This window comes from Prionailurus bengalensis, chromosome C2, assembly GCF_016509475.1.
Source record: "Prionailurus bengalensis isolate Pbe53 chromosome C2, Fcat_Pben_1.1_paternal_pri, whole genome shotgun sequence".
Taxonomy (NCBI): domain Eukaryota; kingdom Metazoa; phylum Chordata; class Mammalia; order Carnivora; family Felidae; genus Prionailurus; species Prionailurus bengalensis.
In genome coordinates, this window is record NC_057350.1 from 3,872,691 (window position 1) to 3,981,226 (window position 108,536).

At 57.4% G+C, this 108,536-nt stretch overlaps 1 protein-coding gene across 1 annotated transcript; it reads right to left on the reverse strand.

Annotated features, from left to right (window-relative positions):
• Positions 1–2,884: 2,884 nt before the first annotated feature.
• UMODL1 (uromodulin like 1) lies at positions 2,885–68,554 on the reverse strand. The gene is made up of 22 exons (XM_043595966.1): positions 67,920–68,554; positions 64,160–64,402; positions 57,075–57,236; positions 56,101–56,222; positions 53,797–54,049; positions 49,853–49,982; positions 41,393–41,721; positions 39,568–39,680; positions 37,865–38,084; positions 33,463–33,600; positions 32,375–32,947; positions 31,612–31,869; positions 29,877–29,989; positions 26,979–27,192; positions 24,071–24,208; positions 22,691–23,028; positions 17,266–17,411; positions 16,272–16,508; positions 15,910–16,069; positions 13,591–13,675; positions 7,476–7,678; positions 2,885–4,077 (listed from the first exon to the last, which is right to left on the reverse strand). The coding sequence occupies exons 1-21, from the start codon at positions 67,993–67,995 to the stop codon at positions 7,497–7,499; spliced, it is 4,230 nt and encodes a 1,409-aa protein (XP_043451901.1). The 5' UTR covers positions 67,996–68,554; the 3' UTR covers positions 2,885–4,077; positions 7,476–7,496.
• Between the last annotated feature and the right edge of the window lie 39,982 nt (positions 68,555–108,536).

The window sequence follows — 108,536 nt, forward strand, 5'->3', positions numbered from 1 at the left end:
GCCCAGGTCCACCTTAAGGAGGAAAGTTCTGGAGCAAGGGCGGGCATGGGGCTAGTGTTTACCCAAGCCCACCTCGGGGGCCAGGCACGGTGCTCCCCCACCCCGTGTCGTGTCTTTAATATTCTCCGCTGCTCCCCTGGGGGGTTCGAGAAGGAGTGTGAAGGTCAAGGGCATGGCGTGGCCAGGCCTGGGATGCCTGCGGGGCCAGCACGTACTCGAGCAAGCTAAGAGGCCCTGTCACAAACCACCGGAGTCGTAGCCAGGCGTTCTCACATGTGCTGGAACACAAGCCCCCCCTCCCAACTTCGGAGCACCCGGTGACACCCGTGGGACTCATGCTCTGCAGTCCACACTCTGGGAAATCTGGCCCAGCTCCTGCACCGACTGCTCGAACGGGGGCAGGTCCCTAATGTCTCGGGGTCTCTGTTCTCTTCCTACGGTTTCAGGGTGCTGACACGGGCCTCCCAAGGTAGCATGTGTCCATGTGTGTGTCACGCCACGTGTGTCCACCCTCAGCCATCGGGGTGACTGATGCCCTGGGGGCCAGGCCCTGGTGGTGAGAATCACGACGTGGGCCCCGTGTCTCTCCCGTGTGCACTGGGAGTCTCTGGCTGGCTGAAACTGACCAGCGGGAGGCCACCCCCTTGATGGAAGTGGCCTGTGCCCGGGTCTCAGCAGGCAGAATGGGACACCCTCCTAGCCAGAGTGACTGGCTCAGGGTGGGGACAGGACCCAGGATGTTTCAACCCGGACGTAATCCCAGCTCCTTTCGTCAATAGGGGAGACACTGTCATCCTTTGGCCATACGTGAATGAAGGAGCACCTGATCCTGATCACCCCTCACAGCTACCCGGGGACTAAGAGGGACCTGTTGGCTGAAGCTGAAACCACGAAAGGAACGCAAAAAAGATGAACCAAACCTGGGTCCTTGAGAGCTGCGGGAGCAAGCCTCACCTGAAGCCCACCCTGCCTTGGACTTGCCATTTGCAAGAGGCCAGGAATTGTCTTTATCGTGGAAGCCTGTTGGAGTTGATGTTTCCCTACTCGGAGCCCAAAACTCCCCGACCAACGCTAGATGGCATGCCCCATGCGGGAGAGCCAGCGCCGGTAACCTCAGCAGCACCCTGACTCCCACGATTACGCGCTACCTTGTGGGGTGCAAACTCTAGGTAGTCCTTGCATTGAAGAGCTCCCCGCTAAGTCCCTAATCTATTTCTTTCCATCAGAATCACTCTGGTGTCCGGGGTCTCACAGAGTAAGAATCTGCAGCCCCTGGAGTTGGGAATGACCCTCCCCCACCCAGCAGACACCCGGCATCCTGAGTTGTGGGGCCAGCCTGGGGCACCCCGGTTCTCCTCCACGCTCCACAGGCCCCCAGCCCTGCCTGACCATAACCTCCCCAGCACTTAGACTTGGAAAGATGTCCAGGCTACGTTCAGGCCGGAAGCACTTCTACTCTGTGGCACAAAGGCTTTCCTCCCCCACTCGGCCATTTCTCCGGCTTTGCTGGAGCCCCGGGAACCTGTGGGAAGTGGCAGGACCACCGCGGTCCCCACCGGTCCCCACCCGGGAGTCTCCAGGGAAGCCTGGTCCACTGGCTCATTCCCTGGGGGCTCCATTGCACAGACTGTTTCCTGGTGTGGCTGTCTTTTCCCTCCCAGACACAGAGAGAGAGAGAGGAGAGGAGGCGTCCCCTCCCTCAGCCGGGCCTGGTGGAAAGCAGGGTCCCCTCGGGCCGGGGCCACACAGGCGCAGGGCCAGCGCATGGAAATAACCGTTCTCCCGGCGGCCGCGTCCATCCTGAAAAACCGGCGCCGTTTCCCGAGCTGTTTCCGGGACCCCCCCCCCCAGCCCCACCCCAGCAGAATCGTGTCCTAGGACCCCGAAGCCCTGCAGAACGATTTCAGATTCCCCTTTGCAGGCAAAAGGCTCAAATCCAGCAAGAACAGAACGAGAACTGGGGCTCTGGTTGCAGGAGACACAAAGGGACCTCCCGCCCTGGTCTGCAGCGCCATCTAGTGGCCGGTATGAGGCAGTGCAGGCCGGGTAGAGGGTGCACAGGAAATACAGGTGGTTCTCACCTCGCCTGACCCTTGAGCGCAGAGAGGGCATCACAGCCTGGATCCCGGGCTGGGAAGGACGCGGGGCTGCAGGTGGTGTCTCGATGTGAGAACTGCTAGGGACCCAGAGCCTGAGCCAATCGAAGCCCCCTCACCTTGCCGAGCTCCTGGGTGCTCTCTCCATGGCTCGGAGGGACTCAGTTCTCAGGTCCTCGAAGGCTCCCATGCCTCACCAGTGAACCAAGTCTTCTCCGGGGCAGCAGAAAGAGCTTGAACTAGGAGGGAGAAGATCTGGGTTTCCACTGTGAGCTGCCTGGAGCGGTGGTTTAAAATTTTAGCCTCAGTTTGCTTGTCCGTAAAACAGGACCGGGAACTCGTAACTCGTAGGCTTGTTGCAACAATCAGATGGACAAGGGGAGAACGTTCGCGGTCACGCTCAGGTCCCACCGCAGCCCGCGGCAGGAGCAGAGCAGGAGCGGCGACCTTTCAACCAGACAGGCTTGGGTCTAACGCCAGGACCCCACTTCCTAGCTGACTGCGGGAGGGTCACGTGATGTCTCCATTTCCTTGGCTGTAAAGTGAACATAGTCATGTGGGAGGCTTGTGAGCCACCCAGTCACGGGTCTTGAAACCTGGGTTGACTGAAACGTTTATTGCCTCTTTTCAAGGCAGGCGAGTGACAGGTACCGAGTCCATATCACAACAAATGGGTGCAGACACGTTCCCGGTGTCCCCAGAGTGCCCAGCACAGCACCGTGGACTCAGTGATTCCGGGTAAGCCCGGGAGGCGACTGAACCGAACAGAGCAAACGGCACGGTCACAGTTCAATGTCACATGCGATTTATTCTACTTGTGCAAAATCAGTTTAGCCACATGTTGTAATGTTAGCCACATATTGTAATGCTTTACTGACCCTTGAGACTATCCACTAAATCAAAACACTCGCATTCTCCAGATACGAATCGCTGTTAGTTACACTCAGCAAAATTAATCTCCAATTAGTTACATTCAACAAAAGTAATCTCATGAATTAAAGACCATGACCACCTTGTAATTCTAAGTTCATTGAGGAAAAACGCGACGCTTTCAGGTATTAGCTACCGAATACAATCCAATTTGTTTCACATAAAGTAAAAAAGCATGATCCGTCAGTATGGTGTAATGGAGAACATTCTAAGGTAAAAATTTAGATTCTACACCCAGTTCCTTATTAATTCATTTTGTGGCCATATGAAAGTGACTCACCCATTTCTTCTCTGCTTTCCCATTGTGCAATGGATAAACAGTACCTCTCCTGGGGTAAAATTATATTTTTAAATGGCTGTGAAAATACTTGGAAAAAATATAAAATAGTGAGTATGTGTATGTATATAATGTTATTTCTACTTATAAAGATTTTCATATTAGTGAAGTGTCTTTTGAGTCTCTGTTGTGTAAATAAAAACAATGTCCTGGAAAGGCAGACGTTAAAGAGCATATATGTCCACTAAAAATAACATTAGTGCATTTATGACTGACCTATTGTTAAAAGAACTCCAAGTGCACCGTCAAATATCTTTGAAAATGTGAAATATATATATGACAGAGCGTTGGATGAATGGATGGCTGAATGGATGGGTAGCTACGTGACTGAGTGGATGGGGGGATGGGTGGCAGGTGACAGATGTCAGTGGTGAGCAAAACCAGAAAGGACCACTTGAGCCAGTTAGGAGGGTAAAGAGTCTGGGGGCTCTGGGGGCTGTGGAGGTGATCTGGGTGATGGCAAGGCTGGATCCAAGCTTGTTTGGAGATCCCCATGCCTGGGGCATACCCCTCACCCCACCTCCTACTCCAAAAGCTCTTATATCCGCCTGGTGGGCATTGCTTATCTGGGACCTACACAGACGATGGGTCTCCTGGGTCAGTCAGAGGCTGTGTTTTCACCACCCCCGGGACTCATCCAAGCTCTGGATGTGGGACAGAGCAGGTTTCCGTCGATGCTTCATGGATTAAGAACCGAGGTTGATTCACAGCCACCTGCATGGAGAAGGAGGTGACCAGGGTCAGTGCGCACGCCGGAAAGGAGAGGTTCGTGCAGGAATACCCCCCGAGCCTGGGTAGTGTAGGGTGACCATCACCCCGAGGACAGGACTTCTACGCTCACTGGATGGTGAGAGATTGTGCCCGAATAAAAGGGCAGCGGCTCCCAGAAGGCACAGAGGAACGGGGACCATGGCGGCTGGACTGGTCTCCGGTGAATGGGGCTCCGGTGAATGTCAGCACATAGGTGCGCCTGGCCCGGACACCTGAGCCGGACGACCACACCCTCGGGGCCTTTGTGCCATTGTCCTGTCTGCGGAGGACACACTGAGACTCGGGGCTCCCGGTGCCGAGGGCCGCGCCGAGTGCCAGCCTGGTGGGGACGGTTTATTTGATGTTTTTCAAAGAGCACATTTTTGCAGGAACTCGAGACCCAGTTAGAGATGTCCTTCACTTGGGAAACAGAAGCCACGGGAGAACAAGAAAGGATGAGAGGCCAATTTTCCCTCCGGTGTTTTTTCATTTTAGGTGGGGAGGACATCCAGAGTCACCCTGCCCCCACATACCAGATGTCCTCAGAAACTGAGCAGGACAAACGTTGGCATCCTTGTTGGGATTCACGTGCTAAGTATTCAGTAAGATTCACTGAAATCCCCTTGGAACTCTATCCGGGGAGGTGACTGGCCTCGTGTGCTGGCCCCGGTCTTACTCTGTCCATCTGAACTGCAGTGGCTCCTAGAACTTAGATAATGTGCACATATGCTATCAGGTCCTGGAGCAAAGGAGCCTCGGCAAAGCAGAGGCGTGATCCCTGCAAAACCAGCTCCTGGAGCTCCCCTAACGAAGACGAAGTCACGCGGAAAGGAACGTCGCCCCGTGGGGGACGTGTGCTAATCTGGCCTCCGCTGTGTGACTCAGAGGGTTCACTTGAGCTCTCTGGGCCCCATTTCCTCATTTCAAGGATGGAGCTCCTATCAACCACACTTTGCTGGGTTGGTTCAAAGTCTTATCTCAAGAGAATAAAGAGCTGAATGTGGGGAAGGCGGCCTTGGCTGGGGAAGAGCCTGAGGAGACAGGGGCATGTCCACACAACAGTGTCCCCTGATGGGGGACAGGACACAATGGGTCAGTAAGCAGAAGGGTCTCCATGACTCAAACTGCGTGGGCCCCAAACCAGAGAGAGACTAGAAGGCACTGTGCTAAGGAGTCTTAGTTATAATCGAGTGTCGTTGAACCTGAACCACTGCCAGTCACCCACATGCTGGGGCCCTCGGGGTGGCAGAGAACCCTGACCAGTGGGGGCAGCACCCGCGTCCCCAGGGGCTTCAGGGCCCCAGGAGGGTTCTTCCTTCGGACCACAACACTGCTCCCTCCACTGCTGGGCACCATGGAGCCCCAGGGAGAGAATTGTGGATTTCTCAGATAATTGCTAAAATACAATGTCTCCGGGTCTCCAACGAAAGGAAAAGCCAAGGGGCTTCATTCTAAACACCTGCCAGTCACGTGCACGCTAGTCTAAGTTACTGGAGCTCCGCGGCTAAAAGAATGGACCCCAGACCCGAATCCCAGCTCTGACCCTTCCTAGTTACGTTCCCAGGACATTCCTTCACCTGCCTGCCCCAGGTCCCCAGCAGTAAAAGTGGTAATAACACAGCCTCACGCGGTTGTCGGGAACCTGAGGGAGTTAACTTGTTTACAGTGTTTAGGAAGGGTTCTCACGCACCCACACGCTCAGCACTCCTGGGTATTTGCCAATATCGGTAAGAAACAGGGTCCTTCCCCAAGAGCCTGCTTGAGAGGGGAGAGAAAGAAACCCCGATGAGCTATGGGGTTGCTAAGGGCGTGGGGAGAACGCAGCTCAAGTCTGGGGAGTGTGTGGACAGAAAACCCCACTGAGTCTGGGGGGAAGCTGTCTGCTGTCGGACGGATCAGGGCCCCGAGCATTGAAAGGGCAGAAAAGCATCCTTCTGGCCAGCCAGCGGGGGGACGATGAGGACGTGGTTGGTGCGGCCGTCCCAAGCCAGGCATCACACACTGTGCCCGGCAGGGAGGCCAGTGCCGAGGCAGGACTGAGGCCGGGGGTCAGGGGGAGCTGAGATTCCCTGTGGGACGTCCCCCAGCACCGGGGACTCAGTGTGGCCCTGGGCAAGTCAGTCCCACCGGGGAATCTGCCATTCTCCCACTGGAAATTCCTACGGAGTGGGCTCTTCTCACGTGATGGGGATTGTGAGGGAGAGAGAGCGAGACAGAAGTGAATGTCCCCTGCTGGGAGAGGTGAAGTGACAACCTGAAATCCTCGTTCGGGGCCACCTCCCGAGTCCTTAACTCCTGTCAGGGGAGGGAGCTCCCTGGCAGGCCAGAGGGGCCAGAGACACGCAGGGGACTGGGCGCAGGGGAGGGGCGTAGGGGAAGGGTGTAGGGGAGGGGAGCAGGGGAGGGGAGCAGGGGAGGAGTACAGGTAGGGGGTGTGGCTAAGGGGTGCCGGTGAAGGGTGGCACCCAGGATGCCTTGGGGCAGCTCCAGGGCCCAGAGCCCATCTCAGGCCACCATCTGTAACCACATGGAGTCCGACAGTGTTTGGAGGCAGCAAACGACAGCTGCCAGACGTGGCCTGTGGTTTTTTCTCTCTAAATCTCAAAGCCTTTACAGAAATCCCAGGCCCGGGCGATGCCCCCTACAGGCGGGCACTAAGAAAACGGTGCTCCTCCGGAACAAGCGTCGCCCGTCTGTGATGAGCTGTATTCGGGCCCAGAGGGAGGTCCGGGCACCCGTGACCGTCATGGCTCAAAAGAGCCACTTCTCGCTCGGGGGCGCAGGTACTTAAAATCACGGAGAGGACACGGCCAGGCAGAGGCGTGTGCCCATCACACCATCCGGGACACGAGGCGCAGTTCGTGGTGAGGGCAAGGCTGTGGGGACACGGGACAGAGAGGAGTCGCGGATTCGCTCAGCACTCAAGGTGCCAGAGGCCGCCAGGGGTCTGCCTGTCCTCGCCTGGTTCCTGCCCTCTGTGCGCATGGTACCGCCGTCACCCGGCCCTGCTACAAAGGAGGAAAAACGAAGAAACCAAGGCACCAGGGGCTCGGGGACTCACCTGGGGCCGCCCGGGAGCGGGGGGCACAGGGCTGGCCTCGGAGGGGCACCGGGGCCGGCTCTCGTCTCGCCGCACCCCCCGGCGGCTCCGCGAGGCCTGCCCTTGTGCAAATGGACAGAACCTGACCTGGACAACCGATGGCCCGCTTCCCCTCCTGCAGCTTCGGGGGCTTTCCGCTAAGGGGCACGGAACGTGCCACCGGCCACCCGCCGTTCTCCAAAGCCCCCAGCACACGCCGTGTCGTCTCCGCCAGTGGCGAGGGTAGGACGCGCGCATCGGAGGCGCGTGGCTCTTCACTCACCTGCGGGCCCGCCGGGACCGCCTACCCAGAGAACACCTGGTAGCCGAAGTCGTCCGGCCCGGCTCTGAAGCTGTATTTGCCGGTCATTCTCTGGTAGTACGCGAGGACAAGGGCAGCCGCCCCGGCCACCACGGCGAAGACGGCCACCACGATGAGGACCAGGTAACCGGCTCCCAGGCCCGGCTCCGCGCCTGGACGCTCACCTGCAGGGAACGAGACGGATACAGCCGTGAGGTCCGCGCAGACCGGGAGGGACGCGTCTCCGTGGGCCGTGCATCACCCGTGGCCCCAGCCCTGCGACCTCACGGTCAGGGTGGACCGGAGGGCTTAGGACGGATTGGCGATGGAGCGAGCTCGCCACGGAGTCCGCCGCTCGGTGACCTTATTATCGGGATCTGACTGACCCGGAGCACCGTGCTGTGAGGCTCCGCACGGGCCCGTGTACGTGTGGGTTTCCGAAGGGGACAAAGCAGGTGTCCCAAGCCTGAGAGAGCGGGCATCAGCCAGGACGGCTCAGCCCGCCCGGCGTTCTGGATAACTCCTAGCCCCCAGGGGAGCGACAGGGCCCACGGTGCGGGGAGGTTGAGAGCTCGGCTGCGCGTGGAGACCCGGCTGGGCGCTGGAGAGGAGCGCGGGCCTTCCCTGGACCCCGAGGGCCAGTAAAAACACAGGAAAGCACGGACCCAAAAAAGTTGGAAATGGGGACTCGAATACTCAGGCACCCATGTTCATAGCAGCATTATTCACAACAGCCCAAGGGCGGAAACAAGCCAAGCGTTCATCAAAGGATGAGTGGATAGGGGCGCCTGGGCGACTCAGTCGGTTAAGCGTGGGACTTCGGCTCAGGTCACGATCTCGCGGTTCGTGGGTTCGACCCCCGCGTAGGGCTCTGGGCTGACAGCTCGGAGCCTGGAGCCTGCTTCGGATTCTGTGTCTCCCTCTCTCTCTGCCCCTCCCACACTCACACTCTGTCTCTCTCTCTCTCTCTCTCTCAAAAATAAATAAACATTAAAAAAAAAGGATGACTGGATAAACAAATGTGGTCCATCCACACAACGGAATATTGTCTGGCCATAGAAAGGAGCAAAGTCCCAATGGGTGCTTCAACATGAAGGAACCTCAAAACATCATGCCTAGTAAAAGGGGAGAGTCACAAGGGACGGCACACAGTATGACCCTGTCTATAGAACTATCCAGGAGGGGCAAAACCAGAGGCAGAAAGCAGACTGGTGCCCGGCTCTGAAGGAAGGGGACAGGGAGGGACTCCTAATCGGTGCAGGGCCACCAGCCGTCCCCACCCCCAGGGGAGAGAACTGCTCACCCCCGTGAGGAAGTCGGGGTGCATGGAGCACAGTGAGAGTGAGTGGGACCCACGACAGGGCACCTGCAGCAGAGCCAAAGCCACCCCTGCACCACGTTCACCTCTGTCCAGTCCCCCTGCATTGGGGGTGTCCACCTGGGTGACAAGGGACACCCGAGAGCCTGTCTCCTGTGTGGTTGCCGAGGTAGATGTCACTCTGGGTCTCCAGGGCATAGCACAGGTATGCAAAGTGGTCCAACAGTGGCATTGGGGACCCCTCCTGGCTGCCTGGGACAGAGGCAGTCATATCCTCCAGAGGGAAGGGTGTGCTGGATGAGGCTCCAGGGATGCATGCTGGAGCCACGTAACCTCCCAAGGCGCCCAGACACCGGACGGCCAGTTCCCCGACAGCTGCAGGGCTGGCCCCTAGACCCGGCCTCTGCGGTGCTATAGTGGGCGCCTGGCCTCCTCCCGTCCTCCGTGCGGGGCCGCGGTGCTAGCCCGAGCAGGGGGACCACACTGAGGATGTTGCAGCGGGAGAGAGGTAGACCCCGCTCACAGTGGAGCCCAGGGCGGAGCCCGGATGCAGCCTCCGGAGACAAATGAACCTGTTTGCTCACTGCCTATTTCCCCGGGTTTCTGTTACCTGTAGCTGAACGCTCCCACCTGACCCACCGGCCCAGAGCTGCTCTAGGTGGGGTCCACAGGCCAGCACAGTCCACTGGTTGCTGTGGCCCCACAGTGGTTACCAGTCTACACAAAATGGAGAGCAAGACATGACCCTCCCCATGGGAAGGGGTGTCTACCTGCCCAGGAGAGGCCGGTCACGTGGCGGGAGTTGCATGCGGGGCCCACAGTCGGACCACCTGCCAATCTCTTAATAAAGCACTGGCCCTTCACCAGGATGGCTTGAGAAGCCTGCACCGCGGGCAGGACGGTTGCCACGGTCACTTGGGGTAACTCACACAAACAGTCGTTTTGCAAAGACACTGAGTGATCAATGCTTCGGTGACGGGGACACAGCCCCTGCTGTGGGAAAGTGATGGAGAGCCTCTAAGCACATGTAGGGAACCCCCAGCTCCTCACTTCCGGGCAGCCCCAATGATGATTCCGGACCCTTCCTTCCGGGACATTTGTGCATCCGAAAGACATCACCTCAACCTTCTCTCCCTCTTTGTACAAAGCAACTCTAGCGAGGGAGGACTAATGAGTGATCTCGCGAAGCAAATGGCCATGGAAGAGTTCCCGGACGGAAATTAGAATATTGCGATGCTAACATAAGATGTCTTGGCAGCACGCATTCCGGAACAATGCCCACGGATTCCTCCTCAATCTCACCAATGCGCAGTGCTACGTGCGTCCTCCAGAAAGATACGTTGAGGTCCTGACCCCCACTACCACAGAACGTGATGGTCCTTGCAAATGTAATCAGTGAGGGACTCCTAATTGGTGCTGAAGCAGGAGAGGCTCTGACCCAATAGGACCCATGTCCTTGTAGGACGGCCATGTGAGGACACAGAGGCACCAGGGGAACCCCACGTGAGGACAGAGGCAGAGCTCCAGTAACGAGATCCTGCCAGCCAAGGAGAGCCACAGCAGCAAATGCCAGAAGCTGGGAGAGCCAGAGATAGATTCTCCCTCACTGCCCTAGTGGGACCCAGACCTGTCGACACCTTGATCTTGAACTTCTGGCCTCCAGAACCATGAGGTGCTCAGTCTGTGGCACTTAGTGTCCTGTGGCCCCAGCCCCAGAAAACACGGGGGGGGCGGGGGGCAGAGCGTGGGTGCACAGTCAGGGGACAGAGTGTGGGCACAGGGTGGGAGGGGGGCAATCCCAAAGAGATTTGTCTGCCAGTCTATCCCACCCCTGCAGTCCCCAACAGTATTTCTGTTCATATACACAATTAAAATGCAAAGTTTCCACCAACCGGGAGATTCCATGTTTCTAAATGACTTTTCTGTACATTTATATGGCACAATTATGGAGCACACAAGAGCTAATAACACAATGAGAAAGAACAATGCACCAAAGGAATGATCCTTGTTTTTGAGCCTGACAATTTATACCCTCATTATATTTGGTGTTCTCTGCAATGGTTGTTAGTTGGTGCTCTACTGGCTACAAATAATAACAACTAGCACTTATCTGGTAATTTCTATGGACAAGGCACTATATGAAGTAGAAATTAGTACTGTTCCCACTTTATAGATGTGGGAAATGAGACACAATGTAGTATGCCCATGCTGCAGAAAAAAAGGAGAGTGCTGGACACATAGTAGGGATATATGCCTGCCACATAGATGGAATAATGAATAAGTGGATGGATGGATGGATGGATGGATGGATGGATGATGGGTGGATGGATGGTGGGTGGATGGTGGGTGGATGGATGGATGGAAGGATGGATGGCTGGATGGCTGGCTGGCTGGCTGGCTGGATGAATGGATGGATGATGGGTGGGTGGATGGATGGATGGATGATGGGTGGATGGATGGATGGATGGATGGAAGGATGGATGGGTGGATGGATGATGGGTGGATGGATGGATGGATGGATGATGGGTGGATGGATGGTGGGTGGATGATGGGTGGATGGATGGATGGATGGATGATGGGTGGGTGGATGGATGGATGGATGGATGATGGGTGGATGGATGGATGGATGGATGATGGATGGGTGGATGGATGGGTGGATGGATGATGGGTGGATGGATGGATGGATGGATGATGGGTGGATGGATGGATGGATGGATGATGGGTGGATGGATGGATGGATGGATGATGGGTGGGTGGATGGATGGATGGATAGATAATGGGTGGATGGATGGATGGAAGGATGGATGGCTGGATGGGTGGATGCATGGATGCATGGATTGATGGCTGGCTGGCTGGCTGGCTGGATGGATGGAAGGATGGATGGGTGGATGGATGGGTGGATGGTGGGTGGGTGGATGGATGGAAGGATGGATGGCTGGCTGGCTGGCTGGCTGGATGGATGGATGGAAGGATGGGTGGATGGATGGGTGGATGGTGGGTGGGTGGGTGGATGGATGGAAGGATGGCTGGCTGGCTGGCTGGATGGATGGATGGAAGGATGGATGGATGGGTGGATGGTGGGTGGGTGGATGGGTGGATGGTGGGTGGGTGGATGGGTGGGCAGGCAGGTGGATGTATGGAGGAATAATGAATGGATGGATAGGATCCAGAAGACTCAGGAATTTTCCCAAGACCACACAACTAGAAGCATGAGAGTCCACATTCAAACTCAGGTCTCCTAACTCCAAGCCCAGTGCTTTTTCCACTCCAGTAGTTTCGACATTATCTATAATATCTGTGAATAAACAGGAATCCCATTTCTATAAACGAGAATGCAATTCACACATAATGTCTTTCGTATTAGGGCTCCTGGTCAACCAGTTCTCCTCAGCAGGTTAAGAAATGAGGAGGGTAGGAGAAGCATGTGGTCCCAGGATGGGCCCTTCAGCTGCCTGATGACCAGTGCAGACACCAGAGCCCGGAGCCCAGCTCCAGAAACTCCGAGTTAGTGGCCCTAGGACGTGCCCCCAAACCTGGGGTCTTTTAAATTTCACAAATACTTGGATGAGAACCAACAGTTGAGAATCACTGGCCCTTCTCTTACTCCCTCATCTTTCTTCCTAAGCCTTGATCAGCATTCGGACCCCGGCTCACATCCCGCATCCAAAGCCCAGAAGTTCTTGTGCAGGAAAATATGGAGAGGCAAGGAGGGCCATCCAAGTAGGGAAGAAAAGCAACAAAAAAGGAAAATCGACTAGGATTACATTTAGCTGCAAACGGGAGAGAAAGCCAAATAGCAGTGACAAAGAACATGGAAGTTTATGTCTTTCTGGCACAAAACTTGGAGGTCGGAGACCTGGCCTGGCCTTGCTGCCTTGCTCTAAGGTGTCCTTGGAAATGGGGCTCCTTCCAGCTCCTGTCTCCATGGCCCTCCCCTGGGGTCTGAGAAGGGGGATGATGAAGAAAGGGGAAAACAATGGCCTGAGCCCCTGGGGAGCTGGCACTTGACCTCCATTTGCATTTCATTGGCCAGAACTTACTCATAGGGCCACACTCAACAGCCAGGTTCACTGGGAATTATGGTTTTCATTCCCGGCAGCCAGCTAAAAATGGGGTGGGTTGGGTTGGGGGTGGGCGTGGGGTTCTATTAGGATGAAGGGGCGAACAGATATTAGGGGACAGCTAGCCATCTCTGTCTTCGTACCCAAAGCACGCCATTTCCCCCAACCAATTTTTTTTTTTTTTGAAAAAACAATGAAATCAATCTCAAAGGAAATAAAATATCTTCCTGGAAAAATGATGGCAGCCTTTGAAATGACATGGAATGTAATTGGCTTGTGGAAGTTTTATACCAAGAGAGAAGGTGATGTCACTTTTTTATTTTTGCATCTTCCGAGTTAGCCAAGCCCAGAATAAACAGCTTAGGCATCACCTGAGTTCCTGCGGCCCAACAACCCATTCGGTGTGTTTATCCAACATAAACATATGGCTCGAAATACTGCTTTATCTAAGGGTGTGCTGACATCCTGAGGCCCCAGCCTTTTCTTCTGCAATGTGGGTATGACAATGGCCCCTTCCTCCCGGCCACACTCTGTAGGTGATGGACTCAATGCAACCCGGGGAAGTCGCTCTCAGCGGCCAGCAGCTGTTATGTCCCCTGATCCCGAGTCTGCTGCGGAACATCCCAGGTGCTCTGGCTCCCGGGGGGGGGGGCGGAGTTGTGGCTCCCACGCTGGTGAGATGGGACTCAGGACTGTCTAAACCAAGTCACCAACTAACCTTCAGACCGGACGAGGGGTCCCCAGGATGTCTGATGTATGGTGGATGCCTCGCTGCTTCTCGGGGACTTGACGTCATTGCAATTCTGTTGTGTTGAAAGAAAAGAAACTTCGAGTTAGTCGAGCAGAACTACTGAGTTCGGAGACAAGTCCTGACCATCGGGGTGGTACCCTGATCCGTACATTCTATCTGGCTGGAGACAGCAAGTCGAGGGTGGGTGAGCTCAGACAGGGGAGGGACCTGGGGGCCTGGACCGCCTGGATCACAGGAGCAATCGAGGTTCAAGAGAGCAGCCCACTGGGCCTCCAAGCCCTGGCCCCTCGGCCCCTCAGGCCCTCTGTCAGTGCTGAGTCATGTTGGCGTTCTCCATGGCCGTGGCCAGCTGCAGCCACCTGCTCCTTTCAATGCCTCTGCCTTGCAGGAAGGTTCAGGGACACGGTGGAACCTTCTTAGAATACACCTGCTATGGGCTGCATTCTATCCCTCTAAAAGATGTTGACCCCCTAGCCCCTGGTACCTGTGCATGTGACCTTATTTGGAAATAGAGTCTTTGCAGATGAGGAGAAGGTGAGGTCATTAGGGTGGGTACCTAGTCCAACATGACTGTGTCCTTGGGAAAAGGGGATGTTGGACACAGACACAGACATACAGAGGGAAGATATGAACACACAGGGAAAAGCCGAGTCTGCACCCCAAGGGGAGAGCCTGGAATGACTCTCCCTCGCGGCCTGAGGGGGAGCCAGCCCTGCCCCAAGGCTGATCTTGGGCTCCCCGCCTCCAGGCTGTGAGAGAATGCACTCCTGATGTCTCAGCTGCAGCTGCAGCCACAGAAAAGCAGTCAATGCCTCTCCTAGGAAAGCTGGGAAAGGAAGGCGTGAAGCCATATTATCAAGAATCTGAGAACCGGCCCCTCCTTACAGAGGTGGTTGTGGCTATTAATACTCTTAGTATGTCTGAGGGGCTCTTGGAGCCTGGTGCAGGGTCATGCACACCCCTAGCTGGCAGTCATCCGGGGGTCTGTGTCCCTTTCAACCCTTTTTTCTGGAAGATCTACTGTGTGTGAAAAAGTGACATCAACAAAATTGATGTTCCTTGGGTTTCTTCTCCTATGCGTGTCCCGTGGATCCTCGGAGGCTGGTGACCTGGGGGCGGGGAGGGGGACTGTAGGGGTTCTGTGAGCAGCACAGAAACAAGCCCATTGCCCAGAGATGAGGCAAACACACAGCCCCTGAACCCAAGGCCAGCAGAGTTCTCTATACTGTCCTGGGAGCAGACCGCATGTGACAGTGAGCTCACATCCTTGTCTGTGGTGTGAACAAGGGCTCTCAAAACTCAGGACTGCAAAACATATTTCACATTCAAAGGTCTACGGAAATGGGAATGTAAAATTATTCATTATCCCAAATTCATGCACATGAAAATTTAAAAAAAAAACCCTCTTATTAAATATCACAGTGGCTAGGATTCAGTAGTGTTCCCTCAATGTTACTAAAAATAATACTGAATTAAAGCAAAGTTTTTACACCTGAATATGGATTAAGGCACCTGGAGGAGAAGCACCACTGCATCATGGCCAGGAATGGATGGGATGGGATGGGATGGAATAGGGATGGGATGGGATGGGATGGGATGGGATGGGATGGGATGGGATGGAATAGGGATGGGATGGGGATGGGATGGGATGGGGATGGGATAGGATGGGATGGGATGGGATGGGATGGAATAGGGATGGGATGGGGGATGGGATGGGATGGGGATGGGATGGGATGGGATGGGATGGGATGGAATAGGGATGGGATGGAGGATGGGATGGGATGGGGATGGGATGGGATGGGATGGGATGGGATGGGATGGGATGGAATAGGGATGGGATGGGGGATGGGATGGGGAGGGGATGGGATGGGATGGATGGAATAGGGATGGGATGGGGGGATGGGATGGGATGGGATGGGATGGGATGGGATAGGATGGGATGGGATGGGATGGAATAGGGATGGGATGGGATGGGGGATGGGATGGGATGGGATGGGATGGGATGGGATGGGATAGGAATGGAAATGGGATAGGAATGGGAATGGGATGGGATGGCCAACATGTGGTATGACATCTGGAAGGATGTAGCTTAGCCAGCTAGCTGCAGAGTCCTCCGTCCGTGGGCTGACTGCCATCCACACCTCATTTCACACCTTATGCAGAGTCTGCTCCCAGAGGTTGGGCCCCAGAGCCGCCCAAAGCCTGGGCTTCGGATAACAGAGTGGCCCTCCTCAGGGTGATCAGGGGCACAAGTCAGACACAAGGTTAGAGAAGTCAAACACCTACTATTTTGCACGTGCTTCCAGGGGAGTCCATGCAAATACGAAGCCTGCAGTGCAGGTAGACGATGGAGTTGTTGATGAAGGAGAAGATTTTCAGCTTAAACTGGGCCTTGCTGGAGTCCCCGTTCTTGATCACGTTCGTGTGTGTGTTGGGGATGGGGCAGCTGGGAAGGAAGGAACGTGGCTCATTAGTGAGGAGCCGGCCTCCCATCCCCGTCCCAGATGGGCTTCCCGGCAGAGCCTCTGACTGCACACACCATGTCTGCCATCACCCATGGGAGGCGAGGACCGCCACCCTCCGGTCCCCCAGGGACGCGGCCCCCATATCCGTGCGTGTCTGGGAGGCGGCCCACACCCGACACCTGCCTGTTGTTGATGAAGCCAAACATGACCGGGTCCCTGGCGTTGCTGGATGGTGTCGCCCAGCACTCGGTCAGGACCACCTTGAGGTTGCTCTTCTGTTTATAGAGCCCCACCTCGATCTTGACATCATCACTGGCAGACACACTATAATTTCGAGGTATAGGGGAGTCCCCAATAAACAACCGCATCTCGGTGACAAAACTGCCAGCACCGTGGAGGTCCTCGATGATGGTATAGACCCTGCAAGAGTGAGTGGTTTCAGGAGGTGCGCTCCTGTGACCCCACCGTTCCCATTGCTCCCCAAAAAGCAACTCCAAAGAAGTATGGAAATAAAGGAAGACCGCCCAGATGAGAACAGGCAAGGCTACCGATTCCGAGCTGGCTGGAGCCGTGTGTCGCCCCCCAACTTGAGTTTGGAGGAGACTCAAGGACAGACAGGGGAGGGGCATCCTCAGAGAGGGAAAGGGAGGCCCCAGGCGCCCCAGGCGTGTCATGGGGAAGCCGTCGGTGGGCTCACCAGGACTGGAGTGTCCTATGGGATTGGCGAGGGTACGTATCTGGCTTTCTTTGGTTGGTCTTAAGTTGGAAGTTAGGACAAGTATTAGGGGCGCTGGGGGTTACGAACCAAGTCCTGGCCACTGTCTGTTTCTATATTCAGTCTCACAAAACGATCCCCAAGTGACTAAAATCCTAAAGGAACCCAAAGCTGGGGCACCTGGATGGCTCAGTCGGTTGGGCGTCCGACTTCGGCTCAGGTCATGACCTCACAGTCCATGAGTCCGAGCCCCGTGTCGGGCTCTGTGCTGACAGCTCAGAGCCTGGAGCCTGCTTTGGATGCTGTGTCTCCCTCTCTCTCTCTGACCCTTCCCTGCTCACACTCTGTCTCTGTCTCTCAAAAAGAAATAAACATTTTTAAAAAATCCTAAAGAAACCCAAAGTAAGGGCGCTAGAGTGGACAGTGAGCTGGAGAGGGGTGGGGAGAGACCTCTCCACTCACCCCCATTCTGGGGTGTAGCCTGACGATGTCAGGAGGTCGTTCTGGAAGGCACAGTGGATGGGGCTCAGGATCTTCAGATGGTGGATGATGCCCTCAGGGGACAGGTCGTTCCTCAGGGTGGTCCTCACCACCGTATTCGTCACGTTCTGAACACAAACAGGGTGTCAGTGCGCTCCTGGACCCCAGCAGGCCCCCCAACACGACTGCAGACTGGTGGCTCGGGAGTGCTGGGGGAGGGGTGGTTCCTCTCTAACGCTTGTCCCCAAAACAAGAAAACCCGACAATCTCTTCCTAACATCAAATGCCAAAGAGAGCGTGACGTCCCGACCCCTGGTTTAGCCTGCGTCCTATGCCCATGTTCCTCACTGGAAGAGAACCAGAGACAAGCCAGGTCAGCCGATACCCCAAATAATAGATCGGATTCCTCCCCAAATAACCCCCAAGCACGTTTCTGAAAATGAGGGCACGATGTGTTCCCTGAAGAAATGGAGCTAAAATCAATGGGTTAAAGTCTGCAGGAGACCACCAGCATCCTCTCCGGGGGCCATCACGTGGGGGTGGGGGTGGGGGGACGACCGGGAGCCCAGGGGCCAGAGGACCAGGTCCAGAGAGTGAACGTCATCGTGTCGGGGACTCCGGGAGTGTGAGCACACTCTCCACCCGACGCCCCAGGGAAAACGCTGACCGGGTTCGTGCCCGGGGAAGGGAAGCCCGAGGACTAAGCATGAAGACTAGTGGCTTGTCTTTTGAAGTTTGGCAGGACAGACCCTCCAGACGGCAGCGCGCTAGTGCATGGAGATGCACCTTCCCTGGCGCATGAGAGTTCCAGGATTTCTCCAGTGCCCAAAACAGAGCCAGAGCATCTGAGTCGGGCAGATCTTTCTGGGAAAACCACCATCGTTGTACTGAAGCCGAACCAAGTCTTCCTTTGGCAGGACGCCCCAAGTTACATTTGTCCCCAGCACTTTGCTGGCTCGTGGCTTGGAGTTTGATCGGCACGGTGGTGGGCTCTCCAAGATCGGCAGCCCCGCACGGACACCTCCTACGTCGTCACCAGCACAGGGCCCGGCGCCAGCCAAGGACAGCTGCGGGTTGTTCGTGGTTGATGCGGAGGGGCGGGTGCCGTCCGGCTTCCGCTAAAGTCACCGGCCTTCACTGTTTAGAAGTAGCCAAGAGACAAGGACATCTGTGTGAAACAGACAAGCCGGACCATCCACGTTGGGGGAGCAAGGGGTGGGGCTTAAAGTTATGCTGATGAGGACGTGATGAGCGTCCATGGGAGCACACACCCACCCAGCGTGGGCAGCGGGGCAGAGCCCCTGTGAGCCGCACAACAGGGCATCGGGCCACAGTAAGGCTTCCAGGGCAGCGTGGGCCGAAAATAGAAATTCAGAGCCTAGCAGCACTAATGGCACCCATGCATCCGACGGAGACACGGAATCCAGCGGCCAACCGGGGAAGTGGCTGTTTTCAGATGGTCCTGGGCTGAAAGTCACCGCAGGGAAGATGTTTTGAATGTTCTTTTGCTTCTCCAGCCCCTACATCGACTTCTTACCTGCTGCTTTATAAGAAACTACAGCATGTGTAATTTCACGTATGAAACACGGTAGGGCAGACACCGGTAAGCTGACTGCAGCAAAGGGTCGTTAGCTTTTATGTTGGAAGCTACTGGAAATGACTGGTCTCTCTGGGTTTTTATATAAATGGTGAAATTAGAGTTCTTGAAAACCACCCTGATTCTTGGAGTTCACCTTCCTTAGTAGAGACTAGTGATGCTTCTGCTTGTCTCTCTCTTTTTTTAAAACGTTTATTTATTTTTGAGACAGAGAGAGACAGAGCATGAACGGGGGAGGGTCAGAGAGAGGGAGACACAGAATCGGAAACAGGCTCCAGGCTCTGAGCTGTCAGCCCAGAGCCCGACGCGGGGCTCGAACTCACGGACCGCGAGATCGTGACCTGAGCCGAAGTCGGACGCTCAACCGACTGAGCCACCCAGGCGCCCCTGCTTCTGCTTCTGAGAACAAACCTGCCTCAGTTCTTGACTGAAGTATCCAAAATGGAAGCATTGAAACACTTTTCGTTAACACCCGTCTCCGGGTGTGCTCGCATCTCTATCTCTGTATTGTGGAGAATTTATCTACATGATGCCTGTGGGCCCTGTGGCTTTTTCCAGTTAAGAAGCAGAAACTCTTTCAGTACGTGAAGTGTTGTAACGGACGCAACATCAAGTCTCTGAAGGACTGTGCTCCAGGCGCCCAGTCCAGAGTGTCTGCTCCCAATGGCATACATAAGGTGCCTTTGAAAATTACTTTGTGGGGCACCTGGGTGGCTCAGTCAAGTCATGATCTCACAGTTCCCGGGTTTGAGCCCTGCACTGGGCTCTGCACTGACAGTGTGGAGCCTGCTTGGGATTCTCTCCCTCTGTGTCCCTCCCCTACACTCTCTCTGTGTCTCAAAATAAATAAATAGGGGCTCCTGAGTGGCTGAGTCAGTTAAGCAGCATTTGACTTCGGCTCAGCTCATGATCTCAAGGTCCATGAGGTCAAGCCCCAGGTCAGGCTCTGTGCTGACAGCTCAGAGCCTGGAGCCTGCTTCAGATCTTATGTCTCCCTCTCTCCCTACCCCTTGCCTGCTCATACTCTGTCTCTCTCTCTCTCAAAAAGGAACATTAGGGGCGCCTGGGTGGCGCAGTCGGTTAAGCATCCGACTTCAGCCAGGTCACGGTCTCGCGGTCTGTGAGTTCGAGCCCCGCGTCGGGCTCTGGGCTGATGGCTCAGAGCCTGGAGCCTGTTTCCGATTCTGTGTCTCCCTCTCTCTCTGCCCCTCCCCCGTTCATGCTCTGTCTCTCTCTGTCCCAAAAATAAATAAACGTTGAAAAAAAAAAAAAAAGGAACATTAAAAAAATAATAAATACATAAAATAAATAAACTTAACAAAATCGCTTTGAAAAGAGCCACAGACAACCTGGACAGCCCCCTGCTGTCTCTACAAGAACTTTAGAAGTGTTTATGAAGATGATTCTGGACGCTGCTGAATCTTCTGGGGTGTAGATCAATTCATGTCTCTTCAGGGCCCTCTCTGTATGATCTGTATACAGTGCATCAAACTTAGCAGGGAGGCCTTAAATTCAACTTCTTCCAAAAACCCAGGAGCTCAATAAAGTTTAAACTTCCTGGGGTGCCCGGGGGGCTCAGTTAAGCATCCAACTTCGGCTCAGGTCATGATCTCACGGTTCACGAGTTCAGGCCCTGCATCGGGCTCTGTGCTGACACCTCAGAGCCTGGAGCCTGCTTGGGATTCTGTTTCTCCCTCTCTCTCTGTCCCTCCCTTGCTCGTGCTCTGTCTCTGTCTCTCTGTCTCTCTGTCTCTCTCTCTCCCTCTCAAAATAAACATTAAAAAAATTGTTTGAACACAGGCTTGAATTCTTAAACTGCTTAACCAAAACCAGGAGGCAGACGGCTAACTGTACATACTCCATTGTACTCGTATAAGTAAGTCCTCGAGGAAATTTTAGCTGTCGACAAAGTCAAGAAACATCAAGAACTTTTGTGGCTTCCAGGGCTGGGATGATTATCAGAGATGATTCCCCTCTGCTCTGAACGGTCCGAGCCCTACTGAGTGGACCGGCTGTAGCAGGTGCCTGGCCGGCTCAGAACAGGGCAGGCGGAGAGTCCGCGCAGCCCCGCCCCCGGGGCCCCGCCCATCGGCAGGAGACTCCGCCCCAACAGCCTGCCTGGCTGCGCTGACCGTGTTACTTTCGGCGGCATCGTTCCCTCCTGTTCTGCAAGACTGCGGTGCGCGAACTTGGGCCCGAGACCCTGAGGGCGGCTGTGCCCTTGCCCACCCTCCAGCCTGTGCCCACAGACTCTGGGGCTCAGGCGCCAAGGAGCTGCTACCCCGTCTCCGTGTCGGGTACCTCCACGCGACCGTCGGGGATCCTTGAGAAGTAAAGCCCCACGGTTATGTTTAGGCTGTGCTGGCGGAGGGCTGGAGGGGGGCCGACAAAGGCTCTGCGGTCCCCGGAATGTCCTGGTTGCTCCTTCAACCCAGAGGGGGTCTGAGGACCCCCAGGGAGGGTGGACGCACAAGCAGGCTTAGCGTGCAGGGGCGCTGCTCTGCCTGGGCTCCCACACAGCCACGTGCCCGCTGACCCCACAGCTGCCCGGCCCCCACGGGTCCACACTGACCCCGCAGCCCCAGCACCTGGTCCACCAAGTGTCCACGACGACCCTGCAGCTGCCCGGCCCCCACAGGTCTAAGTGCTCACTGACCCCACAGCCGCCCGGCCACCTAACACATCCACGCTGACCCCGCAGCCCCAGCGCCTGGCCCCGGGCAGGCCCACACCTCACCGCCGTCTCCACCCGTGCCCCATCTCTCCTCTGGCCCAGACTCTCCCCTGAGAAGTCTCCCGCCGTCTCCCTCACCAGCCTCTGGAGCCCCTGCCTCCCTCCCCGGGGACAGCTCCCGGACCCACTGTCCACATCGGTGCCTCCTGCCCAGCAGGATATTGCCTGCTGGTATCGCCTCCCCGGGCCTGTGGCCCTCGGCCCCATGAACAAGCTCAGCCCTTACAAGTGCCCGGGGCCCAGGTGCCCCCACTGGGGAGCAAGGCCCAGGCTCCAGCCAGAAGCATCTGAGGGCCTCTGCCTTTCTTGTACCCCTGAAGGCCCCTGGAAAGGCAGAGTCACGGACGCTGTAGGGCTGGTCCCCGGAGGCAGGGCAGCCTTGACCTTGACCCCCCCATCGACCTTGCCGAACCTCCCAGTCCCATTGGTTAAACTGGGGGGGGGAGGTGCAGCAGACCAGAGAGGCTCACATGGGCCCAGAGTGGCCTCCAGCTGGGCGGCCCCACCCCCTGACCGGGAGCCTCTTTGTGCCGGTAGAGGGGCGACCCTGCGGCCGTAAAAGACTGCGGTCAAGACGAATCCCGGTAGGACCACGGTCCCTCTGGCCGGGTCGTTCTGATCACACCAGGCCACCTGCCCGGTGTGCACACTCACGCCGACACGCACATCCACACATTCACGATCACACCTACACACACACACGTGTTCTCACACACTGGCACACCTGGACGCTCACGTTGACACACGTAGCTTTCCTGCCTTTTCCGTCTCCCACCGGCTCTCCATCTGCCATGCTTCAGCATCACTGGGAGCAGCCTTCAAACCCTGAAGCCCACCCCAGGCCCTTTGCACCAGAATCTCACAGGGCGAGAGCCCAAAAGTCCCTCCTGATTCCAGGGCACAGTCTGGTCCCCGGTGAAGACTTGCCCTGTCCCCCTTTGTTGGGTGCCCCCGCTTAGAGTCAGAGACCTTGGGGTGCACAGCCTTCCCTGGTCCCGCCCCCGTATGGTGCTAACGCTCGCTGCCCCGGCCCCCACACGCAGCCCCCCGCCCCACCCTGGCCGCCCAGCCCTTACACTTTGCACGACGGTCCCACACTCGCTCCACCCGGCCACCAGGAGCACGTGCGTGCTGTTGTGGTCGCTCACGTTACAGGATGGGTGTCCCAGGTACAGGGAGGACTCGGGGATAGACTCCTGCTGCAGGAAGCGCCTCTGGACGGCGATGGCCACCTTCTCAATGTCACAGAGCACCCTGACCGCCTCGGTCAGGTTCAGTCGCGGGGGCAGGCCCTGGGGACCCGGGCCGGCACCTGGTGCCATGGCAGCCACGGTTCCCGTCGGGGTGGGGGCCTGCTCGGGGCCAGCGGCCAGAGGGGGGCCGGGAGCCTGGGTTGTGTTTCCGGGAGAGTCACCTGCAAGGCACAAGGAGGTGGAACCAAGGCGGCTCTGCGTTCAGGGCCCGCACGGAGGGACAGACAGGGACGGCAGCGGACACGTGGACCCCGCGTCCCGGCCGCAGCCCCACACAGGCCCCTGCTGCGTGTTGGATGTTTGTAAAGATATTCAGGGTTGTCCGGGGGCTCCCTCCCGGGCCCGCCACCCTGGCACCTGCCTTCTCTTATCCCGAGGTGGGGCTCACCCACTGCTCTGCCCCCTCACCGAGGTCCCTCATCTCCAACATGCAGCCCAAACCCCGGCTCGTGGCGTTCATGCCTTCTCGACCGGCCTCACCCGCCTCTTGGCAGCCGGCGTCCCACCCTCTCCCACCACCTCCCTGCAGGGGCCCGTGCCGCAGCTAACCGTACCCCTAAGCCCGCCCCACTGCAGCCCTCGCTGCCCGGTGCTGTGCTGCTGTCCTTTCAGACTGGCTCTAAGACACCTCTTCCGGGAAGCCCTCCCTGACCGCACTCGTGGGGCTACAGGAACTCAGTCCCCGTGAGCCCCCCGCTTCTACCTCCAGCAGAGCACATCCTGTCTCCGGTGACAAGTGTTTACTCGCATGAACGTCTGTCTTGCACCACTTGACCACGGATCCCTGGCTGGCAGGGGTCACCTCAGCGTCAGCGCTGAATCTCCTGAGGCCCCATTTAACGGGAAAAGTAGCGGGGGGGGGGGGGGGAGGGCCCCAGGAGAGGCACTTCTCCCGTGCTGCTTATCACACGGGCTGCGTGCTCTGTGTGGTCGTCGTTTAGAACCCGAGAGAACGTGGCGGGCCTCACTGTAAGGAACGGATTTTCCCATCACGGGCACTTGGGAGATGCGAGGCTGGAGACGCATGGAGAATGGGAAGGGACACATACACGCGTGTGCACACAGACGCACACGTTAGAAAACTCGTCCAGGACGGAAAAACCCGCCGACCTCGTTGGGAAAAGAGACGCTTTGCCGACGAAAGTCCTTCAAAGAACAGATTACCCGACAGTATCTCAGGAGAAGGGATTGTGAGACTCTCACCGTCACAGGATCTTCCCGAAAATTCCACTGGGAGGCGGGGGGCTCCTCCTGGGCAGCTGCAGGTGTAGGAGCCCAGGGTGTTGTGGCACGACGCGCCCGGCTCACAGTCGTGCTCCTGGCTGTCACATTCGTCGTAATCTGCACGACATCAGAAGCAAGACAGACACTGTCACGGGGCTCGAGGGCCGCGGGCGAGGGGCGCTTCTGTGCCCGCTGTTACACACGCCTTGTGGGGGGACGGGCATCTCGGCCAGCAGAGCTGAAAATCACTGAGTGACACCGTAGGTGGACGGTTCTGGGGGGCTCGGGGGACAGGGCGGCACCCACTTCTCAGCCAGGATGGGGACACGAGCTGGTGTCAGGACGTCTGCTGGGGCTGCTCCAGAAGGAGGGGTCCTGGTCCCAGGGCTGAGAGGGGCCGCAGAGACAGGACCACAGGCCCCCGGCCCCTCGTCTCGGGCCCAGGCGTGCCCACAGCGAGCCATCCCCGGGGAAGGCACTCAGCCCACTGGCTTGCTCCGGTCTCTACGCTCCGTCACTCAGTTTGTTCACAGCGACACGGGTTTACTGCAGAAAATGGGTACAATCCGCACCTGAGGCCACCTCCCACATACAACAGAGTTCTCACGGTGACCTATGTCCTTGGGCCCTTTAAAACACAGACTGCGACGCAGCTCGGGCCGTGCTTTACATCTACGTGGGAGTCCCGCTTCCTTCCCCAACCTTTATTTCAGGAACGTTTTCTGTCTCAACACGCCTCGCTTTTAATGACCGCATCAAAGTCCATGGCGTGGCTGTCCCATGAGACACTTAATATCTCCCCTGTTACGGGGCTGTCGACCACTTCCAATCTTTTCCTTTTCTTTTTTTAAGTTTACTTATTTATTTCGAGAGAGAGCGCGCGAGCAGGCAGGAGAGGGGGGTAGAGAGAGGGAGAGAGAGGATCCCAAGCAGGTTCTGCAGCGCTTAGCCAAAGGAGCCACCCAGGCACCCCCAGCCTTTTCTTTTTTTTTTAAACGTTTATTCATTTTTTTTTAAATTTTTTTTTTCCAACGTTTATTTATTTTTGGGACAGAGAGAGACAGAGCATGAACGGGGGAGGGGCAGAGAGAGAGGGAGACACAGAACCGGAAACAGGCTCCAGGCTCCGAGCCGTCAGCCCAGAGCCCGACGCGGGGCTCGAACTCACGGACCGGGAGCTCGTGACCTGGCTGAAGTCGGATGCTTAACCGACTGCGCCACCCAGGTGCCCCTAAACGTTTATTTTTGAAACAGAGATGGGAGTAGGGGAGGGGCGGAGAGAGAGAGAGGGAGACACAGAATCCGAAGCGGGCTCCAGACTCCGAGCTGTCCGCGCAGGGCCCGACGCGGGGCTCGAACCCACGGACCGCGGGATCATGACCTGAGCCGAAGTCGGACGCTTAAGGGACTGAGCCACCCAGGTGCCCCCTCCTTTTAAAGTGACACTGAAGGTGGATTTCTTCACCCAAACTGTGGTCCGAACTGAGGTCTATGTCTTTCGGGTGAGTCCTGTGAGTGACCTTCCAAAACCAGAGCAGGTGGACAGCTTTAAAACTCTTGATGAATACGGTCAAATTGATCTCCGGGAGGTGTGAGCAAATCCTGTCCCCGCCCGCGAGGCCCGCACCCGCTTGGTGCTGCTGGGGTCAGTGTTAGGTATTTCTGGTTAAAACACCACCGCTCCCGCGTGGACAAGAGCAGCCCGCGGCGGTGGGAACATCCGTGATTATCGCTCTTTGTGGCTCATTTGCAACTCTTGTGTCACACGTTGTTCAGGTCTGGGGTGTGTTTGTCTTCGCAATAAAGTCAAGTGCAGGTCCTAAGCACTTTCTTATCGACCGACGCACGGCGTCTCTCGCTTTGGGATGTAACCCTTCGTCAAACTACTCAAACCCTGTTTGGGTCTGTTGCTGTCTTCACAGGGGTGCCTTTATTTGGTTTGGTATAAAACATTTACATTTTTATGGAGTCGCCCCTGTCGGCCTTTCCCCCTGGGGGGCTTGGTTTGCCTTCTGTTTTGAAACTTAGAAAACCCTTCTTATTCCCCAAACCAGAAAAATATTCATATTCTCTCTGCTTGTTTTTGTGCATGTAAGTTTTTGTTGTTTATTTTCACGTACGCTGTGCACCACGAACGGAATTGCGTCCCCGAAATGCATACACGGGAGCCCCAACCCCTAATGTGACCGTATTTGCAGGTGTGGTGTTTAGGAGGTAACTGAGGCCAAGTGAGGCCATTACGGAGGCCAGTCCAATGGCACTGGTGTTCCTGTAAGAAGAAGGGCCAGGCACCCCCTCTGCAGGTGTAAGGGAAAGGCCACGGGAGGGCGGAGGCAGAAGGTGGCTGTCCCCATGTCAGGGAGAGCCCCCCTCCCCCCGGAAATCTACCCCGGACATCCAGCCTCCAGAACTGTGAGAACATACGCTTCTGTGTTTAAGGTTCTCCATCGCTGCGTTTGGTTACGACGGCTGAAGCCCACCAATACGATTTAGAGAAGAGAAGCTAAATTGCCTTTTCTCCCTGCTTTCCTTTGCATTTATTTTTACCAGGATCTCCTTGGCAACTGTTCTTGGGAGGAAGTGTGGCTGCAGAGAGGGACGCGTCTGCCCCCGGCCCAGTGATGTGGGTGGCCCAGGAGGCCCAGGGGGGGATGCAGCCCAGGAAGGGAGCAGCGTCTCCGGACAGCTGCACGCACGGCTTCACCCGAGGATGTTTGGAGCCCTTAAACCTCCAGAAACAGCACAGTAGCCATAAGACAGACGAGGGGCCTGTGTGTTCCACACTGGCATCTCCTGCAGGGGGACCCTGAAGAGACCCACGTGCTGGGCTCTCCCCGCCTCGCTTCCGGAACACAGTGAGTGACCGGGGGGCCCGGCCTCTGCCTACCTTGTATGAAGGTGTCCTCACCGACCACCTCCAGCAGAGAGGCGTTCCGGAGGGCGACGAGGAACGCAGCAGACACCTCGTGGACATCCACATCTGCGATGATCAGCAGGTTAAACTCCACCACGACGCTGCCGTTGGCGACGCGGGTCACCTCCATCTGGACCCCACCGGCGTCCACGTGCCGAAGCATGGCAGCCGGAAAGGAATCCCGCACCTTTAGAGAAACCGCACAGGTAAGGGTCCACCCGCCGGGAGGAAGCGGGTGCCTGTCCCCGGGGGGGCACCTCCTGGGATTCTGGCCGGCAGCAGACTGGTCCAAGCCAAAGGTCAGTTCTGGGCCCGGTCTGGTGAAGTGAGCTGTGTCCCAGGTCCAGCACCAGTGCCTGTGGGTCCTGAGCCCCAAGAAGAGCCCTGCTCCCCCAGAGCGCGTCTGCTGGCCAGTGTGGACGAGACGCACAAGCCCCACCCCGGGGGGCACGCCACTCATGGGGGGCTCACGACGGCATTTAGAACCTGCTCTCCTCGGCTCAGAGCCATGGAAGGCGCAGGCCGGACAAGCGGTCGTGGGAGGGCGGGGGGGCGTCTCTCTCACTGTATTTTCTAGAACAATCCTTTTACTGCTGATGCTGCCACGATGCCTCAGGCTGTGGCGTTCTGTCCTAGCCCCTCACAGTCCAAACACCCAGAGATGCACACCGCCTCATGACGGCTGTAGACAGTCCATAGAACGCCAGCCTTCTGGAAAAGTGCACTTCTAGGGTTTGACCTCATCCAGAGCCTGACGGGTGTGGTGGCCCAAGGCACAGGCTCGTGGGTTCACTTCCCAGCGGGGGACAGCCAACGTGAACAAACGTGCTGGCACCCTGCTGTCACTTGGGCACCATCATAACCACTGGAATGACTGACTCTCTCTCTCTCTCGCTCTCTCTCTCTTTCTCTCTCTATCTGGGATGTCCAGAGAGGGATCAGTCACAAGCTTGGCTTAAAGTCACTTTGGGTTGCATTTCCGACCAGTCTCAAAGCAAAGCTCCAGGCCCCCTTGCTAGGAAGTGACAAGGAACGAGCCGTCGTGTTAACCCACAGCCTCCCAAAGTTGGTCCGAAAGTCCTACGTACGTGATAAGTCGCACCATTACTGGCTATCCTGAAATTCTAGACAAACCAACAACGGTCCCCAGAAATAGGCGAGGAATGGTTTGAAGAGGAAAGGTTACTCCAGACACGTGAGTGGAAACGGGGCTGCCTCAAGGGACCCCCGGAGCCCTGAGGACTGGCGGTCGGGGCTGTGGCTTAGCGTCGTGTGTCACAATCACAGAACCTACAGAAGAGGGTGAATGGAGCTATCAACAACTCTCGAGTCCACGCACTGGGCCGAGAGCTGGGGACCCCAGGATAAATAAGGCAGAACCCCAGGTCCCAAGAAGTCCCAGTGGGACACTTCCCGGAGGCGGGAGACCCATTTTCCAGGCCAGCGATGCCGTGAGGGGAGAGCAGAATCAGTTAGCGAGCCAGCGGGCTAGCACGTTAGCACGCTCGGCCTGGAGGTGGCGCCGCTCTGCTTAAACCCCAGAGTCAGGAAAAGCTGAAATGGGCGAGGTGTCAGCAAGACGGTGAGACCATGACAAGCGCGTTCTCTTCTCCTCAAAGGGGCATCTAAGCGCCAGCAGAGAGAACACGGAGACGGCCACCCAGACTGAACTGTAACAATACGCCGTCTCTAGGGATGTCAGTGGGACGACAGGGGAAGCCTCAGAAAGATCAGGAAACATAATAGCAGGGCAGGAGTCACTTCAGCCAGAGAGTGAACCCAACCCAGTGTGCATCAGAGACCGAAACGTGGCCTCTGCGTTCGGTGGAGCGTTATCCGGCCATAAAGAGCGGTGAGCCACTGTCGATCCCTGAAGACGCGCTCAGGGAGATGAGCCAGACACAAGAGGTCACGAATCGCATGATTCCGCGCACGTGAGATGCCCACGGCAGGCAAACCCACAGGGACGGAGAGCACATTAGTGGTTGCAGGGGCGGGGGGTGTGGAGAGTCACCGAGAATGGGAGAGGGGCGTCTTTTGGGGGTGATGGAAATGTTCCGGAATTAGACAGCGGTGACGGTGGTACAATTTCACAAATAAAATCTAAACCATTGCACTAGGCACTTTTTTTTTTTTTTTTTTTAGTTTTTAACATTTATTTATTTTTGAGAGACAGAGCACGAGCAGGGGAGGAGCAGAGAGAGAGGGAGACACAGAATCCGAAGCAGGCTCCAGGCTCCGAGCTGGCAGCACAGAGCCCGACGCGGGGCTTGAACCCACAGACCATGAGATCATGACGTGAGCCGAAGTCAGACACTTTAACCGACTGAGCCACCCAGGCACCCTGAGGGAATATCACTTCTGAATCTACACCCTACGCTGTAGGTCACTTGCTCCCACGCTAAGCACTTTTAAAGTGTGCATTTTAGGATCTGTGAAATAGATCTCAATTTTTTAAAATTTTCTTTGTGGGGCGCCTGAGTGGCTCACTTGGTGTCCAACTCTTGATTTCGGCTAGGGTCATGATCCCGGGGTCATGGGATCGCGCCCCGCTTGGGATTCTCTCTCTCTCTCTCTCTGCCCCTTCCCTATGCTCGTGTGCTTGCTCTCTCTCTCTCTCTCTCTCTCTCTCTCTCTCTCTGTCTGTCTCTCTCTTTCTGAAGCAAGGAGGCAGCAGAGGCAGCTACTCAGCATCTAATGATAGACCCCGGGGACGCCAGGCATCACGCTGGAGCCAGACGCCCAGCTTCCTTCAGAAATGAGGGTCCCAGGCCCCTACAAGCACAAGTCCTGCTCGACTGGGACTGAGATTCTGCCCCCCTCCCTCCCGCACATCCCAAAAGGAAACAGAGACTGGCTTCGCCAACTTACCACCCTGAAGAACAGCTCTAGGAAGTCCTGATACTCCCTGCTGCTTGCGTTCCGGAAGGGCTCCACGTACCTGACGTTGGCTATTCTGACTTTCCCTCTGAGCTTCTGGGCCGCTGTGGGACAGAGAATAAACACGTCTGGAGCGGTAACGCAGTAGGCAACGGTAAACGCGTTAGGTGATGTATTAGGTGACACGTCCTGATAATGGCACTGTCACGTCGGCCGAAAGAATATCAGTGCCCTGCGTGCACAGACACAGCCCAGCCCACCCCAGAGGGTGCCGGCACACAGCCTGGGCACAGAGAGAGAAGCTTCCGGAGGCTGCAGAACCAGGCCAGCCCCTGCCACTCTCCTCTCTCTCTGTGCACAGGTGTCCAGTAGGCACTACTTTGAGAGTGAAAGAAGTCCCTATTCATTCCGGGGCCACAGGTGCACACCTGGGCATCCCGGAGAAGCCAGGACAGAGGGTGGCTTCGCCCCGCCTCTGCTCAGCGCCCACAACTCAGGACAGAGGGCCAGAGGTCCTGACCCTCTCCTTCCTCCCCTAGAGCACTGTTTCTCCGCACGTTAAGGGCAGCCCCTGCTTTTGGACTGGTCTTTTCCATCTCAGTCTGTTCCCTCCATGCGGGGCCTCTGGAGGCTGTGGGACGAGAATGTGGTCCAAGAATATTGCCTGGACCAGCAGCCACCTCGTTCAGTCCTCCACCAGATGTCTGTGGGGTTCTTGCTCCGTGCCCAGCCTTCCGGGCAGTGGAGGGAAAGGCCAGGGTTCCTCTGCCCCCACAAACCCCAAAGCCATCCCAGGACATACTGCTGGATGACCCCCAAAACCACACCCTGGGGATCACTCCCGTCGCTGTGCCTGAGGGCCACCGGTCCAGACACAACAGCTGGAGAATGCAGCCTGGTGGAAAAGCCCGGGGAGCAGGACGGATGAGCATACGGGTGAGAAGGGACGTGGACCCACCCCCAGCATGGGTCACACGCCCACGGGTGGCCTCTCCTGCCGGCAGGTGAGACCTGCAGAGGCCATGTTGACGCGGAAAGCCCCGCACTGGCTCTCAGAGGCACCGACCACCCCTTCTCCAGCTCGCCACGAGCCTGCCTGAGGGCATCCCCGCACACCGTCTCCCCTCTCACCCCCTGGTCTTGGTTAATCGGTACTTCAAAGTATGCAGACGGAAGCTCTGACACCCCCAAGGGCTGTGCACCCCACCTCGGGGAACGCGGCTGTCTGCTCTTGGACAGCTGCCCAAGATCTGGGGACCCATCTGCAATGTCAGGCCGGCCCTCGGCTGTTCGGGCAAGTTAGACTTTCGGGAAAACATCCGGTAGGAAGGAGGAAACACAAGATTGATCTGAACACGTAACCGTCACAAGCACCAGGGCCGACAGACGAGCTGTCCGACGGTCTGACGTCCCGCCGTCCACCTGTCCTCCCCGGAAGCCGAGTGCAGGCCCTCTGAGAGCGGGGACATCCGAGCGAGTGCACAACGCTCAGTCCAGTAGCGCCGCGTGCATTTTCCTGCCGCGGACCCGCGAGGATGCCGCCTCCCGCCGACTTTTGACAGCCAGCCCCGTGCGAGCTGAGCCGGGCTGATAAGAGGGCAGAGACCCAGCCGCTCCCCAGTGCATCCAGCTCTGTCGGACCCCAACCCACTGAAAGCCATTCTTGTACTTTTCCCCTCCCTTTAAGAACAAGTGGGGACAAGCGCTTCTGAAACCCATCACCCACCTGTCCTGACTTTCAGGCGGGCCCTGGCACTTCCGTTCCCGCAAGCTTTGGCCGCTATGTCCACCAGGTACAGGACGCCAGGCTCCAGGCCCGACAGCGTCAGGCTCGCGTCCCGGGTCTCCAGGCGCACCGCGGGGCTCCGCGGGGAGGTCAGGGTGAGCTGGAAGGTGGGGTGCGGGGTGAGATCCGCCGCCCACGCCACGTGAAAGCTGGTGCTGGTCACGTCGGACACCGTGACCCTCTCGATGGGGACGGGAACTGGGAAGTGGATGGAAACACGGAGAAGATTAAAATCAATCCGATGTTCCAAGGAGACAGGACGGGAGAAGCCTCACCAAACGCTAAAATCAAGCACACGGCCTGGGGACATAAGAGGGCCTCCTAAGGGGGGGACCCCAGCCCAGGGAAGTCCTACAAAGTCCCCTCCTGCAGGCAGAGCACGTGGTACAGGGTCCCCACCCCCCACCTCAGGGCTCGACTTCCTGCTCCAGCCTTGGGTGAGACAGGAGGCTGGGGAACAGGGAGGAGAGAACTCTGGAGAAAGGTTGCTGTCCTAACAAGCCCAGAAGCTGCCACTGGGGACCAGGCTGCGCGGTACCCCACTTGGCCCAGCCCTGCCTACCACGGGCAATCTACTTGGGTATTTCTCACAGGACTTTGACTCAACATCTGCATGAGGCTTTGCCAACCGGAGCTCAACCCTTTCCCAGTGTGTTCAGGCCTCAGGCCACGTGTCCCCAGGACATAGATCCCAGGCACTCACCACAGGCCGGAAGCTTCAGAGACTCAGGGGTGGGGGCCGCGGGAAGGTCCGGGGAGCCGGAGGGTCCGGGGACCGAGTTCTGTGGCCTTGTGGGGTCCAGAGCTGCTGGTGCTGTGTCCCCAGTGGGGAGGCTGGCGTGCCAGACGATGTGGTCTGTGGGGCCCTCGGTAGGACTGGGCCAGAGGGGCCGCTCCGTGCTCGAGTCTCTTGATAACCACCCAGGGGTGCTCAGCGAGCCATTCGTGGGCCCAGAAGGGGAGCTGTGGGTTGTCCCAGGAGCCGTGCTGGCTGGCCACCGGCCTGTCACCAGGCCTGGGGCCCTGCCGGGTGCTCCCTCCTCCAGGCCTTGCCTCGTGCTGTTCTTGTCCTTCCCGACCGGGCCGCTGCCCCCTCTCCTGGGTGGGGGCCCCGGGGTCTGGGCCTGATTTGCTGCAGGGGTGCCCCCCGGGTGCCCAGGGCTGGGCCACAAGGCAGACGTCTCTGGGCCAAGGGCTGCTGTCTCTGTGCTGAGAGCGGGGGCCGTAACACCTGTTGCCGGAGCCAGCACCCCTCCCGTGGGGCTCACCACGTCACCTGCTGAGACACATCCACTCTGAGAGGAGACGTCTGGTCCTAAAACACCTAAACAAAACCCACCAGATGCCACCCACAAGCGAGAGCCTCCCAGGCGGGCCCCAAGTGGGGACACAGGCAGTCTCGTTGGGGATTATGGCATTATGAGTATTTAGGGGGGCCCGTGTCCACGGCCTCCCGCGTGCTTTCAGAGGGCGAGGCAGGGCCTCTCCATCTGATAAATGAGGCTCTGAGACACCAGGAGGGGGGTTCCACCTGGTGGCTGCACAGCCAGGACCTAAGTGCAGGGCTTGGTTCCGGCACCCAGGGGGCCTTTGGGCAAAGGGGACAATTTCTCTGGATCTGTGCTCAGGGTGGGGCTTGGTGCTGGTCACTGACATCAGCCTGCTGGACGGGACATGACTAAGGAAAGAATGCGGGACAGAGGCCAGCGGATGTTAGAAAGGACGTGGGATATCAGGTCCCCGGGGGCGAGGGTGTGGCCCAGAAACGCTGGGGGAGGGGGCGGGGCGCACCCTCACAGGCCCGGCCCGCGCGGGAGGGGTTGGCGTCCCTGGCCGTCCGGCACCGACAGGTGTAGGAGCCCTCGACGTTGATGCACTGGGCAGCGGGTGAGCAGTCGTGCCCCCGGCTGTCTGCACACTCGTCCCAATCTGCCGGGCGGGAGAGGAACAGGACCGAGCCCGTGAGAAGTGGCCAGCGGGCACTTAGGAAACAGAACAGGGATCTTCTCAACCATGTCTGCAGCCCACCGGGGGAGGGGAAGCGCCCTGGGCATCCGGCGGCCCCAGAGGCAGGCGGTCCACAGATCCCTCCCCAGAAGCCTGTCCCTGAACCAAGACCGCAGGCTGAGCATCTGCTTGCTCCGACCTTCACGGCCGGCGGGGCTGAGTTGGCACCCACCGGTGTGGCTATATTCCTCTCTCGTGCATTCTTTGTCGCCAGACCCCAAAAAGCAGGGCGCCTTCCCTTCTCTCTGAGGCACCAACATCGTCTAAAGTTTTAGTACTTTAACAAAGAGAACCGAGCGAGCCAGGAGGAGTCCGGCTAAGCGCGACCTGAACTTTCGGTGACCCGGCCTTGGAACGCTCCTCCCCAGTCTGGGAAACCACTCTAAGAATCCCAAAGACACCATGTCACCTCAGCTTCTGAGCTGAGCAAGGTAGAGTGCTAGGTAAGTGTGTCAGCCCCCCCCCCCCGGGGTCCCCCAGTGCTTGCCCGCCCACCACGCCCAACACAGCCCGGCACTTTCCAGGACCAGCATCGGCCAGACTGTGAAACAAGGTCCGTGGGGACCACATTCCCTTCCCTCCCCGTCCTCTCCGACCTCCTCTTCCGGTCGTCCCTCCCCCACCCCTAGGCCTGCTACCCCCACTCATACTTGCTCTAAGGAAACACCTGCTCGTCTCATGCATTTGACATGTGACTGAGGATAAAGCGCTTATATGTGATACTCATGGTAAACCTCAAGCAATAAACATCTCAAGCTGTGTTCCAGGCTGGGGCGGGGGGGGGGGTCAGGGGAGGGAGGGGGACAGGTTTCCCACGCCCCAGAACCCAGCCCTCAGATCCCTGCCTGTCCCTCCCTGCCCCAGGGGAGCAGGTGGCTCTGAGCAGAGTTGTCTCTTGAGGAGGAAGGTGCCGGGGTACCTGCCAGGGGTGACCCGGGCGGTAAGGCGGTGCGTGTCAAGGCCGGTCACGAGGTCCTTCTGCACGGGATTCTCTAGAGCCGAAAGCGGAAGTACCCGATCCGGGCTAGACCCGCGGGCTCGTCAGCTGATGCAACAGATACCCCTCCACCCTGGCCGGGGCACCTCGGCAGACAGGGCCCCAGCGGCCAGGCCCACGGGTCTTCCTGGAGCTCGCCTGACCCCCTCAGCCTGCAGGCAGCTCCCGGAGTTTCGCGGGGAGCTGGAGGCCTGGGGTGGAGCCCAGGCTGGCCAGGCGGCAGGGCCCGGGGGAGAGCAGAGGTCCCGGTTGAGACCCGGGCTCCAACCACTGAGCACCCGGTGGCTCTTTTCAGTCGTGGTGAGTCACCTGGCCTCCCCAGCGCGCAGCTCATAAGCGAGCCCGGAGCAAGGCCGGGGCAGCTTCATTTGGTCCCATAGCAAAGCCCCAGGCCGGGCAGCTGTGCAGTTCAGAGGGAGGAGGCAGGTCCACAGGGAGAGCTGCCGTGGCCTCTGCACCTTCTGAACCAGCTGGCTGAGCGGGGGGTGGGGGCCGGCCTTGCAGCTGGGCAGAGGGTGAGGCCCACCTCCCAGAGGAGGGGACAGCCCCTGTGCCGAGCTGGGACTCCCGCTTGAGCTGGCCCCCCAGCAGTGGGTCGGAGAGACCCAAGAACAGGCTGCCAGGTCCCGCCGGGTCCCATCTCTCCTGTGGGGGCTGCGCCCTGACCCTGCCAGCCCCCCCCCCACCTCCCCCCACCGCGTCGTTGGGACGCGTTGACTGACGGCGGGCGAGAGCCCCCGAGTCGCGCAGGAACGCTCCGAGGGCACCGAGAAAAGCGTCTCTGTGTGAGCAGAGGGGACGAGAGCTTGCTGTGCTGGGGCCAGCTTGCTGGTGTCGCGTGCAGTGAGAATGAATACCCTTGCCGGTCCCCCGGCCACGGGGCCGCCTCTCGGAGTGGGGGCTGCCTGCAGGCTCTCCTGACAGAAGCCAGCGGTCACTGGGTCAGAGGAGCCTCCACGGGGCTGGGAGCCCCCCCCAGATAAACAGCAGAGGCCTCCTCGTGGCTGGGCGGAAGGGGGACCCCCCACAGCCAACGCTCAGGGTCCAGGGTTAAGCAAACAGCCGCTGTCGGGCAGGAAGGCTGCAGGGCGGGACACATAACACGACCTGCTGAGAACCCTAGAATATTAGCAGTGGGGGTGTCTCTTCCTCCTCTACAACACTTCTATGAGGTGCTCCAGCTGGCCGGAGGCCACAAAGTTCATTCCCTGTCACTGCCAGAGGCCAGACCGAAGTCCAGAATCGAGGGGGGCAGGGCCTCCGCCCCTCGGGGCGCTGGGGGAGGTTCCTCCCTGGTTCTTCCAGCTCCTGCGGCTCCGCGGGCTCCTTGGCTCTAGCCTCTGCCTCTGCGTGGCCTTCCCCCTGTGTCTCTGGTTCTCTCTTCTTCTGTGTCTTCTGATTTAGGGCCTCCCCGATCCGGGATGATGGCAGATCCTTACTTGATCTGCAAAGACCCTCCTCCCAGACAAGGTCTGAAGTTCTCGGGGGACCTGTCTTTGGGGGCCACCGTTCAGCACACCGGCAGAGAGCTGGCAGAGCCTGACGCCTGGCACACAGGGACAGAGCTGGCAAGTAGCCCACGAGGACTGGCTGGGCCGCCTGCAGACGGCTCCGCTCTGGTCTCAGACGGGTCCCCAGGGTGCACCCTGAGGACCCACCCGCAGGGCACCCTGTGCCTCCCTGCACTGAGCCCCCCGGAGCTCAGGTGAGGCCCGCCGGGTGCAGAGGACACCTGCCGTCTCCGTCCCTGAGGGGGGCGTGACAAGCCCATCCCAGGCTGAGCAGGCGGGTGCTTCCCAGGTGTGACTTCAGATGTGACAGTCCCACGGCCTTCCCTGCATCCTTGGGTGGGGGGGGGGGGTTGGAACAGCAAGCCAGAATGCCACCAAGCTCAGAGCAGAGGACAGAGCTGGCTCTTGGACGCCCGTTCCGCGGACGGAGCCCCAGACAGGCTCCCGGACACTGAGCCGAGAGCTGCTCTCCCTGCAGGGAGCCTCGTCCCTGGGCTCGAACGGCCAGACCTTCCTTACATGTCGGCTGGCTCTCTCCGCCTCTCTGTCTCTGTCTGTCTCTGTGTCTCTGTCTGTGTCTCTCTTTATGTCTCTGTCTCTATCTAAGTCTCTATCTCTGTATATCTCTGTCTCTGTGTCTCTGTCTCTCTGTGTCTCTCTTCATGTCTCTGTCTCCATCTAAGTCTCTGTCTCTGTATATCTCTGTCTCTGTCTCTCCATCTCTCTCTCTCTTCATGTCTCTGTCTCTATTTTTCTGTCTCTGTATATCTCTGTCTCTGTCTCTTGGTCTCTCTGTGCCTCTCTTCATGTCTCTGTCTCTATGTCTCTGTCTCTGTATATCTCTGTCCCTCTGTCTCTGTTTCTATTTCTGTCTCTGTGTCTCTTCATGTCTCTGTCTCCATCTAAGTCTCTGTCTCTGTATATCTCTGTCTGTCTCTGTCTCTCGGTCTCTCTGTGTCTCTCTTCATGTTTCTGTCTCCATCTAAGTCTCTGTCTCTGTATATCTCTGTCTGTCTCTGTCTCTCGGTCTCTCTGTGCCTCTCTTCATGTCTCTGTCTCTATCTATGTCTCTGTCTCTGTATATCTCTGTCTGTCTCTGTCTCTCGGTCTCTCTGTGCCTCTCTTCATGTCTCTGTCTCTATGTCTCTGTCTCTGCCTGTCTCTCTGCCTATGTCTCTGCTTCTGTATCTCTGTGTCTGAGTCTGCCTCTCTCATCTGTACCTCTATTTCTGCCTCTGTCTCTCCTCCCTGCCTCCACCCCACCCCGCCCCTCTGTCTCCAGGTCTCTCCCCTGCCCTGATCTGTGACTTCCTGCCTCAAGGCAACATGAAGTGACATTACATTACGTTTGGGCCAATGAAATAGACGCCTACGTTAGCAGGTGGCCCGGCCACAGTGGTGCTGGGCCCTGACACACAGTCAGCCCCCGGTGCCCTTGCCCTCGAGGGTCCTCCAGCCCAGACCCACCCTGTGTTCTGGCCATCTGTGGCAGTGAGCTGCAGGGGCTCTGGGGTCCCCGTCCCACCTGGAATAAGGAGATGTGAGACGCGGGTAGGCTCCCCGATCCCACGGAGAGACTCAGAATGAGGATTCACATTTCCCGTAGTCGATCCACCTTTTAGAGGGCCAGGGCTTTGGGGTGCCCCGGCGGCAGGCTCGGGCGTGGAGGAGAACTGACCTTGCACGAGCGTCCCCCGCGGATCAATCTGGAACACGGTGCTGGCCAGCAGAGGCGGGAGCAAGGGGGCCAGCGTGGAGACCCCCACTGGGAACTCGGGGTCCTGCACGGTCAGCCTGAGCGTCGCCACCACGCTTCCAGCCTGGAGAGAGACCATCTGTGTCCTCAGCTTCCCTCTCCTGTGCAGGTCGGAGACGGCTGGCGGGAAAGAGTTTTCAACCTGGCCGAGAAGAGGCGACGGGCGCTCACACAGAGCAGAGGCCTCCGTTAGCATCTTAGAAAACCGTTCGTCGGGGCCCGGGTGACCGACGGGTGGTGAACAGAATCCACGTATCCCCTTCACGGCCAAGAGGCGGTGCCCAGAAACCAGCCCCTTGGGGCAAGCCGAGGCACCCTAGCGCCCTGCACCCCCGCTGGGCCTCCCCAGGGACAGCCGGGCCGGGCCGGGCCCCGTCGGCCTTGTGCGAGTCCGCGAAAACCACTGCAGTCGGGGCCCCCGTCTGGAACATGAGATGCCCCATCCGCTCTGTGTGCACACCCGAAAACTGGTGTGTGACACACAGACCCTGGGAGTGGACGGACAGACTGACTGACAGGAGGGACCCCGGAGGGACGATCCCATGGCCATTTGGAGCTGCCCCCCTCGCTGGCCGCATCCACCAGGAGACACACAGGCAACCAGGTGCCGAGGCCAGCGTGCCGAGCAAGGGAGACACCAGCCTTGCCCCGCGCCCCCCCACACCGTGCCTGCACACGCGAGACGATTTCCAGGCAGGAGAATGTGACCCTCCTTCTGTCCGTCCCACGTCTACACGTCCTGCAAGCAAAAAGCGCTAACTGCCCTTCAGCTGCAGGGTCTCTTTCCAAGACGTCTGTAGGATGAACGGCGTAGGAAGAGACAGCGGTCCCTCCAGAGCAAAGGGCAGACTTGTTCATGTCTGATCCCGTAAAGATAGTGTCTCTCTCCCTGGAGCAACGTTTAGGCGGATTTCGGCCCCTTACAAGATCCCGTTTCCCTAAGCTCGGGGCTGCCCAGCTGAGACGCAGACCGCGGTGTGTGTGTGTGTCCCCCCCCACCCCGGCCACTCCGTGTCACCACCGTGGGACTCGTGGGCCAGAGGGAACTGGCAGGCAGCCTCACGCTGCCTGCTGTGCCGTGAATCTCTTGTCTTCGACCAGCGCCTCCCGACAGAAACAGGCTAAGTCATCGCTTTGCAGGAGAGGGAAAATCTCAGCCCATCCATGGTTCTGGACGGTTCAGCAAGTTGCTTCGCTCCCCAGTCGGGTCCCCGCTGGCCTGGCTCTCCCCGGCCGCGGGCTGATGGCTCCGGTCAGCCACGGAGAGGGATAGCTATGGGCACCCCCGCTACAGGCCTTTCGAGCGAAGGCGCCCCGGAGCGGGAGGCAGCTGCCCAGGTCCCCCGGAAGGAAGCTTCCACAGAAAGCCCGGCTGCACCATCACGTGACAGAGCCCGTCTGAATCAAAGCACGGTCTTCAGAGACGCTTTGGCCCCAAATCTAGATTGAGTGCCCCACATGCGGGGAGCCTGCGGGTAATCACCGTGGGATCTGGGCTGGGGGGACGCGCCCTTGTGGCGCCGTCGCAGAGAAGGGGCTCGGCGCGGGGGCGGGTGCACGCGGGAGGCTCGCTCAGACGCCCCCTCCCCCCACCATGGGGCACCGTGGTGGCACTTTGGCTTTACCTCCTGGAGCAGTTGTCGAGAAAAGTCCCGGAACTCGGTGCTGCTGCGGTTGAGAAGGGCCCCCGTCACGTTGCGGTTGAGGACCCTGACGGTGACTTGGAACACCCGGGCATCTGCAACAGCGGGGGACAGAGTAGCGGACGCTGGCCAGCAAACGTCACGTGTTTTGCTGGCACCGCTTCCCAGGAAGCCTCTTCTTTGGAGGGGACGTTTGTTGGAGGACAGAGAGAAGCTGCTGGATCGGGGAGCCGCGTTGGGGGACGTGATGTGAGGATGGTTTACTTCTGTGCTGGAGGACAGGAGCCGCCCGACACACACACACACACACACACACTTCTACACCAGGGCAGGGACGGGCGGGACAGGGGCAGAGGCGTGTCCTGCCACGGGAACCGGCTCTCAGCCGGCACACATAGGGTCTGAAGGCCCCTGCGATCATCCATCACCCCCCATGGCTGCCACTTTCCCAGCCCGATCACACGCACACAGCCAGCCAGCCAGGTCCTCACGCCGGACCCACCCGGGGCCCCAGCACTAACATGACCAATGCGCCCCATCCGCCCGGGGCCTTCCGGGTTTGTGCCCCGAAATTCCCACGTAAAAGCACACTCTGCCCCAGGCCAAGCAGCAGGGGCGGTCACCTGCGAGGGAGGCACCTGTTCTTCGGACACAAGAAAAGCTGGGGGAGTAAGGTGGGACTAGTGACACCCAGCTCTTCCTTTCCTGAGCGTAAAACCGAGGTCCACGGCCGAGCCCGCTGTGTCGCCGCGTGTCCGCTGACCTAGCAGCCTCTCCCCTCCCCAGCTAGCGGGCTCGGCTCGCAGGGGCCGTTTACCACTGCTGCGGGCACACACCACGAGGGCCCCAGAAATGTCACCCGTGTTGTGCGCCGTGCCACTCTGGACCCTCGCCCATCTTCAGGGGAAACAGGTGTCCCTGTGGCGTCAGCCTCGACCCTGCCCATGGCGCACCGCCTCCTGGAAGGTCAGTGCCCACCTGCGCCCGGGGAGTCTGCATTCTCCGCGAGAATGCCCACCACCTCCCAGTGGCTCCTGACGCGGCCGAACTAACTCAATAGAGCCTTTAAAGGGTGGAGGCCGATGTCATCAGAGGCCTGCTCGGTCCGACCCTCGTTCGCCCACCGCCACCGTCACTGGCGCTAAGCCCCGCACGGGACAGGCCCCCGCTGTGTCTTGCGTGCAGCTGTGTCCGTGTCAGGGAGCTTTACCGTCCCCGGCACCCACATCTGCAGCCAGCGGCCGGCCTAGGACACGGCTCCCGCCACCAACGTGACCGGGGCCTGCCCCACCCAGGGGCCGCCTGGCCGGGCCAGGGGGCATCAAGTCACGGGGTGGGGCGAGGTCGGTCCCCTGCAGAGCGCCCCCCCCCCCCCGGGCCACGCCAGCTGCTCTGTTGGAACTGAATCCCCAGCTCGTACCTATAACATGTTGGTTTAGGTGCAAGAAAACCCCTTCACGGCACCCGTGGAGCGGGCACCACGGTAGCTTTTCAGGTGCGTCGTGGGGGAAGCGAGGCAGCGCCATGAGGCTTTCGGGTGATGTGAGCTGCGGTTTGGGGGAGTCACAGACTCAGCCCCGAGAACTCGGTGCGCGGAAGTCTCTCAGCGCGTGCGAATCTCCACCCTTTCTGCTGTGTTACACTTTCCGCCCCGCTCTCTGCCTTCTCAGCCTTCCAACCTGAACGCGGGGCTCCCCGTGGACCCTCCTCACTGCAGGTGGGAGAGCGAGCCCCCCGGACGAGATGTGACGTAGGGGCGCGAGGGGAGACCACAGGTAGCAGGCGGAGCGCGCACGCGTGCCCTTACCGGTTCTGACGGCCAGCGTGGCGGTGACGTTGGCCCCGCACCCCTGGTAGCCGGTCCGCACCCCGTAGAGCTCTCCGGCCTCCAGCCCCGCCACCTCCAGGCTCCTCCCCGCGGTCCTGGCGCTCCGGAGGAGCTCCTCCCCCTTGTACACCTGCACGTGGAAAGTGCGGGGCCAGGGAGAATGTAAACGCCAAGACACCCGAAAGCTGCTGCTGGTGACGTTGAGGGTCATGTAGTCCCGGATGGGAGGGCAGTCTGTGGAAGAAGAGAACGAGGAAGATGAGGCGACACCAGAGAAGCGACGAAAAGGCGAAAAGCCAGCAGTGGGACTCCGTCAGGCCAAGATAAAACGCTTCTGCACAGCCAGGGGAACCATCAGCCCACAGGACGGGAGGAAATGTTCGCAAGTCACGTGTCCGAGAAGGGGCCAACATCCAAGGCGTAGCGAGGACGTCTACGACTCGGCAGCAAAAACGCCCCCCACAATCCAGTTAAAATGTGGGCAGGGGATCTCCGAAGAAGACGTCCGCACGGCCAACAGACGCAGGACAAGATGCTCAGCGTCACTGACCGTCGGGAAATGCAAATCAAAACCACATGCAGACACGAGCTCACGCCTGTCAGCGTGGCCAGTTATCAAAAGGACGAGAGAGAACGCGCTCGCCGACGCGGACGTGCGCCGCTGGTGGGGGTGTGGTGAGCCCACGGCGGAGACGGGATGCGGGTGCCTCAAAAAGTTAAACATAGATCTACCCCACGCTTCTGGGCGTGTATTCAAACCAAAGAAACCACACTTTCTGGGAGACACCGGCACCCGCCCCCCCCCCCATGTTCATTGCAGTGTTATTCACAAGAACCAACACAAAAGCAACCCAAGGGTTTGCACTGTGGCCACGATGGCGCGTCAGGGGATGAACTGTGTCCTCCCCAAATTCATCTCTTGGAGCCCTAACCCCCAGCACCTCCGAATGTGACTGTGTTCGGAGATCGGGTCTTTAAAGAGGTGATTTAAAGTGAGGCCGCGAGGGTGGCCCTACTCCCATCTGACCGGTGTCCCAATGGGAAGAGATCAGGACACAGACACACACAGAGGGACCACCAGGAGAGGACGGCGTCTGCACACCCAGGAGAGAGGCCTCAGGAGAAGCCAGCCCTGCCCACGCCTGGATCGGGGACTTCAGTCTCCTGGACTGGGAGCGAAGGGGTTTCTGTCGTTTAAGCCGCCCAGGCTGTGGTGCTCTGTTCGGGCTGCCTGAGCAGATGAACACACACGGGGCGTGCTGTTTCTGTGCTATGTTTATAAATGTGATCTCGACCCCGATTCACAGGGCCCGAGTGTTCTGATTCACTCGCTTGTGGTCATCTGCCCAAGGACCTCCGCCGGGATCGCTCATCACTCGGAAGCTATGGCCCGGAGGGAAGCCAGAGTCACGAGTCAGGCCGGGGCCCCTCGCGTGCCCCTGTCGAAATCCCCGCTTCAGGGAGCAGTACTCTAACATAACAACCAAGACCTGTTTTAATACTCAAACAGAAGTCAGTCTCTCTTTGGGAAATAGGAATTCTATAAGAAGTAGACGGCCCTTGGTCTAGTCACCATAATTTTTACATCAGAATTTGAGTTCTATAAAAAACAAGCCATGAAGGCTTTTTAAAAAATCTTTGAAAATCCAAAGTAAAGAAAAAATAATTAAAAAGTGTCTGACGTTCCCCCAAGCCCCTCACATAAGGATTCATAGGACACATGCTTTCCAATAGCATGACAAAGTCCTGTCTTTCTGGACAAATGCGTATGCCTCCTCTCAGTCAAACATAAACGCTGGTACAATTCAGCCTGTTTTGCCTTGGCTGCCAGGAGGCTCAGAATCAAGTTTCGTGCCCCACTCTTGTCCTTCGCCCAGCCTTGCCGTGTCCCGAAATCACAGAGCCCTGTGTGAGTGGGCTTCCCCACTGAGCCCCCACCGGGCCCCCGAGCAGGTGGATATGAACCACTGGACGCTCACGCCAGGTGAGCCCAGCCCTTCCTTCGCCGTCATTCTCGCCCACGATCGGTGCCCATCTCACTCCTCACTGTCCCTGGTGACTCTGCTAGGATGGGGGGTGGAGCGTACTTTGAAGAAGACGCACCTGTCTTTTTTACCGAATTGTCCAGTATTTTTCTGTGCGTTTGTCACGCAAACGGACAGGGACACAGTTTCACCTCCTTCCCGATGGCGTCTTTTGTGGCAAGAAAAGGAAGATGTGGTTTGGCCGAGGGGCGGCCAGGTCTCGGGGCCTGAGACTGTGGGTCTCACCCCCACCTCCCCGCCACTGGAACCCTGAAATCAAAAAGCCGCCCCTGCAGCCCAACCTTCCAACAACCACGGGGCGGTCAGTCTGCCCCTCAGCAACAAAGGGGTCGTGGGAAAAGCAAGGAAGGGCTACCACGCCTTCCCCCCCAAATCTGCTCAAAGCACAATGTTTCCACGTAGGCAGGCCACACAACTGTCCTGACAGCGCAGAGCCTGGAGCCTGCTTCGGATTCTGTGTCTCCCTCTCCCTGCTCCTCCCCTGCTTGGGCTCTTTGTCTCTCTCTAAAATAAACACACACTTAAAAAAAAGTTTTAATAAAATTTTTAAAAAATGAAAAAGGCTGTCGCTACATCTGTGAAATGACCTGATGAACGGGGCACAGGAAGAGTCTAGAAGGTACCGGGCTGGCCGGAGATTCAGTCACTCTTCAGTTAAGAGGCCGTCGGTCCCTAGGTCCCTGGGCCAAGAAGCTGCCGACCCGGCCGTTTTGAATGCTGTGAAACCTTCCGTGCTGCCGTGGGCCCAACGTTCCCGCCGCTGAGAGAGTCTGGGGGCCTGAGGAGCCTCCCCCTCCCCCGAGGGTAATGAACGCCACCACCAAGCACTCACGTGGCTCTTTCTCCCATCGAACACCCGGAGCTATTCGCACTTGTCCACGTTCAACCATTTTTGACCAACTACCGCGGTAACTTGGCGTGGTTCGACATTCATCGAACATCACTGCACGCTCAGCATCACCACCGACACTGATGGAAACGACGCTGAATTAAAGCCCACTGTCATGCCAGACACGCGCGCCCGAATGACCAAGCCAGCGTGGCCCGCGTCCAGGGACTTGGACCGTGGGGACGCTCACAGGGAGCTGTGAGCTCCCTCTCCCACGACACCGGTCATGCCGCCGTGCGAGCTGTCAGTGATGCGGGTACAGCCAGCATTTGCCGAGTGCCGTGGGCACCAGGCAGGTTTTCCCGTCTAGTCCTTCCAACAACGTTACATGATGGCTCTACTAGGATCCCATGCTACAGAGAACAAAACTGAGGCCCGGAAAGGTCAAGGAGGCAGTCAACGGCAACACTGTCCAACAAGTAACGACAAAGTTCTCTTGCTGTCTATCCCACCTGGGTGCTATACTGCATAGTGACCTCCCAGGACAGCAGGTCCTAATCCCCAGAACCTAGAAATGCCACCTTCTTTGGGAAAAGGGTCTTTGCAGGTGAGAGCAAGTTGAGGATCTCGAGATGAGATTATCCTGGATCACCAGGGCTGACGCCAAACGCTGTCACCAGACTCCCGTCCTCCAGGTCCGCCAGATGCGTGAGAGGGTCAGCGGCTGTGGTTTTAGGCACCTCGTCTGTGGCTCTTTGCCACAGCCATCCAGGAGGTGGCCTCTTCTTAAACCGCTTTCCAGGCCGCTGCCGGCTGGACAGTGCTGCTTACGGGAAGCTTCCTATATGCTTTGCTGCACATCTCACAGTCGAAGGCTGATCGCACCTCCCTAGGACAGACCCGGAGCCGTTTCAAATGGAAACGGTCCTTCTGCCCCCCTCCCTCTGTCTTCCCAATAACTTGGGTTCTTGTCCCTCACTAGCAGGACACCTTCCCACCGCCCTAGAGCTTTCCAACGCTCCTCTGAAAACGTGGCCCCAGAACGTAATGCCCAATTCTTGACTCTGCGTGATCCGAGGGTACCGCTGCCCTCACGTCTTCCGCATCCTATAGCCGTGAGCCAGATCCGGAACCTGACATTTGTCTCGGTGACACAGCAGATTCCCTGCGCCCCCGGGTCTGGAACCGTGTTTCTTCTGGGCAACCCTGACCCATCTCTGGAGAAGCAGATCAGGTTGGTACCGGGAACGCCCCCTTTCCCATGATCCCCCGGGGTCCACCTCTGTTCCTCTTTTCCCTCCAGCCTGCCAGCTTGCCACCTGAAAAGGTGTCACCCTGTGAAGGTGGAAATGCGGAGGACTCCGGCCCAGATGCTGAGCGCCCGGTTATCGGAAGCCTGGCCGCCAATGAGGAACGCTGGCGTCCGTGAACCTGAAAGGCTGCTTCTCGCCAGCCCCGGCCGCCTCTCCAGCCGGCAGCCCTGCGTTGGCCAGGCCACAGGTTGGCGAGACGTTTCTTCATGGAGCTGAACAGCTGTGAGGCGCCAGCGGGGAAGGAGACAGTGTGGGAGGGAGTTAGGGGGACCCTGAATACAGTTCCACCTGGTCCCGAAAACAGATCGTGTTCCCGCAAGAGAAGCAGGCACTGCGAGGTTATTTCTGATGGCTCTTGCTTTGTGCAAGAATCCGGCCGCCCATCGCGTCACTCACTGGATGACTAATTTCACAGGAACAGCATCGGGGATTCGTGCTGTATTTTCCACGGGTCTGTACTTCCAAACCATTCCAGTAGACTGCTCATTTATATCAGCGTCTAAATGGAAAACATATGCCGCTTCCCTGAGCGACGTGCAGTTGGGATTCACTCCGCCTTCCTGGTCTGGAAACGCCGCCTGTGTCTCTCCTGCCCTGCGAGAAGTGAGGTCAGGGCGGTGCCGAGTTTTTCCCACTTGTGTTTCGCTCTCGAGCGGCCCTTGATCTCGAGGGAATCTTGTCGCCCGTGGCGTCAAACAGCCTGGCAGAGTCCGGCTGACAGCATCCCTCACGGTGAGTGGGGTCTGCTGTCTTTTCAGGTTACTAGCCAGGGGATTTTCGGTGACCGTATTCCAACCTTCTGTGCTCGCCGAAGGACAGGATTCTCCCCCAGAGGCCACAGTACAGGAGACAGAGGATGGTCTGCGGGAGGCTCTGGGCGAGGCTTAGCGGGCACATTTGCGCGTGGAGGGTGGTGCTGATGTCGAATCAGACCCCAGAGTCAGGAAGCACAGCAGAGGAGCGTTTTGTGGCCGGAAATGAAGCTGGCAGGTGCATTTTTTTTTTTAACATCCGGGGACTTGAGGAATAGTCACCCCTAATAAACACTTGCTGAGTGCCTACTGTTTGCCAAGTACAGGGATGCACTGGCAGTGACCAGGAAACGAGCCTCCCGGCCCCGTGGGATTTCATCTGCCGCGAGACGGAACATTCCAGTGGGAGAGGACTGCACACCGCCCGCTCCTTGAGGGGTGCTGGGAACCAGCCCCCTCCCCAGCGGGGGCTCACAGCCTCTGCCCCTTACCCACAGCAGAGCGGGAAGAGTCAGTAAATAAAAATCTTCCATTATCACCCCAGTCCGGCTCTGCATCAGCAAAGAAAAATCCCACCGCCCTAGAGGGCTGGTCCACTCCTGACCCTACACACGGGGACACGGCCAGTGGGATGCCCCGTGGCGGCTCTGGGTCAGGAACAGATCATTCAAAATCGGAGAGGTGTCCTCCAGCCAGAACACTGCTAGGAAAGGTCACCTCGGGTGACGGACGGGGACCGGGTTGTCCGTGAGAACCAGCTTTGGGACCTTGTGCCAACGGTCACCTTCCTTTACCTGGACTTTCTCTTCTGAAAATGAGTGAGATAGGGGCAGGTGCCTCCTGGGGGCGCTCTACAGGTTAACCGAGGTGAGACCATAAGGAGCTTATTACAAAGCCAGGGTGAGTTAAGTGCTAAGCAGCTCTTGGCCGTGTTATTATTATGAGCAAAGGGAGGGACCTCACTGTGATGTTCCTTTAAAGGGGAAAGGGCATTGAATTATATTACCGATCAATTCATGCTCAGTGATGACAACACTCTCCTTAACCACTTCGCGGAGTCAGTGGAAGTTCTGGTCTGCAGAGCAGAATGTCGGGAGCAAACTAAGTGCCCCCCCATGAGGAAGATTGCCCAGAGCCTCATATCATTGCTGCGGAAGGTGATCACAGGGGTCCCCGCTTCTCCGCGGGGGGCACATCTCAAGAGCCCCAGCGGATGCCTGAGCCACGGATGGCACCGCACCCTCTCACATACTCTGTGCTCTCCTGCATACGTCCCTGTGATAAAACTCAACTTATAAGTCAGGCACGGGGAGAGATTAGCGACAGTAACAACAAAACAGAATCATAACAATATTCTGTAACGAAAGTTATGTGAACCCAGCCATCGGAAACCATACTCGTGAGGACCGGTTTGCGTCCTGGAAAACTCTACGTGACAGGATGGTGAGTGAGGGAAGCCAGGCACAAAACCGCACTGACGGCAGGATTTAAACAGCGCCAAAAACCCGGGAGTGACCAAGAAGACAGAATAGTTGCTGGGGCACCGACACCAGCGTTTGCCCTTCCTCTGTAGGTACAAGCTGTTAAAGTAACAAATCAGGTTCTGGGAGGAAGGACGGGACCACGTGTGGTGGCCAAGTCCAAAGCGAAGGTGCCAAGCCCGTCACAGCCCGTCCTGCACCCTCCTCTCCCGCCAGCCCCCGCCTGCAGTTCGTGCCCGGTCGCGAGGCCTGGTGTCGCCCGCCGACGTGTGTCCCCAGCGCGCCCGCTGTCCCCCGCCAGCCGCTGCTCCCGCGTACCCCGCTTTGCACCCTGCCCAGCTCAGTTACAGCGGGGTCAGCCGCTGCACATGGTGGGAAAGCCCACGGAACGGGGCTGGGCCCGCAGGTGTCCCCCTCACGTGGAGAACGTCTGAGCCACCTCAGGCCCAGGCTCCTTCGCTGTCTGTGCTCCTCCGTCCCGAGGGTCTATCCTCAAAGTCACCGCGTGTTCACCACGTGAACACGGCCTTGGCCATCTTAGTCCCGGGCCCACCCTGGTCTCAGCAGGGCCGGTGCCCTCATGCAGTCTTCCCAACGCCCCTGGAAACTTCCGCTGCATCTCATTGGCTAAGGTGAGTCATGGGCCACCCTACCTGCAAAGGAGGTAAGGAAATGTGGTCTTTGTGGCTGGGCACACATCCACACAAAGCTCACCCCAAGTGCCGTCACTAAGGAAGGAGAGACCGGGTTTGGGGTCTGCCACGACCCTTCTGGTCTATTCTCTGCCCAACAGCAGAGCATGCCTGAACACAGGTGCAGTCATATCGTCCCGTCTGCCGCTGAGCGCCTTCCAGAGTCTGGTCCGACTCCAAGGACAGACGGCAATGTCCTGCTTGCTCCTGAAGCCACAGGAACGGGACCTCACGTATCATGGAAGAAAGGGGCACCACCTGTGGAGTATGAAGGAGTCTTGCCAAAACAGGGTCAAACCTGAATCTGAATCCGATGGTGTGTCTACATCAGGGGTTCGTACCCTGGATGGGGATCATAGGCAGACATCAGGGCTCCAAGAATGTAGATGAGACAAAGAATCTTTATTTTTGCTAGCGTCTAATTAAAACGCAGCCTTTCCTGGGGCACCTGGGTGGCTCAATTGGTTAAGCATCTGATTTCGGCTCAGGTCACGATCTCGTGGTTCGTGAGTTCGAGCCCCGTGTCGGGCTCTGCGCTGACAGCTCAGAGCCTGGAGCCTGCTTTGGATTCTGTGTCTCCCTCTCTCTGCCCCTCCCCTGCTTGTGCTCTGTCTCTCTCTCTCTCAAAAATAAGTAAACATTTTTTAAATAAGATAAAATAAAATAATAAAAGATAAAATAAAATAAAATAAGATAAAATAAGATAAAATTAAATTAAATTAAGTTAAAATAAAATAAAATAAAATAAAATAAAATAAAATAAAATGTAGTCCTTCCTTCGGTCGAGGCTCTGGTACCCACAGAAACCACAGAAGCCGCCTACCTCAGGCACTTTTCTAGCATCCTCTGGGCTCCTCATTTCAACGGTTAAACTGCACGATTTAATCAGTACACGAGGCTGTGTATAGCTTCCCACTCAGTTTGGGTTCTCCCAGAAGCAGGACCTGAGACGAGGACTCCTAAGCAGCTACTTTGGGAAGCTGGAGCAGGAAAGTGGGGACACAGGGAAAGGAAGGTGACAGGGAAGTGTCTTCTACGGAGGCGGTTCCAGAATAGACAACCACCTGATTCCCCCGGGAATCTCCGAGACGAGAGGCCACAGGCATGCCCCTCCTGTGAAGGCTTCCGGTGGGGAGACAGAGCGGCCACGCCCAGCAATGGACAGGGGACCCAAGGGATGGGAGGGGACAGTGTGGCTTCGGACAGCTGTGTCACCATTCGGGGTCATAAGATTTTGATAACTGTGTCCCCGTATGGTCAGTTTGCCTCGTCATCTGTGCATTTGATGCACCTGGGCACATTTTGTGAAGGGATCCACTGGCCTCACCAAATGCTCAGGGATCTGGGCACCATTAAAGGGAGAACCAGCTGTGGTTTAGAAAATTCAGAGGAGGGGACAAGTAGTGGCAGCTCCTCCCGGATGCCACTCGGCAGATCCCAGCTTACGGGAAACTCAGCTGGGCAAAGGGACCAGAGAGGTGGACCCCAGAGAGGTGGAGGGGAAACCCCAGATAGTACCTCAAACAGACTGTTAAAAAATGATGGGGAGGATGATCGGGCATCAGAAATCTCAACAGACTGGATGTTTGATGATACTAAGGAACTCCTGTTTTGTTTTTGTTTTTTTAATGTTTATTTATTTTTGAGGGAGACAGCGAGTGAGCATAAGCAAGGGAGAGGCAGAGAGAGGGGGAGGGAGAGAGAGAATCCCAAGCATGCTCTGCACCATCAGCACAGAGCCTGATGTGGGGCTTGAACCCACACACTGTTAGATCATGTCCTGAGTTGAAATCAAGAGTCGAATGCTTAACTGACTGAGCCACCCAGGGGCCCCTTGTTTTGGTTTTTTAAAGGATGATATGAGATGGTATTTGGGTGTTTTTTAAAATCTCTCAGTCTTGGGGCACCGGGGTGATTCCATCGGTTGAGAGTCAGACTTTGGCTCAGGTCATGATCTCACGATTGGTGGGTTCGAGCCCCGTGTTGGGCTCTGTGCTGCCAGCTCGGAGCCTGGAACCTGCTTCGGATTCTGTGTCTCCCTCTCTCTCTGTTCCTCCCCTGCGTGCACTCTGTCTCTCTCAAAAATAAATAAGACATTTAAAAAAATTAAAAAACATCTCTTACTCTCATCTCCTAGAGATACATCCTGGAGCAGTGACAGATGAAGTGATATGGTGGAGAGGGTTCCGGATAATGGGGTGGGGGTGAGCGGCCGATGGGGACAGAGACGGAGCAGAAAGGGTCCCAGGGGAACAGCAGATTTTCATCATACTCCCCTCTGTGCTCGTACCTGTCTACAAGTTTCCAGAATAAAGACTGAAGAATCTGCATGGCCTTACCACACTGGCACAAGGTCCTGCCCCTTGTCCCCAACCCCTCCACTGCGCCCCATCCCCCCCACTTCCATGTTCCTGGACTCCACCGCGCATGCGCCTCTGCTGGGGCCTGGCCTCACCCTGTGTTTCCCTGAGTTTCCTGGAGCTGCTATAATGAATGAGCACAAACGTGGTCCTTACAACAAGAGAAATCCACTCCTAGGTTCTGAGGTCAGAAGTGTAAGATGCGGGGGTGGGCAGGACTGTGTTTTTCTGGAGAATCCAGGGGAATCTCCCTCGAACATCTCCTCTCCCTGGCTCTGCCCCCCTCTTATAAGGACCCTGTGGTGACTCTGCCCTTACAAATAATCCAAGATCGCCCCCCCAACCTCAAGACCCTTAGCTAATCCCATCTGCAAAGTCTCTTCTGCTGGGTAAGGGACAGGATCACAGGCCCTGGGTCAGGATGCAGACATCTTTGGGGTTTATCATTCAGTCACACATCCTCCTTGCCAGCTTACCCCCGACTGCACTCTGGTCTCTGCCTAAAGGTCACCTTGTCCAGGGGCCTTCCCTGGCCACAGCACCTGAGACTGCCCACCCCCCCCCCCACCCCCTGCAGGCCTCATCTCACCTGCCACTCTCCTTAGTCTCAGTAGCTGAACCACTTCCCCACCTTTGGTATTTGTCCACACCTGTGTCGTCTTCCCTACTGAAATGGGAGCCAAAAAAAAAAAATTAAAAAAAAAAATGGGGCGCCTGGGTGGCGTAGTCGGTTAAGCATCCGACTTCAGCCAGGTCACGATCTCGCGGTCCGTGAGTTCGAGCCCCGCGTCGGGCTCTGGGCTGATGGCTCAGAGCCTGGAGCCTGTTTCCGATTCTGTGTCTCCCTCTCTCTCTGCCCCTCCCCCGTTCATGCTCTGTTTCTCTCTGTCCCAAAAATAAATAAACGTTGAAAAAAAAATTTGAAATGGGAGCCAAGGCAGCAAGGGCTCTTGGGCACTGAAGGGTCCATTAGAAGAGTACCTGGCAAATAGCAAACACTCATTAGAGTATGTTGCACATGGGAATGGTTGGATGGATGGGTGGATGGATGGATGGATGGATGGATGGATGGTGGATGGATGGATGGATCAATGGATGGGTGGATGGGTGAGTGGATGGATAGATGGGTGGGTGGGTAGGTGAGTGGATGTATAGATGGGTGGGTGGATGGATGGATGGATGGATGAATGGATGGATGGATGAATAGATGGATGGATGAATGGATAGATGGTGGATGGTGGATGGATGGGTGAATGGGTGGATGGATGGATGGATGGATGGATGGATGGATGGATGGGTAGGTGAGTGGATGTATAGATGGGTGGATGTATGGATGAATGGATGGATGAATGGATGGATGGATGAATGGATGGATGGATGAATGGATGATGAATGGATGGATGGATGAAAGGATGTATGGATGAATGGATGGATGGATGGATGGATGGATGGGTGAATGGGTGGATGGATGGATGAATAGATGGATGGATGGATGGTTGAATGGATGGATGGATGGATGGATGGATGGATGGATGGATGGATGAATAGATGGATGGATGGATGGTTGAATGGATGGATGTGCTCAGGTGGTTGCTGCTGCCTGAGAGAAGTGCTTTGGGGCTGTGTCATCTCAAGGGTCATGAGTGATGGGGTCCCAGCCTCCTGCCCAAGGACAAACTTTGTACACGAGCAGTTTTCTGGACCAGGAAGGAGCCACTGCTTCCGGCATTCAGAAGGCACCTGCCACTCTCCCGTCGGCCAGTCTCATGGAACAGCGGCTCAGACGAGGATACCCACTCGATCCCAGAGCAGCCAGGACAAAGGGGGACAGAGCGAGGCCACTTCACATTCCACCCAAATCAGATGGGAAACACGGACCACCGAGTCGCCTGCAGAACACCCCACTCCCTCGGCCAAATGAGTGACTATTCGCTCTTGACCAATCACGGCTTCTCTCGGTGTTGGCGTCCGCCTCCCTCTAGACAAGACGTACGGAGAATGTCCAGCCTAGACCAAGCCCCCCTTCATTAGTCTCTCCCCACACTGTCCTCTAGTGGGCTCTCTCTGACCCCCTACGGGACGGCCCCGAGTCCCTTGCTCTGTGCCTTATCTCGCGGGCTGCAGTCGCAAACCCTGTGTGCACACTACAGGTGCCTTCCCTGGTCTGTGACCGAGGGCCCTGTCGGAGCGGACAACACAGGCTCTTCTATTGGCACGGCTCGGCTCGATCTTCAAGAACATCCGTGGATATCGAAGGGAGTAAAATGCAATCGCCGGAGTTTTCGGCGGCCTCCAGGCCCTGGCGCACCCCCCTTCGGGCGACCCTCGGTGTCACAGAAGCTGCGACGGCAAGAGCAGCCATCGCCCCGCAGCTGGGGAGCAGCAGGGGCAGCTGCCCCCTGCGGGCAGGAACATTCCACGGGGCTCAGCCTTCCGCTCACATGCCATCCACGGCTGCTTCCGGGCCACGAGGGCAGAGCTGAGCCGTTGAGACGGAAGCCACGTGGCCCGCAGCCCAAAACATTTACTGTGTGGCCCTTTCCAGAAAATGTTTGCCGACCCCTGACACAGACCCCTCCCACACACAAGAAGAAATACAGACAGTTTCTTCCAGAAACAAGGCCACCTCTGTGTGCTTCACCAAGTTCGGTTTTGCACAGTTGTCCTGGACGGGCCTCCCAAGGCAAGAGGGACGGTGAGGGAGCCGAGAGCTGACGGAACAGGTTGGGGTTCATCTGTTCTGGGATTTGCTGACCGGCACTGGGGTGTTAGGACCCTGGTCGGTGTGGGGGAGACACGGGGGGGAGGGCAGAGCGAGGGCGAAACCCTCCTGGAACCCACACTTTGGAGCTCGGAGTTTAAGCCCGGTTTGGGCCAGGATGAGCTGAATGCAGGTCGGACCACCCCCCACCTGCTGGACTGTCATCCCTGCAGCCCCGCCCCCCGCCACGGCCACCAAGGAGAGGAAAGGCAGCACCTTGCACCCGGATGTCGATCACTTCGTAGACGCGCTGCACGATGCTGTGCAGCGTCGCGGAGACGTTGGCCACGGGCACGGGCCACGGCAGGCCCAGCAGCAGCTGCGACACCGTGGTCGAGGGGTCCCCACTGGCCGACTGAAGGTGGTGGACGGAGGGGTGCAGCGGCTGCAAGGCACTGGTGACCTGTGGAGCCAGAGTCAGAGCGTCATCAGTGGACGGGCACCCCATCGGACAGACGGGGAGACTGAGGCCAGGAGGGGTGCAGACCAAATGTACACACACACACACACACACACACACACACACACCACGCTGCTGTGCAGAAAAGACCCTTTGCAACATTTCTACATCTGTCATCACCCCAGCAGACGTCCTGCAAACCAGACCCTAAATACTTTTATGACACGGTTGTCATGGCTCGAATGGTGTCCCTCTCAAAAACCCCGGTGTTGAAGTCCTAACCCCCAAACCTCGGAACGTGACCGTATCTGGAAATAGGGTCATTGCCGATGTGATTACTGATGACGAGGTCGTTGGGGTGGCCCTTTGTCCAGTTTGACCGGTGTCCCGGACACAGAGATGGACTCTGCAGGCCCGGGAGGGAGGGGCCTGGGACGGACCCTTCCCTCACGGTGCTCGGCAGGAGCCAGCCCTGCCCGCACCTCCGTGCCGGCCTCCCGGCCTCCAGAACGAGCGGGGGGACGCGTGTGCTGTGTGGGCCCTGCCGGTGTCACAGCCGCCCCACGGGAAACATCGGCCCCAGGCCCCCCAGCCCCACCCGTGCCCCGAATCAGGCGCGGAATCAGAGGGAGGGAACCCCCGGTCTCCTGTCGTGCGCGTCTGGGTCTCACTTTCTGCTTTGTTTTCGAGATGTCATGACCTCTTTCCTCAATTCGTACAAACTCGTCTTTCCCCATCCTCGTCTCTCCAGACCCCAAGATAGCGTTGACCCAAGAGGCGGTTTGGGGGGCGCTAGAGCCCGGGTCCCCGGAAGACCGGAAACACCCCTCACGGGGGCAGGGACACAGCTTGTAACGTGGGAGGTGGAACAGGGTGCCAGCTCCAGCCTCGCGGGAGTCCCTGCATCAGGGAGCCCGTGCTGGCCGCAGCCGGGAGCCCGCGGGAGGCAGGTCCCCCCGCAGGTGGTCACAGTGTGCCTGGAGGGGCAGCACCCGTTCATAAGAGAAAAGGGGTGACTCAGGACAACATTACTCCAAATGCCAACAACCACAGCTCACAACCTACGTCGTCAGCACCACCGTAAGCTCCTCACGTGTGCTTTTTAAACCTCAAACCCCGTCTCAGGTAGGATTATAATGATCCCTATTTAATGGAAGCATCTGGGGCACAGAGAGGTCAGGTAACTTGCCCAAGGTCACACAGCAATGAGTACCGTGTCGGGATTTGCCGGGAGGTCTGGCTTCTGAGCCACGTTTCGAACGGCCGACTGGCCAGCCCAGCCCGTCCACAGGCCACCAAGGGACAAAAATCACTTCCGGTTGGGACAGGCAAGGAGGCTTCCAGGTGAAGGCGACGGCTTGGAATGCCTGCCTCGCTGCTTTACCGGACGGCCCGGAGCAAGGGGAGTGTGGGCGCCATCTGTCTCAGGCCCCCCCCCCCCCACCGCCAGCTGGTCTCAACATCGAAGAGGGACTCAACTCTGACACTGACCCCGTGACTCCCAGTCGCAGGAGGGGTGTAGCCTAGGCCCCCAGGTGGATGTCTCCGTAGCAGCCACGGCCCGCGCCACGAGGGGGTGCCTTTCAACGGGCCCCCCTCGGAACACCGCCCCGTGCGCATTTTATTGCACACGATTCATACGTCTTGCAAGCTGCTCTTTTTTAGTTAAGAATTCACACTGGGGGACGCCTGGGGGGCTCAGTCAGTTGAGCGTCCGACTTCGGCTCAGCTCACGATCTCGCGGCTCGTGGGTTCGAGCCCCGCGTCGGGCCCTGTGCTGGCAGCTCGGAGCCTGGAGCCTGCTTGGGATTCTGGGTCTCCCTCTCTCTCTGCCCCTCCCCCGCTCTCACTGTGTCTTTGTCTCTCTCAAAAATAAATACACGTTAAAAAAAAACAAACTTAAGAATTCACATTCGGTCCTGAGCCAGCCATTCCGGGGTCACCGGCGGGACCTTCCGCGACCCTCGGTTCCCACCCAGTGTCTCCACCTGTGTCAGCCCCAGCCGCCTGCCCTGGAAAGGAGCCCCGACCGGGCTCTCTGTGCCCCCACCTACCATGGAGTACAGAAGCCGCATGTGATTCAGCAGCCTGGGGTCCACCTCCTCCAGCTCCTTGAAGGCCATTTTCACCAGGACGGTCACGTCGTACCAGAAGGTCACCGGGTCCCTCTCTGGAGCTGCGTGAGGGCACACGCCGGTGAGCCGCAGGCCTGGGGGCAGGCCGGGGCCAACGGAGCCCCAGAGAAAGAACTCTGCTGCCAGGGACAGTGTGGGACGCTTTCCCCACCTGCTGAGCTCACTTCTCTTACGTTGTAATATACGTAATCCTACACGTATACTACGGAGATTATTATTACACACAACGTGCGCTAGGTATGCTGTATGTAGTATGTGATATTTACGCTCATGTATGCAGTGTAACAGCATAATCCACACACACTGATACTATTTTATACTATGTATACCTGTTACCACATAACCACACGAAGACAGTACATATTCTACTGATACTATGACATACGTTACATATGACACGTACGTATTATTTATATATGTTTCCCTAGTTCTGAACCTTGACCAGCCCGTTCCCCTGGGGGCAGCCTACGGTCGAGAGCAGAGCTTTCCAGATCCGACAGGTGCGTGCTGAGGGCCGGGCCACACACCCGCGAAACCAGTGCTCCGACAGCGTCCTGGGTCCCTGGGGTGCTGTGGGAGCCACCTGCCACCAGCCTTACGCCTCTGCACCGTGACGCAGCCCAGCTGCCGGCGAGTACCGTCCCGAGACCCTGGGCTGCCTCGGGCACACTCGGGAGATCGGGGTCACTGCTCTTGCGGGAATATCCCCCCTCCCCGGGGCGCCTGTGAGCTCTCCCCGCCTGAGACTTCAGCGGCCGGATTTGGACAAAGACACTGCCGAGGAGCAGAACGTGTCCCGTGCACAGGGCTGCGGGCTCCCTGTAAAGCCGGAGCTGCGGCTGCTAGAAACCCACGCTGCTCCAACCTCACCCAGACCAGAGCTTCGACCCTACCTCGGGGAGCGGGAGCCACACAGTGGTGGCCCCGGGGGGAGACGCAGCACTTCTGAAGCCCAGGGCAGTCTGTGTCCAGCGTGCACGGCGAGGTGGGTGCTTCTGGCCCCACCGCGGGGCAGACCCCGGGTCTCGAGGCAAACTCCCTGGACCGATTCAGGGCTGGAGGGAAAGTGATCCACCATCAGTCATGTTGGCAGTGGGCACGGCGTCCGGGCACCTCGGGCACCGGATTCGACCTGCGGTTCCCGGAGACGCACAGCGTGACCCACTCGAGGGCCATGTCCTGGGCTGGGCATCGCCTCACCACATCCTGCAGAGCCACCACCGAGGGCCGCTCGCTCTGACTTTATCATAGTCTAACCATCTTTCCCGGAAGGAGGACACTGCCAACTGGCACCCTGGGGGTCTCCTTTCTAGGCCAAGTGCAGGGGCTGCACCGCCCCCCTAGAGGCCCCCTTGCTGCTCTGTGTCCCAGTGGCTCACGCACGCACTCACTCACTCAACATTTACTGAGCAACTACTATGTGCCGGGCATGTGCTAGGTGCCCAGGATCCAGCAGTGGGCCGGAGGCCAAGTCCCCACCTTCAGGACACTGGGATTCCAGGGGGCGGAGGCCAGTACGCACATAGACCTGTGGAAACTCGGCCCAGGAGTAGAGGAGACACGCTGGGCCTTTGAAGACTGAGACGTGGTGAAACTATTGGAGAATCTGTGGGATCGAGGGGACTGACCAGGAGTCAAGGTGCTGGTGCTCAGGATGATAGAAAACTCAAGAGCAGGGCGGAGAACCTGACCCCAGTGGAGAGCCAGGGCGCTGCCCTCAAGGGAGGCGCTGTGCTGGGACACTCCTGTGGCAGGACCCGCCACAGCTCACGGGGCCGCACACCAGAAGTGCAGCTGGGGACCAAGGAGGCTGGGGGGCGGCAGGGAGGGGCACAAGGAAGGTGCGACCCCGGTGCAGGTGTCTGAGGAGAGGCCCGTGTGATCACAGCCTTCCTGTCTCCCACCCCGGGGATGAGGGCTCCAGCCACCTTGCTGTCACACAGGCCCACCCGGCTCTGCCCGGATTCATCTAAGGCCCTTAACCCCGCCGGGCCTTTGGAAGTGCAGCTCTGGGCCCTCTGGGCTCCAGGGAGAGCAGAGAAGGCCAGCGGGTAACCAGGCTCTGCAAAGGGGAAGGTTAGCCCCTGGGAGACGCGTGGGGTCCCACGTGGAAGGGAAGCCGGAGGGGCTGCAGTCCCAGGAACAGCCCTCGGGACCCCCCCGCAGTCTCCGCAGGATGCTCCACGGACAGAAGGGAGGTGGCGGCCCCTCCTTGCGTGGGAGCCCATCACCCTGGGTGGCTGTGCCAGCCAAGGAGGGGAAGAGAAAGCCAAAACTGCCCAGAGGAGAGTCTGTGTTGGCTCTTCTCACGGAGCCAGGCCGCCGCCTGCTGCCGGACCCACGCTGTTGAGCAAGGGCTCGAAGTTCGCTCTCAACACCATTTTCCTTTCCACGCTGTCCCTGGCTCCCTCGCCACTTCCCAGGCTCCGGGTGGCTGTTCTGATGTCTAAAGTCCCGGAGGCACTGCCACGCCGGGTCTGGCTTTGGGGGCACGGAGGGTGGGTCCGTGGCACAGCCTGAGGTCCTCGCTGGGGTGGGAACAACAGCATCCCTGCAGCGCCACCGTTCAAGGACCTCAAGTCCATTGTTTTCTGTCCCATCGTAAAAACTAATGCTCTCAAGGCTAAGGAGACAGGAGATTAAATGTAAGCTAAGCTCCCGGGACAGAAAAATGACATCAGGTTAAAAAAACAAAACCCAGGGCGCCTGGGTGGCTCAGTCGGTTGGGCGTCCGACTTCGGCTCAGGTCATGATCTCGCAGCTCGAGAGTTCGAGCCCCGCGTCCGGCTCTGTGCTGACAGCTCGGAGCCTGGAGCCTGCTTCGGATTCTGTGTCTCCCTCTCTCTCTGTTCCTCTTCTGCTGTGCTCTGTCTCTCTGTCTCTCAAAAATAATGTAAAAAAAATATAAAAATAATTTAAATAAAGGAAAATCCGGGGTGCCTGGGTGGCTCAGTCAGTTAAGCATCCGACTTTGGCTCAGGTTACAATCTCACGGTTTGTGGGTTCGAGCCCCGCGTCGGGTTCTGTGTCTGGAACCTGCTTCAGACTCTGTGTCTCCCTCTCTCTCTCTGCCCCTCCCCCGCTTGTGCTCTGTCTCTGTCTCTCCCTCTCTCAAAAATAAATAAACGTTAAAAATTTTTTTTTAAAAAAAAGCAAAATCCAAAAACAGCGTGACGTTGAATTAACAGCGATGCTCAGTGTCGGTTCCTGCGTTGGGACAAATGCACCATGGTAACGAAAGACGCTACCATCAGGGGAGCTGGGGCGGCTGTGTGGGATCTGTCTACTGTCTTGCCACCCTCTCTGTAAATCTGCAGCTATCCTAAACTAAGAGGTTTATTTATGTGGAAAGAAAATAGGGGCCACCAAGAAAAACCGGCTCCCCAAAATGGCTGCCTGATCTCAACAGAAGTGATTTCAAGTTGAAGTCCATCTTAAATGGGCTGCCGCTGCCCCCCACCCCACCCCCCGTCCTCAGAGCTGAGAGCCCAAGAGAACACTCAACAATTCCAACTTGGGGGAAAGTCAAAAATTTGCTTCTCCTTCCACTAACTCAACACAAACAATGAAACAGGACGGTCCAGTGCCTGGCAACCCGGGGTTAGTTACAGTTCAACGAGCCAGCCCGGAGCTTTCCGTCTGGGCAGCGGCACTGAAGCTCTCCCCAGGGCTCGGAATCCGATCAGCTCTGGAATAATCGTCCCGCCCGGCCTCCTTCCTCGGAGACCTCCTTCCCCAAAGGGGTCCTGGTCGTCAGCCTGGGGAGGCTCCCGGCCCCCTGGGGTCCTGGGCTTTCCCGCGAGCCTGCGGGAACCGGGGCCGTCTCTGCAGTTGGCGAGCATCGGTGGAGACGCTCCCAGGAATTCATCATGAGTGAGTCACGCATCGGTCCACAGCACTGTTTGTAGCATATGATACTCATCACGGCGTTCTTTATAATAAAGAGCTGGAAACCACGAGACGTGGAGTGGCAGGGGCTTGCTTAGTAAGTGCTGATACATCCATCCATATGAGGCAATGCCATGTGGCCATTAAGTCATGCTGCAGCATAATATTTATTGACAGGACAGATGTTCCAGATACATTGCTAAGCGGGAAGAGCACAGTACGAAAAGTCTCGGCCAGGGTGACCATGCTTTTCTAGAATGTCTGCCCCGAATGAAGACTCCAAGAGAATATTGACGGTGGTCATTTGTGGGCAGTGGGCTAATGCTAATTTCTCTTTGTTCTTTTCTGTTTCCAGATTTTCTGCGCGGCTCGTGTATTCACTGTCGTAATTGTGTTAACAATTGCATTGAAGTAAAATCACGCGGGACTTATCGTTGCCTCCCCGGTGCTGGACTTAAAAGAAACAACGGGAAAACTCGTGTAGACTGAAGGGAACATCACCCATGTACTCTACCTGCCTTCCCTTTCTAGATGGTTGGGTGCTGGGTGGGAGGGGACAGAAGCAGGCAGGTCTGAGGTTTCGCCGCGGCCTAGGGGTAGGACTCCCAGCCCTTTGCGAAGATACAAGTCAGCCCGCACTCGGAGGGAAGTACCTTCTGCCCGCGTGTCCTCCCCAAATCCCCAGGCTGCCCTCCCCCCCACGCCCCCCAGCTAACACAGGCACTGGCCCTGCCTTGTTCTGTGCAAATAACCAGGGGGGCTCCCGGGTCACTTAGACTTGTTCTGAAGAACCAGCCTGTCACCAGGCACCTCTGGACCAACTTTGATCCAAGGAGCCGAGCAAGCGTGGAGAAGGTCACGATGCTCACACAGCCAGCTGCGGGGTGGCACCAGGCCCTGGCACCACACAGGGGCCTTCCTGGGGAAGAGGCCCGAGCTCAGCATCCGCCCCCCCCCACCTGCACCTGCCATATTGACCCCCCCCCCCACCACCACGGCCCCTTCCTCCAATCTAACGGGGGGGTGGGGAGCCCAAAGCCCAAGTCCATGCCACCTTGGTCAAGTCACCTGCCTCCCCCGTCTGTGACTCCTTCTGCATAAAGGCAATGCTCCTGGCCATTGGTGACCAGGAATCTGCCCGGCTGGTCTGTCACAAAGGACACACTCACAGAAGGCCCCCTTCCCCTTCTCCTTCCTTGCAGGCTCCTGACGGCCTCCTCTCTACACTGCTGCTGGAATGATGCCTCGAAGGCCCAGGGGGACCCCAACCGCACTCAGTCACCTCTGAGGGGCCTCTAGTCCTCCAGGGGAATTGTGGAGGCCTATAGAGCCTGGCCGGGCTAAGATTTAAGGCAGGAATGTTTGTAGCCCGGGAGACGGCTGGCTGGCTGAGAAGCAGCAAAGCAGACCAGGAAAACGGGTCTCCTTTGAAAGGTCAAGGCTGGAAGCAGCCTGTGGGTCAACATGTTTTCTCACCATGTAAATGCTTAATCGAAAGCAGTAAAACACCCCCTTCCTATGACGTATACACCGCCCCCGTCACGTTCCCTTCGCTGCCTACACATCACTACCCTGATCGCACTGTTGCCCTGGATCACTTAGGAGTATGCTTTGTCCCTGCTTTTGAAACTGCGTGTCCCTTTCCCCCGCACCCCTTGAAACGTACTGGTAAGATTCTCGGCAAAAACCGGAGAAGAGCTTTGCTCGGGGCGTCACCCCTAGAGCGCTTGGCCCCCCGCCCTCTCCTTTCTCTGCTTCAGGGGTCTGGAGTAATCTGTCACCCGCCACCCCAGGGTTTGCTGGTCAACCCGGCAGGGAATCCTCCTCGTCCTGCTCCCCGTGTGTCCCCCGCCACAGCCCCGCCATTACCTGCAGCTTCCCAGAGAGGCCTGCCCGTGGGACTCTCTAACTAGAATGTTCTGGCCCTCTGGTGAGTTCCCAGTTAAAGGCGCCGAGACTCCAAAAGTGGGGTTGATGTCCCACGAGAGGCATTTCCTGGGGGCTGGCTTGTCGAAGGCAAGACAGATGGACAGCAGGTGGCGGGGAGGGGACGCCAGCCCTCCCTCTGCGAGCAGCCGCACAGAAAACACCAGTCAGCAGGACGGGGGCTGGGGGGCGGGGCTCCTCCGGCCCCCGGACAGGTGACCTCACTTGTCGAGTGATCATACAACAGCGAGCAGGTGGGAAGAGTGTGGCCTTCCCAGGTGAAAATGGTCAGAGCAGAGCTGCACCCATCCACTACCTAACCGGGTCCTGAGCCTCCGTGCCAAGGTACCCACACTGGGTCCCCCACCACCCCCAGGAAGAGAGGTGCTCCCCGCGGGGCTCCCTTCGTGCACGTGGCCCCGGAAGACAGTGAAAGCACAAAATGGGCCACTGTCTGCACGGGAAGGGACTCCCCAGATCCAGCACCTGGGAAGGACACCAGGGGACTTTTAGGGCGCCAGTGGGAACAGCCAGGTGGCACCAGGCTGGGGGCCCTGGGGTCATACATCCCCACCTGGTTTTTATTGGTGGTGGCAGCGTGGTGATGGTGGGCAAGCATCAGCCATGCCCATGAGGTTGCTTCGGGCGACCTGAGAACGGCGTGCTCGGGATGACTCAGGGAGCCAAGCCCACGCAGCCTTCTGGAAGGGCTGCCCCAACTACGTCCTACAGCCCCTGGGTGGGGAGGGGGCCGGTGCCCCTGGGTGCAGCGTCCAGGCCCCAGCCCGCTGCCATCCTGCCCGTGGGCCCTGGGAGTGGGTCACGTGGGGTGCCCCTCCCAGACCCCCAGACTGCTGCTGGGTGCCCACTGGAGGCGGCAGACCTCATGCCTTGGGGTGGCCCCTCGAAACTTACTGTAGCCACATCCGTTCTACCTCCCCTCCCTGACTGGGTGGGGCCGGGGAGACCTTATGAGGCTCAGAAACTCATTTAGATCTGGTATTGACTCAAATGTAACAGCCACCGACACCCACCCATGCACACACGCCTGCATCCTTTCCCCTGGAAGAGGTCTTCTGGAACGTTCCCTCCGTGTCAGGAGGGCTCAGACAGTGGCGGGACACAGCCACACAGTGCACCCTGGTAACTGCCCCAAGCATCTTCCCAACAGCCCTGAGGAAGGAGGAGGACTTGGGGGCCCCGGGGGGTGAGAGGGGCCGAGGGGACCTTCCTGTCTCTTTCACACATGGAGGCTCAGATTAGGATTTCAGTTAAAGAAAGCATTCCACTGCAACTTTTAAAAAGAAAAGATTGCTCTCTCTCTCTCAAAAATAAAGATTAAAAAATTTTTAAAAAGTGGGGGACGCCTGGGGGGGCTCAGCCGGTTAAGCATCCGACTTCGGCTCAGGTCATGATCTCACGGTTCATGGGTTCGAGCCCCACATCAGGCTCCATGCTGATGGTTCCAAGCCTGGAGCCTGCCTCCGATTCTATGTCTCCTTCTCTCTGTGCCCCTCACCCACTCACACTCTGTCTCTCTCTTTCCCTCTTAAAAATAAATAAACATTGAAAAAAAGTTAAAAGGAAAAGACTGGCTGTCAATATAGAGGAGATTTGCAATGCTGGTTCTCAAACTCAGCTACGTGTTCAAATTGATCGAGAGCTTTAAAAAAAAAAAATTCCAATGCCCCAGCGATGTCCCAGACTAACTCTATAACTATCTCTGAGGACTGGACCCAGCCATCAGCGTTTCTAAAGCTGCCCAGGGGCCTTTGACGTGCAGCAGGCCTGAGAGCCACTGCGCCCAAACAGAAGTTCTCAAAGCGGGGTCCCCAGGGAGCATCGGTACCACCTGGGAACTTGTACTTCGCCCCGACCCATGGGTTCCAAGATCTGGGGGTGGACGAGCCATCCAGACAATCCTGATGCACGCCCCAGCTTGGGGACCATTGTTCCAGAAGGACCTAGTAGGTTCAGCTTGGGGACCATTGTTCCAGAAGGACCTAGTAGGTTCAGCTTGGGGACCATTGTTCCAGAAGGACCTAGTAGGTTCAGGGCTAACGGTGTGCACAGCGACCGTCCTGAGTGTCATCAGGAGTCCCGGGGAGAGGACAAGGGAGCCGCCCCTCCCCCCTCCCCCCACCCGCCGGCACCCCGGACTCACGCGGGACGCAGTAGAGGCCCAGCTGCTCATAACCCCGACAGCAGTCGGTCACGTTCCTGGGCTGGGGGACGTCCACGGCCAGGTACCGAGTTCTGTACACCGTCTTGGGGCACCTCCTCCACGGGATCCACCCGCCGCAGGGAGCGTAGGTCACGTGCGACGTGTGGACGGCCTCCACTTTCTGGACGTTTCGGGTCACGCTGTAGTTGCACAGCTGGAAACTCAGCAAGGAAAGGCCGTTTTCTGCAGGGGGGAGGGGAGGAGGGCAGGGATGGAGGGAGACAACAGAGAAAATTCGGGAATCAACTCGCTAGGAGGGGTTCTGGATAAGTCCTCCACTTCTGCAAGAGCGAGGGAATTAGGACCTCGGGCCCTGGCAGAGCCCCCGGGCCTGCCCACCAGGCAATCGCGTGAAGCGGGGGGAACGAGGCGTAAGGGGGACCTACACGCCCAGCAGTCCCTTCTGCAGAGCCCGGAGATGCCACCGGGTCCGATCCATGCTTTCTGCAGCCCAGGGGCTGACCACACGCTGAAGACATGGAGTGGGGGGCTCCGGCTTCTGGGGCTCATGTGCCACGCCCCCTGGTTTCAGCGGGCTGGAGCGTCCTGAATCGCCCCTGAATCTCCACGAGCCCCGGGTATGCCGCACGTGAAACGCACGCACGCCCATTCCCCCCGGTAAATATGCATGAAGGGCTGCCCCTCGCCAGGCCCAGATGGCAGCGACAGTTGGGATGGGGTGGAAGGGTACATAAACGATGCTTCGAGCACACTTGAGAAGTTCACAAGTGGCAAGTTAGCGCAGATGGGAGACGAGAGCACCGCGCCCCCTGGAGGACGACATCCACCTGCCGGCTCGCTCTCTGTGTCTCTGGCCTGGAGGCCCCTTGCTGCGCACAGACGCCCGTGGCCCCTGTCCCTCCGTCTGCCCGATCGTGGGGTCCTCAAGACCCCGAGGCACCCCCTACCTTCACCAGCCTGGGTCGTGGGGCGCCCGTGTGCCCACGGAGCCTCTGTGGTAGCAGGAATTGTTACGGGCTGAATTGTGTCCCCACCCACCCTTCCAAAATTCATGTGTTGAAGTTCTGGAAATAGGTTTTGGCAGATATATTTAGTTAAGAGGAGATTATGCTGCAGTAGGGTGGCCCCAATCCATGATGACTGGTGTCCTCACAAAAGGGGGAATTTGGACACAGAGACAGACACGCAAACGGGAGGGCGCCACGTGAGGACACAGGCAGAGATCGGAGTGCTACCTTGACCGAGCAAGGGTGCCAGGGTCTCCAGAAAACCCCCAGAAGCGGGGAAGAGAATGGAGCGGATGCCTCCGGAGAACCCAGCCCTGCGCACGCCTTGATCTCGGACTCCTGGCCTCCAGAGCAGGGAGGGACTAAATCGCTACTGTTTGAGCCTCCACTGAGGTGCTGTGTCGGGACAACCCCAGGGAGCTAACGCTTAGCAGCGAGCCTGGGGCTCTGCCCTCAGGAGCCCTCCGAGTAGGAGGAAGGAATCAGATACTTACTTAACCTCTGAGCTCTAAGCTTTGTGCAACTGTGCAGCCGCAGGGGAGGCGCTCAATATTATAGCGTCTACCCCTCCGTGAGAAGCTGGGCTTCTGGGAGCAGCTTCGAGATGGCAGCAGAAATAACCTGCATCACCAACACTAGGACAGCACCCGAAAGACTCCCTCCTTGGCCTCACAGCATCCCATGAGCGTGCAGAAAGCAAGACTTCGGGGGCTGGTGACCCGCGGGGAGAAATGGGGCCGAGCCAGCCGTCCGGCTCAGGCTGATGAGGGAGCCTGCAGCCTTACTCTGGACAGAACGCGGTGCTGAATCCCAGCACCCAGGGCGAGCCCGTTCCGAAGCCAAGTGAGCCGAGGGGCTGTCTCCCAGTCGGCACTGCGGGTGGCAGGGCCTCTGGGAAAGGACATCACCTGCTGCCGCTTGTCCCCAAAGGGATCGGTTACAGCGCGCTTTGGAGAGGAATGGGGAGGCCCTCGTACCTGGGGTTGGGCAGCAGAAACCAGCTTCCCAGGCCAGGTGACGGCCCAGAGCTTGGATGTCACTTGGATGAGGGCCTGGAGAGGCCACTCACCAGTGATGGTGCTGAGCAAGACAGAGCCCGAGGCTTCCTGCACCAAGAATTTGGCAAGGTGGCTCCAGATTTTGTTTTGCATCTGAAACCAAAGAGGAGATGCCAACCACTAATGAAGGTTACATTTCCCCAGCCTCTAGAGAGCCGCTGTCTCCTCCATCCAGTCGTGACAAGGTCCCAGCTGAGCATCAGCAGAACCTTCCTGCACGCAAACGTGCACACACACACACACACACACACACGCACACGCACGTCTCCCCCAAAAGTGCATTTGGGATCTGTTTGTTTTGTTTTGTTTTTTGCCTGTTCCCAGGGGACACCAGGTCCTCTGAATCCTGGTTCCTTGGCAGAGTCCAGAGGAGAAACCTTAGAACAATTCCTCCCCGTTCTATAAATCCTTCCAGGAGCCACCAGCATGGGAGTCGGGGGTCCCGGGTTTTAGTCTCAGAGGTGGGAAACCTTATCACGCTGGAGTGAGTGTCACCCTGGGGTCAGAAGATCCGAAATCGCACCCGCTTCCCCGAACACCAGTTGTGTGATTCTGAGCTCGTTTCACGCCCTCCCAGTGACCCCATCCCATGGTCAAATACTATCCGCGCCCCCCCAGAAGTAAGTAAATGGAACTTCGCCTGTAACAGCAGCATGTGGCACATGACAGCAGGTGGCTGAGCAGCCCTGATGTGACACTGAGCCTCTGCCCCCCGCCCCGGGTCCCCACAGGCACCGTGAGGGAGGGGCTCGTGAAGTCCCTCCGGTCATTTCCAGCTTCTCGAGCCTCCCGCTCTTAGCGCGACTGAGCTGCAGCCTTCACACGTTACCCAGTCCGCAGGGAAAGTCAAGGGAAAGAAACCACCACCCAAAATTCTGCTCGGGGCGGAACCAACTCTAAACCAGTGCTGAGCCGCAGTTGACTGTGGAGCCTGTGTGAATTCCCAGCTGAGTAAGACAGATTTCAAAAGCAAATGATTTCAAAGGTTTGCGATCTCACGGCTCCAAAATCCCGGGCTTCAAAAACCTGACCTGCCTCAAGCGGGAACGTGTGCCCGGCAAACGCTTGGGGCAGGTGCCCTCGCTGGGCTCCTCGCTGTCCCGTCGGCCCCTTTGCACCCTCGTGGACCGAGGAGGAAACTGGGGCTGGCGGAGCCCAAGTGGGGGGACCTGGCGGTGAGAGCCTGCTTCACAAGCCTGAGCCTGCCTGGCAGGGGAAGAAGGTTCGAGCCAGGGCCCGTGGCAATTCAGCTCACTGCCAGCTGGGTGGCCTCGGGCGAGTCCCTGACCGCTCTGGGTCTCCCTCTCCTTACCTGTGAGTAGGGGACTCCAACCCTCCGAGGCTCGGGAGACTTCGATTCCGAGCCTCTAAGGACGCACCCGTCAGTGTGGCCTGCGGACCCGCAGCAGAAATGCACAGTTCCGGGTCCCACCCCAGACCCGCCGACTCGGAATCTGCATTTAAACACCACCGACGCCCAGCTGACTCGGGGGCACGCACACTGCCTCTTTCGTGGCCACCAGAAAGTTTGGCAAAATGGAAACGACACCACCTCTTGAAGCAGATGTGTCTTTGTGGGGCCGCCGCCCTCACGAGACCCACTCCCCGGGAGCCGCCACCCCCCCCCACCCCCCGCTCCTCCAGCATCCCCCATGCTGAGCCCAGAGCCCTTACCTGTAAAGCCGCTGGCCTGGCTCGGGCCCACCGTGCTGACCAGAGCCAGCAGGGCCAGCCCGAGGGTCCCGAGCATGGTCGTCGGAGGCAGAGCGGCTCTAGGCCTCTCCTGGGCGGCTACACAAAGGGGTCTGGGCCACCGGGGCCTGGAGAAAGGGCCCTTCTGTTCCTGCTGGCGGTGGCGATGGCTTCAGAGAGCGTGCTCCGGGGGAACGGTCCCTTATGCCTGCTTGTTAACACCCGCCACCAGCGCGGCCGTGTCCCTCGGGGGGCCCGCGTGGCACAGCCCATTCTCGCAGCAGACAGATTGCATCTTTCGGGAAAGGTGAGTCCCCAACCGCCAGGCGGCATCGCTAGGGCCCATCTTGTTGTTACGCAGAAAACACATTTCAGACCCAGATCTGACTCCCTCCATCAAGCACAAGGTATTCTCTTACCTTATCGTCGCAAACTGGCAGGAGAAAACAGCACCAAATCAAAGTGGTACATCAGATTCAGCAAAGCATCCTTCACACCGCTGGACAATACGGATCAAAGCCATAGAAACGTTCATAGGCCGGAACCCAGAGACCTCTTCCTGCGGGGTGATCTGAGGGCCGCGAAGCGGCAGTATCAGAGACGTCCGTTCCCGGTCAGCATCTAAAAGGGAAAAGCGTCAAAGTGGGCCACCACGGGAGAGCGGGAACGTGACTCATCACCGAGCACCCGGACGCACCAACACGGACCCCGGCGGGCTCGCCACGATGATGGCGGTACGGCAGCTCACGGCGTAAAGTCAGAACGGTCCCCACAAGGCCATCTCCACGAGGACACAATTCTGTTCGCTCCCGTGAACAGGGGAGCCAGAGGAGTGAAAAACGGAGCGGGTGATGGGGCTTCAGCCCACGTACGCTTTATCTCGGTGGCCGCCACGCCCGGTGTGTGCGTTTGGCATGTAAGTTTCACACGAGGTACTTTCTCGTGGGTGACGCCGTCCTCGTCGTCCGTCAGGCTGTCTTTCGCTGCTTGGTTGGCAGCGAAGCTGGAGCCCGTTAGCGCCAGGTCAAGAGCTCACTAGTCCCGCTGGGAAGACTCTCAGGGAAGGTAACCAAGATCCGTCTTGGCCGGAGGGTTCAGAGATTATTCCCCTGGCGCTCTCACTACAACACAGGCCTTCCAGAAAGGCACCTTCCAGCCTGACTCCCACAGCACCGTTGCTACACCTCCTATCCTCAGTAGGTTAACCGCTAGGGTGACGGACGGCCGCGTTTGCGCGGTTAGTGGTTACAGGACAGATTCCAGGACAACAACAACAAAGAGGAGGTGGAAACGATCAGGCAGCGGAGGGGCTCAGCGCGAGCGTCTTGGAAGGCAGTGCCCTCTGCAGAAAGCCGGTAGTCAGGATTGACTCAGAAACCGCTGGGATTAAAAAAAAAAAAAAAAAAAAAAAGTTTCAATACGAAAAGAATACGTCTTGGAGCTATAACGCAAGAGTCGAGAAAAGACGGAATTTAATCAGCACCAGCGATAAATGAAAAAGCCTGAGCGTTTAAACATGCGAGATGAATCCGCATTGCGATATTCTTCTCTTTCTGAGAGCCGTGACCGTTGTCACGGACGAGAGCGTCTATGAAACAGGAAGGTGCGGTCACACCTTCACCCTCTAAAACTGGAAAGTGGTCCTGTGTGCTATTTTCTCGCACGTTCAGAACTGCTACTCTATGGAGTGGATCCCTTGCTCCCACTGCACAGATACGGAAACTGAGGGTCAGAGAGGCCACACAGCCAGTGACCGGGAGATTCGATCCTGAAGCCCGAGTTCTTCGCACATCACTCCCTGTCTGGCCAGGGTTCCAACCGGGAGAACGCCCAGCCGGAGGCCCCAAGAGAGCCGAGCGAGGTCAAGACATCTCTCCGGCTGAGCACGGCGTGCTGATTTGGAATTGTCCACGGAACGTTGTCACAACGTGCCTTCCCTTTGTATCAAAAGTCACGTGATCCGAAGAAACTCTCAAAAGTGACCATCTGTTTCGAGCTGGGTCCTCCCTCACCCTCCTTTTCTTACAAGCACAAAAAGAAAACCATGGGCGTCCTCTTGACTTCATCCGCAGTGAGGTATTTCCTTCCAGCTACTATTTAGGCATGTTTTTCTGCATGACGGCCGCAGGGTTTTGCCACGTTCTTCTTTTCCATGTAAACGCCGAGGAGAAAATAACCACGCACCGTAACGTGGCGGGGAGAGGGGAGTCTCTCCAGGACGTCACGCCCATGACTTGAAGAAGGGTCTGGTCACGTGTCCACCCGGCAAAGAGCCCCCGCCCCCTGGCCCCTGCGAGGAAACCCCGGCATCTTGCCCAACACGGGGCCCAAGAACGAGGGATCTCAGGGGGGTTGCTAGTGTGCTGTGACACTCGTTCACACACACACACACACACACACGCACGCATCCATGTGTGTGGACAGGCACGTTCACACTCACGTGCGCTCACGCGCGTGCACATCCGTGCACACACGCTCGCACTCGCGTGTGCGCGCACAGTGCAGGTGCTTGCACGCTCACCCTGTTGCCTGTGCGCACGCACACACTCCCAGGTGCTTGCACACTCACACTCTAACGTGAGCGGGTGCAGACGTGCCCCCTGCTTGCACGCTCTCGCGCTTGTGTGTGCACGCGCACGTACCGACACACACGCCTGCTCGCTCATACACGGGCACACACACCCACGGGATGCCGATGTGCTTCCTGTCCCTGGAACGTGTCTCCAAGGACGTGAGAGGCGCCCGAGCTGGGCGTGAGCTGGGCGTGGCTGGGCGTGGCTGGGCGTGGCTGGGCATGAGCCGAGCTGGGACGTGAGCGCCTGCCCTCTCCAGCTGCAGGAAGAGGGTGAACGGACCTCACCAGCACCTTCTCATCTCAGGCTCTGAGGTCCCTCCTCCTGTGAACGACAGACCCCACCACAAAATCACCACTGTCGTTACCCTGTGGGCCAAAACGTATGTGCCCCCAGAGCTGTCCTAGGACGCGGCAATCTCGTCCCAAGGGATGGTGTGAGCGGCCCCGGGGAGAGGGGCTCGCCACAGTGGTCTAGGGCAGGGGTGACACGTGGGGTGACATTGCTCACAGCACCCTTTCCGGAATCCTGCTCAACACGCAGCCTTGACAACGACCATCTATCTGGTGGAACGTGCCTCCCTGCCTCACCCGGCCTCGGGCTGGGGGGACGACAGTGCGGGGGGACACACAGGTGGCAGGGCGTCCTGCGGGTGTGGGGGCTCGCCGTGGGACCTCCCCCCGGGGTCCCGGCTGCAGGGTCAGGTCCCTGTGGGAACTGGGGGCTCTGGGCAGGGGCGGCGTGGGGTCTGCTCTGTTCCCTGCCAATTGGCGGGGACCGCGCTGGGGGTGGGGGGAGGCGCCTTCGGCTCTAAGGGGAGCTGGGCGGGGCTACCTCTAGGGTCAAGGGCTGGAGAGGAGCCCAGTGAGGCTGTAAGAAGGTCAGGTTCAGAGGTTCGGATCCAACCCAGGCTGTGTTACCCAGAATGGTGTTTCCTGGGGGCGTGGTGTCCCCAGGAGGGGCCTTTTGAAAACGCAGGTAACTTCTGGGCCAGGGGGACTCAGGTGAGAGCTTGAGGACCCCAACGACATCCTTGCAAACACCCGAGGACCCTCTGGCGGGGGCGGGTCGGCCAGAAAATCGTTCCGGACAGGGCAGGGAAGCTGGCCTCCCCGGGACCCACCCCTCCGGAGAACCGACAACAAAATGGCACCACCCACCGCGACAGCCCCCAAAGCCTTCTGAAGAGTTCTCAGGGACTCCCTTGTTTTCACTGTGGCCGTGTTCTTCCTCGTCCCACGGGCATCTACACGCAAACACACACGCATTTTTTATCCTTGCCTTACGTTTTCCTTTTGTGTTTAGCGTTGCAGATCCCGTAGACGCTGCTGCTCAGAACCCCAGTCCTGTCGATCAGGATGCACACTTTCTGTCCAAGCCTGAATGAAGCCATGCTCTCCTTACGGCGGGAAGATCCCCGTGGCCCAGGGAGTAAGGCTGCCCCACGGAGCTCCGGTGCCACGGAGGCACACAGGGGAGGTAGGTGAGGGCACTGCTTCTGCAGAGGGCATCCCAGCAGAGCGACCCCCTCCGCGAGAAGTGCCAGCCTTCACTGCCCTTGTGATGACCCTCCAGAGTGCTCTTGGGAGTTTGGGGTCAGTGCTGGGGAGTGGGATCCGGAAACTGTGGCTTTGGCCACGATTGACCTCACTGCGGGGCCCAGCTTGATTGTGAGGCTGTGGCTGGTCACTGCCCTGGGCCGTGCTCTAAAGATGTTCCATGAGGAAGGGTCTGAAGGAAGGAAGACGGGTGCAGAATAAGAAAGAGCCGCCCAGAAACTCGGGGATGCCGGATAGAGGGCGGGCGGCCCGGGGAGCAGGTGTCCTGTGGCCTGAGGTCCGCACTGCGGCCCACCAGCCTGCTTCCGGAAAGATTTCGGCTTTAATTATGGCTCTGAGAGGCCTCGTGCGCACGCACCTCCTACTTGGGGCGAAGCCACCCCTGGGGGCGGAGGGGAGGATTCTCAGAAGCAGAGGGGCCCCACCAGGGGCGGGTCAAGTCTGTGGCTTTCACCCCTGCCCGCCCTAAGGACAGTGTCACCCAGGTGCCCGGCCTGCCTGGGACCGAGGCATCTCTCGGGATGTGGGACGTTCGCTACGAACACTCGGAGTCCCCGTGAAAACCAGAATGAGTGTGTCGACTATTGGGAAGCTCTTTAAGAAATTCCAGCCCCCACCTCCCAACCCAGGGAAGGGGCCCAGCATCTCCGGGGGAGGGAGAGGACCCCTTTCTTTAAGGCACCTGGGGGAATTTCAAGGGGCAGCAAGGTTGACAGCCGGTGACCCAGTCCAGACCCTGGACGGTTTGCCAATAAGGAAATAAAAGTGGGGTGCCCTCGGTGAGGGGGCATAAAAAGATACGTCCACGTTCTAACCCCCGGTGCCTGTGAATGTAAACCTACTTGGAGGTGGAGTCTTTGCAGACGCGATTAACAGAAGGGTCCTGGGATGAGGTCCTCCTGGATCCAGGGTGGGTCCTAAATCTGATGACCGGATGTCCTCATAAGAGCAGGGGAGCCAACGGGGGCCGCACAGAGGGGGAGGCTGTGGACGGACAGAAGCAGAGGTCGAAGGGAGGGGTCTGCAAGCCTAGGCTGGTGGCAGTGCTTGGAGACTGGACGAAGCGAGGAAGGACCCTCCCTCTGAGCCTCCAGGAGAAACCGCCCCTGCCCACGTCTTTCATCACGCCCCCCGCCCCCCCGGCCTGGCCCTCTTACCGCCCCCCTCCCCCACTGCCCCGCCCCCGTGGGCCCCCCAGTTCCGGCAGAGATTTGGGGGGCGAACGGGAAGAGACGGCATGCATGGGATCCGTGGCTGGGTAATCACATCATCGCTGCAGGAAGTGTGTGCGTCAGTCTAAAATAACATGGTCAGGTTTCCACCCCTTCCAGGCTCAGGGGTTTCTGCCCTTTGCAGGGCTGCAGGGAAACCTTCGGGAAACATCTCCAAAGGTGATGGACGACGCTAGGTGCTTCCCGGTGTGGTTGACTGCCCAGCTCACATTCCTTCCCTGCCGACCACAGCAGGAAAAATCCCTCCCTTTGACCTACTGGGTCTGTAACGACTTCACCCCACCAGAAAGGCGCCTTTCCCCTCCTCTGGCAGGAATCTGTTATCTCAGCCACATCTGGGCGGCTCCCCACGGGGTCACGGGCACTGGGCCTGCCCCACAAGGCTTCTCTGCAAACCTCGCCACTTTCACTTACAAAATCTCTCCCATCCTGTCATTCTTGTACCAACTACTGTGAGTGGTTTCAGAGAGTGCTGTTTTTGTCCCGAGGCCTTCATCCTGCCTGGAGGGTCCTGGGTTCAGCACGGCTTCGGAGCAGGGCCTGGGGGGAAAGTGCCAGAAGGCCCCAGCCTGCCCCCCCCCCCCCGCCCCGCCTCTCTGCCAGCTGTGTGTGACAGCATTTCTTTCTGTGCACGATCGGTCCCGATAAAACTTTCGTGTACGTTGAGGCCTGGGTGTCTGTGCCCCTCAAATGCCATCGGTCTTGCTGGTTCTGTGAGAAGTGGCCAGAGAGGCGCTCAGAGCCTCTGGGCTGGAGGAGAAAGTGCCCGAGGTCAACACCAAAGCCAGCCTCAGAGGCACCATGAGCGCACTCTGCCAGCCTCCGTGGGTCCATCTCACTCCCCTGTCCCTGTGAGCAGCTCGGGGCCTGGTTCCCCAGCAGCCCCAGGGGACACCGGAAGCTGCTGGGGACACGTGTGGGGCCGGGGCGAGGTCACTGTTTCTTACGTGGGCAGACGCATGCCTTCTCTCTCGGACACGTCCAGCCCTGCCGGCTTCAGCTTCTGACACTGCTCAGCCAGAGGCCGGAAACAGGAAGTGAGAATGGGGGAGGGGGTGCTGTCGATACAGAAAGTTCGCGGATGAGAACAATCAAAGCTACAAGAAAGGAGAGGACACGAGAGGCAGCACGAAACACTGGATGTCCTGGATGGTGGGTCTTTTCACCGACAACCTGTTTGCAGAGTCAGCTCCTCACCTGTTCACGCATTCACGCCCCAGCCATGCCCACGCCCTTCTGGGACACCCCGGGACCTCAGGACCCAGACCCAGAAAGCCTTCCGGTCCGTTGTGGGTTACGCCGCGTCCCCCAGGAAGCAACGGTCAAGCCTACCCGGGTACCTGTGAAATGGGGCCTTTGCAGATGCAACTGAGCTAAGAGGAGGTTATGCTGGCTTAGGGTGGACCTAAGTCCAACTGGACTGTGTCCTTGTAGAGGGAAAGGCCGTGTGACAACAGAGGCGGGGATGGCCGTGAGAAGAGCCTAGCCCCACAGAAGCGATCGCGGCCCTGCGATGCCTGGGTTCGGGGCTTCCGGCCTCCAGACTGGGAAAGAACACATTTGCCCTGGTTTGTGGTGCTTTCCTGGCGGGAGTGATCCTGCAGAAAGTGTGATGCCCAAGGCGGACATTGAACAGGTTCCCAAGCAGTCATTCGCCACGGTAGGTATGTCGCCACGGATGAACGCCGAGACCTGCGGGGAGCGGACACGGCCCGCGAAGGCTGTGGGCCAGGACCTCGGTTCCTGTAAGGAACCTGTCGGGGGGGGGGGGGGGGACGGTCCCTGAGGCTCAGAGGGTGCTGGGCGAGGCCCCGCCCCAACCCGGAGCCCCTGTCCTTCCAGCCGTCACCCAGGGTAGCATGGCATCGGAGGCCGGCGCCTCTCCTGGAGTAGGCATCACCCCTGCACCTGTGCGCAAGGTGCTGACCCCTCAGGGGCATGAGACGGGGCCTCCGTGTCCCTCAGGGCCGGGTCAGAAGAGGTAGTCTTTAATTTCAGGAGGTATTTGGGTCAGATAACGAGGCCTGTTAAGCCCTGGAATGCCTTATCTGGAGCGCTGTCGTGAAAAAAAGGCCGGCTCTGGGGGAACCCGCCAGAGGAGGTGGGGCTCCCGCCACCCCCACCTCTGCGCCCCACCAGGGCCACAATCCCGCGTACCTCCAGCCTCTGCGTCAGCGGGGTACGTGGCAAGGGGGGCCCAGCTCCCGATCCAGCTCCGACCCTAACCCTGCACTCACGTACTGGCAGCTTGGGGAGGCCCTTGGGCTGCGTCCTCGTCTGCAAACAGACAGCAGGCCACCCCTCATCCCTTCGTCACCGAGGCCGGCGTCCCCCCTCCCTCCTTAAGAAGGCTAAGTACGCGAATGACCGTGAGATGACCTTGGACACGGAAAGGGCCGTGCAATGTCAGCTCCAGTCACCGTCTGTGGGGGGGGACCCGCGGGCCAAACGGACTCCTTCCCCCAGGTCACCTGGGGACAGACAGGCAGGCAGCAAGGGCCTAGCCGTGCTAGACCCAGAGGGGAGCTGGCCGGTCCCCACGAGGGGTACAGGCAGGGAACGCTCATCCTGGGCGGGGCCAGGGGGTCGGGCAGCAGCTGGTCAGGGTGGAGGCAACCGGTGACAGTGCGGCTGCCAGGACAGGGTGAGCTGTGGGCACCCGGACGACACAGACAGGGAACGAGGGCCGGGGCTCGGGTGGCCGGCCTCAGGGAGGTCCACTAGGAGTGGCAGGGCTGGCCCTGGGCCCAGACACTGCTGCCCCTAGAAGGGAAACGGCCAGGGCTGTCGTGGGGTGGGGGTGGGGGAGCCCCGAGCAGATCGTCACAACCTGAACACTAACAGGCATAGAGCCGAGCTCCAGGCCCCGGGTCCGGGGTCCAAGCCGGCCTGAGGTGGGAGGCCGAGGTCAGGATTCACAACAGGGCCGGGCCTGGGGGGCTAACGCTTGTGAGGACAGCGGGGCCATCGGGTCAGGGGTGGGCCAACGAGGAGACAAATAAAATACTGGTCCAACTGGCCCCAGCTCAACTACTGAGTTTGTCTGCACTTTCCCGCCCCCATCCCGGCCCCCTCCCCCCTCCCCCTGGGTTGTTGGCCCCTTTATACTTTATATGGGGGGGGGGTTCTTTTTTTTTAACTTTTTAATAAATATTTATTTTTGAGAAAGAGAGACAGAGTGTGAGTGGGGGAGGGGCAGAGCAAGAGGGAGACACAGAGTCCGAAGCAGGCTCCAGGCTCTGAGCTGTCAGCACAGAGCCCGACACGGGGCTCGAACTCACGGACGGCGAGATCATGACCTGAGCCGAAGTCGGATGCTTAACCAACTGAGCCACCCAGGTGCCCCACGTGAGTATTCTTTAAAGATATCTACCCTGATAGACGGTGGGGACAACCATGGGCGGGATCATGGCCAGGACTGCCTCTTCCTGGTACCCAGACCCTTGTCTAGTATACAGTAGGTACTCAATAAATGCTTGTCGGCTGAATGGCCTTGGGTCAGCCGTCAGGCACATTAGGGGGGGTCACCAAAAGGGAGGTGGCCTTCCCTACCCTATGTTCCAGGAGCAACTTATGCTAGATACACAGACAGCCTATGCTTCCCAGGACAAACACAACCGCTCTGGCGTGCGGGCCATCAGGAAAATGCTTTGCCCTGGTGGTTAGGGCTCAGGCCCCTTCGCCCTCGCCTCATCCTGGGAGATCACAGAGTGGAAAGTTCCTCTCTCGGCAGTTATCTGCACCTGCTTCCTGGCAAGGGAATCCAAGAGTAAGGGGAAGTCACTCCCAGGTGAGAGAGAATGATGCTCAGAGGTGCACCGGTCTTAGAAATCTACTGAAATCTAATATTGTCAGGTATCTCAGGTTCTTCCAGGGGCGGCCGCTCCCTCCACACTACCTTGCCCATCTTTCTACCACTGTACAATCACTGACCAAGGACAGACGGAGTGCCGCACCCCAGGACAGGGTGAAGTCTGCACCCCAGACTTCATCGTCCTGGCTGCTCTGGTTTTCCAAGCGAGCGGACGGGGCATCCCAGGGAGAACCTGACTCAGGGCCGGCCCCGCAAGGCGGTTCTTTCTGGCAAGCAAGAATATCCGCTGGAAAGCCGCGGGCGGGCATTTAAACCAACAGCAACAACATCATAACAGTGTGGAACCTTCCACTGGAGACTCAGGCCCGAGGCGGGGGGATGCCTTCCAACAGGCAGGAGAGTAAGGTGGCCACAGTCACCCTGAAGGTTTGGTGACGGGTTCTTAAAACCGGGTACTTCCTTCCTGATGACCAAGCCCTCTTCTATTTTCCGAAGGCTACGGGGTTTTTGGAAGCGGGGTTAGGAGGAACGGTCTCTCGGCAAACCTCAAACATGCACGAAGCAAGTCCACTGGCGCTCCGTGACTTTGCTGAGGCTTTTCGGGGGGAAGGGAGGGCCTGGGGTTGCAAGCCCAGCATTGGCAGAGCAAATAACTGAGTGTTTACCAAGCAGCGTTCCGTGGTTTGGGGCTTGTATAAATAAAAGATAGACCGATGAGAAAGTCCAAACGGAAAGACCGGCTTGGAATGCCTCCCTTGGCGGGGGTGGGGGCGGGCCGTGGCCGACATTTTTCCATCCCAGAAGGAAAAAGATAGCACTGTGTTTCCAGCACCTCTGAGGCATGAGTCGCGGAGAAACGCTACACGCAGCGTGGGCCTCGTGTAAGTGTCTCGGCAGAGGGTTTGCACAGGTCGGGGCTGCCCTGACAAGGAAGGGATAACCCAGGATAGCAGATGCAGAGGGTTGACTAGTATCCCCCCGCCCCTGCCAAATTCAGGTCCACTCAGAAGCTCAGAACGTGACTTGCTGGAAAGAGGGTCTTTGCAGATGTGATCAAGGTTAAGGCTCCAGAATGAGACCCTCGTGGATCAGGACGAGCCCTGAGTCCAATGCCACACCCCCCCCCCCAACACACAGAGATTGAACAGATGCGTCTACGAGCCAAAGACCCCCAGTGCCAGCCCCCGACACCAGCAGCGGGAAGGGGCAGGGGCAGGAGACAGACACACACACACACACACACACACACACACACCCCAGGACCTCAGAGAGAGACAGCCCTGCCCCATCCTGGATTTCAGACTTCTGGCCTCTGGAACCACGAGACCATACATTTCTGTTGTTTCAGGCCAACAGATTTTATGGTGATTTCCTGCCGCAGCCACAGGACGCTGCGACAAATGGAAAGGAAAGGGTCGCGCGGGGCTCAGGCAGGATCCTTGCCCGGGTCTGCTTACTCTGCGTCTGGAGACGTCTTCGCGTAGACACTTGGTTAAGTGCGCGCCCGCGGGCAAACCACAACGCTGGGAATCCCTCTCCTGCCGAGATCTGTTGGTTCCGGAAAGATCGTGCCTCCGGGTGTGAGAAACAACCAGTACAGATCATTTCAGTGATTTGCCCCCAAGGTTTCCGAACTGAGATGAAGGATGGACACTGACAACGGAGCAGAGGCCGGGGCAAGGCGGCGCCTGTCCCTCTGGCCTCGCGCTGCACGCCTCGGTCAGAGAAGGGCGGTGTGGCCTGGGGGGTAGGGCCGTCCCAGGCGAGGCCCCGCCGTGCCACAGCGACACCACCACACGGGGCCTGCCGGTCCACCCGGCCACCGAGGGATTTGGCCACAGCCTCCCGCCCTTCCTTCCAGAGCTGAGACCCAGAGATGCACAATAATTTGAAAGCCTCCTTCTCTCAGTGTTTATAGAGTAGCAACACAATGGCCTTTGGATCCTTCGATTGATCCTCTTGGAAATGCCGTCTCTTGCACGGATGGAGGGGAAGAAGGAAGGGAAGGAGGGAGGAAGGGCCTCAGTGGGCCCAGCTCTGGCCTGGAGCCTGCAGACCTGTCACAGCCTCGCGTGGAGCTTGGCGGAGAAGGTCGGCGGGCGGAACCGGAAGGAGACCTCCCACCACCTGCCCCTCTCCGCCCCCCTACCCCGGGGAACCCTAGAGACAAGGGAGAGGCGAGGAGGGGCAAGGCCTTTGCAGGGCTGCATCTGGCCTCTCGACCCTGGGTTCCCCACACACAGAAAGTCCCGAATGACGGGGGCGCACCTGGGGGGGCTCAGTCGGTTAAGCATCTGACTTCAGCTCAGGTCATGATCTCGTGGTTCATGAGTTCGAGCCCCCCATGGAGCTCTCTGTTGTCAGCCCTGAGCCTGCTTTGGATCCTCTGTCCTCTCTGCCTCTCTCTCTCTCTCAAAAATAAATAAACATTAAAAAAGAAAGGAGGAAGGAAGGAAGGAAGGAAGGAAGGAAGGAAGGAAGGAAGGAAGTCTGAGTGATGGGACTTCCTGTCCGGTGGTATTCTGGGTGGTTTCACCTGTGCCTGTGGGCCATCCAGGGTGGTGCCGGGATGCCCAGGCAGGGCTGTGAGGCAGGAACTAGGGTTTCATTCGACCTTTCTTGGGGGTCCTCTCCCCTGATCCCGAACTCCCCAGCGTGCTCCTGCCTGCCCGGACGCACAACCCCCACTGCCCCTCGCCACTCGCTCCCCCACCCCCACCCCCAACGCCAGCGGCCCTGGCCACCTTCTGCTGCCTGCCACACGGTCCCCCCTCCACCCTGGATGCCCACTGCACTCTGGCTGGCACCAGCTAGAGTTCGGATCCTCCCTGCGGACCCACCACTCATTAGCTGACAGCGATACAAACGGGTAAAAGCCGGTGGGATGTGGACGTGCTCGGGAGGGGTGGGCAGGGCAGGCCTGGAGCCCGCGTTTGGGAAGGGCTCCCCCAGGGAGGACGGAAGCAGGCGTGGTGGCCGATGCCAGGAGTCTGAAAGTCTGTCACGGGGAAGAAGCACAGATTTATGTGAGAGAAAGTCGAAAATTGGAACTAGGGATGCCGGCTAGAGGTTTTCCCCACGTCCTACCATGCTGGCCTCTGAGGAGGTGACCTCTGGGATGGCGACCTCCGAGGCGGCCTCCGAAACAGCCTGGCTCCGGTCCCCTCACCAGCCGGGTCACCTCAGCTGACTTCTTCCACACGGTGAGCTTCGCCTTCTTGTCCTTCTTGTCTTGCGGGAATGTTTGTTTTCATTACCACTCTCAAAGCACACTTAGGAAGGTGGGACCACCTGTAAGGCCGCCCGTCGAAAAATCGAGTGGGTGACCCAAGCCAGGCTTACTTAATTTGCTAGTGTCTCCTAGTTACCTACAAAGCACCTGGGGCATTTTACTGGGAGGTAAAAAGTGTAATAAGCATTTTAAAAGGGTTTTTTTTTTCCCAATTTTTTTTTAATGTTTATTTATTTTTGAGAGAGAGAGAGAGACAGAGTGAGAGCGGGGGAGGGGCAGAGAGAGAGGGAGACACAGAATCTGAAGCGGGCTCCAGGCTCTGAGCCATCAGCACAGAGCCCGATGCGGGGCTCGAACTCACAGACCGTGAGATGATGACCTGAGCCGAAGTCGGATGTTCAACCGACGGAGTCACCCAGGTGCCCCTAAAAAAAATTTTTTTTTTTCTCAGATAAAAGGCAGGCTAAAAACACGTCTCCATCTTGCTCGTGATCCTGAGCCGGAGGACCACGACACGGGAGCTCTTAGCCTGAGGTCAACAGGAGGCTCTGGTCTAAATCCCGCCCTGGCCCAGGGCCCAGAGTGTAGCCGGGCCATCATCGGCTCATGGGCCCTATCCGCCCCACACTGGTCTGCAGAGATGAAGCCCCACAAAGGGCTCTGAGGTTGGGGTGACTGGAATCACTCTGGACAAAGAATTACTATTCAGTTGTGGGTAGACAGGCTGACCCAGTCGAAACCTGACTTTAATTTAGCTGGGAGGCTTTCCTTCCTTCACAGCTAGGGCAAATTTTGTAATTAAACTCACAGTCAAAGAGCATGGCCAGAACTCTGCCTTTTACCACACGAGCAGAGTCTGAAACCAGATTCAGGAGCAGAGAACCGGGCGCTATGGAATACCAGGCTCCGGGCAGGCTGGGGTCAGGGGTGGCAGTGCTTGGTCACTGCAGACCTGGAAACAGCCCCTCGCAGCCCTGCTCCCAGCCAGCCATGTGCCGTTGGCCCAGGTCAGGTGGTTTGGGGTTTGGTTTGCTGACTGATGGAAAGGAGCCGGGGACTCCACGTCTGTAGATGTTCATGCCAGCAGCTGGTTCTAGTTTTATGCTTTACCGAAGAAAGTTAAAAGAATGCCCCCTCTATATCATTGTGGTCATGACAAGTGAATGCCACGTTCCTGGAAAGGATCCTGGACTGGAAAACACGGTAACCATAAAGGGCATTCTTTTATAAACTACAAGAAAGTTCTGCTCACTTGTAGGACTGTATTTTTACATTTATTTTTACTGTATTTTATTTTTACAGTGGCTACATCTTCCCCCAAAAAGCGTCCTTCTGTTCCCCAAAGGAAGTAATCTCTGGACAAGTAATTACTTCCAAGCTTTTCAAACCTTCCAGATCTTTTCAATGGGGGAGACACATGCAAAGAGCCTCCCGTATTTGTCCCGAGAAGGATACTCCCGAGGGCAGTGACCAGGGACCAAACATCCAACTGCACTGATGCACGGGGGGAAGGGCCACAGAGAACCTGGCCCCTTCATGTCCTCTTGGTCATGTGACTACCCACCACCATTTTTATTTGAGCAAGTTCATCGATGGTTGAAGTGGTAATTCAATTGTGTCAGGGAGTCATGCTAAATATTAACCACATTTAGCTTTAAAAAGGGGCGTTAAATTTGAATATGGACAGAGGATTAGAGACTAGGTTGCAGTAAAGTCTCCCAATTTTCATGAATGTACGATGGTGATGTAAGGGAATGAAAACAGATACTAGACAGACATATTACACATATATGTGAAGATGTATACAGAGACAGAAACATACATATACATATACACACATATACAGTGATATACAGAGACAGAGACATATGTACATATACATACATATAGAGAGATATACAGAGCCATATATAACATAAACATATAGAGATACACAGAGATAGAGATATATATATACATATACATACATAGAGATATACAGAGACAGAGACATATATACATATGCATACATATAGAGAGATATGCAGAGACATATATAACATATACATAGAGATACACAGAGATAGAGACACATATATATACATATAGAGAGAGATATACAGATATATATATAGATATATATATATACAGACACATACATATAGAGAGATATACAGAGACAGAGACATAAATATACATATACACACAAAGAGATATACAGAGACAGAGATATACATATACACACATATATGGAGATATACAGAGACAGAGACATATATGCACATATATATACATATATAGAGATAGATAAAGAGACATGTATATACATATACATACAGAGAGATATACAGAGACATATATATACATATACAAATGTATATACAGAGACAGAAACATATATACATATACATACATATATAGAGATATACAGAGACAGAGACATATATATACATATACATATAGAGAGAAATACAGAGACAGAGACATATGTATACATATACACACATAGAGATATACAGAGACGGAGACAGATATATACATATGTATATATAGAGAGACAGAGTGTCTTGGTCCATTCAGGCTGACGTAACAGAGTACCACAGACTGGCTTACAAACAATAGAAATGTAGGGGTGCCTGGGTGGCTCAGTCCATTGAGCGTCCAACTCTGGATTTTGGTTCAGATCACGATCTCATGGTCATGGGCTCAGGCCCCACTTCGGGCTCTGAACTGACAGCCCGGAGCCTGCTTGGGATTCTCTCTCTTCCTCTCCAAATAAATAAACATTAAAAAAAAAAACAATAGAAATGTATCTCCCACTGTTTTGGAGGCTGGGAGACCAGATTAAGGTGCCGGCAGGTCGGCCGTCTGGTGAGAACCTGCTTCCTGGTCCACAGGCAGCAGGGACACCCTCTTACTGTGTCCCCACAGGGGGCGACAGAGCTCTGTGAGATCCCTTTCATTAGGGCACTAATCCCACTCAGGGGGGCTCCACCCTTCTGACCTACTCACCTCCCAACAGCCCCACCTCCAGACGCCATCACACGGGACATCAGGTTTCAACATAGGAGTCTGGGGAGGACAGAAACATTCAGCCCATAGCACAGAGGTCATATTATGCACATGGAAAGATAAACACATATATTATTCTCTCTCTTTCCCTCTCCCTCTCTCTCTCTCTCTCTCTCTCTCTATATATATATATATATATATGGATATATGCATAGAGATTATACTGTATATGTATAATATAGAGAGAAATATATAGAGACAGATTATATAACATCTAAGAAAAGGCATACTGGATATGCATAGATATACTGTATATAGTATATAGATTACACTGTATATATACGAACAGACATGTAAAGAGCCAAAGGTTATTCCACATCTCTAAGATACATACAAAGATGAAACATATATGAAAAAATATACGTAGAGATTATGTATAGAGAGATTCTGCCAGACAGAAAAGATGTCAAGCAAATAGGACAAAGTTCTAACAACTGTTGACTCACTCAAAGGGTGCAGGAATTTCTCTGTGCTATTCTCTGCACTTTTCCCGAAGGCTGGAATTAGACCCCACAATACAGGCTTTCTCCGTCCTCACGATGGTGCTCCAGTTTATGAAGGCCCCAGGGGAGGCTGCAGGTGCCCCGGGCCATCCCAGCAGCAGCTCCGACCACGTATCTGGACTCGCACACCCGGGAGGGGCCAGCCGCCTGGTTCGAAGCCCAGTACCGTCCAACCCCCCAAAGCTGGGGTACGTTCCCTGGGCTCCACAGCCGATAGCCCCCAGCGTCTGCACCAAGCCCCCTACCACGATTGCTCACCCAGAGACCCAGACACTGAGCCCAATCGCCACACGCCTTCTCTCCACCAGGCGTCCTACGATCACCCTGCTTGGGAGCAGAACTCCGGCATGAGGAGAACCAGTCACGAAGTCCCCCTCTAACGACCGGCACCTGCTCGCCACCCAGCTGGTCCGAGCTTCACACGCTGATCGGGTCTGCTCGTGTCATATTCCTGCTCTGGCTGCCCTGCACCTGTTCAATACGCCTTGGCTGAGAATCCACCTTGTGCCGCCAGCCCCTGGGTACAGTGGTGACAGATTGGGACCCCCCGGGGGTCCCCAAGGAAGCAAGGTCTTCTCGGCCTGGTCCTCCCCACGCAGCTCCCCTTCCTGGGTGGAACCTGCTGTTCTCCACCTTCTGTGCACAGAGCTCCTCACTCTGCCTTCTGAGTCTCAGTTTCCCCCTCTGTGGCTTCCTGCCTCCGGATGTCACAGTCCCCTATCCTGCCTTCCTAGCTGACGGGTCAGTCGATCTTTCCTTCCCTCCTTCCAAATAGGATCCTGCCTCCATCCGGGGTTCTACTGAGATAGGGAAACTGAGGACTCCATGACAATCTTTTCTGTCTCCTTTTCCTCCTTCTATCCTTCTGGGACCTGCAGCCCCATTTCACACATGCCTCAGAAGGCAGATCATGTACATCCTCCTCGTGAGGGATGAGGAGTTAATGACTCCTTTAGAGTCTTCTAACGCAAGCGACATGTAAGGAAGGGCGGGCGAGGAGGACCGGACGAAGCCATCATATGCCCATTCCAGACCACGGGCGTTAGACATCTCTATGCCAAGACCCCTGGCCCCGAGGAATAGGTGACTTATGAAGGACACCTGGACTCCTGTCCCTGTTCTAACCAGTCCCTGGATGCCTAAGAGGACACACACCAGGCCACATCCTCAGTAAAAACCCCAGACCCCAAACAAAGCGGAGACTCTCTCTCCTCTTCCTTTCTGGAGTCTCCCAGACCATCTGTTTCTAGCTGCTCGTGCGCTCTCTCTCTCTCTCTCTCTCTCTCTCTCTCTGTATCTTCAATAGCCTCTGCTCTCATTCCCTCCCAGGTCGCATTTGATTTCTGTCCTACACATGGCGAAGGACCCTCTTGGCTGGTCGTACGGGGTCCCCTCTGGGTCCTCAGACCTGGCCTGCCTACGTCGCCACGATCATCTGGGCCAGGACGGTTATGTCTATATGCTGACCTGTCAGAGCACAGAGAAGTGTCTCCCAGCACCCAGTGTGGGTGTAGCACTGTGTCACCGAGGAAACGGTATCAGGAGCCAGTTCTAGAAGTCTCCTGGAGTCCAAGGGGTTTAGGGCCTGGCGGCTCAGAGTGAGGTCCCCGGACCAGCAATCGTGGCATCGCAGGGAGCTCGTCGGTCGCTCGGACTTCTGGAACTGTTGGGGTTTTTCCAAGGCGTCTCCAGGTGTCTCCTGTGCACAGAGTGTTTGAGAAGCGAGGGGCTTACGGCACGCTTGCTCTGGGGACGCGAGGCCATGGAAGTGCTAACCAAGGACGTCAGCCTGGGAGCAAGGAGACGGTCAATTGCAAGTCTGAATGCCGAGATTCCTCTGCAAAACCCCTCGGCCTCCCTTCGGACATCGGGCATCCGAGAAGTAGCTGACAGGTGTGTTGGACGCCCTCAAGCAAGTTGTCAGAGCAGCCGATGCCCCCCAATGTCACCGAGGAGGAAAGAAAACAAGTGAGGTCGTTTTCCTGAACCCCCAGCCTAGAGTGGCCGCTATCTGGCCACGGCGTTCATGGCTCCATTTCCCTGGACCTCACCCAGCACCCTGTGCGCTGAAAACATCAGCGTGAGATCAGTGAGTGTGCTCATGCAGCCGGGTGACAGATCTGAATTAAGCGGTCCCCACGTGGGCTATAAATCTGCCCCTGGGAGCAGCCAGCCGGTGACCTCACGGCTGGCTTTCGTCATCGGGGCTCTGGAGCCAGGCAGCGAGGCGTCTCTGTCTCCAAGACAGGGCACGCTGGTCAGAAAAGAGAGGACGATGCTGATGAATTCAGAGTCTTCAAATAAATTCCAGTCGGCCACCATAAATTCCCTACGTCTCGACAATTGCTTTCCCTACCTTCTAAGTTCTAAGATGTGCAATGGTGTCTTCCCTCCGGGTAAAGAAATAGCGAGGATTCCTCCCCCAAGGAACAAAGCATCCGGCTGTGTGGTCACACCGCATCCAACACAGTGAGGTCACGCAGTCCCCGACAGACGCCGAAACCAGTGGTTCCCCAACTGTTTGGACTAGAGATGTCGAAACCCAGTTTTGGTTTCCTGGAATTCTCCCTCCCCCAGCACGGCCCCCGGTAAACCAAATATTTTTTTTTTCCGCCGAGACAGGTTTTGAATAAATGCTGCATTCAAGATTCCACCACGCTTCAAATAAACACGGGATGGTCAGCCGCCAATCCCCAAATCGTGCCTTATTGTTTGAAAAACAAATGTTCATGACGATGATTCCCACCCCCCACCCCCACCCCCGGCCTTTGCCCAGAATCTGCCGAAATGGCCGGTGGCTTTTCCTTTGCACTTGGTGACACAGAGAGAGAGGAAGAGTCACAGTTGCAGGGAACTGTCCCCGTCCGCCTACAAGTCGGCTTGCGCTGTCCTGTCTCCATGTCACGAGCTGAGCTGACAACCTCCTCGCCCCCCCTCACCCCCATCACGCCTCCGTCTTCTGACTGTGTCCCCTTGGACGTGTTCCGGAGGACAGATAGGGCCATCCTCGCCCGGGTCAGATACCGTCGGGAATGTGGCACCACTGGGCGTAAAGGCTGCGTTCAAAACAGATCATTATTTTACCTGTGCCCTGCTCTCTGCCACGAGTCCCCACTACCGAGAAGAGCGGGCCGCATGTGGATTCCATTTTCAAGTCCAGCGAAGCGGGCTTTGCGTTCCCAGCCCTGCCACCTCTCCAGGGCCGTGCTCCTGCCAGGCCCCGGGGCTCACGCTGCTTCCCGACCGACGCCAGCACCCTTCAGCGGGCCGCGGGGACCACGGGGATTTCACTGTTCTGGAGCAGACGTGCAGGAAAGAGGAATTTCCCAAGGTGGACACCGGGGTTGGAGAGGGCAGGGTGGTCAAAGCACGGATACTTGGGCCGCATGGTCTCAAAAGTCTTAAGGTGGGAAATTCCACGACGTCGCCCTGTGCCTGCAGACGCATCATTTAGGGTCCTCTCCTTCTCGAGAAGCTACGGGAACTTCAGTGGTGGGTGTGTGTCTGGCTGGCCTGGAAGCCTGAGGATTTAAGACGGAAGTTCTGCTTCCTGGGGGGTTTCCTTTACTCCGTCCATAGCCCCTCCCGCGGCCCCTGCCCGGCCAGCCCCTGAGGGTCCCCCTGCACCCCCACACACCCCAAAACAGGCAGGACCAAGACCTCAGAGGGCCCAGTGAAACCTGGAAACGGCCCGAGGTAGACAGGAGAAGGTCCCGTGGCTCAGACCCCAGCCCCCCGGCGTCCCCGGTGGTCCCCCGCCGATGAGACAGAGATGGGAACAGAGCGGAACAGAGGAAGAGGGGTGGGGCTGAGCCGGGAAGGTGGCTCAGGCAGACGAGGGCGGAGAGAGGCTGGCCCTGTGTGTATTTGCATAAATCCCAGGCCTTGTAACCAAGAAGAGGCCCTCAAAGTTCGAGAGGGGGAAATAGCCCCATTTTTTGCCATGGTTTATCAACTCGTGAGGGCAATTTCTTTGTCCCTCCCACCAAGCGGGGCCCCAGGCTGAAGATATAAACAGGTACTATCTTGGTCTGTTCGAGCTGCTCTAACAAAACACTGCAGACCAGAGAGCGATAAACAACAGACACGTATTTCTCAGGGTTCTGGAGGCCGGGAGTCCAAGATCAAGGCGCCGGCAGATTCGGTGTCTGGGGAGAGCCCGCTTCCTGGCTCATAGTGGCCGCTTCTCGAGGGGTCCTCAGGTGGCAGAGGGCCCAAGGGTGCTCTGGGGGCTCTGGTCTTGTGACCTTATCATCTCCCAGAGGCCCCCGCCCCCCACACCACCACATCAGGCATTAAGATTTCAACATACGAATGGGGGTGGGGGTTGGACACACCAACATTGCGACCATAGCAGGTGCACAGAATCTGTGTGATGGCAGAATCTGGGAGATCCAGCTTCCTTATGAACACCTCCAATGCTGGGGAACGCCAGCTCCCAAAGAAACCTATTCCGGGGGTCGAAGCCACAGCACAGGGGTACCCAGGGGGGCAGCCAAGGCTGGAAGAAGATGCCCAGAAGACCCCTGAGGTGAGGCGGGCTGCCTGGGAAGGCAAATGGAACGGGGCGCACAAGGCGGGCTGCAAGTCCCCTGCTGGGGGTTTGTGTGAGCCTCTGATGAAATGGCGGAGGGACCCCAAGGCTGCACGTCGGCCACCTGATGCTGGGTTCTCGGGGACCAGCCGAGGAGGGGGGCGGGTGGAGCCCCGGGCCGGCTCCCATCCATGCCTACTGTTCCCTGCACGCACAGTGCGAGGAAGAAGAGCCACTGTCGCCAAAGTGGGCTCCGAACCAGGACTTGAGGCAGAGCCCAGCCTCCTCGTCTACCTTCACGTCCACGGACCTCAGCTGCATCGTGGGCAAACTGAGGACAAAGATACCCAGCCAGTGATTCCAGGCATCACATGAACCACGGATGTTAGGAGGCCTTACAAAACGTGAGTGCTTCTCATTATTACTTTCGTTCTCAGTGTTGTCGGAAATACTATTAACGTTGTCATGAGATACCCTGGTGGCAGCCAAGCCGGTTGCCAGGAAATCAGAGCACCTCTGAGGCCGCTCCCTCAATGGCTCGCGTCCTGCAGAGACCACACAGCACACAGTCTCCAGCACAAGCTGGTTTCTACCCTGTTCTTCAGACTCGGGGGACCACACAGGTTAAGAGCACCTGAGCGGAGGCACTTGGGTGGCTCAGTCTGGTTAAGCATCCGACTTTTGATTTCGGCTCAGGTCGTGACCTCATGACTCGTGGTTCGAGCCCTACGTCAGGCTCTGCGACGGCAGCACGCTGTCTTAAAATACAGAAACAATTTTATTATTTATTAATAAATAATATTCATCGGGGGGTGGGGCCATCAGCCCTTAACAAAAGGACAAACGGATGATCTGGGATTCTCTGTCGCCTTGTACGACCTGCTGTCCCCTGCCTCTCCCACCGCCCTCCCGCCCACCTGGGACCCCACAAGGGGAGAGCTGCTGTCCCGTCGCCAGGGAAGGTGAGCAGCGGGGCGGCCAGCAGGCGCCCACGTGCTGCCCACCAGACCAGCCACCATCAGTCAATGGCCACTTCAGGCAAAATGCAATCAACGATGTTCTGTCCAGCTACCTACGGTGGATTCTGCGTCGGGTGGCAATTACATCACGACCTGGAGCGTCAACAGGAAGGCTAAGACTAGAGCTCTGCCCGCCCTTGGCTCTGAGCAGGGCCGCGGCAAAAGCACCCACCTTCTTACTTCACCCCCGCTGCAGATTAGAAATGTTTTGGGCCCAACACGTGTGGATTGCCAGCCTCGGGCTCCAGGGTAGAGGGCCTTTGGAGGCACCTGCTTTCCCCACAGCAGCTGCTCCCTACGTGTTGGAACCCGCTTCAGATCTCCCCCTGCGGGAGAGACCAGCGGGGGCGTAACAGAGGGAAGGGTCGTGTTCACGCCCCAGACGAGAGCTGCCTCTGGGTGCAGGCTCAGCCGAGCCGACGGCCTCTCCACGCGGTGATCGAACGTGTGGGAAGGTCACCCCACCTCAAACAGATCCGGGCTGGGTTGACCCCCTCCTCCCCCCAAGCTCCATCAGCGCCGGATGGGCATACGGAGCTTTGCACCAACTTCAGAGGGCAAATTCATTCAGGAACAAGTTTCTAAGTGTCCGCAAAACCTAACTCCAGACGGGTTGTTATCATCCAACGACCACGGCGAATAAATTGGACTCTTTATATCGGAATGAAATGCATCGCACAGCATTACTGCCGGGATAACATTTCCCATTTTAAAAAATCACATGCCCTCATTAATTTTTCAGTGAAATGGACATAACACACCCTTATCAATTTCCCCAGTGGACATAACTGACCCTCGTGTGCAAGGGGAACTTTCACGAATGCCTGAGGTTGGCTTTCCTCACAACAGACCCTAAGGCAAGGATCTGCATGCAAACAGGTGATTTGGGTCATGGTCCCTGGAAGCACAGGAGAGGAGGGAAGACAGGGACTTTTATGGCAGGTCCGTCCTCCCGGGCCCCACTGAGAGACCAAAGAGGACACACTGCAGAGTTGTCCCAAGTAGGCAAGAGGGGCCTGAGGCATTTCTCCACCGACCACGGTCCCCGCTGGTTGGGGGTCACTCCAACTCACCGTCCTCAGCCCATCCCGTGGGCGGGACAGGCTCACACCTGAGACCAGAGAACGTCCTTGTCAGCACACAGACATAAGCAGGACCCTGCTGGTATGTTCATGAGTTCCCCATCCCCCACACCACCACCAGCAGGCAGGCACCTTGGGGGGAGGGGCCCCAGGATGTGGCTGGGCACCCACAGCCGCCAAGGGAGGAGCATGCGTGCTTCTGTCCCCTGCATTTGTGTGTGGGTTTAAAGAACTTTGCTGCTGCCCGACGACCCCACCAGGGTTCTCCAGAAAGGCTCGCCTTCCCCCTGCCGCACCCCACAAACCCTCGTCCCACCTCTGGGGCCACGTGCACGGACAGGTGTGCACCATCCAAGGAGGAACCGCATTTCTCTGCCCCCTACAACTCGCCTCCTCCCTGTGCCCTCTGCTCTCCTTCGAGGACCCCACAATCCACGGGTGGCTCATGCCCCACAAAACAGGGGTCACCATGACCCTCCCCAGGCCCAAATCCCGCACTTTCCATCAGCCTCCAGTCCTGGGAATGTGGCCTCCCGAGTCTTCTTCTGATGGGCCTCTGTTCCCGCTGCCACGCTGGCCCGCACAATACCGTGCCTCCGCTCTGGACACGAGCCACGACCGCCAGCGTGTCCACGCGGCACGTGGCGGGCCTGATGCCTGGGAGCTCTGTAAGCATTTCCCAAGTGAATAAACGAAGGCGTGAGTGAACGCCACTCCTTCAAACACACTTGGGATCCACCGTCACGCACACACAGCCTTTCCCGCCACTCCCCTCGCAACTCTCAGCCTAAACGTCACTTGCTCCCAGACGCTTCCTCTGGCTCTGACAGCGCTGGGCATCTCATTGAAACAACCTGACTCTTTCATCAGACCCCCGGTCACGGCAGAAATCAGAGATCTGTATAATTGCGCATTTGGTGATCATTCGTCTTCTCCATGAGACCGCCAACTCCCTGAAGGCCAAGATACCCAGACTCCCCAGCTCCTGGTACCTAGCGGTAGGCAACACAGTATCTGGGGAAAGCTACAAGAACGCGTTGGATTTGAGGAGGTCGGTCTGCCACACCCCCCCCCCCCAGAGCTGGGGGGACCTCGTCCAGCTCTCGTGGGACCTGGGTGCTCCCGGGAGCTGAGAACTCAGAGCCACCAGCAGGGGTGAGACACGCTCTTAGACGTGTGGGCTCCGAGCGAGAAGGGACAGGAGCCTGCGGGGCTGGCTGGAGGGGCTTCCAGGCAGCTGGACAGGGAGTTCGGCTCTTGTCCTGTCACCCACAGACCAGGGAGGGTGGCTTTGCCCAGACATCAGTTTAGGACCGATGACAGAGCGGAGCCTTGGCTGAGGAGACGGCAGGCCTCCTTATGCAGCTGATAAGCAAACTCCAAACAGACTGAGGCATGTGGAGGAAGGGACCCAGAGCCACAGGTCACGGCAGAGCCCGAAAGCAACAGAGGAGGAAATCCAGAGGGCCAGGTGGGCCACCGGGGGGGGCCAGAGCCACGACGCCCTGGGAAGGCGTGCGGGAAACCCAGGGTCTCAGGACAGGGCTTGGGGGTCGCGGTCACGACGGGTCACTGCACGTGTGAGAATCCCATCAGAGGAAGCGGTGAGGCCACCCCCAGCTCGGGCTTCACGCGGTCAGGTCAAGGTCACCGGGCCCAAGCTCCAAACTGGGCAGGGTTTGGCAAGGCCGGCCTCTCGGTGAGCACTGGGGACTCCTGGATAAGCTGGGACACAGGGGCAGAGAACGAGCCGGGGAAAACAGACCCGGGCAGGTGCCTAATGGGGAGGCCGGCGTCCACAGGAACCGGTAACTTAGGATTTGCTACGGCTCTCCTTCAGTTCAGCCTTGTCCGCGTCCTGCTTGGCCAGTAGTAAAACCAGGCATCCGTTTCCTGTTGCTTCTACAACACTTACCACAAACTTCGTGGATTAAAATAGCACCCATCGAGTACCACAAAGCTCTGGAGGTCAGAAGTCTAAAATCAGAGCGTGGGTGGGGCCACATTCCTTCCAAAAGCTCTCGGGGGCAACCTGTTTCTTTGTCTTCTCCGGCAGTTAGAGGCACCTGGTGTCCTTGGCTCGCGGCCCCTTCATCTTCAAGGCCCGCAGCACAGCACCTCTTCTCCTTCCCTCACCCTCCTCCCTCCCTCTTTCCTTGCAAGGACCCCCATGATCGCATTTAGGGCCCATCTGGATAATCCAGGACAGTCTTCTCTGGAGACCCTCAACTTAATCACATAACGCAAAGTCCTTTTTGCCATGTAAGGGAACATAGTCACCGGCTCCAGGGAATCGGACGTGGGCCTCTTTGGGGAGAGCAGAACAGAGAAAGCAGGGGGAGTGTCCCTCAGCTCCAATACTGGGGACCTGAGAGCGGGCTTGGCAGGAAAATCCAAGGGGCCTCCGTCATCACAGCCAGAGCACAGCCCCAAGGACAGGGAAGCCTGATACCAAAGTCATGGAAGGGGACAGCAGGCAGATAGCTGTATAGAACTGACAGATGGCTCGTGGTTTAGCCAAGACATAGCCTCTGTTTTCCAACCTGGAAAACATTCTGGAAGGGTGTCTCAACCCACTGGGCCATCATCTCTCCAGACATCATGGTGACGGGAGTAATATCCCGTGTGAGGAAGGGGCTAGAATCCTCCCAGCATTTAGAGCCATGACACCCGTTTGCATGCTCTGAGGTCCAGAATATGTGGCTCCAAACGTAAAGAATGAGATTCATGCCAAGAGTTGACGTGATCGGCCAAGCTGCACGTCAGTTCGGGATAAACCCGCTGGCGTGTGGATCCGCGCTCCTGAGTAGCCTCGATGCTGAGATGTTGTGCCTGTCTACACTCCTGTTGCTGGTTTATTCAGTTGCAAGGACCCGGCTGTAGCTCCATGCAGACCTTTGACCTGCCCCTCCCCCCCTCCCCCACCATCACCAGGGGCCTCTTTATCTACCCAGTTCTGCCAGAAAGAGCTGTCGCCAAAGGGCATCACAAGGGACTGTCCCAGGACCGCAGGACAGCACGAGAATCTAGCCAGTAGGATTGACGTGTTCTGAAATACAACAGCGGCCCGAAGAGGGGGCCGAGCCGGCAGGTCCAGGAAGCAGAAGGGCTCCCAGGTCAGCCTTGGGCAATCCACCTGAGCCATTCCCATGCCTGGGATCTCATTTGAAGTGTAAAGTTCAATCCTTTCCAGCACATCCGCAGAGTTGTGCAACCCTCACCACGGCCGTTTCCAGAACATTTTCGTCACGCCCAGAGACAGCCTTCCGCCATCCACTCCCCTGTCTCCCTGTCTCCCCCATGACCCCCCCTCCGCCCCCCAGCCCTGGGCCACCACTAATCTACTTTCTGTCCCTGTGGGTTTGCCCATTCTGGACGTTTCGTCTAGCCGGGATCTCACAGTATGGGGGGCCTTTTTGCGTCCGGCTTCTTTTACTTAACAGAATGTTTTCAAGGCGCATCTGCGTCGCTGCAGGTATCACTGTTCGTTCCTTTTCCAGCTGAATGATATTCCACAGTACGAGAGACCACACTGTGTCTCCCGCTCACGCGTTGAGGGGCGCGTACCCGTCTCTACCTCTTGGCTGTTGACAAGAGCGCCACAGCCCCTCCTTCTGGAGTTCTGCTTTCTCACAAAGGGATGGGGTCCCTTCCACGTGGACGCAGTGCTCAGGCGGTGCCATCGGTGACCCCTTCTCTGTCTCCCTAGGCAGGAGCTGCAGGGAGCACCCAGCTCCCCATGGAGCACCCCAAGGCTCGCAGCTCTTGGAAACTGTGGCCAGCGTTGCCCTGCTTAGTGTATGGTCGGAGGACACACGGGGCCCTGTTCCCGCCACCGACGGCCTGGGCATCAGTCCAGATCGCCTGTAGACCCACACAGTCTTCTCAGGAGACCTGACCGTGACCCCCGGTGTCACTGGCCCTGAGGGCCCGAAGGACAGAGTATTAACATCTACAAACTCAAGAACTGGTTTTGTAACCCCCCCCCCCGCCCCGATCAAAACATCATGATTTATGCTCCCGGGTGCAGTGCCCACACCCAAACACTATCATTATAAGATTCCTGGAGCAAATCTTTCCCTCTCTTGGAGCAGAGTAATGTAAAATTCTCACTTGTGCTTTCTTTTCCTGGGCCAAATCCACCGAAATCAATGCATTACTTCTTCTGCTCCCTTGCTGGGAGATCGGTGTTCGTCTTGCCGGAAACTGTCTTACCCAGCCCACTGGGAATGAGCACTGGCAGGTGAAAGGGGAGAAACAGCTCGCGGTGTGCGAAGTACAGACTGCAACGCGCACACAGGCACACACAGACACGCACACACGCCCACGGGCGTGCACGCACACACACACACGCACGTGTGTGGCACGGACTTGTCCGTCTGGCCCCCCAGAGACCCTTGGGCAGTGGGTCCTGAGGACCATCAATGAAGTGACCCACCCGGTCACAGCCACGAGGGTATTTTAGCCCCACGGATGGAACCGTGCAGGGAGAAAAACCAAAGTCACGTGGGCCGGAGATTCGCAAGTGGGGAGTGCGGAGCAGTCTGGAAGGAAATCAGTGGAAAAGTAGGGTAGTTAAAGCGGGCTGGCCGCTGCAGCAGGACAGGGGCGCAGACCGGGGAAAGACCTTGCAAGGAAATCTAAGTGCCGGGGAATGTGAAATGTCAGCGGGGGTGGTAAAGCAGACACCAGAGACAACCGCCAAGGCGCCTTGGGCGTGCGCCGGGAGGTGGCCACACCTGCCGGAGGCAGCACGGCCACAGGGACGGAGACCCGAGAGAGGAAAGGGGCACTCCTGCAAGAAACCAGTGCTACCAGGAGCCAGGGGGTCCATGCAAAGACTGGAACATAAGAGGGGGAGGGGGCCTTGGGGCCCCACCGTCCGAGGGCACCTGCTATTCACCCAGAAGCCAGAGCAGGCCTCACAACGGAAGTGGTCTGCACGTCCACGTGCACCGGCTGCTGTCCTGTAAGCCTGGGGCGCAGGTGGGGACCCTGGCTCAGACAGGGACGTACCTAGGCTTACTCATGACTGCAGACCCCGGATGGGCCCGGGGCTCCTGGCTGCAGACCCCAGCCCACAGGCTGGGCGGCTGGAAGGGGCGGGCCGGGAACTGCCAGGGGGACAGCTCCCCAATACCCACCTGCCCCAGCCATGCTCTGTGCCACCGTCCAGCAGAGGCCCCGGCCCTGGGGTCGCCAGGAGCCGCAGCCCACGGGGAAGACTAGTCTTGGGCGAGGCCAGGGCATCAGGTTTTGGGAAAGCTCCTGGGCGATTCTAATCACTGCCAGGGCGAGGCCCAGAACTGCGGCCCCGAGGCCTCCACTCCCACTGGCTTGGGCAGGGCCGCTTCTGGAGGTGCTCGGCAGGCTCCTGGCCGGCTGTGTGCTCATTTTTTTAAACGTGTGAACTCCACAAATCAGCGACATCTGGTCATTCTGTAGGACTCTGTGTTTTAAAATGAGCTCCCAAACTGAAGGCCCGGGTGGTTAGCCTGAAGCAGGGCAGGTGAGGACGAGGAAGCAAGGACGACGAGGCCAGAGGCCCACGCCAGCGGCCCTCCAGGGGAGAGGAAGGCAGGTTCAGGGCGAGCCACTCCCACGAAGGCACCGCACCTACCTGTCAGGTTATGCCGGTCCCGGGAACGCCCAAGAGCGGAGAGCTTCTCCCCTGCATCCGTGCTGAGCAAGCTGTGAGGTCTAATTTGTTCCGGGCAGGATGGGATGGCTGGACATAGAGGCAGCCCCCAGTGCTCACCCGCCACCAAGACAGGGGTCCCCGGAGGAGAACCTGAGGCCGGGGGCTACCTCCCTGGACCTCACCTCTCAAATCCCCACCCCTGGGGCATGGCCCGACCAGAGCATCCCCTGGAAAACTCTGGATCAACTTGGCCTCCAGGTCCCTGAAGCCCTGGAAGAGTGTTAACCCCCAGAGACTGGGAAGGAGAGCCTCTCTGAGGATGAAAAGCCCAGCTGTGCCTGGTCAGGCTGCACTTTGGAAGAAGCCATCCAATTTGCCCACAAACACCATAAGTGAGTCAACAACACTTCAGTGAGTGCCCACGGGGCTCACGGCTCTGGCCCGGCCCTTCTTTGAAGCCAAGGGGCCCCTCCCACTTGGAACGGGGCCAGATTTTCCTTTTTTTTTCTTTTTTTAAAAAAATTTTTAACACATATTTGTTTTTGAGAGACAGAGAGACAGAGCACAAGTGGGGAGGGGCAGAGAGAGAAGGAGACAGAATCCGAAGCAGGCTTCAGGCTTCGAGCTCTCAGCACAGAGCCCGACGCGGGGCTCGAACTCACAAACCGTGAGATCATGACCTGAGCCGAAGTTGGACACTCAACCAACTGAGCTACTCAGGCACCCCTCTTTTTTTTTTTCTTAATGTTGATGCATTTATTTTTGAGGGGGGGGGCGGGGGAGGGGCAGGGAGAGAATCCCAAGCAGACTTCTCACCAGCAGCCCAGAGTCCAATCAATGCAGGGCTCGAACTCACAAACCGTGAGATCATGACCTGAGCAGAAATCAAGAGCCCCCACCAGCACCCCCCAGATTTTCCATTGTTATACACAGTGAGCCTCTGCAACACCACGGGGAACAGTACAGCCAACCCTCTGGATGCCTTTGGGCTCTCCTTGGCCCCGCACCCCATCCGGGGCTTGCACGTGCTGGGGGGGGGGGGGGAGTCAGCGCCTGGACCACCCGCAGGGGTGGTGTGAGCCCTGCTCGCCTCTCCTCCTTCTCCCCACTCACTTCTCTAAACCGCCAAACTCCAACTGACTTCCAAAGTTACTCATTTTATAGAGAAATATGTGGAAATGCCGACAAGGATTAAAGTGGAGAGAAGGCCAAGAAACCAGAACGCGAGGAAAGGAAAAGCTACCTCTCGTTCCTGGCAACAGCTCTCTCACTGCTTCGGCGGGACGCAGGGCTGCCTGGGTGTCAAAGGCTCCTCTGTGGGGCAACTGAGGCTGCTCACCAGGGCTTCCCTTTCCCTCAGGGACCGTGAAAAAGTCATGTCGTGAATGTGGGAAAGGAAGGGTGCCCCACTGATCTGAGTTCACCGAACCCGTATAATTCAATGCTTCTATGATCCCACAGGGCTAGCAGAAAAGGTGTTTGCAGTCACCAAGTGTATACTCACGTACTTTTTTTAGCCTCTGTATTAAGAAGTCTTCATCCGATCTTGAACCACAGAAAAGGTTAGGATTAGGTACCGCCGAATATAGTAAAGATCTGACAACAGAGAAGTTGGATTCTCGCCCATGGAAGAAGTCTGAAAGCCAGCATTCCAGGGCACATGCGGCAACCTCATGAGGTCATCAGAACACCATGCTTCTTTTTTTCCGTTCTGCTTCTCTCCTCCAAGTCCCCTCTTGAAACAAGATGGCTGCCGGAGCTCCGGCCATGACACCCCCATTCCAGGCAAGGGAAAGAAAGAAGCAGGGGGATGGAGAGCAGTTCCCCCTCCCTTTGAAGGAGACTTCCCAGAACTCCTGAAACATATTTCCACGGATATCTCTTGGCAGAACATCACAAGAGAGTCAAGAGTCTGGAAGGGGCAGTCCTTTAACTGGTACCTTGCCACTCCGAGTGCCGTCAGACTCCCGTTACTGAGAAGGAAGGGGAGGGTGGGTGTCGGGTGGGTTCCAGCAGTCTCACACGGGCACTTAGTCCCCTGTCGAAAAGCAAGTCTTTATAGGCGGCCGTCGTGGCATTTCTCTTTCTCTACTTCCATGGCTAACCTAGGGAGGGAGTCAGTCATAGTTGGTGATGATGGCACTGTCCCCAAGGTAGATGGGGGGGGGGGGGGGTAGAAGCCAGAGCAGGTGGGGAGAAGCATCACAGGGTGTGACTTTCTTTTTCGCTTTTCACTTTCTGCATCCACGGCCCCATCCGTTGACTGGTCAGTGGTGACCAGGCGTGTGCCAGCACTCACTTCGTGCAGGTAGCCCTGACCTTGAAGCTTCCGGCATCCGTAGGACCTTTCATTGATGCCAAATGCTTGGGGCCAGGTGGCACCAGGACCAGTGTCTGCAAAGACATCAGAGCGGAGGAGGGAGAGGCCAAGTGCTGAACGGGGTTGGCCCACGCCCCGAGACCTGGCCTCGTGACCTCTCCCTCTGAATCACCTTCCCACGAGAAGGTCCCTGCTTCAAACCTGTCACCAACGGCCTCACCGCAGGGTAGAGAGGGCTTTGCCCAGAAGACCGGAGGCCGGCAGCGCTCTCCCCAGCCTTTCCTATCCTTGGGGCAGAGAGTCCTGGAGGCAAAGGCCTAACTTCTGACTCTGACGCTGTCCAGACCCGCATGCACTGGGCTCCCCGTCTGAAACCTGAGCAAACCTAGAAGGGCTCAAGCTCTCTCCATCTCCAAAGGCCTCTGACTTGTTCTTGAGAACTCAGAGGACCTGATTGGCTAACCAGCCTTGCGGGGTACAACCGTGCCCTTGGAACCCAGGAGGCCCACAGCTGGCGCGTCCCACTGGGGCCCTGTCCCCGCCGCGCCCACAGCAAAGGCCCAGACGTGCAGCTCACAGCACGTCGGTCTTCCTCAGCCACGTGCAGACAGTTATTCAGCAAAATGTGAGCTACAGGGAGAGTATTATTGAGAGAGGACTCTTTTCTTGCCTCCTCTTAAAATGTTTGTAAATTCATACGCTTTAAAAAAAAAACCATAAACACTATCTCACTTTGGAAGAGGCTAAGAAACACGCGTGTCCTGCAATTTCTGGCTGATTAAAGAACAGCTTGACCCGATACATGGAAATCTTAAGGCGCTTACAGGGCCTGGAAAGAGGCACAGAAACCAATCTGAGCACAGAATAAAAATACCTCCCGGGTTTCGGTGGCAGTGAGTAACACCACTGGCTCGTCTGAGCTCAGACAATTATTACATGAAAGAGGATTTAAGTCTGCACAGTTGAAATGGTAAAAAGATGTTTAACAATGAATAAGGAGACAAAAATAACCCAAGGAGTCATGCCCCACACACCCTTGCGCACAGGACGTCCGTCACGTCTGGAAACAGAGGTTGAGAACAGAGAGAGTCGCCAAGGACACCCTCAGCCGCGAGACGTATGAGCGACACCACCTGTGTGCCCAGAGTTTAGGGTCACCCCGCAGGCCCAGTAAGTGAAGGGGGGTGTGGAGGCGGAGGCATGGAAGAAGTCCAAGTTCCACAGACTACGGGCATTTTCTCAAAACGTTTCAACTCTCAACTCAAACCACCACGCGGTACTGGGGGAGGGGGGCGCCCACGTCTCTCGTCGCTCGGGCCCCCTGGCTTAGTCTTCCGGGAAGACCCCTTTCTGTCCTTAACCCAGCAGGACTAGAATTCTCTTCAGATGGCCCCGGTGCTCAGACCTCTGCTCCCTCAACCCTACCTCGGAGGCTCTTGAAGAACGAAGGCTTCTCTCCTCCAGGCTAAAAGCCACATGCCATGGCCATGGGCCAAAGGAAAGATTCCCTGCTGGCCACCAGCCGTGCCACCCGCTGTTGATGAGCAAGAGAGGGGAAGCCTGGGGGCGGGGGGGGTGGGGGGGGGGGGGGGACGCCCCTCTGATCTCTGCTGCGTGTAGGCAAGAAGGAGTTGCCAACATTTCTCCTGGTGTGGTTGTAACAATAGCAACTCACATTCACTCAGCCTCTCCGTGGGCCAAGCGCAGCGCGAAGTGCTTTTTCATGTGTTGTCAAAATATTAAAAATAATCACCCAACAGTTAGGCTCTTTCCCCTATGTAAACCGCAAAACCCTTGACGCTCACATCACATACCGTCTGGATACGATCCTGCCTTCTCTGTTCCCCAAACACGCGCACGCGCACGCACACAGTCTCGCTGTCCTAATTTCTTTCCTTGAATTCTTGAGCCAGTTTTAATGAGGATGCCACCCCCATCAGTCCCCGAAAACAAATCTCAAGGTCACCAGTGACAACCCCATTCCTCCATGCAGTGCTCAGTTCTTAGCTGGCTTCTTTCTTTCTTTCTTTCTGGATTTTATTTATTTGTTTGTTTTCATGGTTTTATTAATTTTTGAGAGAGAGAGGGACAGGGTGCAAGCGGGGGAGGGGCAGAGGAAGAGGGAGACAGAAGAGGAAGCAGCTCCAGGCTCTGAGCTGTCAGCACAGAGCCCGACGCGGGGCTGGAACCCACGAACTTCGAGATCATGACCCGAGTCAAAGTTGGAGGCTTAACCGACGGAGCCACGCCCAACATGGGGCTTGAACTTACAACCCTGAGATCAAGAGTCACATGCTCTACTGACTGAACCAGACACCCCAGTTGGCCTCTTGCTTGACTCTGCGGCACTGGACGTTGTGGATCACTCCCACCTTCTAGAACAATTTGTTACTGACCGCATCTGGCCCATAGGATGACTTACTAGGGATTAGGAAAACCCAACACTCTGGGCAGAGGCGTTTCCGTGAGCATCTAGCCCACGAGCAGAACGAGGCAGCCCCCTTCACCTGGAGCCTTTATGCAGTATGCAGACTGCACAACAGTACAGGGCAGTTCCGCAGGGCTACAGGCTGAAGAGCCGTCCGACTGTGAGAAGTCAGAGGCACAGAACAGGGAACCGGAACAGACCGCGGAAGAGGCAGTTGGGAATGGAACGAGGTTCCTAGAGGAGAGAAGCAGAATGGAGAAGGAGAGACGCATGTCCTCCAATGGGGTAGGAGCCTTCCGCTGATCCCCCACCAAGAATCCGAGCCAGGGCTCATGTGAGGGCATATTCTGATTTTTAGGAAATACGCACTGAGGTATTTTGGAGCGAGGCTCGTGACGTATGCAATGTACTCTCGAATAATTCAGATCCATATGCAGACCCACGCAGAGCGGTGTAGCAGAAGTTCTAGCAGACAGGGCAGGGGGTCTGGGGTCTCGGGCACGTGGGAAACCTCGTACTCTTCCTGTAACTTCCAGCTTCCCTGCGAGGTTCAAGTGACTTCCATCTAAAACGCTATTTAAAAGAGAAACTAAGGGCAAAACCATGGAGACGGTAAAAAGATCAGTGGTTGCTAGGGTTTGGGGAAACCAGCGAGATGAACAGGCAGAGCACAGAGGAGTTTTCGGGCCGTGAAGCTGGTCTGTACCATTTTTTTAAATGTTTATTTATTTTTGAGAGAGAGAGAGAGGGAGAGAGAGCACGAGCAGGGGAGGGGCAGAGAGAGCGGGAGCACAGAGTCCGATGCGGGGCTCGAACTCGGGAACTGTGAGATCATGACCTGAGCTGAAGTTGGCCGCTTAACCAACTGAGCCCCCCCGCCCGGCACCCCTGATCTGTACCATTTATAATGGCGGATGCGCGGCATCACGCCCTCGTCCAGACCCACAGAACGAGCAGCACCGAGCGAGCCCCACTGTCAGTCGTGGGCTATGGGTGCCGAGGGTGCGTTAGTGGGGGCTCAAGTACCATAGCAGGTGCACCTCTCTGGTGGGGAGGAGTGACCCCGATGGGCCTTTCTTCCCACGTGTGGCTGGGGCTGGGCAGTGTCGAGGAGCGTGGGCAAAGACTCAAACCCACGGGGAGACTCAGCAGGCACAGCACCCTCCCCACCCCACCCCCACACACAATCACAGCCACCTTGCTCCCCCCCCCACCGCGGGGGGCTCCATGGTGGGGCCCGTGGGGGAACTCCCGATGGAGGTAGCATCCCAAGTAACGTTTTGTTTCAAGGGGTATAAATATCGCAGCATCGGTCCAAGTTTTGACTCTTCGCTTCAGAACTACTCTCCCGAACCAGCGACTGATCTCACCATTCACATTTCTGCTCAGAGAAATATTCTGGAGAAAACAAGTCTCCGTAAGCAAGCCTCGCCAAAAATACCGTTTCCTAATATCTTTGTGGATAGAAAAAGAAAGAGTCCTGTACTAAAGGTTCAGCAGAGAGTCTTAAGAATGATCCTTGCGTGAAGGAAGATGGAGAGGCATGAAAAAATTTGTCACCTCTTAGTTTTAAAGAAAGCCTGTAGGGGCGCCTGGGCGGCTCAGTCGGTTAAGCGTCCGACTTCGGCTCAGGTCATGATCTCTCGGCTCAGGTCGTGATCTCACGGTTCGTGAGTTCGAGCCCCGCGTCGGGCTCTGCGCTGACGGCTCGGAGCCTGGAGCCTGCTTCGGATTCTGTGTCTCCCTCTCTCTCTGCCCAGCCCCTGCTTGTGTTCTTTCTCTCTCTCTCAAGAATAAATAAAACACTAAAAAAAAAAAAAAAAAAATTAAAGAGAGCCTGTGGGTTATGCCCCAAGCCTAAAACCCAGAACTAAAATGATCCAGAAGGATCGCTCTGAAATTCTGCCCTCCTCTCAGCTTTCTGGGGGGAGAACAGCGAGGTTTCAGAGATTCGGGACTGCGAACTTAAGCTTTCAACCCCTTTTGAAGAAGAGCTTGTTTTTTGCATTGTTTCTTTTTCTCTTGAACACGTATTTATTTAGAGGGGCACCTGGGTGGCTCGGTCCGTGAAGCGTCTGACTCTCGATTTTGACTCAGGTCAGGATCTCACGGTTCATGAGTTCAAGCCCCGCGCCAGGCTCTGCCCTGACAGTGAGGAGCCTGCTTGGGATCCTCTCTCTCTCCCTGCCCCTCCCCCAGTGGTGCACGCTCTCTCTCTCTCTCTCTCTCCTCTCTCTCTTAAAAATAAACATTTAAAAATTTTAAATAATGAAAAATGTTTAAAAATAAAAAAGATGGATTTATTGAGATAAAATGAACATACGATGAATTCGCTCTCATCTCACAAAAGCATGTCTGTTTATAACCAAATTATCATGTTGTACACCTTCAACTAATAGAGGGTGACGCGTCAATTACGCCTCAAAAAAACGGCATCCTTTTCAGGTGTGCAGCCCCCCCTTGTCGGCAATGCGGGAGCCACATTACCACGGCCACCATCGAGACCCGGGTCACGCCATCTCCTCAAAATCTCCTCTGTGCCCCTTTGCTGTCAGTCACCTCCGCCCACCCTCGGCACCCCTGATTTGTGTCCCTGCGGTTTCGCCCTTTCCAGAATGTCGTAAGGGCAGCATCGCACAGTGGGTAGCATTCAGCCCCTGGCTTCTTCCGCTTAGCGTAATGCTTTCGAGCTCAGACACCGTTCGTTTGCCGAACGGTGTTCCAGTGCGTGGACGTGACCCTCCTTCATCCAAGTGCCAGCTGACCATGTGGGTCGTCTCCGGTTTGGGTGAAAAAGCTGCTAGAGGTTTTCTTCCGTCTCGGGTAAAGAGCCGGGAGGGGCGCTGCTGGGTCGCAGAGGAAAGCCTCCGTGTGACTGCACGAGAAACGGCCGCCTGTTTGCCACGTGGCTGCACTGCTTCCCGCCAGCTGTGGATGAGCCTTCCAGGGGCTCCACACCCTTGCCGGCCTTTGATATCGTTGGTACTTCTCACGTTAGCCGTTCTGGCAGGAATGTGGCGGTATCTCGTTATCGTGTTAATGTCCGTTTTCCCTAATGACTAACGATGTCGAGCATCTTTTCATGTGTTTATTTGGGGTCCGTGTCTCTCGTTTGATGAAGCATCGGTTCAGCACACTTTCAGAAATGGAGGTTCTGCATTTTCTTGCCCCAGCTGCTAACGTGAGGTGGGAGGGGGCACGCGGGAGGCATCTCAACGTGCTGGTCTCCATCATCTTCCTCCACGGGACCGCTAATGACACCCTGGAGGGCCCTGAGGTCCTGTAGGACACACGCGGCACCCTGAGAAGCTTCCTCACGTGAGAGATCCCGGTACTCGGAGCACGTTGGTCACATGGGAGGTACGTGCTGTCTTCTGATCCACACCGTAGGGAAGGTTCCATATAGGGCCTCTCCGAGTCTGTATTTGCAAGCTGTCCTGAGTGGGAGACAAAGCGTGGTGGCCGTGCAGCTGGCACATGCAATGCCCCCCCCCGAATCTGAAGCCTGCCTGGTGCTGGACCCCTTGGGGGTGGCCGGATTTTGTCTGTCTTAACCAAGTTCTCGCCCCCACGAGGGCAACTGGGGCCGTGCGGCCAGGTCACCCTTCGGCACTGGACGGGAAGAGAAGAGCTGGACCTGGACGGACCGCAGCGGGGCTCTGGGACCGCACGTAGGCTCCTGGCAAGAGAGCGACGCGCCTCGCGGCTCCTGAGCCCCCATCTGCATTGGCTACGGCTGCTACCCTACGCCAAGGTGCTTGTCTTTTCTCCGCACACCGTCTGTGCGGCCTCCTAGCGGCAGCCTGTCGTCACCCCGGGCTCCCCCTGCCCCCCATGCAGCTGGTGCCCACGCCCGACGCTCTGAGCTAGTGCTTTGCAGCCAGATCAACCCTGCCACGCTTCGGCCAGGGGACGGGGGGCAATGTCCGGTCAAGTCTTTGGTTCGGCGTCTGAGAAACACACGGACAGCCCCCCACACGCAGGAAGGATCCAGCCTCCAGGGTCAACGGCACGGACACTTTCTGCTTCAGATCCACGGGCATTCTGCTCAACGACGGACGTGTCTCGTGCTTGGGTGTCACTAACACCGTGGCACTCTGGGTCACTGCAGGGCTCAGGAACTACAGGGTTATCATTAGTTCCATTCTATTTTTATCCTCACCGGGAAAAAAGGAAAACGACAAAGACAAATGAAGAAGGCATGAATAATGGATGTGCCCAATGATTTGACATAAACGGGACTGCAGACTTAAGCGTGCCTCTGACAGAGTTACAACTGTCACATCAAAGGCCAGCAAGCCCCTGCACAGTGGCCGGCTCTCCAGGCGTCGAGTCCGAGAAACCCGCACATTAGCTCTCGCGGTGAGGTCTTATTTTTTCTCATTTTCACACCGTTTTAATTTGGAGGCTTAGAAAAACCGATTTGTTTAAATAAAAGTACATTGGAAACTAGATTGGCCATATGCGATAGTTAATTTTCCATGTGATGCATCATCACATATAAATTTTGTATGTGGTCATCACCTTGGCTGGGCTATGGCACCCCGCTTCGGGTCAAACGTTATTCTAGATGTTTCTATGAAGGCATGTTTGGGATGACATTAACAATGAATCGGGGACGTTGAGTGGGGCGGGTTGCTCTCCGTGACATGGGTGGGCCTCGTTCAATCAGTTGAAGGCCTCAGAGACGCAGACTGACTTCTCCCAAAGAAGAGGGAATTCTGCCAAAAGACGAAATGGAGGCTCCAACTGCAACTCTTTCCTGGGTCCCCAGCCTGTCGGCCCACCCTGAACTTTCTGGACTTGCCGGCCCCCATTATCGCGTACGATAATTCCTTAAAACAATTATTTCTCTCTCTCTCTCCCTTGTAAATGCATATGAATATTCATAGATGTGTATGTGTGTGCACGGGCACACACACGCATCCTGTTGATTCTGCTTCCCTGGAGAACCCTAAAATGGCACTCATCTGAGATTTTCGAATGGCTGATGAAACGCAGGTTAATTAACGGCTGATTCTTCAACTCTGCATTATTCACATGACTTCGGCTACTTTTCCTTCGCGAAGACTCTGGATTTCATCGACACCTGCGTCACCCGCGGGCATGGGTAGCTTGTGTAACCAGCACTGGTGAGTGTGTCCAGAGAATGATGGTGAGAATGGCTGTGCTGTCCACCCAGACCAGGGCTCGATAACCATGGGGTCTGGTCCGCTGCTTCCACGAAGTCAACAGAAGCTCAGATCGTGTGCAGCCCCCTCCTGGGTACAGGGACAAGGGGGTGGGAAGCCACCCTGATGTGGAGCAAAAGATGGGAGGTTTTGAGGAGGAAAAAGCTCAGGACAAGTTCACGCCAGAGCTGAGCTGGACCAGGGCCAGGTGAAAAGCGTGGCGAGCGCGGGGCAAAGAGCACCCCATCGTGTGATGTGACCGGCAGTCCTAGGAGGTGCTGCTGGGGTGAGGCCTGGCTCCTTGCCGCCTACGTGGTCCTGCGCGGGTCCCAGGATGCAAAAGAACGTCACAAGTATCTGTTGAAGGAACAGACGGGTGAGTGAATCCCTGTAGGTCAAATAAAGGGAGTCCCTCCGCACACACGCATGGCTGTAACCTTTCACTCTCCCGAGCGACTCATGGGACCTCACGAGGCGGCCGGCCCTCAGCACCCATTCTAACACGTGCTTCCGTGGCTACTCTGTGCTCCTTTCTGAAACACAGGTTTTAGGGGCGCCTGGGTGGCGCAGTCGGCTAAGTGTCCGACTTCAGCCAGGTCACGATCTCGCGGTCCGTGAGTTCGAGCCCCGCGTCGGGCTCTGGGCTGATGGCTTGGAGCCTGGAGGCTGTTTCCGATTCTGTGTCTCCCTCTCTCTCTGCCCCTCCCCCGTTCATGCTCTGTCTCTCTCTGTCCCAAAAATAAATAAACGTTGAAAAAAAAATTAAAAAAAAAAAGAAACACAGGTTTTAAAAACCTGTTATCCCAAGTGTCTGAAACGAAAATGGCTCCCCGCAATGTTTAGAAGTTTTCGTAAGAGACCTTGTCACGGCTTGGATTGCGTTCCCCCAAAACGTACATCGAAGTCCGAAGCCAGATGCCCGGGGGACGGGACCTTATCTGGAAACAGGGTCTTTGCAGACGTGATCGAGCTAAGACGGGGCCATGCTGGAGTTGGATGTGCCCACAGTCCAGTGACTGGTGTCCCTATGACAAGAGGACACAGACACAGGGGAGGGGAGGCCAGGAGACGCCAGGGGGGCAGAGACTGGAGCGGGACGGCCACGAGCCAAGGGTTGCTGGCCCCCCGGGGGGGTGGGAGAGGCAGGAAGGCCCCTCCCCTCGAGGCTTCAGAGGAAGCACAGCCCCGCCGACAGCTGGGTTGTGGGCTTTCTCGCCTGGACACTGTGAGGTAGTAAACTGCTGCTGGCTAAGCCGCCTGCTCTGAGGTCCTACAGATGTGAGTACAGGTGTCATAATGACAAGAACAAGTCCGTGCCCCAGGAGCAAGCACTGGGGCTGAACACAGCGGAAACTTCCATCCTGAAACGTGACCCTTCCATCACTGGTACGCCTAGGGTGCTTCCATCACGCTGGCACCTGTCCACCGTCTGATACGTCAGACTCATTAACTCGGCCCTTCGACAACCCAGGGGGAGAGCAAGGCACAGAGAGGCTAAGTGAGTCACTCCTGGCCACACACACAGCTCATCCCTGGTGGGGTCGAGATAGAACTCAATTTGGACCAGAACCTTCTTCTTAAGCACTGAGTGATACAGCCTGCATCAATGTCCTGGGACCACTGTAAAAAGCGACCACAAATCAGGTGGCTTAAAACCACAGAGATGTCCCGTCTCACAGTCCTGGAGGCCAGAAGTCCAAAATCGAGGTGGCCGCAGGACCGTGCTCCCTCTGAGGACTCGAGAAGAATCCTCTGGGTCTTTCTCAGCTTCTGCTGGCTGCTGGCAACCCTTGGCTTTCCTTGGCTCGGGGCCACCTCACTCCAGTCTCACCCCTGTCACTACATGGCCTTCTGTCCCCTGTGTCTCTGTTCTCCCCCTTACAGGGACACCGGTCCCTGGATTTAGGGCCCACCCTACTCCAGCATGGCCTCATCTTGATTACATCTGCAAAGACCCCATTTCCAAATCGGGTCTCATTCCCAAGTTCAGAGGGTTAGGAAGTCGACATACTTGGGGACACAATTCAACCCACTAAGGGCTCAACTGTCCCTGGGAATGCTGTGTCCTCGGGGGTGCTACGGGCCAGTGAGCAGGAAGCAGAGCAGTCTCCCCAGGGCTCCCCGAGGGCCAGGCTGGGGTCCGCTCACCGGGGCACCTGACAAAGCCACCCGCAAGCAAGGGCAATGGAAGCAGAGATGGCCGGTGACCCGGGACCTCGGGGAAACAAGCCACACGCCTCTGTGCTTGCTCCGGGTGCGGCTTCTCCGTGCCCACATCTGAGCCTCTGCTTCCAGAAGCATCCTCTAGGCAGCACTGGTCTCTGCAGGAGGCATTATTCCTGGTGAGTCTGCCGCCCGGCACCGTGTGAGGACTAGGGAGAGACGGCAGCTCACTCCCCCGACGGCCGGTCAGTGAGAGCACCGAGCACGGGTCAGTCAC

Excerpts from the sequence above, each read along its gene's own strand:
- UMODL1 (XM_043595966.1), bottom strand. The coding sequence starts at position 67,995 with ATGCTCGGGACCCTCGGGCTGGCCCTGCTGGCTCTGGTCAGCACGGTG. Across the intron at positions 32,948-33,462 it reads CGCGGGCCGGGCCTGTGAGG|GTGACGTGGTGAGCCCCACG; the intron begins GTGCGCCCCGCC and ends GTGTCTCAGCAG. Across the intron at positions 17,412-22,690 it reads GTGGGACCGTCGTGCAAAGT|AACGTGACGAATACGGTGGT; the intron begins GTAAGGGCTGGG and ends GTTTGTGTTCAG.